General features: G+C 48.9%; 5 protein-coding genes, 2 long non-coding RNA genes, 1 other non-coding gene and 2 pseudogenes across 20 annotated transcripts in view; 5 read left to right on the top strand and 5 right to left on the bottom strand.

Moving 5' to 3' along the window:
• Positions 1–12,027: 12,027 nt before the first annotated feature.
• On the bottom strand, positions 12,028–12,229 carry LOC111591389 (U2 spliceosomal RNA). Its single transcript, XR_004858022.1, has one exon. It is a non-coding gene; the product is annotated as a U2 spliceosomal RNA (small nuclear RNA).
• A 24,110-nt stretch (positions 12,230–36,339) lies between these two features.
• LOC541648 (lysine-ketoglutarate reductase/saccharopine dehydrogenase 1) lies at positions 36,340–47,673 on the top strand. 5 transcript variants are annotated; one of them, XM_008679548.3, is made up of 26 exons: positions 36,340–36,870; positions 37,899–37,970; positions 38,073–38,336; positions 38,441–38,527; positions 38,620–38,749; positions 39,003–39,176; positions 39,797–39,876; positions 40,125–40,241; positions 40,594–40,669; positions 41,319–41,490; positions 41,798–41,894; positions 42,348–42,511; positions 43,302–43,356; positions 43,466–43,606; positions 43,793–44,113; positions 44,313–44,393; positions 44,597–44,662; positions 44,784–44,901; positions 44,996–45,125; positions 45,381–45,460; positions 45,791–45,949; positions 46,040–46,292; positions 46,484–46,592; positions 46,983–47,144; positions 47,254–47,323; positions 47,409–47,673. In XM_008679548.3, exons 2-26 carry the CDS (start codon positions 37,950–37,952, stop codon positions 47,462–47,464), a joined length of 3,183 nt encoding a protein of 1,060 aa, XP_008677770.1. In that variant the 5' UTR covers positions 36,340–36,870; positions 37,899–37,949; the 3' UTR covers positions 47,465–47,673. The 5 variants fall into 5 exon arrangements, with proteins under 5 accessions (XP_008677770.1, XP_008677771.1, XP_008677772.1 ...); XM_008679549.4 differs by having other exon boundaries at positions 36,432–36,870; positions 38,447–38,527; XM_008679550.3 differs by having other exon boundaries at positions 36,455–36,870; positions 37,899–37,947.
• Positions 47,674–48,155: 482 nt separating this feature from the next.
• On the bottom strand, positions 48,156–52,363 carry LOC100272769 (uncharacterized). Its single transcript, NM_001147222.1, has 10 exons — positions 52,147–52,363; positions 51,815–51,896; positions 50,876–50,967; positions 50,644–50,721; positions 50,499–50,560; positions 49,709–49,853; positions 49,392–49,610; positions 49,118–49,299; positions 48,703–48,878; positions 48,156–48,585 (listed from the first exon to the last, which is right to left on the bottom strand). Exons 1-10 carry the CDS (start codon positions 52,231–52,233, stop codon positions 48,428–48,430), a joined length of 1,281 nt encoding a protein of 426 aa, NP_001140694.1. The 5' UTR covers positions 52,234–52,363; the 3' UTR covers positions 48,156–48,427.
• A 1,432-nt stretch (positions 52,364–53,795) lies between these two features.
• On the top strand, positions 53,796–55,049 carry LOC100216785 (Galactosyltransferase family protein). The gene has a single exon (NM_001143184.1). The coding sequence runs from the start codon at positions 53,914–53,916 to the stop codon at positions 54,943–54,945; it is 1,032 nt and encodes a 343-aa protein (NP_001136656.1). The 5' UTR covers positions 53,796–53,913; the 3' UTR covers positions 54,946–55,049.
• Positions 55,050–55,845: 796 nt separating this feature from the next.
• Positions 55,846–56,819, bottom strand: LOC103654196 (uncharacterized). The gene is made up of 2 exons (XR_004857879.1): positions 56,216–56,819; positions 55,846–56,088 (listed from the first exon to the last, which is right to left on the bottom strand). It is a non-coding gene; the product is annotated as an uncharacterized lncRNA (long non-coding RNA).
• Positions 56,420–63,064, top strand: LOC100383407 (tetraspanin pseudogene; annotated as a pseudogene). Its single transcript, NR_159468.1, has 7 exons — positions 56,420–56,928; positions 58,530–58,864; positions 60,014–60,053; positions 60,718–60,899; positions 62,423–62,448; positions 62,541–62,649; positions 62,804–63,064. The product of NR_159468.1 is annotated as a tetraspanin pseudogene (transcript).
• A 953-nt stretch (positions 63,065–64,017) lies between these two features.
• Positions 64,018–65,700, top strand: LOC100193672 (60S ribosomal protein L35a-like). Of its 2 annotated transcripts, NM_001352263.1 has the most exons (4): positions 64,085–64,238; positions 64,327–64,555; positions 64,652–64,695; positions 65,452–65,698. In NM_001352263.1, the coding sequence occupies exons 1-3, from the start codon at positions 64,171–64,173 to the stop codon at positions 64,691–64,693; spliced, it is 339 nt and encodes a 112-aa protein (NP_001339192.1). In that variant the 5' UTR covers positions 64,085–64,170; the 3' UTR covers positions 64,694–64,695; positions 65,452–65,698. The 2 variants fall into 2 exon arrangements, 1 of the variants encoding a protein (NP_001339192.1); XR_002750434.2 differs by having other exon boundaries at positions 64,018–64,238; positions 64,327–64,695; positions 65,452–65,700.
• A 1,337-nt stretch (positions 65,701–67,037) lies between these two features.
• Positions 67,038–137,136, bottom strand: LOC103654194 (uncharacterized). The gene is made up of 2 exons (XR_002268829.1): positions 137,068–137,136; positions 67,038–67,302 (listed from the first exon to the last, which is right to left on the bottom strand). It is a non-coding gene; the product is annotated as an uncharacterized lncRNA (long non-coding RNA).
• A 252-nt stretch (positions 137,137–137,388) lies between these two features.
• On the bottom strand, positions 137,389–137,905 carry LOC109945873 (uncharacterized; annotated as a pseudogene).
• A 3,394-nt stretch (positions 137,906–141,299) lies between these two features.
• LOC100275729 (uncharacterized) overlaps positions 141,300–141,772 on the top strand; it is a 4,171-nt gene continuing 3,698 nt past the window's right edge. For 3 of the 7 annotated variants that reach the window (XM_008678703.3, XM_008678702.3, XM_035966795.1), the window contains exon 1: positions 141,332–141,772. This exon is cut by the window's right edge and continues 164 nt beyond it. The gene's annotated coding sequence lies outside the window, so the exon portion shown is untranslated. The other 4 variants (XM_008678704.4, XM_035966796.1, XM_008678705.2 and 1 more) reach the window with 3 other exon arrangements.

Below are 141,772 nucleotides of genomic sequence, written 5' to 3'. Positions count from 1 at the left end.
ATTCTTCATTCCAACATGGGCTAGTCGGCGATGCCAGAGCCAACCCATATTAGTCTTAGCAATTAAACAAGTGTTGAGTTCAGCTGTGTTCTCATAAAAATCAACTAAATATAGCAGACCCTATAACACTCCCTTAAATGCTATTGAATCGTCACTTCTTCTAAAGCCAGTAACACCTACATCTGTAAAAAGCCAGTTGTAGCCCATTTTGCATAATTGAGAAACAGAAAGCAAATTGTAATCTAAAGAATCTACAAGAAAAACATTTGAAATGGAATGGTTAGGGGATATAGCAATTTTACCCAAACCTTTGACCAATCATTGATTTCCATCCCCGAATGTAATAGCTCGTTGGGGATCTTGGTTTTTCTCGTAGGAGGAGAACATTCTCTTCTCCCCTGTTATGTGGTTTGTGCATCCGCTATCAATAATCCAACTTGAGCCCCCGGATGCATAAACCTGCAAAACAATTTAGGCCTTGTTCTTAGGTACCCAAATGATATTGGGTCCTTTCACAATAGAAACAAGCACCTTGGGTACCCAAACACAAGTTTTGGAGCTCTTGTGTTTGCCCCCAACATATTTGGCAACTACTTTGCCTGATTTGTTAGTAAGCACATATGATGCATCAAAAGACTTAAATGAAATGTTAGGCTCATTTGATGCAGCATGAGTTTTCTTTTTAGGCATTTTAATATGAGTGGAATGCCTAGAGCTAGATGCCTCATTCTTATACATAAAAGTATGGTGAGAAACAGAATGAGATTTCCTAGCATGAATTCTCCTAAATTTGTGTTCATGATTGTTGGGGACTTGTTCTCAAATGCTATGAGTTAAGAACAAGGCAACACAGAAAATGTTAAACATTAAGATCCTTCGTCCTTCGAAGCGTTATTTCCCTTAGGATATAACGATCTCCGGGCGAAGGTCATGAAGGATCAACCTTCATCATTACAATATACATTAGTAAAAGACGAAGCATATGAAACATAAAAGATAGCGTGAATAATCATATAACATTATTCATTTAACTTTATTAACCCATCGTAAAGAAATAGAAACAATATTGGATTATAAATGTACCTTCGGCTTGGAAGGAGATGAAAATACAAGTGTGACGCAAAAGCAAATGCCAAGTCAGCGTGAACAGTACGGGGGTACTGTTCACCTATTTATAGGCACGGGGTACAACCCATACAAAATTACATACATGCCCTTTACATTTGGTGATAATTCTATAGCATTCTATCGAGGTCTAAATGGCCTTTTCATCTTTAAGTCGGTTTCCCTTTTCTGCGAACATGCCGAAGCTTTCCTGCTTCACAGCTTCGGCACTGTGTCAACCTTCGTATCTTTTGAGCTTCTCCCTTTCTGATTCAAGTCCGAAGATACCTGTTCACACATTATACTCCAGAAACATTGTTAAATCATGTTTTTGAGGACCTTCGGAAGCCGAAGGCCCCCAACAGTAGCCCCTCGCAATATTAATTTGTTTGAAATAATAAATTCAGATTGCGATATGAACGAAGGCTTTATGCCGAAGGTCCGAAAAAACACCTTCCCTTTGCTAGAATAGCAACATTCAATGACAAGTGGGGTCTTTCAACTTTCAACGCATCAAGCGTATAAATACGGCCATACCGCAAACTTATTTTGCACGCTTTCTGGCCAACCACTCCTGCTCACTCATTTTTTTAGCTCTTGTGCACTGTGATCTGTTAAGTTTTTAGCTTTGAAGCTTCGGCTTTTTTTAAAAACAGTTTTTTAGCGCTTCCGAAGATGTCTGAAGCTGCTAAGAAGGCTGCTGCTGAGATGAAGCTGAGTCTTGATGAAGAGAAGAACCTAGGGTTTCTTATAGCGATGTCGAAGTCCAACACAGAAAAGATTACCAAGGAAATTCTGGAGGGGCTGTCTGAAGATACTGGTGACAGTGAAAGTTATGATATGGACAGCGGTGGCGAAGACTCCGAAGATCGCCCCTGGCGACCAAGCCATTCAGTTTATGGTAAATCAACTATCAAAGAGAATCATCTTGTTAATATGAGAGGAAGGTATTTTCGGGATCTGTCCATTGTGAGGGCGGACGAAGGGGAAAAAACTTGTCCACATCCTGAAGAAAATGAAGTTGTGGTATACCGAAGCTTTTTGAAAGCTGGACTGCGATTCCCCTTGAGCAGCTTCGTCGTGGAGGTGTTGAAAATCTTCGAAGTCTATCTTCATCAACTTACTCCCGAGGCAATTATAAGGCTAAATATCTTCGTGTGGGCCGCGAGAAGTCAAGGTCTGAAGCCTGACGCAAGAAGCTTTTGTAATGTTCATGAATTATTATATGAAACAAAGCCTTGGGGCAAAGAACAGTACCATAACAATTTTGGCTGCTACAGCTTCGTTTCTCGGTCCGGGGCAAGCTGTCCCGTACCAACCTTTCGGAAGAGATGGCCCGGGGATTGGATGACAGAATGGTTTTATGTGAAGAATGACTTATCAGCACGAGAAGACATCAAAGGTATAATTATGCGTCCTATTTGGCAAAGCTTCGGCCTTCGGAGGCCGAAGGTTGAAATGAACGAAGCCGCCGAAGAGTGCCAAAGAGCCTTCGGCGTTGTCTGCTCTTTTATAGGAACAAGGGACTTAGTACAAGAACATATCGCCTTCAGGGTGTGGCCGCTTGCTGAAACATGGGAAATGCCACAAGAAACCATAAAAGAGGCCGACGAAGGTGAGCTTGTGAGACTGAAATACACCTTCAAATTTGGAGATAAATTTATTGAGCCAGATGATGAGTGGTTGAAAAGCATTGACAATTTAAGTGATGAGCTACTCGGGACCTACTCGAAGGCTGAAGATAATGCAATGTCAGCAGCCTTCGGAGGCCGAAAAAAGAAGAGACTGAATCGGGTATTTGATGCCATCGGGTTTGTCTACCCTGATTACTGCTATCCCATTCGAAGGCAGAAGAGAAAAAACACAATCTCTGCAAAAGAAGAAGCTGCAGCAGCTCCTAGCGAGCCAGAACCGAAAAGGAAAAAGATAAAGGTTCTTACGCAACGGCCGCGTTATATTGAACCAGCTTCGGTGCCGGAGTTTACCGGGAAAACTTCTTCAGCCACCGAAGCTGAAAAACTAATCGAGCCAGCCTTGTTGCCAGAGATCGCAGAAACGGCCGAAGTGCCACCAAAGATAGAATCAGATCAATCAAACATTTTGTTGTCAGAAACAAAAGAGAAAACCGAAGCGCCGCTCACAGAAAAAATTGAGGAGGTAAGAGAAGCAACTGAGGGCTCCAAAACATCAGAAGTTTTGAGTCCTGCAGCAATCGTTGGGACAGCAAAACACCAAAAGGGGCCATCAGTGACCCCAAAAAGGAAAAGAATGGTAAATGTACTAGACGTCTTGGAGACAATTAAGTCTTCAAGCTCAATTCCAAAAAAGAGTGTTAAAGTTGCTGAAGCTTCTACTGAAGCTTCGGCTCAACAAGCTGAAGCTGAAGCTGGGCCTTCAGAGCCCTTCAAAGAACAACCTTTTGAAGCCGAAGCAGTTAAAATTCCGGAACCAATATTAGTTGAAGAAACGGACACCGTCATCCCCGAAGCACCTGCCGGCATGCATGATTACATCATACGACATGCTTCGGGGAAAAAGCTATCTGAGGAAGAAACTCATGAGGCCAACCATTATGCAAAGGAGCTGAAATATCCGAAGGGGGCAGTAATATTCAATGGAACAAATGAAGATGACTTCTTATACTGCCTGCCTGATAACAAAGAGCTATCCGTCTGCCGAGAGATGGCGAGAAGCATAGGCTTTCCGAAGCTTGAAGCTGGGTTAAGCGCCATGACGAAAGAGGATCTCGCAGACAGCCTCGCGTACAACAGCCTGAAGGTACGGGAATTAAACACTTGAGAAAAAACCCCCTTTTTTTTTTACGCAACTCATTCCTTTTCTCTTATATGAATTCTTTTTTCATATAGGGCCTGATCCTAAGCAACGCGTTAAGAGCGCAAAAAAGCGCCGAAGATGAAAGTTATGAAATTGCGTTTAATAATTTACGCTCCGAAGTTATCAAACTGAGAAACGAAGCTTTGGAAAAAGATAAGATTCTGCTTACACTGGTAGATAAAGTGAGAAGAAACGAAGCTGCTTCAAAGGCCCAGGCCGAAGCTCAAAAACTCGAAATTAAAGATCTTCAGAAACAGCTGGCCAGAGCCGAAGAGGACCGCGCTCTTGAGGAAACGAAACGAGAACTTAGTGATTTTATGGTCAGCAAATTGGAATCAAGAGTTAAGGAACTTCGCACATCTCAGGGGAAATATTATGTGAAATCTGTAGAATGTGTTAATAAAATTAAATCCAGCTTCGCCAGCGTAGGCGCCTTTTCCAGCGAAGAGAATTTCTCTCGAGGCAATCCCGAAGGTCCGCTGGAATGGATTAGCCACGAAGCAGAGGCCTTCGAAGAGATTCTGAACAGTCGTGGCGACATATGTGCTTTTTCGGGCGCCAGAGGAATTGCTTCCGTCTTAGAGAAGAAAGGTTGCGAACATGTAAAATTTTTAGCTCAATCCGAAGCTACCTTATCTACCGAAGACATCAAGGACCCCTCGGCCGAAGCGAGCGCAGTTGGAGGCAAATTTTTTACTGATATCTGGAACGACGGCGGCCGAGGAATGGCACGAGAGATCATTGAAAGAAGCGAAAAAGGCATTCACGATGCTAGAAGAGTAGCAGACGCTGCCGAAAGGAGTAGGGAGCCCGAAAGACAGTTAGGTACCAACTAGTCGTTCTTGTTGCGTTGTAATTTTCATTTTAAACTTTGCTCGCGATTTGTAAAAGTACTGAAGAAGTGCTCTCTACGCTCAGAAACTGTTGGACGATCTGCCGACCCCCACACAAAAGGGGATGAAGAAATTAATCAAATGGCCGAAACTATCATGGACAAGGTCGTTGACCAACTTCTGAATAAAGCCGCCGAAGCAGTATTGAGGGAAGATTAGGTGCTATTTGGAAAAAACATTTAAAGTGTAATCTATGCAACACTTTGTACATTTGAATGTAATATACAAGTCTCTTTTCATTATTGGATTCTTTACGATGCATGAAACTTTAAATACATACCACTTTTGAGCCTTCGGCGAAAAAACACCTTCCCTTCTTTTCATGCGTCGTGAAGAAGATAGCCTTCGTCAAAATTATTCTGATGAATGACATCGATGCCTCGTGAAAACATTTTCCGAAGCTATTTTCCGAAGCTATGCAACTTTGATATTGATCTGATAAAGTTCGCCCATGTTTCGTGAAAATATTCCCCGAAACTGCATTCCGAAGCTATACAATTTCAATGTCACTTTTTCAAAGCATCGCTTCGAAGGTTGAGAGTGTCCCCTTCTCTTGCCAGATGCGATATGATGTATGATGCTTATGCTATGCAAAATGATGTGATGATGTTATGTTATGCATGTGACATTTGTTCCGAAGATACACACAAAATATATTCGTAAGCTCTGCATTCCCTTAGGAACGTCTTTGGAGCTTCTTCGTCTTTTACTTAGACGGCATCAGCGTTGACTTTTCGCTGTAAGCCTCCCTTAGGAGCTTCTTCGTCTTTTACTTAGACGGTATCAGCGTTGACTTTTCGCTGTAAGCCTCCCTTAGGAGCTTCTTCGTCTTTTACTTAGACGGTATCAGCGTTGATTTTTCGCTGTAGGCTCTGCATTCCTTTAGGAACGACTTCTGAGCAGAAAACTTACGCTGCGCTCCCTTTGGAACGACTTTTTGTGACTTTATAAACTTACTCTGCGTTCCTTAGAACGACTTTTTGTTACTCCGAAGGATTTTTAGTCCGAAGGTCCTTCTTGGTAACGGAAGAAATTTTAGGCTTCGGCAACTTAGGCCTGTGAATCAAATAAATTTTTCTCGTGGAAACAACGAAATTATTACATGGAAACTATCAATGTTTTTTGCTTCACAGAAAATAAAACTGAATAGAAAAGACTGCTATCAAAGGTAGGATATGTCAATAAATGTGCTTCGACTCTGGCACAGTGCTGTTGACTGTGCGAGCTTCGGACTGTTCTCTGAAGTCCCTCTGCTGTGGAGCGTATTGACTCCCTTCTGGCTGTTGACCTTGCTGCAATGGAGGTGGAGGCGGAAGCTGCTGCCAGGAAGCTTGAGGTTGACTTGCCGAAGCTACAGAAGCCGCAGGGTGGTTGTCTATGTATTGTGGGACATAAGGCGGATGAAACGAAGCAGTATGCATAACCTGTTTCGACTGAGCTTGTTGAGATGCAGCTTCGGCTAGTTCCTTTTGCTTCTGGATTGTAACATGGCACGTCCTAGTGGTGTGGCCCTTGCCCTCTCCACAGAATAGGCAAAACAGTCTCCTTGGCTGATCTCCGAATCTTCCGCCGAAGCCCCTGGCGCCTCTGCCTCTTGGAGCTGGTGGCCGAAAGGAAGTTTGTTGTTGCCCCGAAGCCTGTGAGGAGCACTGCGGCCTGTTTTGCTGACTCCCCTTGTCATCATTCTGAGTGCTGTGAATGGAACGGACATGCCTCGGGTAGTATCTTCCTCCGAAGCCCCTGGTCATCTCAGAAAATCTGAAGGCCTCCTCCCTTCTTTGGCGAAAGTCATTGTCAGCACGAATGTACTCATCCATCTTTTGGAGCAATTTCTCCAAGGTCTGAGGAGGCTTCCGAGCAAAGTATTGAGCTGCAGGTCCAGGACGAAGCCCCTTGATCATAGCTTCGATAACGATTTCATTGGGCACCGTTGGTGCCTGCGCCCTCAATCGTAAGAACCTTCGGACATACGCCTGAAGGTATTCTTCGTGATCCTGAATACACTGGAAGAGAGCTTGAGCTGTAACCGGCTTCGTTTGAAATCCTTGAAAGCTGGTCAGTAACATATCCTTCAACTTCTGCCATGAAGTGATTGTTCCTGGCCGAAGGGAGGAATACCAGGTCTGAGCAACATTCCTGACGGCCATGACGAAAGACTTCGCCATGATTGCAGCGTTGCCCCCGTACGAAGACACTGTTGCTTCGTAGCTCATCAAGAATTGCTTCGGGTCGGAGTGGCCGTCAAACATGGGGAGCTGGGGTGGCTTATAGGATGGAGGCCAAGGAGTAGCCTGCAGCTCAGCAGACAGAGGAGAAGCATCATCAAAAACAAAATTTCCCTGATGGAAATTATCATACCAGTCGTCTTCGTTGACGAAGCCCTCCTGATGAAGGTCTTTCTGATGAGGCCTTCTGTTCTGTTCATCGTGAGTGAGATGGCGAACTTCCTCAGAAGCTTCGTCAATTTGCCTTTGCAACTCAGCTAGGCGGGCCATCTTCTCCTTCTTCCTCTGCACTTGTTGATGTAGCATCTCCATCTCTCTGATTTCTTGGTCTAGCTCTTCTTCCTCAAGCGTCGGGCTGACGGCTTTTCTCTTCTGGCTTCTGGCCTCCCGAAGAGAGACGGTCTCCTGGTTGTGGTCCAGCGGTTGTAGTGCTGCAGCCCCAGCCGCTGAAGCTTTCTTCGGCGCCATAGCGAAGGTCTATAGCTTCCGAAGGTGTTCACGAAGACTCGAAGTGGAAGTGAGTTCACCGGAGGTGGGCGCCAATGTTGGGGACTTGTTCTCAAATGCTATGAGTTAAGAACAAGGCAACACAGAAAATGTTAAACATTAAGATCCTTCGTCCTTCGAAGCGTTATTTCCCTTAGGATATAACGATCTCCGGGCGAAGGTCATGAAGGATCAACCTTCATCATTACAATATACATTAGTAAAAGACGAAGCATATGAAACATAAAAGATAGCGTGAATAATCATATAACATTATTCATTTAACTTTATTAACCCATCGTAAAGAAATAGAAACAATATTGGATTATAAATGTACCTTCGGCTTGGAAGGAGATGAAAATACAAGTGTGACGCAAAAGCAAATGCCAAGTCAGCGTGAACAGTACGGGGGTACTGTTCACCTATTTATAGGCACGGGGTACAACCCATACAAAATTACATACATGCCCTTTACATTTGGTGATAATTCTATAGCATTCTATCGAGGTCTAAATGGCCTTTTCATCTTTAAGTCGGTTTCCCTTTTCTGCGAACATGCCGAAGCTTTCCTGCTTCACAGCTTCGGCACTGTGTCAACCTTCGTATCTTTTGAGCTTCTCCCTTTCTGATTCAAGTCCGAAGATACCTGTTCACACATTATACTCCAGAAACATTGTTAAATCATGTTTTTGAGGACCTTCGGAAGCCGAAGGCCCCCAACAATGATAATTAGCAGGATATAAAATGTAACCCTCATAATCCTGAACCATGTGAGCTTTGCCCTTAACAAAGTTAGACAATCTTTTTGGGGCATTAAGCTTGACATTGCTTCCCTGTTGGAAACCAATGCCATCCTTAATGTCAGGGCGTCTCCCATTATAGAGCATGCTTCTAGCAAATTTAAATTTTTCATTTTCAATTTTATGCTCATTGATTTTAGCAGTTAATTGAGCTATATGATCATTTTGTTGTTTAATTAAAGCAAGGTGATCATTTATAGCATCAACATTAATATCTCTACATCTAGTGCAAATTGAAACATGCTCGACAGTAGATGAAGAGGGTTTGCAAACATTTAATTCATCTATCTTAGATTTTAGCATGGCATTTTCATCTCTAAGACAGAAAATGGAATCATTGCAAACATTCAATTCTTTAATTTTAGAAACCAAACTAGCATTTTCATTTCTAAGACTGAAAATTGAATCATTACAAACATTTAACTTTTCAATCTTTAAAATTAATCTAGCATTTTCATTCCTAAGGTTAGAAATAGAATCATGGCAAATGCTAAGCTCCTTAGTCAAGTTTTCACATTTTTCTACTTCCTGAGCATAAGCATTTTTACCTTAACATGCTTTTTGTTTTCTTTAATAAGGAAGTCCTCTTAGCTTTCCAAGAGATCATCCTTCTCATGAATAGCTTCTATTAATTCATTTAGTTTTTCCTTTTGTTTCATGTTAAGGTCGCCAAAAAGCGTAAGTAAATCATCTTCACTAGAGCTACCCTCATCACTAGATGTTGTATATTTGGGGGTGGCTCTAGATTGTACCTTCTTTTTCTTGACGTCCTTCGCCATGAAACACTTGTGGCCGATGTTTGGGAAGAGGAGGATGTTGGCGGCGTTGGCGATGTTGGCTAGAGCACTTGTTAATGGCGATGTTGGCGGCGTCCTCGTCGGAGGATGAGTCAGTGGAGCTCTCATCAGAGTCCCATTCCCGACATACGTGGGCATCATCGCCTTTCTTCTTGTAGTACCTCTTCTTTTCCATCTTCTTCCCCTTCTTGTCTTCGCCCCTATCACTATCACTAGACATTGGATATTTAGCAATAAAATGACCGGGCTTACCACATTTGTAGCACACCCTTTTGGAGTGGGGTTTGTAGTCCTTCCCCCTCCTATGTTTGAGGATTTGGTGGAAGCTCTTGATGATGAGCGCCATTTTCTCATTGTCGAGCTTGCAGGCGTCGATGGGAAGCCTACTTGATGTAGACTCCTCTTTCTTCTCTTCTGTCGTCTTGAATGCGACGGGTTGCACCTCGGGTGTAGAGGTGGCGCCTTGCTCCAAGTTGACGATATGTTTGGAGTCTTTGATCATAAGTTCAAAGCTCACAAACTTGCCAATTACCTCCTCGAGAGACATTAGCTTGTATCTAGGATCCCCACATATTAACTGAACTTGAGTAGGATTACGAAATATGAGGGATCTAAGAATAACCTTGACCATCTCATGGTCATCCCATTTGGTGCTCCCGAGGTTGCGCACTTTGTTGACCAAGGTCTTGAGCTGGTTGTACATCGCTTATGGCTCCTCTCCCTTGTTGAGGACGAATCGACCGAGTTCTCCATCGATCGTTTCACGCTTGGTGATCTTGGTCACCTCGTCCCTTCATGCGCTGTCTTGAGGATGTCCCAAATTTCTTTGGCACTCTTCAACCCTTGCACTTTATTATACTCCTCTCAACATAAGGAAGCGAGGAGTATAGTTGTGGCTTGGGAGTTGAAGTGCCTAATTTGGGCGACCTCGTCCGTGTTGTAGCCTTCGTCCCCCACATTAGGTACCTGCGCTCCAAACTCAACAATGTCCCAAATGCTTGCGTGGAGTGAGGTTAGGTGATGCCTCATTTTATCACTCCACATACAATAATCTTCACCATCAAAATATGGTGGTTTGCCTAAGGGAACGAAAAGTAAAGGAGCGCGCTTTGAAATACGGGGATAACGAAGTGGCATCTTACTATACTTCTTGCGCTCATGGCGCTTAGAAGCGACGGACGAGTCGAAGCTTGAAGACGTGGATGGCGACGAAGAATCGGTCTCGTAGTAGACCACCTTCTTCATCTTCTTCTTCTTGTCGCCTTTTTGATGCGTCTTATTGAAGGAAGAGGATTCCTTCTTATGTTTGTGGCTGGACTCTCTTGAGGTGTTCTCCCCGAGCTTGCGGGCTTGTCGCCGGTCACGATCTCCCTCTTACCGTGATCTCCCGACATCACTTCGAGTTGTTAGACTCTTAATGAAGTATAGGCTCTGATACCAATTGAAAGTCGCCTAGAGGGGGAGTGAATAGGCGGAATATGAAATTTATAAACTTAAGCACACACTACAAGCCGGGGTTAGTGTTAGCACTTAAATAAAGTCCGGGAGAGAGGGGAAACAAATCAAATGAAAACAATTAACACGGTGATTTGTTTTACCGAGGTTCGGTTCCAAAGAACCTAATCCCCGTTGAGGTGGTCACAAAGACCGGGTCTCTTTCAACCCTTTCCCTCTCTCAAACGGTCACTTGGACCGAGTGAGCTTTCTCCTTAATCAAATGGGTCACTTAGACCCCGCAAGGACCACCACACACTTGGTGTCTCTTGCTTTGATTACAAATCTCTTTGGAACAAGAATGAGGAAGGAAGAAAGTGATCCAAGCAACAAGAGCACAAAGAACACGAACAAACACTCTCTCAAGTCACTAGGTGGTTGGAATGATTTTGGGGACTTGGAGAGGCTTTGATCTTTTGATTTGTGTCTAAGAGTGAATGCACTAGCTCTTATATTGAATGAAAACTTCAAAAGACTTGGATGCTTGGAGTTGTGGTGGTTGGGGGTATTTATAGCCCTCAACAACCAACAAGTCGTTGGGGAAGGCTGCTGTCGATGGGCGCACCGGACAGTCCGGTGCACCGCCACGTCACCCAACTGTTAGGGTTCTGACTCAGTCGACCGTTGGAGAGCTTGTCCTCTTGTGGCACCGGACAGTCCGGTGTGCCACCGGACAGGTACTGTTCACTATCCAGTGCGCCTCTGACTCTGCGGCTCTGACTCTGTGTGTACTGTTCATGTGTCATCCCCTTTTGCAGTGGACCGTTGGAGCGAGTAGCCGTTGCTCCGCTGGCACACCGGACAGTCTGGTGGCACATCGGACAGTCTGGTGAATTATAGCGGAGCGTGGCTCAGTTTTCCCGAGAGTGGCTGGTTCGTCTTCGTACGGACATGGTGCACCAGACATTGTACGATGGCACACCGGATAGTCTGGTGCGCCAGTCCACAACACACTCAAGTTTTCTTTTGCTCCTTTGAATTTGATCCCTAACTTGAATATTTATTGGTTTGTGTTGAACCTTTTTGCACCTGTAGAACATGTATTCTAGAGCAAACTAGTTAGTCCATTGTTTGTGTTGGGCATTCAACCACCAAAATTAATTGTGGGAAAAGGTTAACCCTATTTCCCTTTCAATAGTTATGAAAATAAGGACCAACGAAATCACAAAATTGACTAGGAACATAGTTGTACTTGGACCACTGAAGGTCTTGTGTCGGTTACAAGTGAATTGAAATGTATTGAAGGGAATAAATATTTTGGTAGTTAAAATTAAATAGAAAAGAAATTTAATCTTCTTCAATTCCCATACAACCAAACAAGACTGAAGGGTGTCAACGCGGGGTTGGTGGCGGTGGACAACTCAGGCATGTACGAAAAATTAGTCTAATACTCGTGGGTTGTGACGGTACCCAACCATATTTGATGATATTGATTGAGTGACTAAGCGACACTTGAAAGTCTTAATGGACCGTCCACATAAAAATACTATAATAAATGAATTTAATGTCAAAGTGAACACATTGTTCATATACTAGGTATTGAACTAGTAAAACAAATATTACACTTGATCTTAGCCAAAAGACCAAAAAATAAGTTGAAAAGGAGCCCCTATGCTCGAATTAAATTATAGCCAATGTTTTGGCTTAAGACTTGTGAGCAAGAAGATGGTGTAGATCTGATGCCCTAACTAAAATCATCATTGAGATTCAATAGGTAACACATGTAAATTCATTTATGGTGATGGCTTAACAATTTTCTCCAAGTTTAGCAAGACATAGAAAAACACAAGTACGCCAACAAGATCATTCCTGAAATACCAAATACAACAAGTTTATCCTCTAATACTTAACATGCTTACTGAAATACATAGTTGCTCTTGCCTTTAGAGTATCATATCAATCAATAAAAACATTTCCTTTTACAGAGCCTTGTACTCATTTCCAATTGCATAGTTGGTTTCACTTAAAATTCAATGTGCAACGCCGGAAGAAGCGGGTGGATGTTGTGCGAAATGGACGGGGTTTGTTGCTAGAGCGTCAGCTACGAGAACGTTGTTGTGCGAACAAATAGGATAGGGATGATGAGATATGATCTGAGACCGCGGTTTGATTTTGAAGAAATACAAGAGGTTTTTTGTAAAAAGATGACACGGGGCGATGGAGCCTCCCACACGTGAGCGAATTTAAAGTGGGTCTGGACTTATGATGCCAAACAGGTCATTGTCATTAAATGTAAAAACAAGATTAAAAAACTAAAACTAAAAAACTGGTAATGGGTACACGTACATCAAAAAGCAATCTCTTTTGGAGCCAACAACATGGCTTTAAACTGCATTTGTATATATTACTTGCTCATAAGTGCTTACAGTAGGGAATACAAGCCGAGCGGTAGAGGGAAGGATCTAAGTCCCTGGAATGATTGAAGCAAGTGCCAATACATTGGTGAAACTGTGAAGTGTTCGTCTGCCTTCCTCAAGCTATAGGCTATCCTATTTATAGCCTCAAGAGGGGTTGCCCAGAGTACTGGAGTTGGCCGCGCACCGTGAGGAGGTGTCATCATGGTCATGTAGACGATATGGTATGGAGTATGGTCTTCTACTTGTTCTTGACTTGTGCTCGCTTAATTTCTGCTGAGAGCCGAGGCCAGCATCGATGGCTCGGTCACGTACCCGAGCCCCCCTAGCGAGGGGGTTGCCTATACTGTAGTGGTTGACAAAGTACTAAGTATGGAAAAAACCTTAAGTAGTGTGTCAGCTCTGCAGTGTCTGATGACGTTGGACGCCTTCCCGTTGCGGATATCAAGGTCAGAACCAGGCTCGGGCGAGGCGGAAGTCCGCCCAAGGTCGCGACCAAACCCGTTCTAGGATTCGAAGATGCGTGCCACAATATGATGGAGTGGCCTCCTGCGGGATTCACGGGGAGTAGGTAGTCGAGATCGGGCTCGGGCGAGGCGGAGTTTGTCCCAAGGTCAAGTTCTACTTCGGGCGAGGCAGAGTTTGTGTCCGGGGGCTAGCCTGTATCCTTGTCGTATTGTATGTCCCATCAGGAGTTGACAGACGGCGTGCAGGAACAGTGGTCGCATGCATAATCATGTTGGTGAATCTTTGATAGGGTTGTGGTTTTGTTGCTCCTATACACTTGCAGCCCTGTGTGGGGGTAGATATGTGCATTGAATGTTGCTTCAACCGACGGACTTCGGTTGAGTCTTGTCTTGGGTTTGTTTTGCTCACCCGAGGCGGGCTCAGACGAGGCAGAGACTGTTCGTTCTGGGGAGAGAGGACGTCGGCCGGGACAAGGATTCTCCGAGAACACACCCCGTCCGAGGGAAGGCTCGGGCGAGGCGAGTTTATGGTGATCCCTAAGGGGGGCCTCGAGAGAAGCGCTTCTTATGATCCTTTGTCCTCGGGGGATGTACCTTGATGGTGTTTCAGGGGTTAAATATTAATTAGGGGTATAATCTGGGTACCTCTAATTACTATATTTGATACTCCTTTTTTAACAAGCAGCAGATATGGCAAACATGGCCTCATAAAGATGGTGATGGAGATATATCGAGAGCAGCTAGCATGGCGTGCTCCTCAACATTGATGCTGACTCATTGATGCGACGTGTTTTCCTTTTTGAAATAAATGACTCTAAATTTCCAGAGGAAAAAGAGGAAGAAAGTATAAGATTAATCTAAGTGATATACACACACAAATGATATAGAAACCGTCTATTTTTGGACAAAAAAAGAAGTTATTGGAGGTGGTTATGTTTTTGGACCTTTAGGTTTTTAAATGAGTCTAATATAGCTATATTAAAAGAACTAGGTATATGTCGTGCGTTGCAACGGGAAACACCTGTGCATGCATATATCATTGTTTAGTAATGCTAGTAAGAATCAACTCAACAATCATAACAAATATTGAAGTCTGTCAGTTTTATTGAAAGAGATCCAAGCAATCCCGACACACACGTTTGTATATAAATATTTACGAATTAACATGTACCATGAAGTTGGACAGTCAAAGGCTACATATGCAAACAACGCGCACCGTGTCGCTTGCTGTTTATAGCGGTGACGCAGAATCCCAACTCTCATCCAGGTGTTTGCCAGCATCATCATGCTCTATGCATTTCAGTGTGCGTGTTGTAGCCTTGCACAAGCAAGAGAAGGACACCATATTCCGCTCTGGCATTCCGACGAACAACCTACACGTGGTGGCTAGAGGATCGAGCTTCACGTAGAAGTTGAGAAGGACATTGGCGCAGAAGGTATACATGTCCAAATGGGCGTGACGGGCTAACCCGGCATGGGTTCGTTTTGGCCTGGCACGAACAGTAACCGGGCTAGCCTAGCACGTTTACATAGATGGGTCGTGTCGTGCCCGCCCACGGGCTCCAAACAGTGCCCAAGCACGCCACGCCAACCCTTAAACGGGTCGTGCCAGGCTTTTAGCCCAGTGGGCTAACCGGGCCGGGCCGCCCATGAATCTGGATACATACAAAACATAAACAACTAAAATCTGAAAAAAAAAATTGTACAACAATTTAGAGCTAATAATGTGGACAATTACACACATAATGTGGGCAGTAATTCACAATTACACACATGCACATACCAACTCAAATAGAAAGTTGAGTGGAATATTATTGGAGCTGTTAGTGCAATGTTGCCTCATTAAAAACCTTCCTAGGTAAAAACTCACACCTCGTGAGAAAACCCTAGGAAGGAAAAGAGTACAACCAGCTCCTAAATGTTCAAGTGTTTAGAGTAGTTTATTACATCAACAGATAAGTAAACAACCACAATGAAGTAAACAGCCATAATGAAAATGGACAGCCTGGTAGAGATAGCTACAAACTCAACTTCTTCCAGGTCTTGATTCTCCATCTTTGTCCTTGTCTCTGTCTTCAACATCAAGGTACATGTTCTCATAGGTTGCTTCAAGTTCCTTCGTATCGTTTTCGACAGTATTCTGCATATGCTTGTCTGCTAGCTCCCAATCCTTAATACAGGATAAGGCCTCAACCATATCTGTTGTTAGTCGTCGTCGATGCTCCTCGAGCACCCTACCAGCAAGACTAAAGGTAGATTCTGAAGATATGGTAGAAGCAGGAACAGTCAAAACATCTTTAGCAAGAAGAGCAAGAATAGGATAAGTAAGCTTATGCCTCTGCCACCAATTAAGAATGTTGAAGCCTGCACCAAATTGGGTGACACTATCACTATCTAGGTAAGAAGGCAGTACAGAGATGGATGCTGCAATAGATGCAATAGGAGTAGAACTACTTCCTAGTACATGTTGTCCACCCACAATATCATCATCCCCATAAATATCATCCCATGCCTCTTTTGCCTTAGACTCACTACCACTTGCTAGTACATATTGTCCACGCAAGAGTGTGTCACCATACTTGCATTCATACAACTGAAATGTCTTTGTTAACTTAGCACGAATAGATTGTGGAAATCTAGAGTAATCAGTACCAGTTAGACTAGCCAACCGTAGAAGAAGTTTATGAAACCCCCTCATCTTTGCTCTTGGATCCAAAATGAAAGCAAATGCATAAAGAATAGGTATTTTCCTCCAATATTTTAGATACTTGGTTTTCATAGGAATAATGGCTTCCCTAAGCAGATGATCACTATCAAAAGCATTTAGATGTCTACCAATTTTTAGTATATGATGCAACATTAATGGAGATGTGGGGTAGTAAATACCAGACAGTGCAACAGTTGAATCATAAAATAGTTCAAGAAAAGACAACACCTTATCTGTAATGTACCAATGATCATCTGTTAACAAAGGAGAACCATCTGAACTCAATGGATGATTACTTTGGATAAAGATAGAAAATGTGCTTTTGTATGGAACAACATGCTTAAGCATCTAGTAAGTAGAGTTCCATCTAACATCCATGTCAACACCAAACTTACGAGGGCGAACACCTTGACTCAAACAGACCATTTTATATGCAGCAATACGTTGATTGGAAGCGTTCAAGAAAGTAATAGCAGTTCTAAAATCATTAAGATAAGGCTTCATGCGCTTCAAACCAGATTTAATAATAAGATTAATAATGTGGCATGCACATCTTTGATGCAAAAAATAGACCTCAAATCTTCACCATCATCTAAGTCAAATTGCTCAGTGCTACCAAAGTCAAGGTAACCAGTGAACATAGGTTGAAGAAGGGACATGGCAGTTTTGTTTGATGAAGCATTGTCTAATGTAATTGCAAAAATTTTATCTGATATGCCATAATCATCTACAACCATGGAAACATGTTCAACAATATTGGAACCAGTATGTGCAGACTCAATAGGTCTTAGACCAAGCAACCTTTTTCCAAACCCCAATCAAAATTCACATAATGAGCAACAACACTAATGTAATATTCTTTGGCTTTACAAGACCAAATATCAGAAGTGAGTGCCACAGAAGATACTGAGGATTTTAAAGTTTCAATTAGACTCTCCATTCGTCCATTGTAATGTTTAATTAAATCTATAGCAATTGTTTGCCTAGAAGACCTAACAAAACTAGGGTTATGCGCATGGGTGATATACTCATGAAAAGCATCAGACTCGGCAAAACATAAAGGCAAATCTTCCCTAGCTATCAACCGACACGTTTCCATTCGTGCAACTGAAGCTGAATACTCCCAACGTTGCATAGACCCATCAGGATTGAATTTAAGGACTGACTGTACTATGCCAGCTCGATCGTGCTCAATCTTAGCTTTACAATGTTGTTGGTGCCTAAGAAAATGTCCAATACCAGAGGAGGATCTAGCAGACAAGGTAGTTTTGCAGTGTTTGCAAATGGCAGAGACCCTTACCTTCTTACCTTTGTCATCTACACCAGTTACCTCATCAAAGTCAGACCATACTCTGGACGTGGGTAGCCTCTTCCTCGTTCGGGTGTCACGAGTAGTGCTACCACTACCAGTGGCAGTGGGACTCGAAGACCCCGTCACTATCCCGGCCATGGTCGGTGTTGGTTGTGGCTCCACCGCGTCGATGTTGACAACAGCATCCACATTATGGCCAAACAACGCCATCTCATCCATCTGCTCATTGTAATCCTCAAGTGCATGCCCTGCCGCCTCGACGGCTGGATCAAGATCCATCTAGGGATTTTGACCGGCTCCTCACAGCGTCACCGGCTCCTCAACGACCTTCAATACATAGAAAAAGGAAGAACAAATTAAAATAAAAAAAAACAGGAGCACCACACAAGTAGGAGCACAAGTAGGTGTTCACAGTTCACCTGACCGACTGGAGCACCGGAGTCGCCAGCGAGGGGCCTCCAGAGGGGATGTGGCTTGAGCTTGAGAGAGGAAAAGAGGAGCAGAATATGAATCTTGGCCGAGACAGAGGGGAATGAAGTAGTTAGGGTTTCAAAGTGAAGGTAGAATGGTAGATCTAGGGGAATAACCAAATCGAACTTCACCAAAAAAGTCACTGTCGACGGACACCAATTTAGGGTTACGATTCGACTTACAGTTTTGGCGATGGAGCGAGAGGGAAGATTGAGAGCACCTAGAGGGGGGGTGAATAGGTGATCCTGTAAATCTTAAGCTTATAGCCACAAAAACTTGTTAAGTGTTAGCACAATAAATGCCAAGTGGCTAGAAAGGAGTCTCAACAAAACACAATACCACAAGAGATCAATCACAGAGATGACACAGTGGTTTATCCCGTGGTTCGGCCAAGACCAACGCTTGCCTACTCCACGTTGTGGCGTCCCAACGGACGAGGGTTGCAATCAACCCCTCTCAAGCGGTCCAAAGACCCACTTGAATACCACGGTGTTTTGCTTGCTTTTTCTCAATCCCGTTTGCGAGGAATCTCCACAACTTGGAGCCTCTCGCCCTTACAATTGAAGTTCACGAAGAACACAGAGCAAAGGGAGAATGAGCAACGCACACAAGACTTCAAAAGATCAGAGCAACAACACGCACACAAGTCGCAACAAGAGCTCGCAACACAACTCAAAGAGTTCGCAACTCAACAAGAGCTCTAGATGCTATCACAATGAAACGAATGCGTGAGATCGATGTCTTGGTGCTTAGGAATGTTGTAGGAATGCTTGGTGTACTCCTTCATGCGCCTAGGGGTCCCTTTTATAGCCCCAAGGCAGCTAGGAGCCGTTGAGAACAAATCTGGAAGGCCATCCTTGCCTTCTGTCATCGGGCGCACCGGACAGTCCGGTGCACACCGGACAGTGTCCGGTGCCCGATTCCTTTCCTTAAATGGCGAAGCCGACCGTTGCAGATCTCGGAGCCGTTGGCGCACCGAACATGTCCGGTGCACACCGGACAGTCCGGTGCCCCCTTCCGACCGTTGGCTTGGCCACGTGTCGCGCGCAGATCGCGCGACCGACCGTTGGCCCGGCCGACCGTTGGCTCACCGGACAGTCCGGTGCACACCGGACAGTCCGGTGAATTTTAGCCGTACGCCGTCAGCAAATTCCCGAGAGCGGCCTCTTCGGTCGAGGCAGCCTGGCGCACCGGACACTGTCCGGTGCACCACCGGACAGTCCGGTGCTCCAGACCGAAGCAGCCTTCTGGCTGTACACAGCCAACTTTTTTCTTTTCTTTTTCTTCCTGTTTCCAATACTTAGACAAGTATATTAGTACACAAAACCAATGTACTAAGACTTAGAAACATACCTTTGCTCTTGATTTGCACTTTATTCATCCATGGCATAAATTCACATTTTAAGCACTTGAGTTGGCACTCAATCACCAAAATACTTAGAAATGGCCCAAGGGCACATTTCCCTTTCAATCTCCCCCTTTTTGGTGATTTATGCCAACACAACATAAAGCAACTAGAACAAGTGCAAAAATTACTTCAAATAAAACTCAAATTGATTTTGATTCAATTTTGGCATATATGGATCATCCTTTGCCACCACTTGGTTTGTTTTTGCAAATCAAACTCAAATCTCTATCTCTAAGTCAAACACACATGTTGAGGCATAAAGAGAGTCATTCCAAAAGAGATTGATTAAAGATTTCAAAAACTTCCCCTTTTTCCCATAATCAACACTTCTCCCCACAAGAGGCCAACTTTTGACAAAAGAGACAATACAGGAGTTTTGACAAACCAAAAAGCTCTATTCTACTTTTATCAAGGTTTCTCAAGTGGTAGCTGATCCATCTATTGCTTTGGCCTTTATTTTCTCCCCCTTTGGCATCAAGCACCAAAACGGGATCAATCTTGGCCTTTTAACCCCATTGCCTCACCAAAATCTTCAATTAAGAGTACAAAGGCAATAAGATCATAGAGATGAACTTGGAATAAGTTACCCTCTCATCGGAGTGCAGTGGAAGTCTTGCATGGTCCAAGTTCACCTTTCCCTTTCAATCCACCTTCGAGACTGAATCAAGCGAACTCAAGCAAATGGTTAGTCTCAAAGGGTCAAGTTGTAGCACATCTCCCCCTAAATGTGTGCATCACTTGCAAAAAAAAGGACTTATGAGGTCCAGGGAGTGTTTGTACAACTTGAGCACCACAATTAGCAACAAAATGCAGAATGAACATGATCAAAAGCATAAACACATGTATGCTATATTTCAATCCAAGTTCCGCGAATCTAAGATATTGAGCTCACTACGCAGCCTGCAAAAGGTCTTCTCATCTAGAGGCTTGGTAAAGATATCGGCTAGCTGGTTCTCGGTGCTAACATGAAACACTTCGATATCTCCCTTTTGCTGGTGGTCTCTCAAAAAGTGATGCCGGATGTCTATGTGCTTTGTGCGGCTGTGCTCAACAGGATTTTCCGCCATGCGGATAGCACTCTCATTATCACATAGGAGTGGGACTTTGCTCAGATTGTAGCCAAAGTCCCGGAGGGTTTGCCTCATCCAAAGTAGTTGCGCACAACACTGTCCTGCGGCAACGTACTCGGCCTCAGCGGTGGATAGGGCAACGGAAGTTTGTTTCTTAGAGTTCCATGACACCAAGGACCTTCCTAAGAATTGGCACGTCCCCGATGTGCTCTTCCTATCGACCTTACATCCAGCATAGTCGGAGTCTGAGTATCCAACCAAGTCAAAGGTAGACCCCTTTGGATACCAGAGCCCGAAGCAAGGCGTAGCAACCAAATATCTAAGAATTCGCTTCACCGCCACTAAGTGACACTCCTTAGGATCGGATTGAAATCTAGCACACATGCATACGCTAAGCATAATGTCCAGTCTACTAGCACATAAATAAAGTAAAGACCCTATCATTGACCGGTATGCTTTTTGATCAACGGACTTACCTCCTTTGTTGAGGTCGGTGTGTCCGTCGGTCCCCATCGGAGTCTTTGCGGGCTTGGCGTCCTTCATCCCAAACCGCTTCAGCAAGTCTTGCGTGTACTTTGTTTGGGAGATGAAGGTGCCGTCCTTGAGTTGCTTCACTTGGAACCCAAGGAAGTAGTTCAACTCGCCCATCATCGACATCTCGAATTTCTGCGTCATCACCCTGCTAAACTCTTCACAAGACTTTTGGTTAGTAGAACCAAATATTATGTCATCGACATAAATTTGACACACAAACAAATCACCGTCACATGTCTTAGTGAATAGAGTTGGATCGGCTTTCCCAACCTTGAAAGCATTAGCAAGTAAAAAGTCTCTAAGGCATTCATACCATGCTCTTGGGGCTTGCTTAAGTCCATAGAGCGCCTTAGAGAGCTTACACACATGGTCGGGGTACCGTTCATCCTCGAAGCCAGGGGTTGCTCTACGTACACCTCCTCCTTGATTGGCCCGTTGAGGAAAGCGCTCTTCACATCCATTTGGAACAACCTGAAAGAATGGTGAGCGGCATATGCTAGCAAGATACGAATTGATTCTAGCCTAGCCACAGGAGCAAATGTCTCCTCAAAGTCCAAACCTGCGACTTGGGCATAACCTTTTGCCACAAGTCGAGCCTTGTTCCTCGTCACCACCCCGTGCTCGTCCTGTTTGTTGCGGAACACCCACTTGGTTCCCACAACATTTTGCTTGGGACGAGGCACCAGTGTCCAAACTTCATTGCGCTTGAAGTTGTTGAGTTCCTCCTGCATGGCCAATATCCAATCCGGATCTAGCAAGGCCTCCTCTACCCTGAAAGGCTCAATAGAAGAGACAAAAGAGTAATGCTCACAAAAATTAACTAATCGAGATCGAGTAGTTACTCCCTTGCTAATGTCACCCAAAATTTGGTCGACGGGATGATCCCTTTGAATCACCGCTCGAACTTGGGTTGGAGGTGCCGGTTGCGTTTCTTCCTCCATTACTTGATCATCTTGTGCTCCCCCTTGATCACACGCCTCCTTTTGATGAACCTGTTCATCGTCTTGAGTTGGGGGATGCACCGTTGTTGAGGAAGAAGGTTGATCACGTTCATCTTGTTCCTGTGGCCGCACTTCTCCAATCGCCATGGTTCGTATAGCGGCCGTCGGAACATCTTCTTCATCTACATCATCACAATCAACAACTTGCTCTCTTGGAGAGCCATTAGTCTCATCAAATACAACGTCGCTAGAGACTTCAACCAAACCCGATGATTTGTTGAAGACTCTATACGCCTTTGTATTTGAGTCATAACCTAACAAAAACCCTTCTACAGCTTTGGGAGCAAATTTAGAATTTCTACCTTTCTTCACTAGAATGTAGCATTTGCTTCCAAATACATGAAAGTAAGATACATTGGGTTTGTTACCGGTTAGTAGCTCATACGAAGTCTTCTTGAGGAGGCGATGAAGGTAGACCCTGTTGATGGCATGGCAAGCCGTGTTCACGGCTTTCGACCAAAAACACTCGGGGGTCTTGAATTCTCCAAGCATCGTCCTCGCCATATCGATTAGCGTCCTGTTCTTCCTCTCTACCACACCATTTTGTTGTGGTGTGTAGGGAGCGGAGAACTCGTGCTTGATCCCTTCCTCCTCAAGGAACTCCTCCACTTGAAGATTCTTGAACTCGGACCCGTTGTCGCTCCTTATCTTCTTCACCTTGAGCTCAAACTCATTTTGAGCTCTCCTTAGGAATCGCTTGAGGGTCCCTTGGGTTTCAGACTTATCCTGCAAAAAGAACACCCAAGTGAAGCGGGAAAAGTCATCAACAATAACTAGACCATACTTACTTCCCCCTATGCTCAGATAGGCGACGGGTCCGAAGAGGTCCATATGTAGCAGCTCCAGGGGTCTTGAAGTGGTCATCACATTCTTGCTGTGATGCGCTCCTCCCACCTGTTTACCTGCTTGACAAGCTGCACAAGGTCTATCTTTTTCGAATTGTACGTTAGTCAAACCTATCACGTGTTCTCCCTTTAGAAGCTTGTGAAGGTTCTTCATCCCCACATGTGCTAAGCGGCGATGCCACAGCCAGCCCATGCTCGTCTTAGCAATTAAGCATGCATCTAGACCAGCCTCTTCTTTTGCAAAATCAACTAAGTAGAGCTTGCCGTCTAATACACCCTTAAAAGCTAGTGAACCATCACTTCTTCTAAAGACAGACACATCTATATTTGTAAATAGACAGTTATATCCCATATGACATAATTGACTAACAGATAGCAAGTTATATCCAAGACTCTCCACTAGAAACACATTAGAGATAGAATGCTCATTGGAGATTGCAATTTTACCTAGCCCTTTTACCTTGCCTTGATTCCCGTCACCGAATATAATTGAATCTTGGGAATCCTTATTCTTGACGTAGGAGGTGAACATCTTCTTCTCCCCCATCATATGGTTTGTGCATCCGCTGTCGATAATCCAGCTTGAACCCCCGGATGCATAAACCTGCAAGGCAAATTTAGGCTTGGGACTTAGGTACCCAACTCTTGTTGGGTCCTACAAGGTTAGTGCAAATATCCTTAGGGACCCAAATGCAAGTTTTGTCTCCCTTGCATTTTGCCCCTAACTTCCTAGCAACTATCTTCCTATCCTTTCTACAAATAGCAAAGGAAGCATTTAGGGCATGATAAATTGTAGAAGGTCCATGAACTTTCCTATGAGTATTAACAACATTTCTCCTAGGCATGTTGTGAATAACATTTCTTCTACCAACCTTTCTATCATGCACAACATGAGAACTAGAAGCAGTCATAGCATAAGAATCATAAGCATGTGAATCAAAAGCATCATAACTTCTAAAAGCATTTCTAGAATTTTTCCTATCATGATACAAAAAGGCATGGTTCTTTTTAGCACTAGTAGCCATAGGGGCCTTCCCTTTCTCCTTAGCGGGAATGGGAGCCTTATGGCTTGTTAAGTTCTTGGCTTCCCTTTTGAAGCCAAGCCCATCCTTAATTGAGGGGTGTCTACCAATCGTGTAGGCATCCCTTGCAAATTTTAGCTTATCAAATTCGCTTTTGCTAGCCTTAAGTTGAGCATTAAGACTAGCCACTTCATCATTCAATTTAGAAATTGAAACTAGATGTTTACTACAAGCATCAACATTAAGATCTTTACACCTAGTGCACGTTTCAACAATTTCTACACAAGATGTTGATTTACTAGCTACTTCTAGTTTAGCATTTAAGTCATCATTAACACTCTTTAAAGTAGCAATGTTTTCATGACAAGAAGATAATTCACTAGAAAGCACTTCATTTCTTTTAACTTCTAAAGCATAGGATTTTTGCGCCTCTACAAACTTATCATGTTCATCATACAACAAATCCTCTTGCTTTTCTAAAAGCCTATCCTTTTCATTCAAGGCATCAATCAATTCATTGATTTTATCAATTTTATTTCTATCCAATCCCTTGAACAAACTAGAGTAATCTATTTCATCATCACTAGACTCATCGTCACTAGAAGAATCATAAGTGACATCATTACGAGTGATTACCTTCTTCTCTCTTGCCATGAGGCAAGTGTGACGCTCGTTGGGGAAGAGGAATGACTTGTTGAATGCAGTGGCGGCGAGTCCCTCATTGTCGGAGTCAGACGAGGAGCAGTCTGAATCCCCCTCCTTGCCAAGATGAGCCTCGCCCTTTGCCTTCTTATAATTCTTCTTCTTCTCCCTCTTGTTCCCTTGGTCCTGATCACTATCATTGTCGGGACAGTTAGCAATAAAATGACCAAGCTTACCGCATTTGAAGCACGAACGCTTCCCCTTGGCTTTGGTCTTGCTTGGCTGTCCCTTGCGACCTTTAAGCGCCGTCTTGAATCTCTTGATGATGAGGGCCATCTCTTCATCATTAAGTCCGACCGCCTCAATTTGTGCCACCCTGCTAGGTAGCGCCTCCTTGCTTCTTGTTGCCTTGAGAGCAAGGGGTTGAGGCTCGTTGATCGGTCCATTCAAGGCGTCGTCCACGTATCTTGCCTCCTTGATCATCATCCGCCCGCTTACGAATTTTCCGAGTACCTCCTCGGGCGTCATCTTCGTGTACCTGGGATTCTCACGAATATTGTTCACGAGATGAGGATCAAGAACAGTAAATGACCTTAGCATTAGGCGGACGACGTCGTGATCCGTCCATCGCGTGCTTCCGTAGCTCCTTATTTTGTTGATAAGGATCTTGAGCCGGTTGTATGTTTGCGTCGGCTCCTCGCCCCTTATCATCGTGAATCGTCCGAGCTCGCCCTCCACCAACTCCATCTTGGTGAGTAAGGTGACATCATTCCCCTCATGAGAGATCTTGAGGGTGTCCCAAATCTGCTTGGCATTGTCCAAGCTGCTCACCTTGTGATACTCGTCCCTGCACAAAGAGGCTAGCAACACAGTAGTAGCTTGTGCATTTTTATGGATCTGTTCATTAATAAACGAAGGACTATCCGAGCTATCAAATTTCATTCCACTTTCCACAATCTCCCAAATGCTTGGATGGAGAGAAAATAGGTGTGTACGCATTTTGTGACTCCAAAATCCGTAGTCCTCTCCATCAAAGTGAGGAGGCTTGCCAAGTGGAATGGGGAGCAAATGAGCATTTGAGCTGTGCGGAATGCGCGAATAATCAAAAGAAAAGTTTGAGTTAACCGTCTTTTGTTTGTCGTAGTCGTCGTCCTTGTGGGAAGAAGTAGACTCGTCGCTGTCGTAGTAGACGATCTCCTTGATACGTCTTGTCTTCTTCTTCTTCCCATCTTTACGTCTGTGGCCCGAGCCAGAGTCGTTGGATTTGTCATCTTTTGGCTCGTTGACGAAGGACTCCTTTTCCTTGTCGTTGATCACGATTCCCTTCCCCTTAGGATCCATCTCTTCGGGCGATTAGTCCCTTTCTTGAAGAGAACGGCTCCGATACCAATTGAGAGCACCTAGAGGGGGGGGTGAATAGGTGATCCTGTAAAACTTAAGCTTATAGCCACAAAAACTTGTTAAGTGTTAGCACAATAAATGTCAAGTGGCTAGAAAGGAGTCTCAACAAAACACAATACCACAAGAGATCAATCACAGAGATGACACAGTGGTTTATCCCGTGGTTCGGCCAAGACCAACGCTTGCCTACTCCACGTTGTGGCGTCCCAACGGACGAGGGTTGCAATCAACCCCTCTCAAGCGGTCCAAAGACCCACTTGAATACCACGGTGTTTTGCTTGCTTTTTCTCAATCCCGTTTGCGAGGAATCTCCACAACTTGGAGCCTCTCGCCCTTACAATTGAAGTTCACGAAGAACACAGAGCAAAGGGAGAATGAGCAACGCACACAAGACTTCAAAAGATCAGAGCAACAACACGCACACAAGTCGCAACAAGAGCTCGCAACACAACTCAAAGAGTTCGCAACTCAACAAGAGCTCTAGATGCTATCACAATGAAACGAATGCGTGAGATCGATGTCTTGGTGCTTAGGAATGTTGTAGGAATGCTTGGTGTACTCCTCCATGCGCCTAGGGGTCCCTTTTATAGCCCCAAGGCAGCTAGGAGCCGTTGAGAACAAATCTGGAAGGCCATCCTTGCCTTCTGTCATCGGGCGCACCGGACAGTCCGGTGCACACCGGACAGTGTCCGGTGCCCGATTCCTTTCCTTAAATGGCGAAGCCGACCGTTGCAGATCTGGGAGCCGTTGGCGCACCGAACATGTCCGGTGCACACCGGACAGTCCGGTGCCCCCTTCCGACCGTTGGCTTGGCCACGTGTCGCGCGCAGATCGCGCGGCCGACCGTTGGCCCGGCCGACCGTTGGCTCACCGGACAGTCCGGTGCACACCGGACAGTCCGGTGAATTTTAGCCGTACGCCGTCAGCAAATTCCCGAGAGCGGCCTCTTCGGTCGAGGCAGCCTGGCGCACCGGACACTGTCCGGTGCACCACCGGACAGTCCGGTGCTCCAGACCGAAGCAGCCTTCTGGCTGTACACAGCCAACTTTTTTCTTTTCTTTTTCTTCCTGTTTCCAATACTTAGACAAGTATATTAGTACACAAAACCAATGTACTAAGACTTAGAAACATACCTTTGCTCTTGATTTGCACTTTATTCATACATGGCATAAATTCACATTTTAAGCACTTGAGTTGGCACTCAATCACCAAAATACTTAGAAATGGCCCAAGGGCACATTTCCCTTTCAAAGATCACTGGAGTCGGAGCCGGAGCCGTTTGAACACCGACCATATCAAGAGGAGAGGGACGAGCGATGGCACTAGAGAGAGCGACGGTGAAGAGAGAAGAGAGCTGGAGAGGGACGAGCGACGGTGTCGGTGTGTGAGAGACTGAGAGTGAGAGATCAGAGGAGGATTTTTTTCTCCCTCCCGGACGGGTCGTGAACGGGCCGGCGGCTACCACGGGCCGTGCTCGGGCCAGGCACGCCGTGCCACACATGCGGTCCAAGCACGGCACGACTGCCGTGTTGGGCCGGCATGAGCCCGTTAGCCACCATGTCGGGCCGGGTTCGTGTCGGGATTTTTCCGTGCCGGGCTCCGGGCCGCCCGACTGGCCCGACCCGTTTAGACATGACTAGTAGAAGGTGACCAGGCACGCCCGCACGGCCTCCTCCTCCTCCTTGGACAGTGCCTGCAACAGCTTCTCGACGTCCTCATAACTGCTGAAGATGCCCTTCTCCACTAGATCTTGTTGTTTTAAGGTCGATATCTTTTGGATCAATAACCACATCAACTTCATCAGCCTACTATGTCATTGAAACAATATTAAGCATCAAAGAAGAAGAGGGAATTCATGTCATAAAACTCCACATGAATATCAAAATGGCCCACCTCTGCCATAGTAGATGTTGTTGTTGTTGACGCATAAATACGACCCATAGGCCATAGGCTCTATTAGGGGAATACGATGTAAACCTGACTCAAACCTCAATTTACTATAGACTTATTTCCCCTTGACTTCCATCACGGATGTCTTGTAACCACCCATTTGGCCATTTCTGCCTGAAAGAGTCAGCTTGTAAGTATTTTTTTCTTAATCAATAGTCATGTTAAGGTTGCAAGTACATACTTATGAGCAAGAAATTGATTTAAACTTCCGATTGTTGTGCTCACAGTATCTCTAATACATGCGACCTATAGATAGTCATTAGCATATTTAGTTCTGGAGTATGTGAGTAAATTTGCGGATATGATGCACTAATATAGCAGAAGTATAACCGTTGTAACAACAGTAAAATGAACTAAGAAGAGCCTATGCTCCCAAAAGAAAGATTGTAATCCTACTTGCGTGTTCATTATTTATTCTAGATATTGCCCATCTAACATTAAGGTCTGTATGTTAGGCTTTAGTACACTACTTATTGAAAAACATTAAAAACAAATGTATAACATTTGCTAAATTGCACTCACATGGAATAAAATCGTCATCTACCTACAATGTCACCAGCCCAAATCCCAGTTTCGTTAGCACTGGTGCCTGCCCTTACTGCAGAAATTAAGGAATACAATTAGTAGTAACTAAGATGAGGAAATAAGAGTGGATGAGAAGTACTTGAAAATGTCTAATGTATGATTTCTCCAACGAAATGTAGAAATCAGCATTATAGATAGAACACATAAAGCTAAGCATAATGTTCAAATTTTATGTAGCTATCATGCATGTCATTATGTTGTATTCACCTTCATTTTTCTAAAGATTTCAACTCCTCCCTAATATTTAAATCATACCGTATGATTTAAAGCTAAAATGAACTAAGTGTCATCTACTTACAGATATAGCAAATCATCAGTAATTTAAATATAAGTAATTTAAATATCATACCATTCATTTTAGATACTAAGTCTGATCACATTTTAGTAATTTTGCTATATAGCAAACTAAGTGCTCTTAAAATATTTAAATATTGAGCCAAGTCTAAGTAATTTTCTAAAGATTTCAACTCCTCCCTGATGCTCATCTGAACACATAGTAAGTCTTGATTTTGCGCTTTCAATGTTTTGGGCGTGAAAAGACAGGAGATGCAACAGTTAAGACATTGTTGTAACATCAATATCTTAAATAGATCCATGAATAATAGAGAACAATTAACTGTGTAAATTTTATAGGTTCAAGAATCTAGTGTTCAATATAAAAGGCTAAGGAAGTTGATTTAATTACTGACCCCCATGGCTTGCTGCACCAGAAAAGCTCCTCTCTCCATGGAGACATCCTCATATATGACTTTGTTCTTTTCCACCTGCTGCTCTAACAAACCTTGCAGCATGTGATCTCTTGATTCATGGACTGCCATGGTCTAAAGCGGTCAACAAGAGCATGATGCATGCACTGCCATCATCTGAAGCAGTCAACAACAGGTTCAAGTGCAGCATCAGGCTCAATACCCTCTATATATATCAGCACCACATAGTGCACAGTCTTTAAAGCGTGATGTACATGTCCTACCAAGAAAAACCAGTAAGAACTTATTAAAGCAAGGGATGAAACATTACGTGCACTTGATCTATATGTGAGGTAGGAGGCACACTTGCAAAATTTATGGGCACACAGCTTGCATTTGGTACTTTCACACAAAGAAACTAATCAATAATAATTGATGACAGTAACCTTTGAGCATATTGAGTGGGTAGAAAGTAGGAACTACAATTTTAACATGTAGCTGCAATGTTTAGACTATAAAGCATGTGGTCAACAAAAACCAACATTCTTACTATTTTCCTCGGACTTAATTCTTACTGAGGAAATACTTGTTCAACAAAACAAGGCAATGTAACTGATGTCTCCCTAAAAAGCATAAGCATGAGAACAGAGCAAAGTAACCAAAACAAACTGATACAGATTTGAGGGATAAAACATGAGCATATTTTCACATGTTATAAACCAGAAGACTGAAAAGTGAAAAGTAAAATCGGTGCATGGGAAATTTTCTACAGGAAACACTATCTAGATGGGATACATACTTTCTAAAACTTAGAATCAACTCTATGATAAACAAGAGAAAATCCGGGATAACAGGGGCACATGGCTAGGAAGAACAGAGCTAAACAATCTTAGTAAGAGAAAGTCATCAACGAGCTAATTTCTTTGTTCAACTTTAAAAGGTACAATAGAAAGAATGCCCTTCCCCACACCCTCTACACACACAATTTGAATTGCGTTCAACCAGTAACAGAGATCCTAGATTTGGAGAATTAACATGTCAGCCCTTGTGTTCCACATTGTGATGAACTCATGAATAACCATTAGTTTGTACCATAAGCAGAAGAAGAAATTACCCAGGTAGGGATGCCTCTCACAATGTACTAACACCTAGAAGGCTCATAGCCTCCAGTTTTCTGGTCAATGTTCTATACACTATCATACACTGCAATTGAGATAAGAAAACACACAGATGCCAAAAGGCCCAAAATAGAGTAACTCCTTAAAGCATAAAATGGTACATTACACTCACCGCCTAATAAATTGCACCTTGATAGATTTAGATTGAGGATATAGGAATAAATCAAGATTATCATATTCTGAAGATGGTGGATTTTGTAGAAAAAATAAATTCGCATGCACAGTTAACCAAACTTACATTATTAAGATAGAACATCAATAAATAAGCCAACGTGATTTGTCAGATGTACACTCTTTTACCTGTTTACACCATAGTCAAGTCCATCAGCACAGGCTAGGATTATACCTGTGCATTGAATGGAAAGAACAAAATAATGGTGAGTAATTCAAAATCAACAACGCCCATTTTATGCCTTCGTAGTGCATGTATTGTCTCCTTTTTTCTAAATCTTTCAGGATATTATTTTTCTCTTCTTTAGATACATCTGCAGCTTGATACCTTTTGAGGGAAAAGCTGTACACTATGAGAAAGCTTTAAGCACAACAACCGTAATGACCAAACCAGGTGATCACTATGATTAGAAATTGCAATAAAAATCATATAGATTTCTACAAGCGGATCCGAGCGAGTGAAGGGCGAGCATCTTTACCATCACAACAAAATAGCCCAAACCCGAGCGGATTTCAGCGGTCTGGCAGGGGACGGAGGCAGGACAACTGCTGCTGCTGCGTCGGAGAGGAGAGGAAAGGCTTCACACCTCTGAGGCATGGTGGCGTAGGGAATGGGACATGGTGGCGGGGGCTTGGGGCACCGTTGGCGGTGCGGAGGCACCGCGCGTGGGGAGGATGGGGTTCGGGCGCCGTTGAAGGCGGGATAGTGGGGCTCGGGCGTCGTTGGTGTTGTGGAGGCGCCGCGCGTGGGGAGGATGGCTCGGGCGTCATTGAAGGCGAGATGGCCGGATGGGGTTTGGGGAAGGACGTTGATGGCTCGAATGCTACCGCGCGTGGGGAGAAAGGCGGGGGCGCGGTGACGCCGCAGTGTGGACACCCTCGGTAGAAACATATGGTGTAGTAGAGATTTTTACTTATTACCCCTACTGACAAAATATTTGCTAATTTTTCTTAAGAAATACAACATAGATTTCTGCATACTGAAAGGGAAATGTGCCCTTGGGCAATTTCTATAAGTATTTTGGTGATTAGATGTCCAGCACATTAATTGAGTTCTTATGTGCAAAATGTGCGAAGAGTGCAAATCAAAGCATGAGGTATGTTTCTAGACTTGGTGAATTGTTTTATGTACTAACATGGTTGTCTAAGTGCTAGAAACAGTACCATGACAAGAAGAATTGAATTGGAAAAAGGCTAGCCGTGAGCAGCCAACATCAGCTCGGGTCTGGCACACCGGATTGTCCGGTGTGCACCGAACAGTGTATGGTGCGCCAATTGACCCCAAGGACCAACAGTCGGATGCACCAGATATGGAAGGAGATCGCGCACCGGACAGCTATAGTGATTGTCCGGTGGTGCACCAGACTGTCCGGTGCACCACCCGATAGAAGGCAAGTTTGGCCTTCCAAGTTGGCCTCCAACGGCTCCTAGCTGCATTGGGGCTATAAAAGGGACCCCTAGGCGCATGGAGGAGCACACCAAGCTTACAAGAAACATCCTAAGACTCCTAGACTTCACTTTCACGCAATCGGATCATCGTTCTTGAGATTTGAGCACTATTCGAGTTGTAAACTCCTCGCGTTGTGTTTGTATGCTCACTTTCTCTCTTGTGTGCGTGGTTGTGTTGTGGACTTGAGTCTTGCTTGTGTTGGTCTCCCTAACCTTACTCTGTGCTTTCTTTGTGATCCAAATTGTAAGGGCGAGAAACTCCAAATTGTGGAGATTCCTCGAAAACGGGAAAAATACTCTAAAGGAAAGACCGTGGTATTCAAGTTGATCATTGGATCGCTTGAAAGGGGTTGAGTGCAACCCTCGTCCATTGGGACGCCACAACGTGGAAGTAGGCAAGTGTTACTTGGCCGAACCACGGGATAAAAATCGTGTGTCTCGTGTGTTGCTTATTGTGATTACTTTGTTCGCACGAGCGCGTTCTTTAGCCGCTTGATTTCATTAACAGCTTGATAATCAAGTTTGTGGCTATTTAGTGTTTAATTTTACAGGATCACCTATTCACCCCCCTCTAGGTGCTCTCACATACATGTTGAGAAAGAACAAGGTGAATTTACAGAGAGGAACAACTATCGGTTGGAAAAAAGCTCGAGCGCAACAAGCTGGCTCAGGCTCGCAACGTATTCGGCTCGGACTGGCTCGACGCTCAGAACGAGCCAGGAGCGAGTCGAGCAGCCTTTTCAAGCTCGTTAGATGGGCGACCTGAGCCAAGCTCGGTTTGTTGCAAGCTCGTTTCCACCCGCTCAGATGCTCACTACCATATCTCATAAATGTATAAACCATCATTTTCTTTGTTACACACCTGTAGGAACTTGTGCAGGTTTCTACAAACTGAACATAGCATCTGACTTATCTCAAATGAGCATGTAACAATATATCAGTCAATCAAGAATCCAAAACAGAATTTCGAAAATAAAGATGAATAAAGTTTCATAAGTCAGGAATTGTTACTGTACTGACTACATGGAGTTTTAAAACATAATAAAACAGGAAACTAAAAGAAAACGGCTAAGGTTTGCTTATCTAATTCTGAAATTCAGGAATGATGTAACATTATATCAGAACATACAAGGAAAATAGAGTATTGTCAGGAATGATGTTCGCTTTTGTTGCAAAGAAAACAGACTACTGCAAGAAAAATTGAAGTGGAACATAAAAAATATCCCAATGAGTTTAGATGTGTGATCAATGTATTTTCAACTTTAATGAATTACTTGATATTATATTTGCTTCAAAGAGATGTTTACCAGTGCCTCACATGTCAGTTATCTGGTTACTCCAGTTGTCAGTTGATCACTAAATGATAGTCAGGAAGGCCATTAATCAAGCCAGCATGGTGATAGTAGAACTAATGTGACCAATGAAGCAATCAAAATCATTTTAACAAGCCACATATCCTAGAGATCGCCACGGCACCAAGCAGATGGTTCATCAGATAAGGAAAATCAATACCTCAGTCTATACTCTATAGCATGGTTTGGTACTTTATCGTTTTCTAGAAGCCTATCCATTGCTTATGGAGGCATTCTCTTGTGGAAGATCTGCAGCATGATCATTTATTTACTATCTTATCAGTTTCAATTCTACAAATATGTATTGAAATTAAAATATTATATTTCTTGATGTTGTCATAGAGGATGTACATACCAATATTTTAGCACTCCCGAATTCACAAACCTTGACTTGGTGGGAAAGAGGATCCACCTATCAAAGAACAAAAAAAGTCAACATTTTCCAACTGAACATCATGAACCATGATGCAGTAATACTGAACATGATTAAAAATTGGTACTGAACACTTACACTTGAACAGAGCACTGAATGACTGAACGACAGATTTGATGACATAAGTGGTACTAAAAGTCTGAAATTAATGTGCTGGTACTTTTTTTCTCGTGGAAACCAGAGAGGAGAGGTGGACTACGCCACTGTAGGATGTGATCCAATCTTCCAATCCAAACTACTACCATCCGATCATCCAATCATCTAATCCAAACTATAAAACCTTCCTCGTTCCTCCTTCCTCTGCTACTCTGTGTGGAGGATGGAGAGGGATAAATAGGGAGGGCCGAGGCGGGGAGCGTCGCTGTTGCTGCGTACCTCAAAGCGTTCTGTGGGATCATGTCATACCACTGGAACGCTCGTTGCTTTCTGAGCTGTTGGTCGATGTAGCAGAGAGGAGGTGGCGCGGCCGCAGAGAAGGCGGAGAGGGGCGGCGCGCGGTCGCGGAGGAGGTGGCCCTGGCATCGGAGGCGCGGAGGCTTTGCGCAATCGAGGAGGTGCGCGTGGGAGTCTGCGGAGGGACGGCGCGGTGGCCGACAGAGCCGCGTCGGTGCCGGCGGAGCTGCGCGGTTCAGCGGAGAGAGTTGGGAGGGAGAGGCAGAGGGAGGAAGCGAGGCTGGTCGAGCTAGTGGTGGGGCTCTGCATCGGAGGATAGGGCACAGATCAGGGGAAGGTGATGGTGGCGGCTAGGGGAGGGAATCACGGTGTTCTCTCGGACGTGCGCGGCGAGGGCGAGCTGACAACGCGAGGGGGCACCGGGCGGGGGCATGGTGAAGGTGTGGACGTCCAATTTTGTATCTTATAGAGTTGTAGAGATAAATATTAGAAATTGTTGGAGATGCTCTGTGAGAGACCAGCGAGGCAGCGCGAATGACTTTTATTCACTGGGACTAGACATGTCCAAATGGGCCGGCCCGGTAGTGGGCCCGTGACCCGGCACGGTCGTGGCCCGGCACGAGCACGGCCCGGCCCGACTAGAACCGTGCCCGGGCCGGCCCGGTCCGATAGCCGTGCCGGGCTTGGGCTGGCCGTCTGGCCTGCGGTGCAGGCACGGGCCCGGCACGGTTAATTGGTATGCACGATAACGGCCCGTTTTAGGAATTTATTTTGTAACTGTCAGTCTGTTTTTAGCTATAATACTGATAATATGTTATTATATAAGAGTATTCTGAATTGTTATATGTGTTTCTATGTGTATCTGAAATTCTTTATCTAAGTATGTATCTAAAATTATAAATATAATTAATTGAATCTAAACTAAATTTGAATATTATCCTTAAATTCTGAATTTTAGAGTTTTTTTTGTGTTTACGGGTCCGACCCGGCACGACAGGCCCGTCGTGCCTCCGGCCCGGCACGGCCCGTATAAGAATAATCGTGTCGGGCCTGGGCTATGTCAGCCAGCCCGCGAGCCGGCCCGGCCCGGCACGACACTGAACCGTGTCGGGCTTGGACTGACGCCCCTCGTGCCGGGCCCAGTCGTGCCCGTGCCGAGCCGGCCCGGCCCGGCCCGTTGGACATGTATAACTGGGACCGGTGTTTCTGTTGATCTCGTTCAAAAACTATGTTGTAGAAACTATGATGTACTGTAGGCTATAATTTGTAGGTATAGCGAGTTAGTTCAGTGCTAAATATTGAAGGCTAAAATATTTATAATTTTCATATTTTGAAAACATATTTATATTTTTTTTAAATAGTAAAAATGGTACCAACGTATGCAGCTGGAGGCGTCATCTACTTACTTTGCTCCATGGACGCTGAGTTTTTGCTCAAGTTTCACTGCAGTGCTATATAGTTCGTCGCTCAAAACCCCTTTGTCCTTCGCACTGGCAATCTAGTTCATAATATTAAGCTGTGTCTTTTGGCCTTCTCCACCTAGTCACACGACAGCATGGTTGGTATTTTATAATTTTATAATCCAGTGCACAATGCAAAAACTTTTAAGACACGTAAGAGTAATTAATATTGTCTCTATCTAAATTAAAATTTGTTTTAGTCAATTAATAAGTTCTTACAATATTTGATGTATACATATATTTTATATTTGTGTCTAGGTTCAACTTTATCCATTTAAAAACAAGAGATAAAACGATAACTACTTTAGGGTGAAAGGAATACAAACTATAACGGCAAGGGGTATTATAGACATTGCAAAACAAGAGATCGAACCAATAACAGGTGTCAATTGCCTAACAATTTTTCCATAAATTCACAAATTACAAAAAAAATGATCTCCATGCATCCGGCTTGGACATTATGATGAGTTTGGTAGGGTTGTAGCTTGCCAAAAAACGATTATGGTTTTTTTTTTAAAAGCAGCTTTTCTGGTAGATCCGAGGCAATTTTGCAAATCGTTTGAAAGAAACGACTTACTTTAAAGTTAGAGTCATTTTCCTATATTAATTAAATTGCTAGTGCTAGAGTTAAAACTGGTAAACCTAATATTTGTGGCTTCTTCTTCGTAGTAAAAAATGTCTTCGCCTTTTAAATGTTTTTCATAGTATGCCATTTAAAAAAATAATGTTCCATAGACTTTTATCATAGAAAAACCATAGCCGAAGCATTGGCTCAATCTCTAATAAAAGCATTTGGCTCCACTTCGGCAAAAATGGAGTGCAATGCGTCGTCGTGCCACGTCGCCACGGCCGTACTCGATTTCGTCCCCTCGCCCACGCCCCACGCGGTCCTTGGCTCCTTGCCTCCGGCTCCGGCAGTCCGGCTCAGAGTGCAGTTCCCTCTTTGGCTCTTCTTCCCATCCCCATCGTGTCGTGTCGTGCCGTGCGCTTCCGAGACAGCTCACTCCACCAGCAGGGCCGTCACCACCACGTCGGCGTCGCCATCCATCGTCCTCGTCGGAGCCCAGGCCAGCTGAGAGCTGACTCCTCTCCCCGAAAGGCTGGAACCGTCCAAAAAGGAAGGGTGCGGATAGCGTGTCCAAATCGAAATCGAGCAGAGTTCCTGGGCGACTGGGCGCCTCTCTATTTTAAGCTGACCTCCCTCCAGATAAACTCCGCCAGCGCAGAGGCCTCGTCCGTCTCCGTTTCCGTCTCCCTCCCCGCGCCACCTCACTCGTTCGCCGCCTCCGCCGGCGCCCGTGCGCCATCTCCACTCCAGCGCGCTCTACGCCGATCGAGCTGCCAGGTACGGCACCGCGCCACCTCCTGCTTCCTCTCCGACCGGCGTCCCGAATATGGCCGGCATCGCCAGTTAATCTACCTAGCTTGCTTTGGAGTATCGCGTCGCACGGGCACGGGGCCGACGGGTGTACGCGGCCTCCCTGCGCGGGGGATCGATTCGTGGCGGGTTTTCCCGGGGGTTCGGGTTAATTAATTTGCGGGTCCAACGGCGAAGTCCGTCGATCAGTGCGGTTAATTTGGGGACGCCGGGGGCCGGGGGCCGGGCGCGGTCCGTCGGTGGGGCGTTGGGCTGGAAGCGGTGGGCGTTAGGGGCCGTCGGCGACGCCACCGTTGACCGTACACGTGCATTTGCTCCAGAGGATAGGGAGGGACGTGACAAAGCCTGTGCGGCTGTGCTGATGCCTGATGATACAGGCTCTTGTCCGGACGAACTTATGCGTGGCCGAGATAGCGGCAGGCAGACCGTGACGAGGTGGAGACTAGGGACGGAACGGACAGTGTGAGCGTGATGCATCCGTGACTTAGCTTGCCTACGTGGTTCAGCTTCTGGCTACTACTGAGAGTGATCGTTGCGCCGTTCAAGCCGTGCGAAGACCAGTTCATAGTACAGGAGAAAAGGAAGCGGACATGTTCTTCAATCATCTTACACTAGTAGTGAAGTCACATGCTACACTACTATCGTCTCTTTGTCGGGTAGTAATCTTGATTTGGAACCTTCCGTTGCTTTGGAGTTTGGACTGGTTCATTCAGTGGCTGACACTGGGATGGTGTACTCTGTCCGACAGCTACCTTTCCGACAGCTACCTGGTTGGACTACTAGCTTTCTCTTTTGTTTCTTTGCCCGCCAGCGCCTGGCGACTATATTCAGATTCAGTAAAATGGGCGAATTTCAACTAGTAATTTGTTATCGTAGCTCGTAGCACCAGATTGCCATGCCGTCTTTGAACTGTATTCCGTCCCCTGACAACATCTCACTGTATTAATTTTGACACTTTCTAACGGCCTGACTGTGTAAACTCACTTCATTTTCAGGAGGTTGTGGATTTCATGTCCGTGATCTAGGCGCCTTACTTGGACTCAGGTATGGGTTCTGCTGCTACTGAGGTGTGTAATCTGACCCCTTTTGTTGTTGCAAACCGTGCGGTGTTTGATAACCTTGTTCTTTAATGTGACGGTTAATTATGTTGATTCAATTTCCACTCGCAGGGCAATGACACCTTGCTGGGCAATGGAGTTGTTGGGATTCTTGCTGAGACTTGTAATATGTGGGAAAGAAGGGCGCCGTTAACTCCTTCCCATTGTGCCCGCCTTCTGCTAGGAGGAGGCAAGAACGGACCTCGAGTAAACCGGATTATTGTGCAGCCAAGCACAAGGAGGATCCATCATGACGCTCAGTATGAGGATGCAGGATGCGAGATTTCAGAAGACCTGTCAGAATGCGGCCTTATCATAGGCATCAAACAACCCAAGGTCATATTTCTCATTAAGTTAGATACTCTATTGGACAGTGCTCTATACCAATATCAGATATCACCATGGTTCTGAAACGCTTGGAGGTGTCTTCACTTGGGCAGCTGCAGATGATTCTTTCAGATAGAGCGTACGCTTTCTTTTCACACACACACAAAGCCCAAAAAGAGAATATGCCACTGTTAGACAAGGTATTAAACATAAGCTCGTACCTTCATCATTTCAGTCGTCAACTGCCATTGTCATTCATGTAGGATATTAAATCATTGACTAATGTCCTCAGATCCTTGAAGAAAGGGTGTCCTTGTTTGATTATGAGCTAATTGTTGGAGATGATGGGAAAAGATCACTAGCATTTGGGAAATTTGCTGGTAGAGCTGGACTGATAGATTTCTTACATGGTCTCGGACAGCGTAAGTATGATGACCAACACTAATAAATAACTCGTGCAGTGACTTGATAATATTATGCCTTTGGTACTTGGATTTTCCATCTGAGTTTGTTGCAGGAACTAGTTAATTTGCTCACTGCAACTTATGATTAATTGTTTACAATGATTTAAAATGAATTCAACTGCTGATTCATAGTACAACCTATGACTTGTGATGTGCCTGTTTGGTGTTGTATGTCACTCAAGCAGCTTAAGGTTTTCCCTGACAATTTCAGGATATTTGAGCCTTGGATACTCGACTCCATTTCTCTCTCTGGGACAATCTCATATGTATCCTTCGCTCGCTGCAGCCAAGGCTGCAGTCATTGTCGTTGCAGAAGAGATAGCAACATTTGGACTTCCATCCGGAATTTGTCCGATAGTGTTTGTGTTCACTGGAGTTGGAAACGGTAATTGTGCTGTCAACATATTTCCATTTGATTTTTATAATAGGAAACCCCTTATATGGCTACTGTCCTACCATGTGTTTTTGACATATGATGCATCTATTTGGGGCATTGCGCTCTTTGCCCCTTTAGCAGTTGAGTGCTTTAACACTGGGTCATCTCATAATCTTGATGAGTTAATGGTTCCAGTGCATAAAATATTTCTTCTACTGCGCATGTGATGTTATGATCACTGTTTTCTATATCTATTTTTGGGCCATTGTACAAATACTATGTCGTTTACAGAATTTTTCTGGTGTATGTGCCTGTCATTTTAGTGCAAGCTTAAAGAAAATACATCTTACTCTTTCCTTTCAAAGGTCAAAATGACATTACCTTATTGACATCTCCTTGAATTAGTGTGGTTAAATATGATTTGTGAAACTAAATATCTTAAGCCTGCTGGCACTAGGGCGATATTGATAGCATTACATTGACCAAAAAGTTATATAGATATACATGCTTTCTAAAGAAAATAAAAAACTAGACCGTAGGGTACTATGTCTCAATTTTTGCTACCTTAGTGATGTTGTTTTATCTAAAAAATCTTACACTTGGCGGCATATATAACTTCAACGTGACAGTCTCTCAGGGTGCGCAGGAGATATTCAAGTTATTGCCCCATACCTTTGTTGATGCTGAGAAGCTTCCCGAAATTTTTCAGGTATTATGCTTTTACTCATTCTCTTGCATTAAATCATAAATTCAACTAAAGTAGCTAATTAAAATTTTCTTAGTAATATTTTTCCCTAAATGAAATTCATCAAATTTTATGTTTCATCTTTCTGTATCCATCAGGATTAGCTATTGTTACTTGGTTTAATTTGTAAGCATGCTTCATAACAAGCGTAGTTATACTCTAACTCTGTTTTTAATGTTTTTTTAATGAATACTCTGTTTTTAATGCTACAGGCCAGGAATCTGTCTAAGCAATCTCAGTCGACCAAGAGAGTATTTCAACTTTATGGTTGTGTTGTGACCTCTAGAGACATGGTTTCTCACAAGGATCCCACCAGACAATTTGACAAAGTAATGCATGTCTCTTCAAACATAAGTGGATTTGTAGTTTCTCCTTGATGGTCAGTTATAACAACTTTTTGTTATATTCCAGAGATGTATTCGACCACATACCCACATTTTAATTTCATCGCTTCTCGTTATACTGGTTGTGCATCAGGAGCCTTTGCGCCTATCTGTTTTTTTTTGTTATAACGGCAATGTCCTAATGTAGTTAATCGTCTTATACATATAGATCTTAAATATATTTTTAAGTAAATTGCATCCATATTTTTCAGTTATTTTCTAATTAGACAAGAACCACATTAGCATTTCAATGGTCTCAGTGCCTCACTCAAAAATCTTAAATCTGTGTAATCTGCAGGGTGACTATTATGCTCATCCAGAACACTACACCCCTGTTTTTCATGAAAGAATTGCTCCATATGCATCTGTCATCGGTATGGTCTTGGATGACTGCTTTTGTCAGAAATTGTTCCGATGTACTCTTTGAACCAACTAGAACATGTTTTTTTATCAACTTTGAACATGTGAGACCAGCCATATATGGGAATTACCTTGTTTTGATGCAATCTTTAATACAGCCCAGGCACACAATTCTTTCTGTTTTTGTTAATGTTAATACTCTTAGCAAGATGCAGAGTTTTCTAGAAGAGTTAACCTGCTGGGTCTTGGCTGGGGTTCGTCACCTTAGCTGCTTAAGAATAGCTGATACCCTTAGAGCGGTCGGGTCAGGTTCTCTTGTTGATATGTAATCTTTTTTTGCGTCTTCGGTGTGGTGTGTGATGATCTTGCTCAGCAAGGTCCTCATCATGTAGGACCTTTCTTTTTTCTCTCTAATATATAAAGATGCACAGCTCTCCTGCGCGTTCGAGAGAAAAAATGTTAATACTCTTAAGAAAGTGCAGTATAGCATATAACAGTTTTAGGGTAAAAACTATTTCTATCCATGATAACATCACTTTGTGGTAGTTTTTATATAAGATGGTGGGATTTAGTAAATAGCTGCTACTTATTGTAATAAATTTCTAGAGTAGCCATATTTGTCCACACTCTAGTCTATAATTTGCGTCTTCATGGTTTCTGCAGTAAACTGTATGTATTGGGAGAAGAGGTTTCCACCATTACTAAATATGGATCAGTTACAGCAATTGATGGAGACTGGTTGTCCTTTAGTCGGCGTTTGTGACATAACTTGTGATATTGGAGGTTCCATTGAATTTATCAACAAGAGTACATCAATAGAGAGGCCTTTCTTTCGGTAATACGTTCCTCCATTTTCCATTCTTAAATTTAAAACTGGAAAAGGTATAATAACCCATGAGTAGCAGTCATAATATCCTAAAGGGTGTTGGCATTACTTACATCCCTAATTCTTTTGAATATTCATTGTGGATGCACAGTTTGCTTACAGTATTCTGTCCTTGCCTAGTTTGTAGTTCAGTGGCATTCCCTGATATTTACAGCACCCTAGGTTCTCGGTGGCTGCTTCCTCAATCACCACAGTTACTGTTAATAGTTCTTCCTATAGGTATGATTCTAACTAATTACGGGATACGCAACCATAGGTATGATCCTTCTAAGAATTCATACCATGATGATATGGAAGGTGCCGGAGTGGTCTGCTTGGCTGTTGACATTCTCCCTACAGAATTCTCTAAAGAGGTACTCCATCCAATCTCTTTTTTAAGCGTCTGAGCATTTTTGAGAAAAAAACTTATTTATAAGATGCTGCAAAGTACTGAGGCGTACATATTAACTTGTGTTTCATGGTACTCGAAGCGACCAAAGCATGATTTGCACCTGATTGGTTGGTGCTAGTTGTATCACACATGCAAGCATCTAAATTTGGAAGTTAATCCATCCACCTTGGGCGACGTGGCATGCAAAATGGACACGAACGTGGCATAAAACACTAGATTAATTCTTGTGTGTACTGCACTGGCGTCTTGGTATTTATAGTAGCGCTTGCCGTGCCTTAAAAACAGAATGGAGTAACAGATTTCTTACTACAACAAAGATGCTATTTTGTATAGGCATCAGCTTGCTGCATTGATCTTACTTTTTTTTTCTCGAACATTGATCTTACTGTTGTCCCATTATATTGGAACCATGTAGGCCTCCCAACATTTTGGAAACATACTATCTAGACTTGTTGCTAGTTTGGCCTCAGTGAAGCAACCGGCAGAACTTCCTTCCTACTTGAGAAGAGCTTGCATTGCACATGCTGGCAGATTAACTCCTTTGTATGAATATATCCCTAGGATGAGAAATACTATGATGTAAGCTTCAAATACTTCTATTCTTCATTGTTGTATTCCTCTCAGATAGTTCACTTGTACGATGTGATCCATATAGGTGCAAACCACTCAAATAGATATTGTTAAAATATGTGGATTATTTTAGTGTTTTGCACTATGCTTGTTATTCTACAATACGGGGAGTAGCCTTTTATTAAACAGCCCTGCAAATTGTGTCCTTCAAAGTTTCAGTTGGCGGACTTTCTTACCATGGCATAGACTATGCTTGTATCCCTCCAAACTCACACTATGCTGAGTATAAAAGGGGGTAGACCGGTAGAGTGTACTTATGCTGTGGAATTAGTCTATTGTATAGGATGCTACTATGAATACATCCCTTGCACTCCTTTGTGCAGAGTGTTTCCCCATTGGGCATGTTAATGGATGTGTTTCTTAACTTCTATAGTTCTACTATTGTAAACCAGAACACTTCAGGTTGGATAAAGGACTAAGTGGCCTAGTTTTTACTCTTTTTTGCTTTAACTAGTATGCTTTGTTGGTTATTTTTAATAAGTGGACAAGCATCTCTGATTCATGTGTCTTTTGTTATCTTATCAATAATTTGAACACCATCATATTCCTGTCCCTTTATTTTTTTTGTTCAGAAACTTCTCTATGTAGTGGTTGCTCATGTTGTATATATTGTTTTTTTGGGATTTTCCATAGCATCACATAAATTCTTTTCTCATTATGGTGCTTACCAGTATTTACCAATTGCCACATTTTAATGGTACTTAATGTTGTTGTCGAAGTTATATTCTATTTCTTGCAGAGATTTGGCACCCGCAAAAACAAATCCATTGCCTGACAAGAAGTATAGCACCCTGGTTAGCAAATAGTATTTTCCTAGTACTCCAGTACATTCATGTTTTGTATTTGACCAATACACAATTACTTAGCCTTTTTGCCTTTAAAATTATTGATTCTATGAAACAGGTATCTCTCAGTGGGCACCTATTTGATAAGTTCCTTATAAATGAAGCTTTGGACATCATTGAGACAGCTGGAGGTTCATTTCACTTGGTTAGATGTGAAGTTGGACAAAGCACGGATGATATGTCATACTCAGAGCTTGAAGTAAGCATTTAACTTCATACTGAATCTCAAATTAGTTAGGTTGAAAATCTTCTCTGGAAAAAGTATTAGGATAAATCTTTTTAAAGAAGGTAGTTCCTAGTTTATTTTTAAAGAACAATCTTCTGCTGGCCAACACAACCATAATTTGATTTGTTTCTGAAACATATGATACACACCTTTCTGCAGGTAGGAGCAGATGATACTGCCACATTGGATAAAATTATTGATTCCTTGACTTCTTTAGCTAATGAACATGGTGGAGATCACGATGCCGGGCAAGAAATTGAATTAGCTCTGAAGATAGGAAAAGTCAATGAGTATGAAACTGACGTCACAATTGATAAAGGAGGGCCAAAGATTTTAATTCTTGGAGCTGGAAGAGTCTGTCGGCCAGCTGCTGAGTTTCTGGCATCTTACCCAGACATATGTACCTATGGTGTTGATGACCATGATGCAGATCAAATTCATGTTATCGTGGCATCTTTGTATCAAAAAGATGCAGAAGAGGTTATTCTCGCAATGATGCATTCCCCATGTCTTGACATTTTCTCTGTACTGTTTGGTTGCTTGCATGACTTGCTATTAACATGATCTATGAACATCAGTGAGCAATACCAGATTCAAAATACTGTATTTGGTTACCCTGTATGCAATATTTGTGAAATTGGACCTTTATCTTATCATGTCTCTATATCTGTACATGCAGACAGTTGATGGTATTGAAAATACAACTGCTACCCAGCTTGATGTTGCTGATATTGGAAGCCTTTCAGATCTTGTTTCTCAGGTAAGTTTCATCCTGATACTTAAATCTGGGTGGGCTCCATTGTTTTTTAAACTAACTTCATTCACACTTAGGCAATAGCTTCTATGCGGTTCAGGACATTGGTTTGTGCTTTCTTTCTGGCAAAATATTTAACTTGTACCCCTGAATTTGTTGATTACAGTACTAACTAGTCAGAAGATTAATGATGCGAGCTCCTCTTGCAGGTTGAGGTTGTAATTAGCTTGCTGCCTGCTAGTTTTCATGCTGCCATTGCAGGAGTATGCATAGAGGTAGTCTTCTTATCTGTTCGTGGTGATCTATAAAATCCTTGGAGCTCTGTTGAAGCATTAAACCATTATTGATGTGATATTTATTGTAAGAGATTTTGACTGACAAATTCATCTATTACAGTTGAAGAAGCACATGGTAACGGCAAGCTATGTTGATGAATCCATGTCAAACTTGAGCCAAGCTGCCAAAGATGCAGGTGTAACTATACTTTGTGAAATGGGCCTAGATCCTGGCATAGGTACTTCCTCATTGTAATGGTCACTGAGAAAGTGTTGTTTCATCATAAGTTAAATTTCCTGTAAAAAAAGCTTATGTATATTTATGTTATGCAGATCACTTGATGTCAATGAAGATGATTGATGAAGCTCATGCACGAAAGGGAAAAATAAAGGCATTTACATCTTACTGTGGTGGATTGCCATCTCCAGCTGCAGCAAACAATCCGCTTGCCTATAAATTCAGGTAGATGTATCCATTTTTTTCTCGAACGCGTAGGAGAACTGCGCATCATTATATTAAGAAGAAAATAGGTAATACAAGGTCCAAAGCGGTAGAGGTATCCATGTTCTAAGTAATCCAGTTATCAGTACTCAATAGTAGTACAATGAGGTTTCTACATCCAAATATTCTTAACAATAATATTTCACGTGGTGTCCATTCAAACAAATCATGTGCCATTTTTTTTGAAATGCTAATAATTATCTTCCTCTTTTTCAGTTGGAACCCAGCTGGTGCACTCCGGTCAGGGAAAAATCCTGCAGTCTACAAATTTCTTGGTGAGACGATCCATGTAGATGGTAAGTCTGTTACAATTTTATTTCTCCTGACCTGCTACACTAAATAAGGAGCAAGTGCTTGCTCGTATGTTCCCTTTTTTTCAAAAAGGATGGCAGTAGCTTTACATAATTGGTCAAGAGAGAATTAGATGCTACAAATTACAACACACATCTCATATAAACACACTGATAGGAATAGTACCAATTCAGAGGAACCCATGATGGCCTATATTAAATGGGAGATATGGAGCCCTTGGATCTATTTCATATCCTGGAATCTAATAGTCTCTTGAAACGATGGGTTACTCCACACAGCTCCTGAGTGATTTACTTACCACTTCAATTCAATAGGTCATAACTTGTATGAATCAGCAAAGAGGCTCAGACTACGAGAGCTTCCAGCTTTTGCTCTGGAACACTTGCCAAATCGGAATTCCTTGATATATGGTGACCTTTATGGTATCTCCAAAGAAGCATCCACCATATATAGGGCTACTCTTCGTTACGAAGGTAAGCAACTGCATACCTTTTTGCTTCAGTGAGGCATTGCTTTGCATTGCAAGTCTGATTTCCGTTCACCATTTTGCTGCATATGTGCAGGTTTTAGTGAGATTATGGTAACCCTTTCCAAAACTGGGTTCTTTGATGCTGCAAATCATCCACTGCTGCAAGATACTAGTCGTCCAACATATAAGGGTTTCCTTGATGAACTACTGAATAATATCTCCACAATTAACACGGACTTAGATATTGAAGCCTCTGGTGGATACGATGATGACCTGATTGCCAGACTGTTGAAGCTCGGGTGTTGCAAAAATAAGGAAATAGCTGTTAAGACAGTCAAAACCATCAAGTTAGTCCTCTGATCCCGTGCTACAAAATTCATATCTTTTCTGAACTGTTGCAGTGAAATATAAATGTTGCCATCAAGTTAATATGTTAAAGAATCCCCTGGCAAAAAATGATTTAGGAATAATAGAAACAGGAAACATGAATGTTGTAGTTGTATTTTAGAACTGACAAAACACGATCATACACGAGCAGGTTCTTGGGACTACATGAAGAGACTCAAATACCTAAGGGTTGTTCGAGCCCATTTGATGTGATTTGCCAGCGAATGGAACAGAGGATGGCCTATGGCCACAATGAGCAAGTGAGGCTTAATACTACCTTAGCACATGTCTTATGTCTCATGTGTTGCATGTAGCTGTTAAAATATCCGTGCTACAGTTCTTTCTTTCTTTCTGAAACCATAAGAGATTCAACCTACTAATTTTATTGTTTGTAGTTGCCCTAATCAGTTCTGTTGTATAAATTTGACAGGGACAAAACTCAGATACAAAACAGACTTTTAATTCCTTGTAGATCTGCAGTAGATTACCCGTTTAACGATTAATGTGAATCCCAAACTTCTTTTCAGACTCTGTTCTACCAGACTAGCTCGCATCATATTTCATACTGTTTTTACTTCATGTTCAAAAAATGGATCAAATCAAGTCAATAGCAGAGGACTCCTGCTGAGGCAGAGCTCTTGTAAATTCAGGACATGGTACTGCTCCACCACGAAGTCGAGGTGGAATACCCGGACGGGCAACCCGCCGAAAAGCACCAAGCGACGCTACTGGAGTTCGGGAAGGTTGAAAATGGCAGGTCCACCACTGCCATGGCGCTGACCGTCGGCATTCCAGCAGCAATAGGGGCCCTGGTACTAAACCTAACCACAATTATACTTGCACAGTAGTAAGGAAAAAGCAAAGCAAAGTCGGGGAGGAATGATGTGTGCTCATTTGCTCTCGAACCATGTTATACTGCAGCTATTGCTAAAGAATAAGGTCCAGACGAAAGGAGTGATCAGGCCTCTGCAACCGGAAATCTACGTTCCAGGTGTGCTACGTAGTTTTTCATGCTTGTCCTTGTGGAATTACCATGACGTGTAACGGTGCTGACCCGTGTGTTTGCGTGTCTGAAGCATTGGAGATCTTGGAGTCGTCGGGCATCAAGCTGGTTGAGAAAGTGGAGACTTGAAAGTTCCCTGATACACAGATAAAGATAGTATGATATAGCAGGGCACATGTATCTTTTGTATTAACTCCGTTCTGGAATATATATTTGTGAACTAAAATGTGACAAATAAAAAGAACGGGTGGAGTATATTGTAAGAGACGGCAAAGAAACCTCTGTATATATGACCTGTCGATATCAAATAATGCCGATCAGTTAGTTGGCTTGGCTCTTTTGAGGGTTTAGTTTATACTAGTAAATGAGAGCAACCAGCGAAGCATAAACAAGATGAGACGTCAGAGCAGCAACAACAACCTGCGTTGCCTTTGGTTTATATTGCATCGGTTCTCCGAATGAACTTTGCATCCTGTGCACATCAGACATGTCCCAGAGGGATTTCATTTTCATTAAATTGACATATCAGCAAATCTGCTTATGCGTCGAGATATTTATGAGAGGGGAAGAGAGCTTCATGAAACCAAACCGGTCCTCACGACTACCCAGGCGATGAAATCCCCGCTAGGCTGATTGCTTGATCTATCTACTGCGGCTGCTCCAGTTCCTCAGGTGGGCACCGGCGCCTCCTTCCACGGCTGCTACAGTCCAGACTCTTCCTGTTTCGCGCCAACTCCCTCAAGCCCCTACCCTACAAACCCGCTTCAACGGCTGTTCCTCAGGTGGACAGTTTCTTTTTCAGTCAGTAATACAACGCTATATTTAAACAGGCACCCACTGTATTTCTTCCTTTTCAACACTCACTGTAGCCTGTTTCTGACTTTATGTTCAGTTCGGTGTCGGCAACAATTGCCACAGGTACAGTGAACCACCAAGCGGATAACCTTGTCTTAAAAACATGTGGTACAGGATGCAATCCCTGGGGATCCAGATTTCAAAACAAACAACAATCCTTGCATAGAACCTCACGATGACACAATCACCGAAAAGATCCCGGAGTTCTAAAATCAACATATTCCATGAAGACACTCTCTAGTTGTACACCATATACTTGGGTGTTGCACTGAATTTCTGGTAGCCCTTGATGACCTTATTGACAGCATCGAGAAAATCCTTCTCTGTCACCGTTTTCCTGCGGGCACGAATGGCATACATCCCGGCTTCTGTGCAGACGCTCCTTATATCCGCTCCTGGAGTAACAAAGCAAGGCTATGTGAGAACCTGATCATCTATCGCAAAGTCTTCAAGTAAATCAATTGAATCAAGCAGAAACACAAACATTCTGCTGAAACCACAAAGCAACTCACCAGTAGAGTTGGGGCAGAGCCGTGCCAGAAGCTCGAAACGAATATCTCGCTCGCAGTTCATGGTGCGTGTATGGATCTTAAAGATTTGGGTACGGCCCTCCAGGTCAGGTAGCCCGAATTCTACCTTTCTGTCCAGACGACCAGGACGCAGAAGTGCAGGATCCAATGTATCAGGCCTGGAAGGAAAAAAAAACAAAAAGTGGTCAGCTTCTGGGACCTGGGATATGGCCAATAAATTTTAAAGCCATATCAGTTCAAGACATGGAGCCTATAAACAATAGATTTTCGTGCAGAACATTGCATATTCAAAATCCTATGTTTCTTCTGATAATAGCTTCAGAATAGAGCTCGAGGTAAGCACATAAAAGGATCTGGAACCACATGAGAAAGAGTAGAAGGGAAAAAAATAAAATACCTATTAGTGGCCATGAGAACTTTGATGTTCCCTCTTGCATCAAACCCATCAAGCTGGTTTACTATTTCCAACATTGTACGCTGCACCTCATTGTCGCCACCCACCCCATCATCAAAACGAGCACCACCAATAGCATCAACTTCATCGAAGAATACAATGCACGCTTTCTTTGAGCGGGCCATCTACCATAGAAGAATTCATTTCAGAAATATGTTGAACACACGTACATGAAAAGACTGGGATAATATTTACAGATTCACAGCCATATATATACCTGGAAAAGTTCCCTGACCATCCGAGCACCTTCGCCGACATACTTCTGAACTAACTCACTTCCAATTACACGGATGAAACAAGCATCAGTCCGATTTGCTACAGCTCTTGCAAGAAGTGTCTTGCCAGTGCCAGGTGGGCCATAGCAAAGGACGCCTTTTGGAGGATCAATACCAAGCTTGACAAACTTTTCTGGGTGAAGCATAGGAAGTTCAACAACCTGCAAAAAAGGTACAAGCACAGAGTAACCAAACTAGTCCCGTAACTAACTATGATGCAGTATGTGCCAGCTCACAAGAAGAAAAAAGGATCACATACTTCACGCATTTTCTCAATCTGCTCCTTGCAGCCACCAACATCATTGTACGTCACATCTGGCTTTTCCTCCACGGTCATCATGGTAACACTTGGGTCAATTTTTGGTGGAAGAGGGATTTGAATCTGGTACTTGTTGCGATCAACACTGCAACAAGCATACGTGTGAGATCACAAAGTTTTCACTAGGTGGGAAAAGGTTCAACTTATTCGGTAAAAATAGCACAGCGCGCAGAGAAATAACCGAAAGGCCAGTGATGTTTCAACAAGAAAATGAATGCACAGGATCATTTTTAGATTAACTGACCTTTTCATCTCTAAATATTACATAGGGCAGAAAGCTTTATACCCTAGCAAAGATTACTAGATTCAATAGCCCTACTCAAAGATTACTAAAAATACAAAGAGGTGTACTAGATTCAATAATGATTTTCAGAAAATACTACATGTCTGCCAAGTCATGGAGTTAAACGTACAGTTGATTCAATAAAACAATGTTTCCCATCTATGTCAATCATGTAAGTCTATGACATTTTTCTAGGGACATGGCAATCACTACATGAATGGCCATTGTTTTTTAAGGCTTCTAATAAATCACATCAATAAGCATTATTCTCATAAGAAATGCAGCTCGCATGATAGCATATCATTTCCTTACAAATAATTATTGGAAACTATAGTATACATTTAGCATGAGCACATAAATGCATCACAGTGCTGTAGTAGAAATGAAGGACTAAGTATTGATATACTAAACAGAGAAAGCTTAAACTGAAAATACAGGGTGGCATACCCGACCCTCATCCCTTCCTCGATGTCAGTTGGAGACACTTTATCCCCCAGTCCAACAACAAACTGCAGGATTCATTACAAGGCATAAAAAGCTGCACAAATTCTAGGTGGCATGAGATGAGAAAAATGACACGAGCATGGCATACTTTTGCGATTTGTTTTACATTTATAACATATTTGGCATCATCCGTATTAGGGCTTATGATCTTTGTACACCTTGCCACCTGCAGAAAGAGAAAGAGAAGTTATTAATGCACTAGCACATGTAAAATTGAAACCAAAAAGATTTCTACCAACTATCATGCATGGTAGGTCATAACTCAAAGCTGTAAAAGTAAAATCTACGAAGTAACACAATATCAGGGTCATTTAATATACTTGTAACGGTTGTTCTTCTTGCATCATCTGTTTATCTGAAACCAAATCCCACTGGCTAGGTGGAGCCAACCCTGTATCAGACTCCTTTATACCTGCATTTAGTATAAGAACACATCTCAGGTATGCTGATTCAAAAGGACCTTCCTAGCATTAAAACAAACTGATAAATTGCAGAACAACATAGAACAAAATAGAAAAGACCAGACATATGAAGTGATCTCATAGCCAATTCATCTTACTACACTACTCCCTCCATTCCAAATTATAAGACGTTTTGGCTTCTCTAGATACATTGTTTTTATGTATCTAGACATAATGTTCATCCAAGTGCATAACAAAACATATGTATCTTGAAAAGCCAAAATGTTTTATAATTTGGAACGAAGGGAGTATTAAGTTAATAACATGTCAATTATCTACAGTGCATGGTAAATATAACAGCAGTTCCGTGCTAAAACCACAGAGTCATCGACTAAAGATACAAATTGCATCAATTTTTACCCTCGTTGAGAAAAAATATAGTAAACTATAATGTTTCAAGTTAACACACTAAAATAATACATAGCTACACCTTAACCATTTGAATAACTATATGTGAGATCCTCAAGTAAGGGCTAGTTTGGCAACCCTATTTTTCCAAGAGATTTTCATTTTCACAAGGGAAATTAGTTCATTTTCCCTTGGGGAAATAAAAATCCCTTGGGAAATGGAGTTCCCAAACTAGTAAATGAAACTTCCTATTAGCTGCAAGTAAACAGCCAGCTGAAACAAGTGCTTCCAGGTGAATTTAATTCTCAGTGTAATAACTCAACAGTCTAAGCTAGAAGATGAATAAAATGCCACGAAGTGATGAAACCTATCCTTAGGACCGACTCAGAAACAAACTGCCCTACATCTCCATCGCCACACCAAAAAGATCATAATAGAATTATCACTCACCACAAAGGTCATTGATTTTCTTGGCCATTTCCTTGATCTCCTTCTCGACCTTCTTAATGCTAGTCGAGTACGGCCCAAGCCCCTGCAGCAGCATCCAGCGAACTAAAATTAGCAAAAACCAGCAGCTTCTTCCCCTCAAATCACACACGGTGACCTAAATCTGGTAAAAGCACGATGCCGTCACAAACGACAGACGAAATCAAAACCCTAAACCGATCTCAAGCCTGAGCCACGAGGGAACACAACTCCTAAGCCCTACCCCAATACAAAATCACCAAAGAACCCTAGATCCACGAGATCAGAGAGATCCAAACGAGGGTCGAGGCACGCACATAGGTTTTGAGGAGCGCGATGTCGTCCTCGTCGAGCGGGCGGGGATTCTTCTCGTTCATAATATCATCCTCCGGCTCCGGCGCCATGGCTGTCCTCCTGAGCGAGCGGCGCTTCCCCGGCGGCGAGGGTCCGTGGGGGCGAGGGGATTGGAGGTGCTTCCCGTCCGGAGTAGTTCGACGGCGTTTTATCGGTGTTCTTTCTTTACACTTGACCAAGGGACCTTTGTACACCGTGTGACTGATCGATCGGACGCAGCTAGATATTGCTTTGCCTATCGTACACCGTGGGATTGGATAAGTAACATTGAAAGATATTAAGCTTGGAAATGTACATTTTTTTTTTGCTATATAACATCAAATTATCACAGTATTTCTATATGTCATGACTGCAAAAACATACAATACAAGAGAGACCTAAGATTAGATTAATATATGATGGTCGACATATTAACATATCATTAAAAATTCTATAATGACTCTTTAGAAACAATTTATACGATATTGTTAATGTTTGTTTGACATCAATTTAATCTATTTGGGTCGGCATATTTATAATAATATTATATATTTATATCGTCAATATAATATTAACTGTAACACGAGTTTTTCATATCATAGTGATATTTGTCGTTCCGTATATATATTTCATACTATTTTTTTACTCTCGTGGCTCGGTGACTGAACGAGCTCGGCTCGGCTCGGCTCGACCTTGGCTCGCGAGCCGGCTCGGCTCGGCTCGCGAGCCATATTCTGGTACTTATCGTTGCATTATTTGGTGAATTAACATTATATATTCATCATCAAAGACTAAAAAATGAGCTATTATCCATAAAATTATCTAATATGCATTATTATTCCATAAATTCATCATTTTTTCAAGGCTCGCGAGCTGGCTCAGCTCGGCTCGCTACAAAAACGAGCTTGAAGAAGAGGCTCGGCTCGTTCGAGGCTCGCGAGCCGCTCCGAGCCGAGCCGAGCCGCTCCGAGCTCGAGCCGGCTCGCGAGCCTCGAGCTAATTTTCCAGCCCTAACGAGCACATACTTAGTATACATATAGGTCCATTTATAAGCCAACCAACCAATAGAATACTAAATTATACATGAGTTATTATAAATAGTGTAAAAAATTATTATGGCATATCCTTAACAAAATCCTAGGCCCGCTACTGCGTACAAATCACCTATAAACAATATAATTTAACATATAAATCTCTTATTTTACGTGATCAGCTCCCACACAGGCCAGCTGCTATGTGCTAGCCCAACGCCCCAGCCATCCGTTGACGTTGCGTACCACATGGCACTGCTTTGGCCTCCGCATGGGGCGTTGCGATTATCGCAGCCAGAGATGGCACGCGAAGTTCCAAATCCCCGGAAGTACGTCCCCAATTCGTTCGTTAATTTGTTCTTCACGCAAGGTGAGTGTTGACAAATCGAGCCACGCATCTCGCTCACTGCATCTGCATGCAAACGTCGTCATTGACCCCACCGGGCTACGTTACGTTCGCCCGAGACGAGACCTCGCATGCCGCGCCTACCTCTCCATTCCCACGCACGGACTCCGCGCCTCACCCTCGCCAACCTCTAGGCAATAAAGGCGTCGCCATTTCCGTGCTGGCTAAGCTTCCCAGTTCTCACCACCGGCAAAAAGAACCGACTCTGCTTCCCCTTCAGCTGCCTTCCATGTCAGTATAGCAGCCTACCGTCATATCAGGCGACGACGACTGTGTGTGCGCTTTTTTATCTGCCTCATTGCCTGCAATTCGATATGCCACCGCCGCCGCCGAAGAAGAAGAATTTGCTCAAGTCGTTCATGGGCAACGGCAAAGACGCGCTCCAGCAGGTCGGCACGAAGCAGAGGCACGGCGGCGGTGGAGGCGGCCTCCCCAGGCTGTCAGCCTCCAGCAAGGCGCTGGTCCTCCTGCCGCTCCTGCTCCTGGCCTTCATCTTCCTCTTCGTGTATCCCAAGGAGTTCGAGCTGCAGGCGATGCTGAGCGCGTGCGGCCCGGCAGCCGCGGAGCCGGCGGCGGTCCGGAAGCCCGAGTTCCGGCTGCTCATCGGCGTGCTGACCCGCGCGGACCTGTACGAGCGGCGGCACCTGCTGCGCATGGTGTACGGGCTGCAGCTCGCGTCGCCGGGTGGGCTCGCGGCGCACGTGGACGTCCGCTTCGTCTTCTGCCGGCTGTACAAGGACGACCAGCGCGTGCTGGTGCCGCTCGAGATCCTCGCCCACGGCGACGTCATCGTGCTCGACGGCTGCGAGGAGAACCTCAACGGCGGGAAGACGTACACGTTCCTGTCGGCGGTGGCGGCGCTCTACGCCGACGAGCCGTACGACTACGTGATGAAGGCCGACGACGACATCTTCCTCCGCCTGCCGCAGCTGGTGGGGTCGCTGGGCGGGATGCCCCGGGAGGACATGTACTACGGCGCCACCATCCCCTGCGATAGCATGGACCCGTTCCGGGAGTACATGGCCGGCATGGCCTACGCGCTGTCGTGGGACCTCGTGCAGTGGATCGCCACCTCCGACGTGGCGCGCAACCACAGCGTGGGCACGGAGGACATGCTCACCGGCCTCTGGCTCAGGATCGGGGGCAAGGGGAAGAACCGCTTCAACGCCAAGCCGGCCATCCACGACTACCTCAACCCGGTGCCCGTGGACCAGTGCGAGCACGAGTTCATGCCCACCACCATCGGCGTGCACAGGCTCAAGAGCAACCCGAGGTGGGCAGAGGCGCTCAAGTACTTCAACTTCACGGCAGGGCTCCAGCCGTCCAAGTTCTACAAGATCGACTAGCAACCTACCTCTCCTATCTACTACCGTAGTAGTAGGGATCGATCCATCGGATGCATGCATGTATGCGTTGCTTAATTTTGAGGGAGAATTTATGATGTATACACAAAAACAAATATGTTTTTAAATTTGATCTGTGTTCTTCTCACAAACTACATCTTTCCACTTGTTTTTTTACCGTGTTTTGTATTTCAAGCTAGAGTTTGTTAGTGGGTGTTTGGTATAACTCAAAATCAAAATTCTAAGGGGGTGGCTAAAGTCTTTCAAACATACTGAATCTAGAGTTGCCAACTCCATAGAGTTTCGAGAGTTATGATATAAATTGTTGGAGTACCTTTTTACTACTATGAAATAATTTAAAAACAATATGAACATGAAGTTTAAAGGTATTTGAGAGCACCTAGAGGGGTGAATATATGTTCATAAAAACAACTGTAATAAGACAAACTTAATTTATGATGAGTGCCAAGTTGTTATGAGTAGAGGTGGAGAGGAGAAGAGAACTCTTTACTTGCTTGTTTCTTGGATATGTGTATTAAACTAAGGAACAACAATTCAAGTGAAATATAATAACTCTTGGAAGACAATAATCGCAATAAAGAAAATGCACACGAGACACGACGATTTTATCCTGTGGCTCGGTCAACGCTTACACCACGTTGTGGCGACCTCCTTCGTTAAAGATTGCACTCAACGCCTCTCAAGTGATCTAAAGATCAAACTTAAGTACCACATTATTCTTTCTTATATCAAATCCCTCTGTGAGAAATCTCCACAAGTTGGAGTCTCTCACGCTTTACACGAGTGATCTCAATCAAAGCAAAGGAGTAAGGAGGGAGTAGAAACACACATAAGAGTACAAGAGCAGCAACACCACGCATACAAGCAAAAGTGAGAATGCAATAATCAAAACGACAGAGTTTCTCTTAAGAAAACACTCAATTCTCTATAGCATGAGTGTGTGGTTGCATTGAATCGGAGTTTAAGAGTGCTCTTAGTATACTTGGTAACAACTCTATGCACCTAGAGGAGTCCTTTAGTCATTTCTTCTTTGTTTGGAAGGCCCTGGACGCCTTCTGTCCGTGGGCGCACCGAACAGTCTGGTACACGTTGGACAGTGAACATTGCACGATTTCCTTCCTTTTCCTGCGAAGCCAACCGTTGCCGGTCGTTACTGCCATTGATTATGAGAAATCAATATAAACTCTAGAACAGAGCTACTCTACACAGAGTTTTGGAATAGAGCTGTTTTTGGAATGGAATGGAGCCATACCAAACATGTCCTTATTAAATGTGGGGTATGTCTAAAGCATATCTCTACTACTATTTATGAACATAGTGTAGGCGTGCACGATTGCATGGCGCACGGTTCTGCCAACTCCGGACGCGCCTGTCGCGCCGCGAATCGCGGCCGCCGCATCCTCAGATCAATACCGCGGCCGTCGTCTTCTCTCCCCCCGCATGGTGGCCCGTCGTCCCCTTCCAACCCTCCTCCCTCGCCTGCCGGTGTCCCTTTCTTCCCCCGTGTGGCGGCTCGCACCCGCACGAGATCTAGACTACCTTCCCACCCTCCTCCCCTGCCCGCTCGCCTGTCGGCGTCCCTTTCTTCTCCCCGTGCGGCGGCCCGCGCCCGCACGAGATCTAGACTAGACGCCGAGGGCACGACGCTTTGCCTGCCTCGCCTCCGTCCCCTCGTCGCCTCCACGACTCCACCTCTACCTCCTCGGTGAGAGAGAGAGAGAGCGGGGGAGAGAGGGCACTAGACCACCAGCAAGCATGAGGCAGAGGAGGAGCGTGGCGGCGCCGCTACACTCTAATCCGCTGGCTACCCCATCAGGAGAGAGAGAGAGGGGGGAGAGAAGGCACCAGACACCGCCAGTAAGCATGAGGCAGAGAAGGCACCAGACATCGCGCTATCCTCCGCATCCGCCGCCCGTCGGCTTCGTCCGCTGCGAGAATTCTCGTGTCGCCCATCGGCGACAACTGGTATGTACTGTTTCGCAATCCCTGGCTTCGACCAGCCCGTCCTCGAATATTCTCGATGTGTGCTGCTTCCGATAGGAATATATGAGGTTCGTGGTAGTAGCTCTTAAGAAATCACGTTGCGTATGAATCGAAGCGAAGTGAAGACGAACCGCTTGCCTTCCCTTCCCTGGTTAGGTGGGGAGGCATTGGTCTCCACTGTCGGCATGCTTTTCCACTGGTTTCGGATAGTAGATTCGGCCTTGTTGCTGCGCCAGAAAGGTCCTTGTGTTTATTTTCCCTTTTGGGCTCACTATGTACAGAGATGCTTTGACGCCTTGTTGGGATTGGATTAAATACTCGAGGTTGAGGGGAATTAATCCTTGAATCTTAAGCAGGAGAGATAGCACGAAGCATGGTATTTGGTTCAGGCACTGCAACGCTGGACTGCAGGCCATATGCCAGTTTCGGTGCTTCTTTTCCATGGCTGGTAGCATGTGCAAGCTCGTTGTTCGTGGTCACACCCTCTCGTTGTGCAAGTTTGCGTATACTAATAAATTAACAATCACTGAACCACATGCAACAATTAGCCTACTTTTTGCCCTAATCCTCTCATGGTTTCTTGGACACTAATTTCTATACATACTGTTGATTATGTATATATCTCAAACCCTCAAATGGTTCACTTTGAAGGAGAATAAAATTGGTCTAATTTATTAAATATACTTTAACACCCCGTAGTTGTAGTGGGAGCATTGTAGACGATTAGACTGAAAGAGGAGCAGACTAATTTCTGCTGATCTGAATCTCGTTTGGTTATCTGCTACAATAGTATCTAAGTTATGCAGGTTGAATGCTTCTATGAAAAGATCATTTGGATGGGCTAAAGCATGCGGAAGTAGTTTGCATGGCGTTTACAATTACATACTAGATCATTAGCCATTACCATTATACTTACTACTTTTGTGAAGTTAATTAGATGATACTTATATCATTGCGATACCTGTGGAATTGTCAATCTGTAAGTTAGTTTGAACCTAATTGATGGCTATTTTATTCATTTCCAGACACAAGGATCTTAGATGACCTATTTTGGTTTCAATCCCAATTGTCGCCATGCATTCTCATGATCTTTTAAACTTCCGACCTGAGTACCTGACTAGATGCATTTGTTTTGTTCCTGGTACTGGGATTAGTTCTATGGAATTCATATGCTGATTGTTTGTGATATCATTACAATTACCTCAACATGTATAAGACCTTTTCAGCACAGGTATCAGATACAGGCATCATGAGTCGCCAAAAACAATCAGCAGTCCATGCCTTGATGGTTGGCACTTTCTTGGCATGACACTTGCTTGGCACCGCTCCATGGTTGGCATGACCTGTAATTTTGTTCATCTTCATCATGCCTGGACGTGTCCTGTACGCCTGTGTTCGCGAGACAGAGGGCAGCGGCAGCAGCAGGCATGTGCCATGTGGGCCGGTGCATGGAAGCATGTAGTCAGCCATTGTTTGACTCCAGCTTTTGTCCCTCCAATACGATAGTCAGACAGACTGCAGGAAGCTTATGTGTCATACTACTTCTACTTGTTCCGATTAGTTAACGATGTTGTACTGGGCAGTCCGGGTGCTGCAAGCCACCGACGGTGTGCGGGTACGCGTACGCGAGCCCGACGGCGTGGACGAGCCCGGCGGCGGACGCGGACTGCGTGGCGTGGAGCAACGACCCCGACCTGCTCTGCTACGCCTGCGCCTCATGCAAGGCCGGCGTGCTGGGCGGCTTGCACGAGCAGTGGCGCAGGGCCACCATCGCGCTCATCTTCGTCTACGTCGTCGGCTGCAGCGCGTTCCGTAACGCGCAGACCGAGGACCTCTTCCGCCGCTACAAATGGGGAAATTATTAACGATCTCTCCCACTGATCTACTGCGTACGTACGTACACGCCGACTTGAAACGGGTGAGTTGCGCTTTCTGTTTCTGGCCGTCTTTTTTATTATTATTTTGCGAAATCGATCTGTTTCTGGTGCTCTTGGCACAGTGGTTAGTGTTGTAGAATGTGGACAACAGCTAGAATGCTAGATGTTAATTCTATAGGAGCTTATTTATGTATCTATTCTATCTCTATCTGCGATATCTGAAGCTAAGGTAACATAGATTGTTCCATGAGACATGCCTACTTTTCTGGCCACAGGATTTTCAGCAATCCGGTTCACCAAGATTTGAGCCCAATGCCCCATCCCATTCGTGGCGTGTGCTCGCCAAATTGGAGCACGCCGTAAGCGCTCTTCGCGTCCTTTTGTTGGGGATGGTTGCGAGTTGTGTTAAGGTCGCTCAGCAATTATGTGTTACATGCAAAATAAACATGAAAAGAAATGGTGTGTTTAAATCTATACTACTCTATTATCTATACAACTATATTAAAAACCTAAATATGGTCAGCTGGTTACTCTATTAAGAACCTAGATTCACATGTATAAGACCGGTAGCAGTCATTACAAACCTCCATGCGGTGGGGTGGATTGGCTCATCCACATTTACAAGTACTCGGATAGACATCAATTAGTATTAGATAATATGGATTTCGGTCTCAAAGGTATGTTTCTACTATTAACAATACATGCAGGCTCAATATATAAAACTTGTAAGTCGTTATAGATCAGCTGCAATCAATTTATGAATAACAAATATTAAGTACTAGATATAGAGCAATTGCAAAATAATTAGCTGTATAATTGAACTTGTTAGTTTTAAGGCTATGTCTTTTCACTTTTGCTCCTCCCCCATTAGAAACAGTAGCCTATATTTATATAATAACACCGGACATTCTCATAGGTGAATGAAGAACTAAATTTCTTGTATGTGCTGCAGCACAATTTGTGCCACAGATTCAGCTCAAAAGTCGATACGATAACAAAATTGGTGTTTTTATATGTTCTTCAACATTTCTTTTCTGTACGTTGAATTTAGATAATTGCAGTGGTTGATTCTCCCTCCTTTTTTATCTTTGTTATTTCTTGGGCCGTGGTGGAGGAGGTTACAGCGGCAGCGGTGGACAATTTGGCTGGTTGGATCTTATTTGTGCGCTCGTATTGTATGTTTTATGCAGAGTCGGAAGGACGTGGAGGGTCGCTCTTAGTCATCAAGAGGTCCGTCTCTTTCTGACGTGTTTGCATACAAACAGAAAATCTTATAGTTTGCCAATGTCGTTTGTTCTAGCAATTTTCTATCTACTAAATCATAAACATATTAGTTGTTTGGCATAGTAGATCAAATGCATAATCTAATTACTGGACTAGAAAAAATATGATCCGTTGTGCTTTGAATGGTTTCTCTCTGTTTCCTAGATGCAGAGCATGGCTCTTATTCTTTGCATGTTTAAATCGATTGTAGTGATTTGTTTAGTTCTGCTCTGCAACCCTTTGAGAGATACATACCTGGGTTTGTATATTTGTCCATTTCAGAGGTCAATGTATTACCTTGTCAGGCAGCTTCAAGATTTCTAAAATTGACAAAAATGGTTGGAAGATCAAACATCGAGAATTCACTTTCTACAAGTGGAACAATTGCATATGAGGGCATTGATCTATTGACATGTGCCCATATTTCTATTTATTTGTCTTCAAGTTCTAGATATCTCTCTTATTCTGATTTCTAGATATCTCTCTAAAATTTATGGTTGTGTTAGATATCTCTCTTATTCTGATTTCTAGATATCCCTCTTATTCTGATTTCTAGATGTGCTTGGTACAGGTCAGTTTTACCTGATATTCTGTTTTTGTTCCTTGTTTGTTTGAACTGAGGTTGATTTAGGTTGTGAACTTGTGATGACAAAAATAACATCCTGCTGATAACCTCAAATGGCCTGTCTACGAGATGGAAAATGGCCTGATGATAACCTCAAAATTTTCTCCATTATGGGCAACAACTATTGAGCAGCCAAGATATCAACAACGAAGAATAACCAATTTCGAATTCACATCAATCAACAATAGGTATGCACTACTGCTCTCAGGCCATTTTCCATCATCATTTTTCTCTCATTTTTATAATGGGACAACTATGAAAACTGAAAATGTAATTTGCTGGAATATTAATTTAATGATTATTTTTCTGAACACACAATGTTTGTAGATTGTCTGTTTATATGAAGGTAGCAGAACTCTGCTGAAATCCTGCTGCCAGTTTTACAAATATATTCAGTTTAGTTTGTTTGCTGAAACACACCAATCTAATCCTGCTATCCAGTTTTGCTGAAATAATGTGAGCCAGTTTTGCTAGAATCCCGTTGTCCAGTTTTGCCATGTCCTTACAATTACACCATAAAGTGGAAAATCAGCAACCAGATCAAGAGTATAGATTTTTGTGTGCCTGGATGAGACCCTTCACTCGCCAAACGTTATGTTTGAGAACCACAATACGTGGATCATCAGGATGTGATGACTGCAGCTCTTGTCTAACTTCTTCATAGCATGCATTGTGCTCCGCTGACAACTGCGTGGCCAGAACCTCTCCAGTTGCCTTAACAAGCCTTCCAAGAACTGCACGCGAGTCGCCCAGGTTTGCAACATAGAGAGGCCCAGCACAGATTACACCAACAAGGCAACAGGAGCCAATTGATGCAATTTGAGGCTTGAAAGACCATTCCTTGATGACTAGAGAAAGAAAGCCCTCAGTTTCTTGGAAAGCTTTTCGGATCACGTTTGCTAACATGGACTTGTGCTCAGTTGCAAACCCTGGAAAAGAAAGATAGTTTTAATACACTGACAGATTAAGAAAACTAAGAATAAGTAATGTAAAAAAACAAAGAGCAAATATGACTTGAGTTCATTCCCATGGAAGGCAATGCATCAGATATTGGAGAAATTTGACGATGAGGGATGTAATAGGATAGCTATCTTTTGTTGGCTACCCCAGCTTTGGTTCTGTAAAACCTTTAATTGTTTTCGATAAAAGCAGAGATCTTTAAAAAAAGAATAAGTAATGTAACACACAAGACAGAATCAGAACCAAGCTACATAATTAAATAAAATTGTCTCTTTTTTTCTGGGATAACCTTAATACAATTTCAACTGCCATCCAATATCCGATCATCAGATCTGCCAAACCAACTATCATTTCTATTCTGAAGGCAATAAGTACAAATGCACTTTTTGAGATAGGGTCAGCATCGTCATCATGCTAACAGTTATAGAAATGTGACCCATAAATCAAAGCAGCACAAAAAAAAAGTTGGGACTTGATCATCATTGCTAACTGAATACTTAGTTTCTATCTATATAAAATAGTTGAATCATCATAACCAACTCATTGTGCCAGCGTTAGTTCAGTTAGTGGCTATTTTTTCCGGGTAGAGTATCAGGCATCCACACAAATGCATCTATTTGTAATAGAGATGAAGCACACACTTCTAAACAGATGGTTCTCCAGGTATAATTCAAAGAAAAATAGCCACTAACTGGATCTTTGTATGAGAGGTGCTTTACATATTTAATGTGTGAATTTCATGTCTATGCAGGACCTGTCCCTGATCAACTTCAAAAGGTTTCTTTTTCTTCCCTTAATTAAGAGGAACGGTCAAATAATTTTTTTATTGAATATTCTGATGTTAAACTTTTTGATTGTTCATATTCCAGCGCTTAGGAAGACGTTTTCAGCTGAAAAGAAGAAAAGTAAAATCCGGAAGGCATGGGATGGAACTAAAGTCATTTATAATGTTGCTTCATGGGGCACCACTGCTGTTGGGTAAGTTTTATAATCGCACTAACCTTGGACAGTAATATTTTCTGAAAGAATTATCTTCCCACAAAATAATCACCAAGTTGAATAGGGTCTGCTAGCTTGGCCCCCTAATCTCTATATAGCGCTACGCTAACTATTTGAGTAATTCGTCGTGCAGGGTCTACAATAATCGAGCATTACTTACGATCGCAACTACAACGTTTCAGACTTCCTGCCGTGTGATATCCAAGTTCCTTTGAATATTGTGTCAACTACTAGGGCATGTTAGAATTGCTTGCGTGTGTGCTTTTCCATTGTTCAGGTAGCATAAAGTTTGAGACCATTTGTTTATTCTATGCTGATGAGTTCGACTGCTAATTAGCAGGACCTTCCAGTCAAAAGCAGCATGTGTATTGTATAACTGTAAATATTGCCTTGATTTGAACAAATTTGTTTTTTGTGCTAGAACTTTATTTCACGAACTTCATATGATAGACCCTACTTTAGAGTATTTCTTTCTCTTCTCATTTCACATTATTGTTATCACTTCTCTTTCAATGAGAATTTTCTTTCTTATTTTATTTTATTTTATTTTATGTAGAAGTGTAGAACCATATAGTCTCTTTGGCTAATTTAATATGGTTTTGTTATCTGGAAATCTTGACTAATATATTTATCACATCTTTAAAAGTGGTATTTTGAATTATTAGATCGACATGTTAACAACTGGGTGGGGGTATTCTATCTACTATCTTTACTACTATAACACACTACTTTTAATAGTTCTAGTCGTGGTTTTTGTGCGTCGCGCCCCCACCCGCTCGCTCGTTTTCCACGCTGTGCTATCCAGGAGCGTCCGTCCGCTCTCTGACATCCACAAACACTATCCTTTGAGCATTACATATCTTTTTGAACTGATTTAGTTGTGCATTACCATTTTATTCAAAATTTTGTATGCCGTCGCAACGCACGGGCACTTACCTAGTAATACCATATATTGACACATACATCTAAATCCATATAAAAATTACACTGAAACATATAATACCATATATTCACTATACCTCTACACTTTGAGAAATGAGGAACAAGATATATGGTTTTGTAGTCAAGGAAGAAAAAAACCAACATTCGTTAATTGAGAAGGTGTTTTTTTCAGAAAAAATAACAAAACTAACGGGCCAGGCTCCCCGTCATTTTAGAAGCCCATATTGGCTCATTCATTACTCGAGTACACGTATTCGGCCTACTAAAGCAAGATGGACCACTTCTAAAAAAAGTCATATTAGCCACAAAAGTGTTTGGCCCATTTAATGTAACCCTAGCCCACCATATCCGCAACACTGCACTGGATACACCAGAAACCTCGATGCAGCACCATTCGATCCCAGCCGTTCACTTGCGTACCTGACGGGTACTTAAGCACTGCTACCGCCGCCGTCTAGGTTTCTTCGATCGTGGTTGCGCCATCCCTCACTCTCCTCCGAAGCCATCGTCCACGTCCCAGCCTCCCCGGACTCTAGGGGCAGAAGCTGCAGCGTCGAGATGGTGAAGGGGCGCACGGGGCAGCGCGTGAGGCTCTACGTCCGGGGCACCGTCCTTGGATACAAGCGGTGAGCTTATTATCCTCCTCCCCCCTCCAAGGCCGCCGCGTAGTGACTCTGCGTGCTGGTGGTGTGCGTGGCTGACTGGCTGATGCAGGTCCAAGTCGAACCAGTACGAGACTACGTCGCTGGTGCAGATCGAGGGGGTGAACACCAAGGAGGACGTCGCGTGGTACTGCGGGAAGCGGATGGCCTACATCTACAAGGCCAAGACCAAGAGCAGCGGCACCCACTACCGCTGCATCTGGGGCAAGGTCGCCCGCCCGCATGGCAACTCCGGCGTCGTCCGCGCCAAGTTCAGGTCCAACCTGCCGCCGGAATCCATGGTGAGCTGGACCGATCTCCCAGTTTCCGTTCGTGGCTACGTCTTGCTCTGAATTCTGTGCTCTGTGCTGATTTTGTTGCTGCCCCCTTTGGTGCAGGGCCGTAAGGTCAGGGTGTTCATGTACCCCAGCAGCATCTAAAGGTTAGTGTCAATTGCAGTCTACTCAACTACTCTTTCTAATCGGACGCCCTGATTATTTGCTGAATACTTCATATCTGTACCTCATCCTATACGGCTATAGCCATTAGAGTTGATGTGACCTGTACGCAAATGTGTCTATTTGGCAGTTGGTCTTGATTTATGTTATGAAACTTGCCTAATTAAGGATTAGCGGCTGGCTATTTCGCTGTACTCTCTGTTGTGTGCACCACCAAATAATCATGCATGTCAACATTGATATTCTACATGAACCTTTCATTGTGTCTTGATAGTATCATTTTGTTGCCACGTTAGGGGAAAAAAGAGACATCACAGCTATTTCTCCACGCATGAATAGGACTAGCAGAAATTATCCACATGACACTGTGAAAGTCATTTGCAACATTGGTGTCCTAAGAAAATGGATAGAACAATAGCTGTCTTAATTGGTTGATTGTATGCATTTTCATTTTTATATTTCTGGAATTATAGTCACTTGTTTATTCGATCTCTACCAGGCTCCCACACTTCCCAGCGAAGTGCATCTTACATTTCATTTCCTGTTTTATGTGGGATTCTGTTGCTTAGCATAGCAGAGTGCCGAAATTATCGTGCCTTAAATCCCATGAATTTAGGAATAGTTGCTTTTGCAACTATCTGTTCTTGGTATCATCAAATGGGTTTTCTGAGATGAGATGCTTGCTGTAATTCTCCTCACAGTTTTGTTATGTGCTTCTAATACTGTCTCATCCATTGCAGATAATCTGAATGTGTGGAGGACCCTTTTCTTCTAGATTTTATCTTCAGCTGTCCTTGTAAGGGTTGTGTTCAGGTTGAGAGTTAGCAGGTTGAGCTGTCTATCTGAGAACCATTTAAAGTTCTCTGAGTTTTGGTGTTATGGATCACTGGAAGTATTATATGAAGTTTAAGTTAGAACTAATTTGTTTGCCATACTTTTGTATGATGACTCTTTAATCGCATAATATGCTCTTATTGCATCTTGATCAACGGTTCTGTGATTTCATGAGCCCATCTCCGGCTCCATGGTCACGCGATGTTGTATTTCAAGAGCTTTGGATGTGCGGTTTTGCTTCATGATGCTCCTCCGGAACTGGAGGAACAATTGTACCAATCGTTCTGCGTCATCGTGCTATTCGATTGGCCTCCGTCTCTGTCGATTTTGTTATATTTGTAACAGGTAAAATTCTAAGCATCAGCTGTGGCTGCGAGGTAGTTTTAGTATGATGTTTGTAATAGGGCTTGTTTAGCGTCCAGACGTCGGAGGCACTATTTTGATTCTCCGAAATATTTTTAACGTATAATATGACGTCGGGGGCACTATTTTGGCAACATATATACGTTGGTTGTACGAAAACGGTTATCTTCTAAATACTTCAAAAGCTTATGCGATATGTACCAAATATTCAGATCATGTTAAAAAAATCAGATCGTCGTCAAATGCAGTGTCGTTTACTGCATCAGATCGATACTGCATCTGCAGTGTCGTTTTTACTCTTTTTTTTGGTAGATCGTCTGATGGCCATTCTTTTGTGCGATTTTGTAATAAAAAATATAGGACACTTTGCATTTGCAAGACAGAAACGTGGGCCGCAAGACTGTCTTTATCAGCTTATGTATCTCACTATTTGCAACCGGGAACACTTGTGAACGCATAAGTTATTGTTTAGTGATGCTTATCTAAGAATTGTACGAGATAAATTGAACCAGAGAAATGTACCAGAGAAGCTCTATACGATCCTTGATGCATTTTTGGTCCAATGAAACGTCAACAACAAAAAGAGATAGCATGAGCATCAACAGAACAAATTCTCCTCAGTACCCTTGTCCATAAAGACACACCATAATTTCAGAGACAAGCACATGGCTCTCTGGCATAGCACATTTAGTATTTCAATTACACCAGAACAATGGAACAAACAAATACTACCAGTTAACAAAAGGAAATAACCCTACTAAAAAAGTGAAAACAACCTTGTTGCAAATGCAACCTCCATTGGTTCCCTAGATATGAATATAAATCAAAGATAATCTTTATCAAGGAAAGTTGGCATTGTTTTAGGGCTAGTTTGGCAGTAAAGAGAAAAACATCCCTTGAAAACTAACCCTGGAGGGGATTTTAGATGCCACCTTATTTCCCGGAGAGAATCTCCCCTCCCGGGTATATTTTCTTGGCGTTGTTTGGGAAGAAAGGGGCTAAATACCCCTCTTGAGCAAAAAAAATACATCAAAAATTTAGAAAAAATCAAACAAAAATAAGGAATATTTAGAAAACTCATAAACAATAAAACATCACTAAAAATCCAGAAATATGAAGCATGTATCAATACTGCAATGCCCGTTTAATATCATCATCACATAATATCATCTAATATTCAACGAAGCTAATCCATCCATCATCACATCACATAATATCATCATCTCCATTCACACGTACAGATAGACAATATAGTATAAAAATGGAGTATTAGGAAGTTTGGCAGTAGAATAAGACATCTAAAACATGAACGTCACATGTCAACTTTATGCGTTTTAGTGTCATGCCAGCTTCCTTCTCCATGTCCGCTTCATGTGTTGCTTCCACTTAACACACTGCAAGTAACACCAATTGACACACATTTTAGTTTATATGTGTCGGCGTTTCGAGACCGGGGGGTCCCTGGGCCGACGAGTGAAATGTCGTCGCGTGCCCCAGCCCAGATGGGTCGGCGCGAGACGGAGCGCGAAGGGGGGAAGAAAGGGCAGCCGGAGCGAGAGAGGGAGGTGGAAATCCCGCGGCCTTCGTGTTTGTCCCGCGCCCAGGTCGGGTGCGCTTGCAGTAGGGGGTTACAAGCGTCCACGCAGGAGAGGGAGCGAGCGGCCTCACGCGAGCGCCTGTCCCGTCCTCTTCCCCGCGCGGCCAACCCTCTGTAAGAGGGCCCTGGTCCTTCCTTTTATAGGCGCAAGGAGAGGATCCAGGTGTACAACGGGGGTGTAGCAGAGTGCTAACGTGTCTAGCGGAGGAGAGCTAGCGCTCTAAGTACATGCCATCGTGGCAGCCGGAGAGGTTTTGGCACCCGGTTCGTGTGGTGTCGTGGCCGTCGGAGGAGCGCTGAAGCCTGACGGAAGGACAACTGTCGGAGCTGTTGAGTCCTTGCTGGCGTCCTCTTGCTTCCGTAAGGGGGCTGAGAGCCACCGTCGTCATAGAGCGTGCGGGGCGCCATCATTGCTTGTCTGGCGGAGCGAGCCAGATGGGACGCCGGTCTTGTTTCCCGTAGCCTGAGTCGGCTTGAGGTAGGGTAATGATGGCGCCTCCTGTTGACGTGGCCGGTCCGCGCCCTAGGTTGGGCGATGTGGAGGCTCCTCCGAGATCGAGGTCGAGTCTGTCTTCCGAGGTCGAGGTCGAGTCCGAGCCCCTGGGTCGGGCGAGGCGGAGACCGTCGGCGAAGGCCAGGGCTGAGTCCGAGCCCTGGGTCGGGCGGAGCGGAGTTCGTCGTCTTCCGGGGCTGAGCCCGAGTCCGAGCCCTGGGTCGGGCGGAGCGGAGTTCGCCGTCTTCCGGGGCTGAGCCCGAGTCCGAGCCCTGGGTCGGGCGGAGCGGAGTTCGCCGTCTTCCGAGGCTGAGCCCCAGTCCGAGCCCTAGGTCGGGCGGAGCGGAGTTCGCCGTCTTCCGGGGCTTAGCCCGAGTCCGAGCCCTGGGTCGGGCGAAGCGGAGTTTCCTATGGTGCTTGAGGCCGGGCCTGGCTGCCTGTCAGCCTCGCTCTGTCGAGCGACACAGCAGTCAGAGCGGCGCAGGCGGCGCTGTCCTTCTGTCAGGACAGTCAGTGGAGCGGCGAAGTGACTGCGGTCACTTCGGCTCTGTCGACTGGAGGACGCGCGTCAGGATAAAGGTGTCAGGCCACCTTTGCATTAAATGCCTCTGCGATTTGGTCGGTTGGCGTGGCGATTTGGCTAGGGTTGCTTCTTGGCGAAGACTGGGCCTCGGGCGAGCCAGAAGTATGTTCGTCGCTGGAGGGGGGCCTCGGGCGAGACGGACATCCTCTGGGGTCGGCTGCCCTTGCCCGAGGCTAGGCTCGGGCGAGGCGTGATCGAGTCCCTCGAATGGACCAATCCCTGACTTAATCGCACCCATCAGGCCTTTGCAGCTTTGTGCTGATGGGGGTTACCAGCTGAGAATTAGGAGTCTTGAGGGTACCCCTAATTATGGTCCCCGACAGTAGCCCCCGAGCCTCGAAGGGAGTGTTAGCACTCGCTTGGAGGCTTTTGTCGCACTTTTTTGCAAGGGGACCAGCCTTTCTCAGTTGCGTTTTGTTCCAGTGGGTGCACGCAAGCGCACCCGCCGGGTGTAGCCCCCGAGGCCTCGGAGGAGTGGTTTGACTCCTCCGAGGTCTTAATGCCTCGCGCAATGCTTCGGCTAGTCTGGTCGTTCCCTCATGCGAGCTGGCCGTAGCCCGGGTGCACGGTCGGGTCCCAAGTTCTCGGGCTGGTATGTTGACGCTGTCAACGGTTTGGCCGGAGCCGGGTTTGCGAGAGCAGCCCCCGAGCCTCTGCACAGGGCAAGAGGACGGTCAGGGATTGTCGGCGTTTCGAGACCGGGGGGTCCCTAGGCCGACGAGTGAAATGTCGCCGCGTGCCCCAGCCCAGATGGGTTGGCGCGAGGCCGAGCGCGAAGGGGGAGAAAGGTGGCCGGAGACAGGCGTGAGAGAGGTGGAAATCCCGCGACCTTCGTGTTTGTCCCGCGCCCAGGTCGGGTGCGCTTGCAGTAGGGGATTACAAGCGTCCACGCAGGAGAGGGAGCGAGCGGCCTCACGCGAGCACCTGTCCCGTCCTCGTCCCCGCGCGGCCAACCCTCTGTAAGAGGGCCCTGGTCCTTCCTTTTATATGCGTAAGGAGAGGATCCAGGTGTACAATGGGGGGTGTAGCAGAGTGCTACGTGTCTAGCGGAGGAGAGCTAGCGCCCTAAGTACATGCCGTCGTGGCAGCCGGAGAGGTTTTGGCACCCGGTTCGTGTGGTGTCGTGGCCATCGGAGGAGCGCTGGAGCCTGGCGGAAGGACAGCTGTCGGGGCTGTCGAGTTCTTGCTGACGTCCTCTTGCTTCCGTAAGGGGGCTGAGAGCCGCCGTCGTCACAGAGCGTGCGAGGCGCCATCGTTGCCTATCTGGCGGAGCGAGCCAGATGGGACACCGGTCTTGTTCCCCGTAGCCTGAGTCAGCTTGGGGTAGGGTAATGATGGCGCCTCCTGTCGACGTGGTCGGTCCGCGCCCTAGGTTGGGCGATGTGGAGGCTCCTCCGAGGTCGAGGTCGAGTCTGTCTTCCGTGGCCGTGGTCGAGTCCGAGCCCCTGGGTCGGGCGAAGCGGAGACCGTCGGCTGAGGCCAGGGCTGAGTCCGAGCCCCGGGGTCGGGTGAAGCGGAGTTCGTCGTCTTCTGGGGCTGAGCCCGAGTCCGAGCCCTTGGTCGGGCGGAGCGGAGTTCGTCGTCTTCCGGGGCTGAGCCCGAGTCCGAGCCCTGGGTTGGGTGGAGCGGAGTTCGCCGTCTTCCGAGGCTGAGCCCGAGTCCGAGCCCTGGGTCGGGCGGAGCGGAGTTCGCCGTCTTCCGGGGCTGAGCCCGAGTCCGAGCCCTGGGTCGGGCGGAGAGGAGTTCGCCATCTTCCAGGGCTGAGCCCGAGTCCGAGTCCTGGGTCGGGCGGAGCGGAGCTTCCTATGGTGCCTGAGGTCGGGCCTGACTGCCTGTCAGCCTCACTCTGTCGAGCGGCACAGCAGTCGGAGCGGCGCAGGCGGCGCTGTCCTTCTGTCAGGTCGGTCAGTGGAGCGGCGAAGTGACTGCGGTCACTTCGGCTCTGTCGACTGAAGGGCGCGCATCAGGATAAAGGTGTCAGGCCACCTTTCCATTAAATGCTCCTGCGATTTGGTCGGTCGGCGCGACGATTTGGTCAGGGTTGCTTCTTGGCGAAGACAGGGCTTCGGGCAAGCCGGAAGTATGTTCGTTGCTGGAGGGGGGCCTCGGGCGAGACGGAGATCCTCCGGGGTCGGCTGCCCTTGTCCGAGGCTAGGCTCGGGCGAGGCGTGATCGAGTCCCTCGAATGGACCGATCCCTGACTTGTTCGCACCCATCAAGCCTTTGCAGCTTTGTGCTGATGGGGGTTACCAGCTGAGAATTATGAGCCTTGAGGGTACCCCTAATTATGGTCCCCGACAGTAGCCCCCGAGCCTCGAAGGGAGTGTTAACACTCGCTTGGAGGCTTTTGTCGCACTTTTTTGCAAGGGGACCAGCCTTTCTCGGTTGCGTTTTGTTCCGGTGGGTGCGCGCGAGCGCACCCGCCGGGTGTAGCCCCCGAGGCCTCGGAGGAGTGGTTTGACTCCTCCGAGGTCTTAATGCCTCGCGCGATGCTTTGGCTGGTCTGGTTGTTCCCTCATGCGAGCTGGCCGTAGCCCGGGTGCACGGTCGGGTCCCAAATTCTCGGGCTGGTATGTTGACGCTGTCAACGGTTTGGCCGGAGCCGGGTTTGCGAGAGCAGCCCCCGAGCCTCTGCACAGGGCGAGAGGACGATCAGGGACATACTCGACTTTTTTACATACGCCCCTGCGTCACCTTTCCGCAAGGAGGAGGGGGGAAAGCGCCATGTTGCCCTCGGTGGGCGCCGAACATGGTGTCTCCGGTGAGCTACTAGCGGGTAATCCGAGCGGACGTCCGTGCCCCATTTGCTAGGGGTCGGCTAGAGGCCCAGAGGCGCGCCCAAAAGTACCTGCGGGTGATCTGCCGGACCCGGTCCCCTGTCGACGGGGTCCGAGGGCTCGATGCCTCCCTCTGATGGGATTCCGTTACAAGATCGTTCCCGCTGGTCTCGGAAATGTCCTAGGGTACCTCGGGAGCGCAGCCCGAGCCTTGGTTATGTATCGAACGTACCCATGGTCATCCCTCGCTCTGCGTCTGAGGCGGCTGTGAACCCTTCGAGGGCCAGCCTTCGAACCCCTGATCAGTAGTGGGCGCGGAGCCCGAGTAGCCTGAGGCGGTCGTTGAACCCTTCTGAGGGGCCGGCCTTCGAACCTCTGACCAGTAGTGGGTGTGGAGCCCACGCGCTCTGAGGCGGCTGTTGAACCCCTCTGAGGGGCCAGCCTTCGAACCTCTGATCAGTAGGGAGGCTCGGAGCCTGGTTCCTTCACGGAGAAGGATCCTTTTCGGGGTATCCCCCTTTCCCGGTCCCTGTCGTAAGAGAAAGAGGAAAAGGAAAAGGATTCGAAATCGAATGACGTGGCGTACCTTTTTTGACGCGGTCATTATGGCGAAGGCGAAGCGCCGCTCGCTTCCCCTGCCAGAGGCGCCGCCTTTCCCGCCGCGGAGTTAATGCGACGGGGCGAGTGGTTCGCGGGGCGGCCGTTGCGCGTGCGCGGGCCGTTCGAGGAACGGAACACGGGCGCGTCGTCTTCACGCCGTGAGAGAGAGTTCTCTCGCTGCCCCTGGATAGGACGTAAGCCTGGCTGACGACGTGACCGCTGCTCCTGCCCGCCTGCCACCGCTATTACTGCCGGCCCATTTTTGGCCGCATTGACCGTCGCGCCAGGCTGGCGCTGCTGGGTCGTGTGCTGGGTCGCCTCGAGTCACGGCATTGGTTCCGCAGTCGAGGAGGCACGGTAGTGGCGCGGGTGGCGGTGCAGTCACTCGCACGCAGCATCCGGCGCGCCAGTTGCATGACGCGTGGGCCTGGGCCTCCATGCTGGGCGTGTTGGAAGTCGGAGAAGTGTGCCCACTTGGCGCGGTTTGCATGTCGCCTGCATGGCTGCCCGCCCTTTCGCCCGTTGGTCTGGGCAAAAGTGGAGGGCCGCTTGTAACCGCTGGGCGGTTGCATGCACCGCGTGCGGCGGTTTGGCTTCTTCTGCTCTGGGCCAGCTTGCATGACGCGTGGGACCCAGCCCCCGCGCTGCAGGGGGAGGACCTTGGAGCGTGTTGGAGAAGACTCAGCCCGCGATGGCTGGGGACGCAAGTAGGGAGAGTCGCCTTTAAAAGGAGGGTGACCCCCTTGAAAGGCGACCATGTCTTCGTGCTCCCTTATGCATCGTGTCTTTCCACCTTCCGAGCCCCCGGATGGGGATGCCCGCAGTCCTTCCGCCTTGTCGTTGGGGGAACGCAACTCTGTGGGAGTTGGTACCTTTCAGCCATCGTTCGGCTTCAAGGATTTTCATCATGCAGCCCGGCTGCACCCCTCCGCCGGCGGTCACCCAAGATGGTGACCTCCAGTTCGATGGCGGGGGAAAGCAAGCCGGGCTGCGGCCTCTGCCCCTCCCTCAGCCTCAAGGATTTTCATCACCAGGGCTGGGGAGGGGAGTGTGCCGAGTTGGGTCGGCCCCTGCGTGGGCGGTGGCCCTCTCCTTCCCTCAGTGATTGGGGGGAAGGGCGGTTGCCATCCGTGGCGCTGGCAGCTGCCGCGTGCCTGGCTCTCGGACCCGAGTGGCTTCGGAGCCGCTCTCGGCGCCGGCTCCCGCCACGGCAGCTGGAAGAGGTTCTTCCACCGACGAGATAGCCGGGACCGCCTACGGACCGACCTCCAACTCCACGGCCTTCTGCCCGTCCTTGCCTCACGAGTTTGGGCATGGGCGGGGGCCTCCTGGCAGCAGCATCCGCCCTGAGGTCATCGCTGCCGCTGTTCGGCCCCCCGGAGCAGAAGTCGTCGTCGTCGCCGCTGCTGGAGCGGGTGACGGCGCGCCGTTCGTCGGTCTTCTGTTGCTCCGCAGCCCCCCCCGTCGAGTGGGGTTGTTCGTACCTGCGGAGGTGGAACCGGAGTTCCGTTTGTAATGGCACTTTGAATGCCGGTCTTATGTTCATAGTGGCTGTCGGGGCCTGAACATGTATGTATTTTTGGCACGGAGCCGTGTTTTTCCTCATTTTCGAGCACCAAGACTCGCCTGTTGGTTGTCTGAACCGCTTCACCAAGCGTGAGTTGCCCCGTGTAAAGGTGACGAGTGAGGTATCCGTATCCCGGAGGCGTAGGAGTCCCTCGGCTCGGTCAGCCTTGTTGTCCGAGGCTCCTCTTGCTTAGTTAAAGGAACCCCTCGACAGCTCTTCGATGAGCCGAGGCCAGGGGTAGCGGCGTCAGCACGGGCAGAGGCAGAGTTGGCTCGAAAAGAAGACTTGGTCGGCCGGAGCCTGGCCGGGTCGTCCGTTAGCGGGACCGACGCCGGAGTTGATCTGCTGAGGCCTCGGGTCGGGCTGGTGTCCTCGGGGGACAGCTGGCCGAGGCCTCGGGGTGACCAGCCGAGCTGCCTGCTCGAGCCGGATTCTCGGAGAAGACCCTGGCGGCGATGGCCCAGGCGTGGTGATGACGTCGTCCTTCAGAGTGGAGATCCTCGGACCGCGTCGCCGTCCGAGGCTAGGTCGGACCTCGCCGAAGGTGTTGTCGACGCCGAAGGTGTTGCTGCTCCCTTCAACCGTCAAGATCCGAGCCTGCAGGATCGGATTATCTTGTAGCGTGTGTTTTCTGCGGCCGCCGAGGCCCAAACACACCCTCGCCGTGTTGTAAAGCTACATTTCTTTTCCTCTTGTTTCGAGTATCTGAACTTTTTCGTCGGTAACAGAGTTGTCTGTGTGGGCGAGAGTTGCTTCTCGCGGAAGGTGATGAGTGAGGTATCCGTATCCCGGAGGCATAGGAGTCCCTCGGCTCGGTCGGCCTTGCCGCTTACGCGCACTCTTACCCGTCCATAGGGTTCTGTCACCGACGCAGTCGAGAAGGCTCGAAGAATCGCTTCGACAGAGGAGCTTTCAAACGTGAAGACTTGTTCGGTCCGCGGAATCACTTATCCGAACGTGAGTTACTTATCGCAGAAGGTGATGAGTGAGGTATCCGTATCCCGGAGGCGTAGGAGTCCCTTGGCTCGGTCAGCCTTGGCTGCTTACGTGTACTCCGTCGTTTTCAGGATCCACTTTCGAAGTAGTTGAAAGGCACGAAAGACATTCTGGCAGAAAGGATTTTTTTTCGAGGAAAAAATTCGACGCAGAGGGGGTTCCCCCCTTTTAGCCCCCGAGGGAGGGTCGGGCTTTGCCGAGGCAAGACAACCCTTCCTTGATGACTAAACTTTGCGTGGGAGTGAGGTATATGAACAACTTGAAAACATCTTAAGGGTAGAAGCGACGTAGTTGTTGGATGTTCCAAGCGTTGTTGTAGACCTCGCCTTGACTGTTGGCCAGCTTGTACGTTCCGGGCTTCAGAACTTTGGCGATGACGAACAGCCCCTCCCAGGGGGGCGTGAGCTTGTGCCACCCTCGGGCGTCTTGTCGCGGCCGAAGCACCAGGTTGCCCACCTGGAGGTCTCGGGACCGGACCCCTCGGGCATGGTAGCGTCGGAGGGACTGCTGGTACCGCGCCGAGTGTAGTAAGGCCTTGTCCCGAGCCTCTTCCAGCTGGTCCAGCGAGTCTTCTCGATTAGCTTGGTTGCTTTGGTCAGCATAGGCCCTCGTCCTCGGGGAACCGTATTCTAAGTCTGTGGGCAAGATGGCCTCGGCCCCATAGACTAGAAAGAACGGCGTGAAGCCCGTGGCTTAGCTCGGCATTGTCCTCAGGCTCCAGACCACCGAGGGGAGTTCCTTCATCCATCGCTTGCCGAACTTGTTGAGGTCGTTGTAGATCCGAGGCTTGAGTCCTTGTAGAATCATGCCGTTGGCACGCTCTACTTGCCCATTCGTCATGGGGTGAGCCACGGCGGCCCAGTCCACCCGGATGTGGTGATCCTCGCAGAAGTCCAGGAACTTTCTGCCGGTGAACTGGGTGCCGTTGTCAGTGATGATGGAGTTCGGGACCCCAAAACAATGGATGATGTTGGTGAAGAACGCCACCGCCTGCTCGGACCTAATGCTGTTTAGGGGTCGGACCTCGATCCACTTGGAGAATTTGTCGATGGCGACCAACAGGTGCGTGTAGCCCCCGGGTGCCTTCTGCAAGGGGCCGACGAGGTCCAGACCCCACACGGCAAAAGGCCAGGTGATGGGTATGGTCTGCAGAGCCTAAGCAGGCAGGTGGGTCTGCTTTGCGTAGAACTGACACCCTTCGCAGGTGCGGACAATTCTAGTGGCGTCGGCCACCACCGTCGGCCAGTAGAATCCTTGCCGGAAAGCGTTTCCGACAAGGGCTCGAGGCGCTGCGTGATGGCCGCAAGCCCCCGAGTGTATCTCTCGTAGGAGTTTCTGACCTTCGGCGATGGAGATGCATTGCTGGAGGACGCCTGAGGGGCTGCGGTGGTAGAGCTCCTTCCCATCTCCCAGCAAGACGAACGACTTGGCGCGCCGCGCCAACCGCCGAGCTTCGGCTCGGTCGAGGGGGAGCTCTCCTCGGTGGAGATATTGCAGGTACGGGGTCTGCCAGTTTTGATCAGGCGCGACCCCGCTTCGCTCCTCCTCGACGTGCAGTGTCTCGCCCTCGGGGACCGAGGGTACCTCGGGCTAAACCGAGGATGCCTCGGACTGAGCCGAGGGTACCTCGGGCTAGGCCGAGGGCGCCTCGGGCTCGGGCGTGTCGTCGATCTTGACGGAGGGTTGATGCAGGTCTCGGGAGTAGACGTCCGGGGAACCGTTGTTCGCCCCGAGGCTATTTTAGCCAGCTCGTCCGCAGTCTCGTTGTAGCGCCGGGCGATGTGGTTGAGCTCGAGCCCGTAGAATTTGTCTTCCAGGCATCGAACCTCATCGCAGTAGGCCTCCATCTTCGGGTCGCGGTAGTGGGAGTTCTTCATGACTTGGTCGATGACGAGCTGTGAGTCGCCGCGAGCGTCGAGGCGTTGGACCCCTAGCTCGATGGCGATTCACAACCCGTTGACCAGAGCCTCATACTCAGCCACATTGTTGGATGCCGGGAAATGGAGGCATAGCACGTAGCGTAGGTGCTTCCCGAGGGGCGAGATGAAGAGTAGGCCTACGCCGACTCCCGTCTTCATCAGCGACCTGTCGAAGAAGATGGTCCAGAGCTCCGGCTGGATCGGAGCTGTTGGGAGCTGGGTATCGACCCATTTAGCCACGAAGTCCGCCAGGACCTGGGACTTGATGGCCTTCCGAGGGGCGAACGAGATTGCTTCGCCCATGATTTCCACCGCCCACTTTGCGATTCTACCCGAGGCCTCTCAGCACTGGATGATCTCCCCCAGGGGGAAGGATGACACCACAGTTACCGGATGAGACTCGAAGTAGTGTCGCAGCTTCCGCCGTGTCAGGATCACCGCGTATAGCAGCTTCTGAACTTGTGGGTAGCAGATCTTGGTTTCGGACAATACCTCGCTGATGAAGTAGACTGGCCTCTGAACGGGCAATGCATGCCCCTCTTCTCGTCTCTCGACCACAATCGCGGCGCTAACCACCTGAGTGGTCGCGGCGACGTAGATCAAGAGGGCTTCTCCGACAGCTCTTTCGCCGAGGCGTGAGATGAAGCGGCTTAGAGCCGCGAGACATCCCATGACCCTCTGTACGCCCTTCAAGTCCTTGATGGGCCCCATGCTGGTGATGGCTGCGATCTTCTCCGGGTTGGCTTCGATGCCCCGCTCGGAGACGATGAACCCCAAGAGCATGCCTCGGGGTACCCCGAAGACACACTTTTCGGGATTAAGCTTCACGCCTTTCGCCTTGAGACATCGGAATGTCACTTCAAGGTCGGAAAGGAGGTCAGAGGCCTTCCTCATCTTGACTACGATGTCATCGACGTAGGCCTCGACCGTCCGGCCAATGTGTTCGCCGAACACATGGTTCATGCACCGCTGGTACGTCGCGCCCGCATTCCTCAAGCCGAACGGCATGGTGACATAGCAGTACATGCCGAAGGGCGTGATGAAAGAAGTCGCGAGCTGGTCAGACTCTTTCATCCTGATTTGGTGATACCCTGAGTAGGCATCGAGGAAAGACAGGGTTTCGCACCCAGCAGTGGAATCCACGATTTGATCAATGCGAGGCAGAGGGTAGGGAACCTTCGGACATGCTTTGTTTAGAGCAGTGTAGTCTACACACATCCGCCATTTCCCTCCTTTCTTTCTCACAAGCACAGGGTTGGCAAGCCATTCGGGATGGAATACCTCTTTGATGAACCCTGCCGCCATTAGCTTGTGGATCTCCTCGCCTATGGCTCTGCGCTTCTCTTCGTCGAATCGGCGCAGAGGCTGCTTGACGGGTCGGGCTCCGGCTCGGATGTCCAGCGAGTGCTCGGCGACATCCCTCGGTATGTCGGGCATGTCCAAGGGACTCCACGCGAAGACATCGGTGTTCGCGTGGAGAAAGTCGACGAGCACTGCTTCCTATTTGGGATCGAGTTCGGAGCCGATCCGGACTTGCTTGGAGGCGTCGCTGCTGGGGTCGAGGGGGACGGACTTAACTGTCTCCGCTGGCTCGAAGTTGCCGGCGTGACGCTTCACGTCTGGCACCTCCTTAGAGAGGCTCTCTAGGTTGGCGATGAGGGCCTCGGACTCGGCGAGGGCCTCGGCGTACTCCACGCACTCCACGTCGCATTTGAACGCGTGTTTGTACGTGGGGCCGACGGTGATGACCCCGTTGGGGCCCGGCATCTTGAGCTTCAGGTAGGTGTAGTTGGGGACGGCCATGAACTTCGCGTAGCATGGCCTCCCCAGTACCGCGTGGTAGGTTCCTCGGAACCCGACCACCTCGAACGTGAGGGTCTCCCTTCGGAAGTTGGAGGGCGTTCCGAAGCAGACGGGAAGGTCGAGTTGTCCGAGGGGCTGGACGCGCTTCCCGGGGATGATCCCGTGGAAAGGCGCAGCGCCTGCCCGGACCGAGGACAGATCGACACGCAGGAGCCCGAGGGTCTCGGCGTAGATGATGTTGAGGCTGCTGCCTCCGTCCATGAGGACCTTGGTGAGCCTGACGTCGCCGATGACGGGGTCGACAACAAGCGGGTATTTCCCCGGGCTCGGTACGTGGTCGGGGTGGTCGGCTCGGTCGAAGGTGATGGGCTTGTCGGACCAGTCTAGGTAGACTAGCGCCGCCACCTTCACCGAACAGACCTCCCGACGCTCTTGCTTGCGGTGCCGAGCCGAGGCGTTCGCCGCTTGCCCACCGTAGATCATGAAGCAGTCACGGACCTCAGGGAACTCTCCTGCCTGGTGATCTTCCTTCTTGTCGTTGTCGCGAGCCCTGCCACCCTCCGCGGGTGGCCCGACCCTGTGGAAGTGGCGCCGAAGCATGGCGCACTCCTCAAGGGTGTGCTTGACGGGCCCCTGATGATAGGGGCACGGCTCCTTGAGCATCTTGTCGAAGAGGTTGGCACCTCCGGAGGGTTTCCGAGGGTTCTTGTACTCGGCGGCGGCGACAAGGTCCGCGTCGGTGGCGTCGCGTTTCGCTTGCGACTTCTTCTTGCCCTTCTTCTTGGCGCCGCGCTGAGTTGACGCCTCAGGGGAATCTTCCGGTGGGCGGCCCTGGGGCTGCTTGTCCTTCCGGAAGATAGCCTCAACTGCCTCCTGGCCAGAGGCGAACTTGGTGGCGATGTCCATCAGCTCACTCGCCCTGGTGGGGTCTTGCGACCCAGCTTGCTCACTAGGTCACGGCAGGTGGTGCCGGCGAGGAACGTGCCGATGACATATGAATCGGTGATGTTGGGCAGCTCGATGCGCTGCTTCGAGAATCGCTGGATGTAGTCCCGGAGAGACTCTCCCGGCTGCTGTCGGCAGCTTCGGAGGTCCCAGGAGTTTCCAGGGCGTACGTACGTGCCCTGGAAATTGCCGGCGAAGGCTTGGACCAGGTCGTCCCAGTTGGAGATCTGCCCCGGAGGCAGGTGCTCCAGCCAGGCGCGAACGGTGTCGGAGAGGAACAGGGGGAGGTTGCGGATGATGAGGTTGTCATCGTTCGTTCCACCCAGTTGGCAGGCCAGCCGGTAGTCCGCGAGCCACAGCTCCGGTCTCGTCTCCCCCGAGTACTTTGTGATAGTAGTCGGGGTCGGAACCGGGTCGGGAACGGCGCCCGTCGTATGGCCCGGCTGAAGGCCTGCAGACCAGGTGGTTCGGGCGAGAGACTCCGATCCTCCCCGCTGTCGTAGCGTCCTCCACGCATGGGGTGGTAGCCTCGGCGCACCCTCTCGTCGAGGTGGGCCCGACGGTCGCGGTGATGGTGCTTGTTGCCGAGGCGACCCAGGGCCGCATGCGCTTTGTTGCACGTGCGCCCGGTGTGGACAGAGGCTTCCCGCATGAATCGGGAAGTCGCGACATGATGTTCCGAGGGGTACCCCTGCCTTCGGAAGGCGGAGCTCTCGGCCCGTCGGACCGCGGCGCCTTCTAGGAGATTCTTGAGCTCTCTCTGGATTCGCCGCCCCTCGGTGGTTGATGGCTCCGGCATCGTACGGAGAAGCACTGCTGCTGCAGCCAGGTTCTGGCCGACCCCACTGGAAGCGGGTGGCGGCCTCATCCTGGCATCGTCGGCGATGCGGTGCTGGAAGCCCTGGGGTAGATGACGCATTTCTCCGGCCGGAGGTTGGCCTGCCCATTCCTGCCCGACGTCCCGGTGGATTGGCTCAAGCGCTCCTGCTCCCTCGTCGAGCCTGGCCTACACCCCGCGGATTTGCTCGAGCTGTGGGTCATGGCCCCCCGCCTGAACGGGGACCACAGCTAGCTCCCGTAGGATGTCAACGCGAGGCACTGGCCTAGGGAGATCACCGTCCTCCGGCATACCGAGATGGTTGCCTTCAGAGGGACCCCCTAGATCGACGTGGAAACATTCGCGGCTTGGGCCGCAGTCCTCGTCGCCGAGGCTGCGGCTACCATCGGAACAGTCGGAAAGGCAGTAGTCGCATGCGGTCATGAAGTCCCGCATGGCACTAGGGTCGCCAAGTCCGGAGAAATCCTAACAGACATCGGGCTCGTCATCTTCCTCGGACCCCGAGGGCCCGTAGGTCGAGACGTCCGTCAGTGTAACGCCCTGAATTTGGGGGTAGAATTTTTTCTTCTTTTCTCTCACCAAATTCGGGCGTTACTCTCTTTTCTCTTTCCCCGTTTGCCCCTTCTTCCCAATTTCAAACCAGTATAGCGACAGGTGTCCGTGTTATGTATAAACCAAAACCTAAGTGTCATGGGTGTTGCATTATGCCGAAGCACATTTCTTTGTCTGATGTTGAATGTTCGTCTCGTTCCGTTCCGGATTTCGGTTCGCGATTTAATTCCGTTTAGTGGTCGCGCTCGTCGTGGGTTTTCGATCCGCGAGGTGGCCCGGCCCAACCTAGCCCAGCCCAGCCGGCCCGGCCCGCCTCGGCCTGCGCGCCCCCGGCGCCCAAACCCCCCCCCCCCATGCGCCCCCCTCCCCTCTCTCTCTCTCTCATTTGGATCTCCCGCGCAACAACCTCTCCTCTCCCTCTTCCACCTCTCTCTCCCCGTGGTGCCCTAGGATTTGGAGACGGCGATCACCGGATCTTGGACCCCGAGGTGAGCTCCCCTCCCCTTCTCTTCTCTCTCTCCCTCCCCCTCCTCTTCTTCCCCACGCGCGCCCTCCCTCTCCCCTGCTCGCGCGCGCCCCTGCCCGCCCCTGCTCGCCGGCGGCGCGGCGCCCCCCGCCCCTGCCCGGCCCCGCGCGGCGGCGCCCGCCCTCCCCCGGCCGCGGCGGCGCTCGCCCGCCCCTCCCCCTCGCGCGCGGTGGCGGCGCCCGCCCTCCCCCGCCCGCGGCGGCGCCCGTCCCCGTCCCCGCCCCTCCCGGCGCGGCGGCGCCCGACCCCGTCCCTGCCCCTCGTCGGCGGCGCTTTCCCCCACCCCGGCCCGCGCGGCGGCTCCCGCCCCCCTGCCCGCCCGCGCGGCGTCCCCGCCCCTCCCGGCGCGGCGGCGATCCCGCCCGCCCCCCGCCCGGCCCCGCGCGGCCCCCTGCCCGCCCCTCGGCGCGGTGGTGCCCCGGCCCCCCCCCGCTCGGCCCCCCGACCCTGCCCCTCCCCGGCGGCGCTCGGCCGCTTGGCCCTCGGCGCGGCGGCGCGGCTCCCCTCCCCCTCCCTCCCCGGCGGCGATCCCGCCCGCCCCCTGCCCGCCCCTCGGCGCGGTGGTGCCCCGCCCCGGCTCGCCCCCTCGGCTCGCCCGCTCGGCCCCTCCCCGCGGCGGCGCCCCGGCTCGCCCTCGGCTCGCCCGCTCGGCCCCGGCCGGTTCAACCGCCCCCCTGGCCGGTTCAACCGCCCTGGCCCCAGCTCGCCCGCTCGTTTCCCCGTCCCGGCCTCGCCCGACCGTATTTTCGCTCGCCCGCGTTCGCGATGATTATTCGTTAATTAGCGTGTTGCGTCGCGCGCTTCGCCGCGCGACGGATTTGTCTAAATTCAGATTCTATCTTGTGTTGCGTCGTGCGCTTCGTCGCGCGACGATCCATTTTTGTTTCAGGTCGTTTAAGGTGTAGCGCCGCGTGTGTATTCACGCGACGTTCCACTTTGGACTCAGTTTAGTCGACGTATGCCGTCGTGCGCTTCGTCGCGCGACGCTTAACGTCTCCTCGTAACTAAGGCGAAGTGTCTCGTTGCGTGCTCGGTCGCGCGATGATTCGTTAACTTCTTAATTTGTTTTAGAGAGCTTTATCGCGCGTCTCGCCGCGCGACCATCCTTTTATTTATCTCCACCTGCTTATAATAATTAGACATGAAACATGACTTTACTTTATGCTAAACATAGTGTCTACCTTAAATTCCTTCCATTAAGCGAGTGGCTAAATTTATAATCATGTAACGTTATCGTTTCTCGACTGTCTTTTCCTCTTTCTCTCTTAACCGTACTCGCGAGCCTGCGTAGAACGTCTGTTTACTTATTGCATTCTATTGTATGGTGTACTGTTCTTTTGTATTAAATATGTGGATGTATGTATGTTTGCGCTCGCATAGAGAACGATCCAGTTGAAGAGCCCGAGGAACCCGCAGGAGAAGCCCCTGAACAGCAGTCGTTTGGTGGAGGCAAGTGTCCTTTGACCTATCTATGTCCTATTCATTATTTAATTCACCTCCCGCTTTACACATTTATGCCTAAGGATTGACTAGCTTTTGTTATCCATGTCCTTGTTTACCTATCTGGGTTGGATTATTACTGTTTAGCTTTATGCTATTGCTCAACTCTAATCAATGAACATGATGAGATTATCTATGATACGCTGTTTTCCCTTCTCTTATGATGATGTTGTACTTGTGACCTTCAAGGGGGCTCGAGCGGTTTCTCGAGTGCCTCTCCGTAAGGACCTGTTCTATGGATGACCGCCCGGGAAAACAGTGCAACCATGAGGGTGGAATGGGGTGCCCTTAGCTGAATAATTAGAGGATCCGGGGTGTAGTTCACTTAGCCGTCGTGCCGTCAATGGGGCTCGGTGTATGCGGCTCGCTCTGCCAAGGTTGATTTGTCCCTTGGGGAGGAGTGCAGTACATTTAGGAAACCTAACGGGTGGCTACAACCCCGGGGAATCTTTGTAAAGGCTACGTAGTGATGCCCTACTAGGCCACCTAGGTAGTGGTCAATGGGGAGTAGCTCTCTCCGGGCAGAATGGGAATCACGGCTTGTGGGTAAAGTGCACAACCTCTGCAGAGTGTTTGAAAAACTGATATATCAGCCGTGCTCACGGTTATGAGCGGCCAAGGGAGCTCCAATGATTAGTGATACTTGATCAGAGATATTTTGGTACAGGTGGTTATGAGATTGATGGTTTTGGTTATGATTATGGTGCTGGTAAGTGGTACTCTTTCCGTTTGGAAAGGAGTACGTTTGGGTTAATAACTTGGGTTAATGCTAAAACTTGGCTTTCTACCAGTAAGTAATAATCTGACCAACTAAAAGCAACTGCTTGACTTATCCCCACATACAGCTAGTCCACTACAGCCAAACAGGATACTTGCTGAGTATGTTGATGTGTACTCACCCTTGCTCTACACACCAAACCCCCCCCCAGGTTGTCAGCATTGCAACCACTGCTCAGGAGAAGATGAAGCTGTGGAAGGAGACTTCCAGGAGTTCCAAGATTACGACGAGTTCTAGGTGTGGGTTAGCGGCAACCCCCAGTTGGCTGCCTGTGAAGGCCGCGTTATCTACGTTTCTTTTCCGCACTTTGATTTATTGTAAGAACTATATGGACGTCTCAGACGTATGATGTAATCGACTATTTCCCTTATTAATACTATTTTGAGCACTGTGTGATGATGTCCATATTATGTAACTGCTGTGTACGTGAATAACTGATCCTGGCACGTACATGGTTCGCATTCGGTTTGCCTTCAAAAAACCGGGTGTGACATAAGTGGTATCAAAGCCGTGCTGACTGTAGGACCGCTAACCTAGAGTAGAATGGTCATTCTAAGGACTATAGACCTCTGTCTCTGCCTTGACTTTGTCATCCCTTCAAAAGTTGGTCATACCGACCAAACCTATGTTCTACTATATATTATACCTTGCTGAAAAACATGTTTTATTCTAATCCTTCATTCACTTATGATTCATTATTTGCTGGTCATATTGATTCTGTTCTCACCCTTTTGCTTGCGATGTCTTTTGTAGATGGCTCGACTTAGACACACTGCACGTAAGTCCGTCATCCCCTTCTTACCCTCCCGCCTTGCTGAGCGCCCGCTTCGCCGTCCAGTGGCCGGACAGTCCAGCCACTTGGAGAGACTGCACCACCGCATGCATGAGGAGCAGGAACGTCGACGACAGGAGCAGGAGCAGCAGAGCTCTTCTTTCTCGCTCCACCAGGAGATAGAGTCTGTGAGGAGCTGCTCCCCTGTGCTTCCTCTGGAGCCGCCCCCTGCACCACCACTGGGCGCCCTAGCTTCTGGAGTAGCTGCTGGAGGAGACCCAGACGACGGAGATGGCGACGACAGCTCGAGCCACGACACCGACTTCTCTGCTAACCCTGAGCCGGAAGGATGGGTTGCTCGACCCATCACTCGCGACGCTGCTCGCGGGTGTCACTTCCACGATGCGCTCGACACCCTGCTACGTCGGGCATTCGACCGGCATACTTGGTCTGTCGAGTATCGCTGTGTGGTCTACCAGCATAGTCGCGGGGTCTACCCGGACCGCTGGGAGGCAACTTGCTTGGTGCGTTGCCCGGAGAACAGTCTCCAGGGTGCGGAGGCCTGTTCAGAGCACTATTCTATCTCTGAACGGGACTCAGCTGAGGCAGCCATGCAAGATGCTGCACGGCGTGCGCTTTCGCACTACTGCTCGGTTTTCGGTGGGGCAGCTGACGGTCTTGACCTGAAGTATTACCCCCGCCGTCCATCTGGCAGCACAGGAGGCGTGATTGTCTCACCTGTCGGTGAGGGCAATCCTAGGTTGAGCAGCACAGTCAACCTAGCCGCCGTGCTAAACACGGAGCTGGACCATGCATTAGACGAGCTGAGTAGGGCTCGTGCTGAGATTGCCCTGTTGCGGGCTGAGCGCGCGGAACGTCGTCACTTGGATGGTGGTTCCCCCGCCCCCGTTGGGACTCAGCACCCGTACCGCTCACCTCAGCGTGAACACCAGTCTTATGGCAATCCCGACTGCAAGACCAAGATAACTCTAGAGCCATAGATCGTTAGAGTTGGATCTTGTAATTAATACGAAATATATATACATAGAAGCTTCAGTCTTAGCGTTAGTCTCGGTCTTAGTTAGTCTTAGTTAGACAGGGTAGTTTGCTATATCCTGTGCATTGATGTTTGTCATGATGAACTATGTTTGGTTTGGATCTTTGTAATGATTGTCACCAGGATGTGGGTATCCCCTGCATTTTGGTTTACATACTATGTTAATAAAGTTAGTTATATAGTTGGGAAACCCATTATTCTCCTTTCCTCTTCATCTGAGAAGCTGTGTGGTCTGTGTTGGAGATCAGTGAAGATGCTCACCTGCTCAGTGCTGTTGAAGAATTCTATTCTCTTTTCTTATGCTGCAAGATCTGCAAGATCAGTTCTGATGTGTGGTTGCATTCTGCAGATGTCAGAGAACAGGCGCAGAGGAGGAAGGCGTGCTCAGCAGGAGCAAGCCGGTCAACAGGAGGAGGTGCCCCAGCAGCAGCACCTGCCGCCCCCGCCCCCGATGTCGATCGAGCAGATGTTTCTGATGCAGACTCAGGCAGTTCAAGCAATCGATCAGACTTTGGCCGCCATTCAGCAGCAGCAGCAGCAGCAGCAGGCCCCACCTCAGCCTCAGATGCCTCAGATGCCCAGAGACAAGCGTGCTGAATTCATGAGAGGTCATCCACCAACGTTTGCTCACTCTTCTGACCCCATGGATGCTGAAGATTGGCTGCGCACTGTGGAGCGGGAGTTGCATACCGCTCAGTGCGATGACAGGGAGAAAGTTCTGTATGGTCCCCGTCTGTTGAGAGGAGCAGCCCAATCATGGTGGGAGTCTTACCTCGCCACCCATGCCCACCCTGACACCATCACCTGGGAAGAATTCAGAGGTAGCTTTCGTCAGTACCATGTCCCTGCAGGTCTGATGACAGTGAAGAAGGAGGAGTTCCTGGCCCTCAAGCAAGGGCCATTGTCTGTCAGTGAGTACCGAGACAGGTTTCTGCAATTGTCTCGCTATGCTCCTGAAGATGTCAACACCGACGCCAAGCGACAGTACCGTTTTCTGAGAGGCTTGGTTGACCCTCTGCAGTATCAGCTGATGAATCACACCTTCCCGACATTCCAGCACCTGATTGACAGAGCAATCATGACAGAGAGAAAGCGTAAGGAGATGGAGGATCGTAAGCGCAAGATCAGTGGACCGCAGTCTGGAAGCAGCAGTCGCCCTCGCTTTTCAGGCAATCAACCTCAGCAGTTCAGGCAGAATCAGCGTCCGCCTCAACAGCATCAGCAGTTTCAAAGGCAGTACCCTCAGAATCAGTACCAGAACCGTTAGAGCAATCAGTTAGGAGGTCAGTTTCAAAGGCAGAATCAGCAAGCACCTCGTCTTCCTGCCCCAGCAAACCAGCAGAGCAATCAGGCAGCACCAGCTCAGGTTGGAAACAGGGCATGTTTCCACTGTGGAGAGCAAGGCCACTGGGTGATGCAATGTCCGAAGAAGGCAGCCCAGCAACAGTCAGGCCCCAATGCCCCAGCAAAGCAGAATGTGCCTCAGCCTGGAGTAGGCAATCGCCCTCAGCCGCGCTATAATCATGGAAGACTGAATCACTTGGAAGCTGAAGCAGTTCAGGAGACCCCCGGCATGATAGTAGGTATGTTCCCAGTCGTCTCCCATATTGCAGAAGTGTTATTTGATACTGGAGCAACGCATTCTTTCATTACTGCATCATGGGTAGAAGCACATAATCTTCCAATTACTACCATGTCAACAGCCATTCAAATTGACTCAGCCGGTGGTAGAATTCGAGCCGATAGCATTTGTTTGAATATAAGTGTGGAAATAAGGGGGATAGCGTTTCCCGCCAACCTTATAGTAATGGGTACTCAGGGAATAGATGTCATCCTAGGGATGAATTGGCTAGATAAGTATCAGGCAGTTATCAGCTGTGATAAAAGGACAGTCAAGTTGGTGTCTCCACTAGGAGAGGAAGTGGTGACCGAGTTAGTCCCACCTGAGCCGAAGAAAGGAAGTTGTTATCAGCTAGCTGTTGATAGCAGTGAAGCAGACCCAATCGAGAGTATCAAGGTTGTGTCCGAGTTCCCAGATGTGTTTCCAAAGGACTTACCGGGTATGCCACCAGAGCGGAAAGTTGAGTTTGCCATAGAGCTTCTTCCTGGAACCGCCCCCATCTTTAAGAGAGCTTACAGAATATCTGGACTAGAGTTGGTTGAGCTTAAGAAGCAGATTGATGAGCTGTCAGAGAAAGGTTACATTCGGCCAAGCACCTCGCCTTGGGCCGCCCCTGTCTTATTCGTGGAAAAGAAAGATGGCACCAAGAGGATGTGTATCGATTACCGAGCTTTGAATGAGGTCACGATCAAAAACAAGTATCCTTTGCCCAGAATAGAAGATTTGTTTGACCAGTTGAGAGGAGCCAGTGTGTTCTCCAAGATTGATCTGAGGTCAGGTTATCATCAGCTCAGGATCCGACCTTCGGACATTCCGAAGACGGCATTCATTTCCAAGTATGGTTTGTACGAGTTCACAGTGATGTCTTTTGGTTTGACCAATGCGCCAGCGTTCTTTATGAACTTGATGAACAGTGTATTCATGGATTATCTTGATAAGTTTGTGGTGGTATTCATTGATGACATTCTGGTTTATTCTCAAAGCGAAGAAGAGCACGCAGAACATTTGAGGATGGTATTGCAAAGATTGCGAGAGCACCAGCTGTATGCAAAGTTGAGCAAGTGTGAGTTCTGGATCAGTGAAGTCCTGTTCTTGGGTCACATAATCAACAAAGAAGGATTGGCTGTGGATCCGAAGAAAGTGGCAGACATTTTGAACTGGAAAGCGCCAACGGATGCTCGAGGAATCAAGAGCTTCATTGGAATGGCCGGGTATTATCGGCGATTCATTGAAGGGTTTTCGAAGATTGCGAAACCAATGACAGCGTTGCTAGGCAACAAAGTTGAGTTCAAGTGGACCCAGAAATGCCAAGAGGCCTTTGAAGCGCTGAAAGAGAAGTTGACTACAGCGCCTGTCTTAGTCTTGCCTGATGTGCACAAGCCCTTCTCGGTGTATTGCGATGCTTGTTACACAGGTTTGGGATGTGTGTTGATGCAAGAGGGAAGAGTTGTGGCTTACTCGTCCCGACAGCTGAAGGTTCATGAGAAGAATTACCCAATCCATGATCTAGAGTTGGCAGCAGTGGTTCACGCACTGAAGTCATGGAGGCACTATCTGTATGGACAGAAATGCGATGTTTACACGGACCACAAGAGTCTGAAGTACATATTCACTCAGACAGAGTTGAACATGAGGCAACGAAGATGGTTAGAGTTGATCAAAGACTATGAGTTGGAGATTCATTACCATCCAGGCAAAGCAAACGTAGTGGCAGATGCTTTGAGCAGAAAGAGTCAAGTCAATCTGATGGTCGCTCGTCCGATGCCTTATGAGTTGGCCAAGGAGTTCGACAAGTTGAGTCTCGGATTTCTGAACAATTCGCGAGGAGTCACAGTTGAGTTGGAACCTACCTTGGAGCGCGAAATCAAAGAAGCGCAGAAGAATGATGAAAAGATCAGTGAGATTCGGCGACTGATTCTAGATGGCAGAAACAAAGATTTTCGAGAAGATGCAGAAGGCGTGATATGGTTTAAAGACCGCTTGTGTGTTCCCAATGTCCAGTCTATTCGGGAGTTGATTCTTAAGGAAGCTCATGAGACAGCTTATTCGATTCACCCTGGCAGTGAGAAGATGTATCAGGATCTGAAGAAGAAATTCTGGTGGTACGGAATGAAGAGGGAAATCGCAGAGCATGTGGCTAAGTGCAATAGTTGCCGAAGAATTAAGGCAGAGCACCAGAAACCTGCTGGATTGTTGCAACCGTTGCAGATCCCTCAGTGGAAATGGGATGAAATTGGTATGGATTTCATAGTCGGATTGCCTCGCACTCGAGCCGGCTACGATTCCATTTGGGTAGTAGTGGACCGTTTGACCAAGTCAGCCCACTTCATACCTGTCAAGACCAACTACAGCAGTGCAGTATTGGCAGAATTGTATATGTCTCGGATCGTTTGTCTTCATGGTGTGCCAAAGAAGATAGTGTCAGACAGAGGAACGCAGTTCACCTCTCATTTCTGGCAGCAGTTGCATGAAGCTTTGGGCACGCATCTGAATTTCAGTTCAGCTTATCATCCGCAGACAGATGGCCAGACCGAAAGGACCAATCAAATTCTTGAAGACATGTTGAGAGCCTGTGCGTTGCAAGATCAGTCCGGATGGGATAAGAGATTGCCTTATGCAGAGTTTTCCTATAACAACAGTTATCAGGCCAGTTTGAAGATGTCACCGTTTCAGGCGCTTTATGGAAGGAGTTGTAGAACTCCGTTGCAATGGGATCAGCCTGGAGAGAAACAAGTATTTGGGCCAGACATTTTGCTTGAAGCCGAAGAGAACATCAAGATGGTTCGAGAGAATCTGAAGATAGCGCAATCGAGGCAGCGAAGCTATGCAGACACAAGAAGAAGAGAGCTGAGTTTCGAAGTCGGAGACTTTGTCTATCTGAAAGTGTCACCGATCAGAGGAGTCAGAAGATTCGGAGTGAAAGGCAAGCTAGCACCCCGCTACATTGGTCCGTATCAGATTCTTGCAAGACGAGGAGAAGTGGCCTATCAGCTCAGTTTGCCCGAGAATTTGTCTGCTGTGCATGATGTCTTTCATGTGTCTCAGTTGAAGAAGTGCTTGCGTGTGCCAGAAGAGTAGTTGCCAGTGGAAGGTCTTGAAGTCCAGGAGGACTTGACCTACGTTGAGAAGCCAGTGCAGATCCTTGAGATTGCAGACAGAGTCACCCGAAGGAAGACCATCAGAATGTGCAAAGTCAAATGGAATCATCACTCTGAGGAAGAAGCAATCTGGGAGCGTGAAGATGATCTGATGGCTAAGTACCCTGAGCTCTTTGCTAGCCAACCCTGAATCTCGAGGGCGAGATTCTTTTAAGGGGGATAGGTTTGTAACGCCCTGAATTTGGGGGTAGAATTTTTTCTTCTTTTCTCTCACCAAATTCGGGCGTTACTCTCTTTTCTCTTTCCCCATTTGCCCCTTCTTCCCAATTTCAAACCAGTATAGCGACAGGTGTCCGTGTTATGTATAAACCAAAACCTAAGTGTCATGGGTGTTGCATCATGCCGAAGCACATTTCTTTGTCTGATGTTGAATGTTCGTCTCGTTCCGTTCCGGATTTCGGTTCGCGATTTAATTCCGTTTAGTGGTCGCGCTCGTCGTGGGTTTTCGATCCGCGAGGTGGCCCGGCCCAACCTAGCCCAGCCCAGCCGGCCCGGCCCGCCTCGGCCTGCGCGCCCCCGGCGCCCAAACCCCCCCCCCCATGCGCCCCCTCCCCTCTCTCTCTCTCTCATTTGGATCTCCCGCGCAACAACCTCTCCTCTCCCTCTTCCACCTCTCTCTCCCCGTGGTGCCCTAGGATTTGGAGACGGCGATCACCGGATCTTGGACCCCGAGGTGAGCTCCCCTCCCCTTCTCTTCTCTCTCTCCCTCCCCCTCCTCTTCTTCCCCACGCGCGCCCTCCCTCTCCCCTGCTCGCGCGCGCCCCTGCCCGCCCCTGCTCGCCGGCGGCACGGCGCCCCCCGCCCCTGCCCGGCCCCGCACGGCGGCGCCCGCCCTCCCCTCGCGCGCGGTGGCGGCGCCCGCCCTCCCCCGCCCGCGGCGGCGGCGCCCGTCCCCGCCCCTGCTCGGCGCGGCGGCGCCCGTCCCCGTCCCCGCCCCTCCCGGCGCGGCGGCGCCCGACCCCGTCCCCGCCCCTCGTCGGCAGCGCTTTCCCCCACCCCGGCCCGCGCGGCGGCTCCCGCCCCCCTGCCCGCCCGCGCGGCGTCCCCGCCCCTCCCGGCGCGGCGGCGATCCCGCCCGCCCCCCGCCCGGCCCCGCGCGGCCCCCTGCCCGCCCCTCGGCGCCGTGGTGCCCCCCCCCCCCCCGCTCGGCCCCCCGACCCTGCCCCTCCCCGGCGGCGCTCGGCCGCTCGGCCCTCGGCGCGGCGGCGCGGCTCCCCTCCCCCTCCCTCCCCGGCGGCGATCCCGCCCGCCCCCTGCCCGCCCCTCGGCGCGGTGGTGCCCCGCCCCGGCTCGCCCCCTCGGCTCGCCCGCTCGGCCCCTCCCCGCGGCGGCGCCCCGGCTCGCCCTCGGCTCGCCCGCTCGGCCCCGGCCGGTTCAACCGCCCCCCTGGCCGGTTCAACCGCCCTGGCCCCAGCTCGCCCGCTCGTTTCCCCGTCCCGGCCTCGCCCGACCGTATTTTCGCTCGCCCGCGTTCGCGATGATTATTCGTTAATTAGCGTGTTGCGTCGCGCGCTTCGCCGCGCGACGGATTTGTCTAAATTCAGATTCTATCTTGTGTTGCGTCGTGCGCTTCGTCGCGCGACGATCCATTTTTGTTTCAGGTCGTTTAAGGTGTAGCGCCGCGTGTGTATTCACGCGACGTTCCACTTTGGACTCAGTTTAGTCGACGTATGCCGTCGTGCGCTTCGTCGCGCGACGCTTAACGTCTCCTCGTAACTAAGGCGAAGTGTCTCGTTGCGTGCTCGGTCGCGCGACGATTCGTTAACTTCTTAATTTGTTTTAGAGAGCTTTGTCGCGCGTCTCGCCGCGCGACCATCCTTTTATTTATCTCCACCTGCTTATAATAATTAGACATGAAACATGACTTTACTTTATGCTAAACATAGTGTCTACCTTAAATTCCTTCCATTAAGCGAGTGGCTAAATTTATAATCATGTAACGTTATCGTTTCTCGACTGTCTTTTCCTCTTTCTCTCTTAACCGTACTCGCGAGCCTGCGTAGAACGTCTGTTTACTTATTGCATTCTATTGTATGGTGTACTGTTCTTTTGTATTAAATATGTGGATGTATGTATGTTTGCGCTCGCATAGAGAACGATCCAGTTGAAGAGCCCGAGGAACCCGCAGGAGAAGCCCCTGAGCAGCAGTCGTTTGGTGGAGGCAAGTGTCCTTTGACCTATCTATGTCCTATTCATTATTTAATTCACCTCCCGCTTTACACATTTATGCCTAAGGATTGACTAGCTTTTGTTATCCATGTCCTTGTTTACCTATCTGGGTTGGATTATTACTGTTTAGCTTTATGCTATTGCTCAACTCTAATCAATGAACATGATGAGATTATCTATGATACACTGTTTTCCCTTCTCTTATGATGATGTTGTACTTGTGACCTTCAAGGGGGCTCGAGCGGTTTCTCGAGTGCCTCTCCGTAAGGACCTGTTCTATGGATGACCGCCCGGGAAAACAGTGCAACCATGAGGGTGGAATGGGGTGCCCTTAGCTGAATAATTAGAGGATCCGGGGTGTAGTTCACTTAGCCGTCGTGCCGTCAATGGGGCTCGGTGTATGCGGCTCGCTCTGCCAAGGTTGATTTGTCCCTTGGGGAGGAGTGCGGTACATTTAGGAAACCTAACGGGTGGCTACAACCCCGGGGAATCTTTGTAAAGGCTACGTAGTGATGCCCTGCTAGGCCACCTAGGTAGTGGTCAATGGGGAGTAGCTCTCTTCGGGCAGAATGGGAATCACGGCTTGTGGGTAAAGTGCACAACCTTTGCAGAGTGTTTGAAAAACTGATATCTCAGCCGTGCTCACGGTTATGAGCGGCCAAGGGAGCTCCAATGATTAGTGATACTTGATCAGAGATATTTTGGTACAGGTGGTTATGAGATTGATGGTTTTGGTTATGATTATGGTGCTGGTAAGTGGTACTCTTTCCGTTTGGAAAGGAGTACGTTTGGGTTAATAACTTGGGTTAATGCTAAAACTTGGCTTTCTACCAGTAAGTAATAATCTGACCAACTAAAAGCAACTGCTTGACTTATCCCCACATACAGCTAGTCCACTACAGCCAAACAGGATACTTGCTGAGTATGTTGATGTGTACTCACCCTTGCTCTACACACCAAACCCCCCCCAGGTTGTCAGCATTGCAACCACTGCTCAGGAGAAGATGAAGCTGTGGAAGGAGACTTCCAGGAGTTCCAAGATTACGACGAGTTCTAGGTGTGGGTTAGCGGCAACCCCCAGTTGGCTGCCTGTGAAGGCCGCGTTATCTACGTTTCTTTTCCGCACTTTGATTTATTGTAAGAACTATATGGACGTCTCAGACGTATGATGTAATCGACTATTTCCCTTATTAATACTATTTTGAGCACTGTGTGATGATGTCCATATTATGTAACTGCTGTGTACGTGAATAACTGATCCTGGCACGTACATGGTTCGCATTCGGTTTGCCTTCAAAAAATCGGGTGTGACAGTCAGCCGGTCCTAGGGTGACCGCATACGATACCCCAGAGGGTTTGGACTCGCCTCTACGAGAGCGTCCGCCGAAGCGAAGCCGCTTGGCGGGTCGAGGCTGAATCCAAAGGGCGTGAGATGGGAATCGGTCGGTACCTCTTGGTCGACGGGCGGTGATGAAGTCACGTCGGGGACTGACTACTCCGTCGTCTCAGGTACGAGGGTGACATCCAGCAAGCCTTTCGCGAGCGTGCTGGCGTCGTCCGTTTGCTCAGAATCGGCGTGTTGCAGGGAGACGGCACTCGTCTTCGTCTCAAACGCGAGGTCGATGCCCGACGCGCCCCTCGTTGGGGCGCTGGCGCCGTCGACTCGCTCGACAGCCGAAGAGGCGCTGCCTCCTGCTTGGCCTTGGTTGCCCCGCCTCCTCCTCCGTCGGCGGGGGAGAGAACGGGGTGAGCTCGAATGTTGTTCTTCCACCACGCGGGGAAGACGTCGTTGATTCCGCCGCCGGCGGGCGGGCTGTCGGCCGCCATTGTCGCTGTCGCACGGCGGGGGAAGGAGTATCATGTCGTAGCTGCCGTCGAGGACATGAACTCAAAACTCCCGAAACGGAGCACCGTCCCGGGCCGGAGAGGTTGCTGGAGACTACCCATCTGGAGCTTGACGGGAAGCTGTTCGTCAACACGCAGCAGGCCCCTACCTGGCGCGCCAACTGTCGGCGTTTCGAGACCGGGGGGGTCCCTGGGTCGACGAGTGAAATGTCGCCGTGTGCCCCAGCCCAGATGGGTCGGCGCGAGGCCGAGCGCGAAGGGGGGAGAAAGGTGGCCGGAGACAGGCGTGAGAGGTGGAAATCCCGCGGCCTTCGTGTTCGTCCTGCGCCTAGGTCGGGTGCGCTTGCAGTAGGGGATTACAAGCGTCCACGCAGGAGAGGGAGCGAGCGGCCTCACGCGAGCGCCTGTCCCGTCCTCGTCCCCGCGCGGCCAACCCTCTGTAAGAGGGCCCTGGTCCTTCCTTTTATAGGCGTAAGGAGAGGATCCAGGTGTACAATGGGGGGTGTAGTAGAGTGCTACGTGTCTAGCGGAGGAGAGCTAGCGCCCTAAGTACATGCCATCATGGCAGCCGGAGAGGTTTTGGCACCCGGTTCGTGTGGTGTCGTGGCCGTCGGAGGAGCGCTGGAGCCTGGCGGAAGGACAGCTGTCGGGGCTGTCGAGTCCTTGCTGACGTCCTCTTGCTTCCGTAAGGGGGCTGAGAGCCGCCGTCGTCATAGAGCGTGCGGGGCGCCATCATTGCCTATCTGGCGGAGCGAGCCAGATGGGACACCGGTCTTGTTCCCCGTAGCCTGAGTTAGCTTGGGGTAGGGTAATGATGGTGCCTCCTGTCGACGTGGTCGGTCCGCGCCCTAGGTTGGGTGATGTGGAGGCTCCTCCGAGGTCAAGGTCGAGTTTGTCTTCCGTGGCCGTGGTCGAGTCCGAGCCCCTGGGTCGGGCGAGGCGGAGACCGTCGGCTGAGGCCAGGGCTGAGTCCGAGCCCCGGGTCGGGTGAAGCAGAGTTCGTCGTCTTCTGGGGCTGAGCCCGAGTCCGAGCCCTGGGTCGGGCGGAGCGGAGTTCACCGTCTTCTGGGGTTGAGCCCGAGTCCGAGCCCTGGGTTGGGCGGAGCGGAGTTCATCGTCTTCCGGGGCTGAGCCCGAGTCCGAGCCCTAGGTCGGGCGGAGCGGAGTTCGCCGTCTTCCGAGGCTGAGCCCGAGTCCGAGCCCTGGGTCGGGCGGAGCGGAGTTCGCCGTCTTCCGGGGCTGAGCCCGAGTCCGAGCCCTGGGTCGAGAGGAGCGGAGCTTCCTATGGTGCCTGAGGTCGGGCCTGACTGCCTGTCAGCCTCACTCTGTCGAGCGGCACAGCAGTCGGAGCGGTGCAGGCGGCGCTGTCCTTCTGTCAGGTTGGTCAGTGGAGCAGCGAAGTGACTGCAGTCACTTCGGCTCTGTCGACTGAAGGGCGCGCGTCAGGATAAAGGTGTCAAGCCACCTTTGCATTAAATGCTCCTGCAATTTGGTCGGTCGGTGCGGCGATTTGGTCAGGGTTGATTTTTGGCAAAGACAGGGCCTCAGGCACACCGGAAGTATGTTCGTTGCTGGAGGGAGGCCTCGGGCGAGAAGGAGATCCTTCGGGGTCGGCTGCCCTTGTCCGAGGCTAGGCTCGGGTGAGGCGTGATCGAGTCCCTCGAATGGACCGATCCCTTACTTGTTCGCACCCATCAGACCTTTGCAGCTTTGTGCTGATGGGGGTTACCAGCTGAGAATTAGGAGCCTTGAGGGTACCCCTAATTATGGTCCCCGACAGGGACAGACTCGACTTTTTTACATACGCCCCTGCGTCGCCTTTTCGCAAGGAGGAGGGGGGAAAGCGCCATGTTGCCCTCGGAGGGCGCCGAACATGGTGTCTCCGGTGAGCTGCTGGCGGGTAATCCATGCGGACGTCCGTGTCCCATTTGTTAGGGGTCGGCTAGAGGCCCAGAGGCGCGCCCAAAAGTACCTGTGGGTGATCTACCGGACCCGGTCCCCTGTCGACAGGGTCCGAGGGCTCGATGCCTCCCTCTGATGGGATTCCGTTACAAGATCGTTCCCGCTGGTCTCAGAAATGTCCTAGGGTACCTCGGGAGCGCAGCCCGAGCCTTGGTTATGTATCGAACGTACCCATGGTCATCCCTCGCTCTGTGTCTGAGGCGGCTGTGAACCCTTCGAGGGCCAGCCTTCGAACCCCTGATCAGTAGTGGGCGCGGAGCCTGAGTGGCCTGAGGCGGCCGTTGAACCCTTTCGAGGGGCCGGCCTTCGAACCTTTGACCAGTAGTGGGTGTGGAGCCCACGCGCTCTGAGGCGGCTGTTAAACCCCTCCGAGGGGCCAGCCTTCGAACCTCTGATCAGTAGGGAGGCTCGGAGCCTGTTTCCTTCACGGAGAAGGATCCTTTTCGGGGTATCCCCTTTTCCCGGTCCCTGTTTTAAGAGAGAGAAATAGGAGAAGGAAAAGGATACAAAATCGAATGACGCGGCGTACCTTTTTTGACGCGGTCATTATGGCGGAGGCGAAGCGTCGCTCGCTTCCCCTGCCAGAGGCGCCGCTTGTCCCGCCACAGAGTTAATGCGATAGGGCGAGTGGTTCGCGGGGCGGCCGTTGCGCGCGCGCGAGCCGTTCGAGGGACGGAACACGGGCGCGCCGTCTTCACGCCGTGAGAGAGGGTTCTCTCACTGCCCCAGGATGGGACGTAAGCCTGGCTGACGACGTGACCGCAGTTCCCGTTCGCCTGCCACCGCCATTACTGCCGGCCCATTTTTGGCCGCATTGACCGTCGCACCAGGCTGGCGCTGCTGGGTCACGCGCTGGGTCGCCTCGAGTCGTGGTACTGATTCCGCAATCGAGGAGGCGCGGTGGTGGCGCGAGTGGCGGTGCAGTTGCTTGCATGTAGCGACCGGCGCGCCGGTTGCGTGACGCGTGGGCGTGGGCCCCCATGCTAGGTGCATTGGAAGTCGGAGGGGCGCGCCCACTTGGCGCGGTTGCATGCCGCCTGCATGGCTGCCCGCCCTTTCGCCCGCTGGTCTAGGCGAAAAGCGGAGGAATGCTCGTAACCGCTGGGCGGTTGCATGCACCGCGCCTGGCGGTTTGGCTTCTTCTGCTTTGGGCCAGCTTGCATGACGTGTGGGACCCAGCCCCCGCGCCGTAGGGGGAGGACCTTGGAGCGTGTTGGAGAAGACTCAGCCCACGACGGCTGGGGACACAAGTAGGGAGAGCCGCCTTTAAAAGGAGGGTGACCCCCTTGAAAGGCGACCATGTCTTCGCGCTCCCTTATGCATCGTGTCTTTCCACCTTCCGAGCCCCCGGATGGGGGATGCCCGCAGTCCTTCCGCCTTGTCGTTGGAGGAACGCAACTCCGTGGGAATTAGTACCTTTCAGCCATCGTTCGGCTTCAAGGATTTTCATCACGCGGCCCGGCTGCATCCCCTCGCCGGTGGTCACCCGAGACGGTGACCACCAGCCCCTGGATGGGGAGAGGCAAACCGGGCTGCGTTCTTGGTCCCACCCTCAGCTTCAAGGATGTTCATCATCCTTGCTGGGGCGGAGAGCGAGGCGAGCTAGGGCTCTACCTCCCGCACGGGTCGGCTGGCCACCTCCTCTTCTAGCTTCTGGTGGTTGAAACCATCCTCCAGCTCTGCGGAGGAGGGGTCCTCCAGCCATGCCGGGGAAGGCGAACTGTTGCTGCCGGGGTTCCGTTTGTAATGGCACCTTGAATGCCGGTCTTTTTGTTCATTGTGGCTGTCGGGGCCTGAACATGTATGTATTTTTGGCACGGAGCCGTGCTTTTTCCTCATTTTCAAGCACTAAGACTCGCCTGTTGGTTGTCTGAACCGCTTCACCAAGCGTGAGTCGCCTCGTGCAAAGGTGACGAGTGAGGTATCCGTATCCCGGAGGCATAGGAGTCCCTCGGCTCGGTCGGCCTTGCTGTCCGAGGCTTCTCTTGCTTATTTAAAGGAACCCCTCGGCCGCTCTTCGATGAGCCGAAGCCAGGGGTAGCGGTGTCAGCACGGACAGAGGCAAAGTTGGCTCGAAAAGAAGACTTGGTCGGCCGGAGCCTGGCCGGGTCGTCCGTTAGCGGGACCGACGCCGGAGTTGATCTGTCGAGGCCTCGGGCCGGGCTGATGTCTTCGGGGGACAACTGGCCGAGGCCTCGGGGTGACCAGCCGAGCCGCTTGCTCGAGCCGGATTCTTGGGGGAGACCCTAGCGACGATGGCCTGGGCGAGATGATGACGTCGTCCTTCAGAGTGGAGATCCTCGGACCGCGTCGGCGTCCGAGGCTAGGTCGGACCTCGCCGAAGGTGTAGTCGACGCCGAGGGTGCTGCTGCTCCCTTCAGCCGTCAAGATCTGAGCCTGCAGGATCGGATTATCTTGTAGTGTGTGTTTTCTGCGGCCGTTGAGGCCCAAACACACCCTCGCCATGTTGTAAAGCTGCGCTTCTTTTCCTCTCGTTTCGAGTATCTGGACTTTTTCGTTGGTAACAGAATTGTCTGTGCAAGCGAGAGTTGCTTTTCACGGAAGGTGATGAGTGAGGTATCCGTATCCCGGAGGCGTAGGAATCCCTCGGCTCGGTCGGCCTTGCCGCTTACGCGCACTCTTACCCGTCCATAGGGTTCTGTCACCGACGCAGTCGAGAAGGCTCGAAGAATCGCTTCGGCAGAGGAGCTTTCGAACGTGAAGACTTGTTCGGTCCGCGGAATCACTTATCCGAACGTGAGTTACTTATCGCAGAAGGTGATGAGTGAGGTATCCGTATCCCGGAGGCGTAGGAGTCCCTCGGCTCGGTCAGCCTTGGCTGCTTACGTGTACTCCGTCGTCTTCAGGATCCACTTTCGAAGTAGTCGAAAAGCACGAAAGACATTCTGGCAGAAAAGATCTTTTTTCGAGGAAAATTTCTACGCAGAGGGGGTTCCCCCCTTTTAGCCCCCGAGGGAGGGTCGGGCTTTGCCGAGGCAAGGCTGACCCTTCCTTGATGACTAAACTTTGCGTGGGAGCGAGGTATATGAACAACTTGAAAGCATCTTAAGGGTAGAAGCGACGTAGCTGTTGGATGTTCCAAGCGTTGCTGTAGACCTCGCCTTGACTGTTGGCCAGCTTGTACGTTCCGGGCTTCAGAACTTTGGCGATGACGAACGACCCTTCCCAAGGAGGCGTGAGCTTGTGCCGCCCTCGGGCGTCCTGTCGCAGCCGAAGCACCAGGTCGCCCGCCTGGAGGTCTCGGGACCAGACCCCTCGGGCGTGGTAGCGTCGCAGGGACTGCTGGTACCGCGCCGAGTGTAGTAAGGCCATGTCCCGAGCCTCTCCCAGCTGGTCCAGCGAGTCTTCTCGACTAGCTTGGTTGCTTTGGTCGGCGTAGGCCCTCGTCCTCGGGGAACCGTATTCTAAATCTGTGGGCAAGATGGCCTCGGCCCCATAGACCAGAAAGAACGGCGTGAAGCCCGTGGCTCGGCTCGGCGTTGTCCTCAGGCTCCAGACCACCGAGGGGAGTTCCTTCATCCATCGCTTGCCGAACTTGTTGAGGTCGTTGTAGATCCGAGGCTTGAGCCCTTGTAGAATCATGCCGTTGGCACGCTCTACTTGCCCATTCGTCATGGGGTGAGCCACGGCTGCCCAGTCCACCCAGATGTGGTGATCCTCGCAGAAGTCCAGGAACTTTCTGCCGGTGAACTGGGTGCCGTTGTCGGTGATGATGGAGTTCGGGACCCCAAAGCGATGGATGATGTTGGTGAAGAACGCCACCGCCTGTTCGGACCTGATGCTGTTTAGGGGCCGGACCTCGATCCACTTGGAGAATTTGTCGATGGCGACCAACAGGTGCGTGTAGCCCCCGGGTGCCTTCTACAAGGGGCCGACGAGGTCTAGACCCCACACAACGAAAGGCCAGGTGATGGGTATCGTCTGCAGAGCCTGAGCGGGCAGGTGGGTCTGCTTCGCGTAGAACTGACACCCTTCGCAGGTGCGGACAATTCTAGTGGCGTCGGCCACCGCCGTTGGCCAGTAGAAACCTTGTCGGAAGGCGTTTCCGACGAGGGCTCGAAGTGCTGCGTGATGGCCGCAAGCCCCCGAGTGTATCTCTCGTAGGAGCTCCTGGCCTTCGGCGATGGAAATGCATCGCTGGAGGATGCCTGAGGGGCTGCGGTGGTAGAGCTCCTTCCCGTCCCCCACCAAGACAAACGACTTGGCGCGCCGCGCCAACCGTCGAGCTTCGGCTCGGTCGAGGGGTAGCTCTCCTCGGTGGAGATATTGCAGGTACGGGGTCTGCCAGTTTCGATTAGGCGTGACCCCGCTTCGCTCCTCCTCGACGCGCAGTGCCTCACCCTCGGGGGCCGACGGTGCCTCGGGCTGAACCGAGGGTGCCTCGGACCGAGCTGAGGGTGCCTCGGGCCGAGCCGAGGGTGCCTCGGACTGAGCCGAGGGTTCCTCGGGCTGGGCCGAGGGTGCCTCGGGCTCGGGCGTGTCGTCGATCTTGACGGAGGGTTGATGCAGGTCTCGAGAGAAGACGTTCGGGGGAACCGTTGTTCGCCCCGAGGCTATTTTAGCCAGCTCGTCCGCAGTCTCGTTGTAGCATCGGGCGATGTGGTTGAGCTCGAGCCCGTAGAACTTGTCTTCCAGGCGTCGAACCTCATCGCAGTAGGCTTCCATCTTCGGGTCGCGGCAGTGGGAGTTCTTCATGACTTGGTCGATGACGAGCTACGAGTCACCGCGAGCGTCGAGGCGTTAGACCCCTAGCTCGATGGCGATGCGCAACCCGTTGACCAGAGCCTCGTACTCAGCCACATTGTTGGACGCCGGGAAGTGGAGGCGTAGCACGTAGCGTAGATGCTTTCCGAGGGGCGAGATGAAGAGTAGGCCTGCGCCGGCCCCTGTCTTCATCAGCGACCCGTCGAAGAACATGGTCCAGAGTTCCGGCTGGATCAGAACCGTTGGGAGCTGGGTGTCGACCCATTCAGCCACGAAGTCCGCCAAGACCTGGGACTTGATGGCCTTCCGAGGGGCGAACGATATCGCTTCGCCCATGATTTCCACCGCCCACTTTGCGATTCTACCCGAGGCCTCTCGGCACTAGATGATCTCCCCTAGGGGGAAGGATGACACCACAGTTACCGGATGAGACTCGAAGTAGTGTCGCAACTTCCGCCGTGTCAGGATCACCGCGTACAGCAGCTTCTGAATTTGTGGGTAGCGGATCTTGGTTTCGGATAGTACCTCACTGATGAAGTAGACTGGCCTCTGAACGGGCAATGCATGCCCCTCTTCTCGTCTCTCAACCACAATCGTGGCGCTAACCACCTGAGTGGTCGCGGCGACGTAGATCAAGAGGGCTTCTCTGGCAGCGGGGGGCACCAAGATGGGCGCGTTCGTGAGGAGCGCCTTCAGGTTCCCGAGGGCTTCCTCGGCCTCGGGGGTCCAAGTGAAGCACTCGGCCTTCCTTAAGAGGCGGTACAAAGGCATGCCTCTTTCGCCGAGGCATGAGATGAAGCGGCTCAGAGCCGCAAGGCATCCCATGACTCTCTGTACGCCTTTCAAGTCCTTGATGGGCCCCATGCTGGTGATGGTCGCGATCTTCTCCGGGTTGGCTTCGATGCCCCGCTCGGAGACGATGAACCCCAAGAGCATGCCTCGGGGTACCCCGAAGACACACTTCTCGGGATTAAGCTTCACGCCTTTCGCCTTGAGACATCGGAATGTCACTTCAAGGTCGGAAAGGAGGTCGGAGGCTTTCCTCGTCTTGACTACGATGTCGTCGACGTAGGCCTCGACCGTCCGGCCAATGTGTTCGCCGAACACATGGTTCATGCACCGCTGGTACGTCGCGCCCGCATTCCTCAAGCCGAACGGCATGGTGACATAGCAGTACATGTCGAAGGGTGTGATGAAAGAAGTCGCGAGATGGTCGGACTCTTTCATCCTGATTTGGTGATACCCTGAGTAGGCATCGAGGAAAGACAGGGTTTCGCACCCAGCAGTGAAATCCACGATTTGATCGATGCGAGGCAGAGGGTAGGGAACCTTCGGACATGCTTTGTTTAGACCAGTGTAGTCTACACACATCCGCCATTTCCCTCCTTTCTTTCTCACAAGCACAGGGTTGGCAAGCCATTCGGGATGGAATACCTCTTTGATGAACCCTGCCGCCATTAGCTTGTGGATCTCCTCACCTATGGCTCTGCGCTTTTCCTCGTCGAATCGGCGCAGAGGCTGCTTCACGGGTCGGGCTCCAGCTCGGATATCCAGTGAGTGCTCGGCGACATCCCTCGGTATGTCGGGCATGTCCGAGGGACTCCACGCGAAAACGTCGGCGTTCGCGCGTAGAAAGTCGACGAGCACTGCTTCCTATTTGGGATCGAGCTCGGAGCCGATCCGGACCTGCTTGGAGGCGTCGCTGCTGGGGTCGAGGGGGACCGACTTAACCATCTCCGCTGGCTCGAAGTTGCCGGCGTGACGCTTCACGTCTGGCACCTCCTTAGAGAGGCTCTCCAGGTCGGCGATGAGGGCCTCAGATTCGGCGAGGGCCTCAGCGTACTCCACGCACTCCACGTCGCATTCGAACGCGTGTTTGTACGTGGGGCCGACGGTGATGACCCCGTTGGGGCCCGACATCTTGAGCTCGAGGTAGGTGTAGTTGGGGACGGCCATGAACTTCGCGTAGCATGGCCTCCCAATACTGCGTGGTAGGTTCCTCGGAACCCAACCACCTCGAACGTGAGGGTCTCCCTTCGGAAGTTGGAGGGTGTTCCGAAGCAGACAGGAAGGTCGAGTCGTCCGAGGGGCTGGACGCGCTTCCCAGGGATGATCCCGTGGAAAGGCGCAGCGCCTGCCCGGACCGAGGATAGATCAACACGCAGGAGCCCGAGGGTCTCGGCGTAGATGATGTTGAGGCTGCTGCCTCCGTCCATGAGGACCTTGGTGAGTCTGACGTTGCCGATGACGGGGTCGACGACGAGCGGGTATTTCCCCGGGCTCGGCACGTGGTCAGAGTGGTCAGCTTGGTCGAAGGTGATGGGCTTGTTGGACCAGTCTAGGTAGACTGGCGCCGCCACCTTCACCGAACAGACCTCCCGACGCTCCTGCTTGCGGTGCCGAGCCGAGGCATTCGCCGCTTGCCCACCATAGATCATGAAGTAGTCGCGGACCTCGAGGAACTCTCTTGCCTGGTGATCTTCCTTCTTGTCGTCGTCGCGAGCCCTGCCACCCTCCGCGGGTGGCCCGGCTCTGTGGAAGTGGCGCCGAAGCATGGCGCACTCCTCAAGGGTGTGCTTGACGGGCCCCTGATGATAGGGGCACGACTCCTTGAGCATCTTGTCGAAGAGGTTGGCACCTCCGGGGGGTTTCCGAGGGTTCTTGTACTCGGCGGCGGCGACAAGGTCCGCGTCGGCGGCGTCGCGTTTCGCTTGCGACTTCTTCTTGCCCTTCTTCTTGGCGCCGCGCTGAGTTGACGCCTCAGGGACGTCTTCCGGTGGGCGGCCCTGGGGCACCTGAAGCGTCCCGATCCTTTGGGACTCAAATGTGATACAAATACTAGTCCCAGGAGGCTAGTAAACACATTTCTTACTTCAAATAGTACAGAGTTTATATAAAGGTTATTACAATACCGGGGTACAAGCTCGAGAGAGCCAAAATAAGAAGCGCAGTAGGAAAATATACTAGCCCAAGCCACAGGCAGAACTGGGTGCAGACACAGCCCCCCTCAATCAAGCATAGCAGAAAAGAAGTCTTCGGCTGCTGAAAAACATAAATAAATCTGGGTGAATACACTAGGTATTCCGCAAGCCCACCCCGCTCCCGTAAAGAGAAAGAGACCTATAATATACATGCTTTATTTGGTGGAGTTGAAGTCACTCATCATTTTCTTAGAGAAAGGCAGTTACTGTAAGGTTTCTCCCAAAGACTTAAAAGCAGCAAAATACTCAACCACCACTGAGCTTCCCGCTCCCGTGGCCTTGTTCTCTTTTTCAGTACCCATTTACCCACACACATCCCTGTTCATGGAACTCAAGGAAAAATCTCTAATTGCCAAACCATACCAGACTCGTCCATACCAGTGGACACGGACTATTCGAATAGGTTTCAACTCTGCGCAGAGGGGTACACTTTACCCACTAGCCCGGTTTCTGCGATCTCACCGTCGCGAGACCCGAATGCCGGATCTCTTTCCTTACCCGTATGTCCTAACCTTAACGGTTATCCAAAAGGAGTCAGGCCACCACCATGTCCAAACCGGACAAAACTTTCCCCCTCCTTATCCTCCCGGTGCTCCCCAGCCTTCTTAACCTTGGGGTTGGACCGCACGAGTTCGGATTGAGTGACTGCCCACATAGTCTCGAGTGGTTGTACGATAAAGGAGTACATGTAGTGAAAATGACAAGCCGGTCCTTGTATGAGGGGACAATCCTTCTGCTCACACCTAAACCAACTGAGCCAACACCTTAGGCCCTCCCCTAAACCAGGGAGTCCTTGATCATCCCACTCCCAAGGTGATGAGGGTGAGTACCCTTCATCGCATAACTTTTCAAAAAGAGGTTTTCTTTGGAGAAGCACATTGCCCTTCTTTCCAATTCACATTTCGTATCAGAATGTATATGTTAATGCGGGCCATCTCTCACTCACAATGCAATATTCCCCCATAATTCCCGGCCTAGGCAATGGTAGAGAGAGTAGGTAATTTATGCATCAAGGGAAGGATGGATTTGCCTTCGTCGAAGCTTTCCTGGCACAGAAGATCTACTTCCGGAAGTTTGGGCTCTGGTCCCTCTTCCGGGGCTACGGGTTCCGGATCAACGGTCCCCGCTTCTTCTAGGAAAACAGGCAATAAAACAATACATCAACAGGGATTCACAAATTATAGTGTGTCATTTTCTAACATCATTATTGCATGTGACCTTAGAAATTATTTTTGATAATTTTTGGTGCATAAAATATTGAGGAGACTAATTAAAGGAGGAAAATGCTGAAAAAGGAAAAAGAAAAAGGGTTTCAGCTCTGGTGGGCCGGGGGAAAGGAATCTGGCCCAGCCAGGCGCAGCGCGCGCGCGCGAGGGCGCCGGCCCAGCTGCGGCCCAGTGCGGGTGACGGCGCGTGCGCGCGAGGGGACGACGCCGTTGCCGTGGGCCCACATGCCAGCGAGAGCGGAGGGGGGGGAACGGCGTCACGGTTGACGGTGGTGCGAACCGGTCGCCCGCGGGGAGGGAACCCGGCCGCCGGTGGGCTCGGCGGCGATTCGCCGCCGGTGGCCCGGTTCTTGGACAATGCGAGTGCCTTAGCACGGGGAGGGGCTGGCGAGCCTAGAGGTGGGCTCAATTTGGCTAGAGGGGGCTGTCTGCGGGGAGGCGGCGGAGCTTCGCGGCGGGGTTGCCGTCGGTGAGCTCTGGGCGAGCAATCGGGGTGGGGGAGTGGTGTACTGCGTCCGTGGCGGTGTGGCGAAGCTAGGGGGCCAAGCAATCGCTTGATGGACCAACAGAGGGGCAGGGAGAAGAGAGGGACGGCTCACCGGGGATGAAGACGATGGCAGCGGCCTTTCCACGAATTGAGCTCGGACGAGGGAGGAGAGGAATGGCCGAGGCCGGTGCGGGGAAGGAGGGGCTCGGTGCGTCCCTTTTATAGGCGCGCGAGGGAAGGGGAGCGGTGGAGCCTCACGGTGCCGGTGAGCTTGCACAGCGCCGCCCATAAATGCCGCACAGCGCCGCCGATGAGACGCCACGGTGGGGCGGTACCGGCGAGGACGCTGGTCAGGGGGGGGACGGAGCGGTGCCAAACTTCCCTGTGCGGCGAGAAGACGGAGGAGGGGACGGAGGCGATGGCCGGAGGTGACCGCGATGAAGGGACGACGGGGAAGACGACGAAGTGACTGACAAGCGGGGCCATACTGCCAGTGGGAGTGATCGCGAGCGAGGCGAGGGATGGGGCGGCTGACGGGTGGGGACGGCTCATCAGCGAGAGAGAGAGAGCGCAGGGCAGGCTGGCGCGCGTGCGCGAGAGCGGACCGGAAATGGGCCGAGGGGAGGGAGTTGCGGGCGCGAGGGGGGGGGGGAAGAGCGGCCGCGGCATGGGCTGGATTCAGCCCAGCAGAGGGGGGGAGGGCTTTTCTCTTTTTCTTTTTATTTTCTAATTCCTTTATCCATTTTTTATATCTTTTTCCTTTGAACAATTATTAGATAATCTTAGGTGCTGAAAAATAAAATCTAAGTGAGGTGCTTGTGATCAAACAAGGTGTATGCATATGATGAAAGAAAATTTAAGGGAGTTCTTGGAGTTTAGAGGATAAAAAGGGAAGAGGGGTAGTTTAGGGTTTCAAACCTAGGTTAGGATTTTTGGGAATGTACAAACCTACCCCACTTAAAGGAATCTCGCCCTCGAGATTCAAACGTGGCTCGAGAAAAGGTAAGGGTATTCCTTCCTCAGAGAGTCCTCACTTTCCCAGGTGGCTTCCTCTTCTCCATCTCTGCTCCACTAAACCTTACAGAGTTTTACTTCTGAGTTGCGGGTCCTTCTAACTGCTGAGTCGAGAATCTTCACTGGCTTTTCTCGGTACTGTAGATCCTTTTGAATCTGAATTGCATCTGCCTCGATGTGGGTTTCTGGTACCTTTAGGCATTTGCGGAGTTGAGACACATGGAACACATTGTGAATATCTGACATGGATTCTGGTAGCTCAAGACGGTATGTTGCGGGTCCTATTCGGGAAATGACGGGGTAGGGACCGACGAAACGTGGTGCCAGTTTTCCTTTCATTTGGAACCGTTTGACACCCCACATCGGGGAGACCTTGAGATAAACGAAATCTCCTTCCTCAAATCTGAGTTCCCTTCGTCTATTATCTGCGTAACTCTTCTGTCGACTCTGAGCTTCAAGTAACCTCCTGCGGATCAAAGCGACTTTCTCTTCGGCTTCTTTAACAAAGTCGGGTACTTCTAGTGTCATTTCCCCTACATTGGACCACATTAGGGGAGTCTGGCATTTTCTTCCATACAGTGCTTCGAATGGTGACATTTTGATGCTGGCCTGATGGCTGTTGTTGTACGAGAATTTGGCGCACGGCAAATTGGACTCCCAATCCGTGTCGAATGTTAGCACACAGGCTCTTAGCAAATCTTCGAGGATCTTGTTGACCCTTTCTGTTTGACCATCTGACTGGGGGTGGTAAGCGGTGCTGAAATCTAGCTTGGTGCCCATTGCTTGCTGGAGGCCTTTCCAAAATTTTGAAGTGAACTGCGTTCCTCTATCTGATACTATCTTCCGCGGAATGCCATGGAGCCTGACTATCTCTTTTAGGTATACTCCGGCAAGGGCGGCTCCTCCAAAAGTGGTCTTTACTGGAACGAAGTGGGCCACCTTGGTGAGACGATCGATTATTACCCATATGGAATCATTTCCTTTCTGAGTTCGGGGCAGTCCGGTCACGAAATCCATGCCTATTTCTTCCCACTTCCATTCAGGTACTGGGAGGGGTTGAAGTAGGCCTGCAGGCTTCTGATGTTCGGCCTTTGTTCGCTGACAGGTGTCACATCGGGCCACATACTGTGCTATTTCCTTCTTCATCCCTTTCCACCAATATCCGACTTTGAGGTCTAGGTACATCTTGGTGGTTCCTGGGTGGATGGAGTAAGCTGAGTTGTGGGCTTCATTGAGCAGGGTTTCCCGTGCCTCTCCCACTGGTACACACAAACGGTTCTTGAACCAGAGGACTCCTTGCTCATCTGTCCTAAGGTCCAGAAGTTGCTCCTTGCGAGCTCTTTCCATAAGTCTGGCTGTCTCTGCGTCCAGGCGTTGAGCCTTGCATATGAGATCTTCTAGATTTGGCTTGACTTCCAGGCTACCGTTGTCTCCCAGACATGCATTTAGCTGAGCTGATTCTTTCTTCCAATCTTCCAGAAAGTTGGTTTCTTTAATTCCGAAAGGTTTTCGGCTGAGGGCGTCTGCTACCACGTTGGCCTTCCCGGGGTGGTAGTGGATTTCGAGGTCATAATCTTTGATTAATTCAAGCCATCTTCTTTGACGGAGGTTGAGGTCCGGTTGCGTGAAGATGTACTTTAGACTCTTGTGATCGGTGAAGATGTGGCATTTGTTCCCGATCAGATAATGCCTCCATATTTTTAGGGCGTGCACTATGGCTGCCAATTCCAGATCGTGGGTAGGGTAGTTCTGCTCGTGTGGCTTGAGTAGGCGGGATGCATAAGCAATAACTTTCTCATTTTGCATCAAGACACACCCTAAGCCTTGTTTGGAAGCATCACAGAAGATGACAAAATCCTGGTGTTATCTGGCAGTGTCAAAACTGGTGCGGTTGTAAGCTTTTCCTTGATGATCTGGAAACTTTCCTCACATTTGGGGGTACACACAAACTTATTGTCCTTTTTGAGAAGTTCGGTCATAGGTTTTGCTATGCTGGAGAATCCCTTGATGAAACGGCGGTAATACCCTGCCATTCCCAGAAAGCTTCGTACTTCACTGACGTTGGATGGTTGTCTCTGATTTGAAACGGCTTCTACCTTGGATGGGTCTACTTCTATCCCTTCTGCAGTCAAGATATGCCCCAGGAAAGCTATCTTCTCTAACCAGAACTCACACTTGCTGAGTTTAGCATAGAGTTGATGTGCTCTGAGTCTTCCGAGGACGATTCGGAGGTGACGCTCATGGTCCTTACGATTCTTGGAATAAATAAGGATGTCGTCTATGAAGACTACGACAAACTTGTCCAATTCTTCCATAAATACCTTATTCATGAGGTTCATGAAAAAGGCGGGTGCGTTTGTTAGCCCAAACGGCATCACTGTGAATTCATATTGCCCGTATCTGGTGACGAATGCAGTCTTCTGAATGTCTGCTTCCTTGATTCTCAGTTGGTGATACCCTGATCTGAGGTCTATCTTGGAGAAGTATTTGGCTCCCTGCAGTTGGTCGAAGAGGTCATCGATTTGAGGGAGAGGGTACTTATTCTTGATCGTAACTTCATTTAAGGATCGATAATCAATACACATTCTCATACTTCCATCCTTTTTAGTAACGAAAAGAACGGGTGCTCCCCAGGGAGACGAACTAGGACGGATGTACCCTTTTTGTTGCAGCTCTGCAATTTGGAGTTTTAATTCTGCTAATTCTGTGGGAGCCATGCGGTATGGTCTCTTTGCGATGGGCGCAGTGCCAGGAAGGAGATCTATATAGAATTCTACTCCTCTTTCTGGTGGCATCCCGTGCAACTCTTCCGAAAATACATCCTCAAACTCTTCGATTACAGACATGTTTTCTGTTGCCAGATTGAACATCATCGGATCGTTTACTGGCGGCTGGGCTTGACAGGAAACTGCCTTTCCTTGGTGATATGTGAGAAGAACAGTTTTGTTTGCGCAGCTGATGATACCTTTGTGCTTAGCTAGCCAATCCATTCCTAGTATCACATCAATCCCTTGGGACGGCAAGATGGTTAAGTCTGCCAGGAACACTACCCCACTTAGAAGAATTCTGACTTGAGAGCACCTGAGTTTGCACAGGAGGTCTGATCATGGGGTTCGGGTGACCAAGGGGACAGCTAGGGGTGTAGAGGGAATGCCATGTTTTTCCACAAACTTAGCGGCTATAAAAGAATGGGATGCTCCGGAATCAAAAAGCTTAGTAGCGGGAGTAAATTCAACAAGGAACTCATCGAGCACTACTCCCGGGGCTTGCTGGGCTTCTTGAGCGTCGACGTGGTTGACTCGGGCCCTGCCCTGGTACTGAGTCCTGCTTGCTGGCTGTTGGAAGGAGGTGCCTTGGAGGTAGGTGTCGAGGGAATCTTGGGGCCATTCACCGAGTTGGAGTAGGTCGGTCCGAGTGCCTTCAACTGAGGGCAGTTGTTTTTGAAGTGACTAGGGTCTCCGCAGTGCCAACAGGCGTTTGCTGGCGGTTGGTTGCTTGCAACGGAGGGTGCCTGAAGGGAGCTCTGACTCTGCTGACTGTAGCACGATGGGGTGGGTCCAGATGGTTTATTGAAGCTTGGTCCCCTGGGTGGAAGCCCAAAGGGTCGAGCTCTCTGGTGACGTTCTTGTTGCTGAACTCGGAGAACTTGGAATTTCCTCTTGAGGTGCCCTTTTTCTTCCTCTTTTGCCCTTTCCACTTGGATAGCTTTGTTGGAGAGGTGCGGGAAGCTGTGGAAGTCTTGGCTGGCGAGGATGGTCTTAAGCTCGGGTCTTAATCCTCTCAGGAAATGGGCCATCTTTCTGGACTCGGTGCTGACATCCTCAGGCGCGTAGCGGGCCAGCTCTGTGAACTTGTGCACATACTCACTAACTGTTCTCCCGCCTTGAGTTAGCTCCCGTAATTCATCCTCCTTGAGTTGAACTATCCCCTGGGGTACGTGGTGCTCACGGAAGGCTGCTTCGAATTCTGCCCAGGTAGCATCTCTGACGGCTTCACTGAAAGTGTCCCACCATGCTAAAGCCATTCCTGAAAGCTGATGAGCTGTCAATTGAACACACTGACTTTCGGGGCATCCAATGGCTTCCAACTTTCTCTTGATCGTGCGAAGCTAGTCATCTGCATCGAGGGGATTGCTGGACCCCGCGAACGTGGGAGGCTTGAGTCTTAAAAATTCTCCCATCATGTCCTGTGGCCTTCCACCACCTGGGCACTGGTTTTCCAGACTTCGAGTGAGGACTTCAATGAGTCGGGTTTGATTGGCTAGAACTTGGGCTAAGTCTAGTGGTAGTTCCGGAGGTGCAGGGAGGTGGGTCTCACTGCCTTCTCCGCCAGCCTCTCCTTCAGCTCCTAGAGGAAGTCTTGCTCCAATCCCGGAGGCGGTAGGCGTGGTTTTATCCGAAGCCATCTGCCATGGGAAAAGAGTCACTATCATGCACATGCCATTTTTTTTAACTAGTTACTTTATTCATTACATCCAGCCATTACAACACAGCACACTGCTACCATACGTTCATCACACACGAGTCCTATCTAGGGTACTCCCGAACTCCTTCTCTAAAGTGTCCCCAAATTCCTTGAGAAGGTCATCAAGGCTGGCCAGGGACATCTCCTCGGTGTCGGATGAGTCCCTTAACCCGGTAGGGGGTAGGGTTGGAGGGTTTCCTTCCTTCTACTCAGTCTGACATCCTTGGCTTTTGGTCTTCTTGCGGATTTTTCTTGCGGGGGCGAGCTTCTTCAGTTTCTTGTCATAGTCCATTTTTAGGGTGCGGTAAGCTTCACGGGTATTGGTCTCCTCGCCTTCAGCTATTGAGAGGCTCTCTTGAAGGGACGCCTTTTCCCCTAAAAGTTCCCTGACTTTTTGCTCCAGGCTTTCCACCCGGGAGGTTAGGGAGGTGCAGTGGAGGGCGAGGTCATCATATTGGTTATCAAGGGTGTGAAGGTATCCGGCCATGTAGACAATGGTGGGATCATTCTCAATAGGATCTCCTCCTGATAGGGCCTGAAGTCTTTTCCTCCAGGTGGGGGTATTCTTGTTGCTGGGTGGAAAGTAGCGAAGGGGGGTTTCAAAGATCACTTTGTTGTAGTTCTGGCACAGTTGTCGGAGGGCTGTTCGGGCAACATTCTGGCAAGTATCTAGGAAATGGTATCCGGTAAAAGTGACTTGGAAGGAAGAATGGTTTGGATAGTTTCGGCTTTCTCCCAGGTAGACTGCCATAGAGCATTTCTCCATTCCGCCCTCGATATACTCTGTCCAGACGTACTCCGGCTTCTTGCGGATTCCCATGCGAAGCACACAACTTTGCAAGAGATGTGGGAACCCTTCCACCTCTGAGCAGTAGGATGTCCTAATGGCCAGAGAGTCTTCCATCTGTAATAGGAAAAGAAGGGTCTTGTTAAAATCGGGGAAGAGGAGAGAAAACTTTTCTTGGGGTAAGAGGTATTTTCTTTTTAGGGCAAGTTTTAAGGTCAGGGCTGCGTCCTACGGCCAGTCCTATGGCTCTGATACCACCTGAAGCGTCCCGATCCTTTGGGACTCAAATGTGATACAAATACTAGTCCCAGGAGGCTAGTAAACACATTTCTTACTTCAAATAGTACAGAGTTTATATAAAGGTTATTACAATACCGGGGTACAAGCTCGAGAGAGCCAAAATAAGAAGCACAGTAGGAAAATATACTAGCCCAAGCCACAGGCAGAACTGGGTGCAGACACAGCCCCCCTCAATCAAGCATAGCAGAAAAGAAGTCTTCGGCTACTGAAAAACATAAATAAATCTGGGTGAATACACTAGGTATTCCGCAAGCCCACCCCGCTCCCGTAGAGAGAAAGAGACCTATAATATACATGCTTTATTTGGTGGAGTTGAAGTCACTCATCATTTTCTTAGAGAAAGGCAATTACTGTAAGGTTTCTCCCAAAGACTTAAAAGCAGCAAAATACTCAACCACCACTGAGCTTCCCGCTCCCGTGGCCTTGTTCTCTTTTTCAGTACCCATTTACCCACACACATCCCTGTTCATGGAACTCAAGGAAAAATCTCTAATTGCCAAACCATACCAGACTCGTCCATACCAGTGGACACGGACTATTCGGATAGGTTTCAACTCTGCGCAGAGGGGTACACTTTACCCACTAGCCCGGTTTCTGCGATCTCACCGTCGCGAGACCCGAATGCCGGATCTCTTTCCTTACCCGTACGTCCTAACCTTAACGGTTATCCGGAAGGAGTCAGGCCACCACCATGTCCAAACCGGACAAAACTTTCCCCCTCCTTATCCTCCCGGTGCTCCCCAGCCTTCTTAACCCTGGGGTTGGACCGCACGAGTTCGGATTGAGTGACTGCCCACATAGTCTCGAGTGGTTGTACGATAAAGGAGTACAGGTAGTGAAAATGACAAGCCGGTCCTTGTATGAGGGGACAATCCTTCTGCTCACGCCTAAACCAACTGAGCCAACACCTTAGGCCCTCCCCTAAACCAGGGAGTCCTTGATCATCCCACTCCCAAGGTGATGAGGGTGAGTACCCTTCATCACATAACTTTTCAAAAAGAGGTTTTCTTTGGAGAAGCACATTGCCCTTCTTTCCAATTCACATTTCGTATCAGAATGTATATGTTAATGCGGGCCATCTCTCACTCACAATGCAATATTCCCCCATAATTCCCGGCCTAGGCAATCGTAGAGAGAGTAGGTAATTTATGCATCAAGGGAAGGATGGACTTGCCTTCGTCGAAGCTTTCCTGGCACAGAAGATCTACTTCCGGAAGTTCGGGCTCTGGTCCCTCTTCCAGGGCTACGGGTTCCGGATCAACGGTCCCCGCTTCTTCTAGGAAAACAGGCAATAAAACAATACATCAACAGGGATTCACAAATTATAGTGTGTCATTTTCTAACATCATTATTGCATGTGACCTTAGAAATTATTTTTGATAATTTTTGGTGCATAAAATATTGAGGAGACTATTTAAATGAGGAAAATGCTGAAAAAGGAAAAAGAAAAAGGGTTTCAGCTCTGGTGGGTCGGGGGAAAGGAATCTGGCCTAGCCAGGCGCAGCGCGCGCGCGCGAGGGCGCCGGCCCAGCTGCGGCCCAGTGCGGGTGACAGCGCGGGCGCGCGAGGGGACGACGCCGTTGCCGTGGGCCCACATGCCAGCGAGAGCGGAGGGGGGGGGGAACAGCGTCACGGTTGACGGTGGTGCGAACCGGTCGCCCGCGGGGAGGGAACCCGGCCGCCGGTGGGCTCGGCGGCGATTCGCCGCCGGTGGCCCGGTTCTTGGACAATGCGTAGGTGCCTTAGCACGGGGAGGGGCTGGCGAGCCTAGAGGTGGGCTCAATTTGGCTAGAGGGGGCCGGGAGGGGGCTGTCCGCGGGGAGGCGGCGGAGCTTCGCGGCGGGGTTGCCGTCGGTGAGCTCTGGGCGAGCAATCGAGGTGGGGGAGTGGTGTACTGTGTCCGTGGCGGTGTGGCGAAGCTAGGGGGCCAAGCAATCGCTTGATGGACGTGCAGGGACAAGAGAGGGACAGCTCACCGGTAGGGATGAAAGTGGTAATCAGAACTGTTAGAACAAATTTAATATTTTAAAATAGATATGTATAAAATTTAATGTTGATCTTTTTTTATGTTATCAAGCACATTAGTACAAATATGAATAAAATATTATATAAGTTGTTTTATGTATTATTTGCTCCCTACAACACAAAAAGTTGAAAAAATTACCGAATTTATTTTCGAATCCATACTAAAGTTTATATCTATTATTTGAGAAAATGTAGGATGAATTTGAGGTTTACCTTTTATGAATCTTAACAAGCTGGATGTTAAAAACAAGAATACAAATTTGTATTGTATATTCTATATCATGTTTATTCGCAATCAAAGAAAAAACTGATTACCGAATAAATACCGTTTCCGACCGTTTTCATCCCTACTCACCGGGGATGAAGACGATGGCGGCGGCCTTTCCACGAATTGAGCTCGGACGAGGGAGAAGAGGAATGGCCGAGGCCGGTGCGGGGAAGGAGGGGCTCGGTGCGTCCCTTTTATAGGCGCGCGAGGGAAGGGGAGCGGTGGAGCCTCACGGCGCCGGTGAGCTTGCACAGCGCCGCCCATAAATGCCGCACAGCGCCGCCGATGAGACGCCACGGCGAGGCGGTACCGGCGAGGACGCTGGTCAGGGGGGGGGGGACGGAGCGGTGCCAAACTTCCCTGTGCGGCGAGAAGACGGAGGAGGGGACGGAGGCGATGGCCGGAGGTGACCGCGATGAAGGGACGGCGGGGAAGACGACGAAGCGACTGACAAGCGGGGCCATACTGCCAGTGGGAGTGATCGCGAGCGAGGCGAGGGATGGGGCGGCTGACGGGTGGGGATGGCTCGTCAGCGAGAGAGAGAGAGCGCAGGGCGGGCTGGCGCGCGTGCGCGAGAGCGGGCCGGAAATGGGCCGGGGGGAGGGAGTTGCGGGCGCGAGGGGGGGAAGAGCGGCCGCGGCATGGGCTGGATTCAGCCCAGCAGAGGGGGGAGGGCTTTTCTCTTTTTCTTTTTATTTTCTAATTCCTTTATCCATTTTTTATATCTTTTTCCTTTGAACAATTAATAGATAATCTTAGGTGCTGAAAAATAAAATCTAAGTGAGGTGCTTGTGATCAAACAAGGTGTATGCATATGATGAAAGAAAATTTAAGGGAGTTCTTGGAATTTAGAGGATGAAAAGGGGAGAGGGGTAGTTTAGGGTTTCAAACCTAGGTTAGGATTTTTGGGATGTTACAGCTGCTTGTCCTTCCGGAAGATAGCCTCAACCGCCTCCTGGCCAGAGGCGAACTTGGTGGCGGTGTCCATCAGCTCGCTCGCCCTGGTGGGGGTCTTTCGACCCAGCTTGCTGACCAGGTCGCGGCAAGTGGTGCCGGCGAGGAACGCGCCGATGACATCTGAATCCGTGATGTTGGGCAGCTCGGTGCGCTGCTTCGAGAATCGTCGGATGTAGTCCTAGAGAGACTCTCCCGGCTGCTGCCGGCAGCTTCGGAGGTCCCAGGAGTTTTCAGGGTGCACGTACGTGCCCTGGAAATTGCCGGCGAAGGCTTAGACCAGGTTGTCCCAGTTGGAGATCTGCCCCGGAGGCAGGTGCTCCAACCAAGCGCGAGCGGTGTCGGAGAGAAACAGGGGGAGGTTGCGGATGATGAGGTTGTCATTGTCCGTTCCACCCAGTTGGCAGACCAGTCGGTAGTCTGCGAGTGAAAGGGAATTAGGCTTACACCTAGTTCCTAAATAATTTTGGTGGTTGAATTGACCAACACAAATAATTGGACTAACTAGTTTGCTCCAGTGTATAAGTTATTCAGGTGCCAAAGATTCACAACAAGCCAATTAAAAAGACCAATGTTGGGTTCAAAATAGAGAGCTAAAGGCATCCCGAAAGGCTCCCTGGACTGGCGCACCGGACTGTCCGGTGTGCCACCGGACAGTGTCCGGTGCACCAGGGAAGATCGACTTCAAACTCTTCACCTTCGGGAATTCTCAGAGCCGGCGCGCTATAATTCACCGGACTGTCCGGTGTACACCGGACAGTGTCCGGTGCTCCAAGAGGACGCGGCTCTGGAACTTGGCAGCCTCGAGAATTCACAACGGCTGCTCCGCTATAATTCACCGGACATGTCCGGTGTACACCGGACTGTCCGGTGTAACAACGGGGCAACGGCTACTTCGACGCCAACGGCTACCTGCGGACGCATTAAATGCGCGCCAGCGCGCGCAGAAGTCAGGCACGCCCATGCTGGCGCACCGGACACTCTACAGTGCATGTCCGGTGCGCCACCGGACATCCAGGCGGACCCAGCGTCAGAGCTCCAACGGTCGGAACCCTAACGGCCGGGTGACGTGGCTGGCGCACCGGACATGTCCGGTGTGCACCGGACTGTCCGGTGCACCATACGACAGTCAGCCTCCACCCAAACGGCTAGTTTGGTGGTTGGGGCTATAAATACCCCCAACCACCCACCATTCATGGTATCCAAGTTTTCACACTTCCAACCACTTATAAGAGCTAGGCATTCAATTCTAGACACACCCAAGTGATCAAATCCTCTCCCAACTCCACAAAAGCATTAGTGACTAGTGAGAGTGATTTACCGTGTTCTTTTGAGCTCTTGCGCTTGGATCGCTTGCTTTCTTTCTCATTCTTTCTTGCAATCAAACTCACTTGTAATTGAGGCAAGAGACACCAATCTTGTGGTGGTCCTTATGGGAACTTTGTGTTCCAAGTGATTGGGAAGAAAAGCTCACTCGGTCCGAGGGACCGTTTGAGAGAGGGAAGGGTTGAAAGAGACCCGACCTTTGTGGCCTCCTCAACGGGGAGTAGGTTTGCAAGAACCGAACCTCGGTAAAACAAATCCGTGTGTCACACTTCTTATTTGCTTGCGATTTGTTTTGCACCCTCTCTCGCGGACTCGATTATATTTCTAACGCTAACCCAGCTTGTAGTTGTGATTATTTTTGAGAATTTCAGTTTCGCCCTATTCACCCCCTCTAGGCGACTTTCAATTGGTATCAGAGCCCGGTGCTTCATTAGAGCCTAACCGCTCGAAGTGATGTCGGGAGATCACGCCAAGAAGGAGATGGAGACCGGCGAAAAGCCCACTACAAGCAACGAGAAAGCTCTATCGGGAGAGTCCCGCAATAAGGAGAAGAGGAAAGAGAAGAAGAAGGAAAAGAAGACTTCTTCTCACAAGTCACATCGGAGTGGCGACAAAATAAAGAAGATGAGGAAGGTGGTCTACTACGAGACCGACACTTCATCACCTTCTACCTCCGGCTCCGACGCGCCCTCCATAACTTCTAAGCGCCATGAGCGCAAGAAGTTTAGTAAGATCCCCCTACGCTACCCTCGCATTCCTAAACATACACCTTTACTTTCCGTCCCATTAGGCAAACCACCAACTTTTGATGGTGAAGATTATGCTAGGTGGAGTGATTTAATGCGATTTCATCTAACCTCACTCCACAAAAGTATATGGGATGTTGTTGAGTTTGGTGTACAGGTACCATCCGTAGGGGATGACGACTATGATGTGGATGAAGTGGCCCAAATCGAGCACTTCAACTCCCAAGCCACAACAATACTTCTCGCCTCTCTAAGTAGGGAGGAGTACAACAAGGTGCAAGGACTAAAAAGCGCCAAGGAAGTTTGGGACGTGCTCAAGACGGCACACGAGGGTGATGAACTCACCAAGATCACCAAGCGGGAAATGATTGAGGGGGAGCTCGGTCGCTTCCGTCTTCGCCAAGGGGAGGAGCCACAAGATATGTACAACCGGCTCAAGACCTTGGTGAATCAAGTGCGCAACCTCGGGAGCAAAAAGTGGGATGACCACGAGGTGGTTAAGGTTATTCTAAGATCTCTTATTTTCCTTAACCCTACTCAAGTACAATTAATTCGTGGCAACCCAAGATATACTCTAATGACTCCCGAGGAAGTAATCGGGAATTTTGTGAGCTTTGAATTTATGATCAAGGGCTCACGGAAGATCAACGAGCTTGACGGCCCCTCCACGTCTGAGGCACAACCGGTTGCATTTAAGGCGACGGAGGAGAAGAAGGAGGAGTCCACACCAAGTAGACAACCAATCGACGCCTCCAAGCTCGACAATGAGGAAATGGCGCTCGTCATCAAGAGCTTCCGCCAAATCCTCAAACAAAGGAGGGGGAAGGACTACAAACCTCGCTCCAAGAAAGTGTGTTACAAATGTGGTAAGCCCGGTCATTTTATTGCAAAATGTCCTATATCTAGTGACAGTGACAGGGGCGACGCCAAGAAGGGGAGAAGAAAGGAGAAGAGATACTACAAGAAGAGGGGCGGCGATGCCCATGTTTGTCAGGAGTGGGACTCCGAAGAAAGCTCTAGCGACTCCTCCGACGACGAGGACGCCGCCAACATCGCCGTCACCAAGGGACTTCTCTTCTCCAACGTCGGCCACAAGTGCCTCATGGCAAAGGACGGCAAAAAGAAGAAGGTTAAATCTAAATCCTCCACTAGATATGAATCCTCTAGTGATGAAAATGCTAGTGATGAGGAAGATAACTTGCGCACTCTTTTTGCCAACTTAAACATGCAACAAAAGGAGAAATTAAATGAATTAATTAGTGCCATCCATGAGAAGGATGATCTCTTGGACTCCCAAGAGGACTTCCTAATCAAGGAAAACAAAAAGCATGTTAAAGTTAAAAATTCTTATGCTCTAGAAGTTGAAAAATGTGAAAAATTATCTAGTGAGCTAAGCACTTGCCATGAGACTATAGACAACCTTAGAAATGAGAATTCTAATTTGTTAGCTAAGGTTGATTCTATTGCTTGTAATGTTTCAATTCCCAATCTTAGAAATGATAATGATGATTTGCTTGCTAAGATTGAAGAATTGAACATATCTCTTGTTAGCTTTAGAAAGGAAAATGAAAAATTAATTGCTAAGGCTAAAGATTTTTATGTTTGCAATGTTACCATTTCCGATCTTAGAGATAAGAATGATATATTGCGTGCTAAGATTGTTGAACTTAATTCTTGCAAACCCTCTACATCTATCATAGAACATACCACTATTTGTACTAGATGTAGAGATGTTAACATTGATGCTATGCATGATCACATGGCTTTAATTAAACAACAAAATGATCATATAGCTAAATTAGATGCTAAAATTGCCGAGCATAACTTAGAAAACGAAAAATTTAAATTTGCTAGAAGTATGCTCTATAATGGGAGACGCCCTGGCATCAAGGATGGCATTGGCTTCGAACAGGGAGACAATGTCAAACTTAGTGCCCCTCCTAAGAAATTGTCTAACTTTGTTAAGGGCAAGACTCCCATGCCTCAGGATAACGAGGGTTACATTTTATACCCTGCCGGTTATCCCGAGGACAAAATTAGGAGAATTCATTCTTGGAAGTCTCACTCTGGCCCTAACCATGCTTTTATATATAAGGGTGAGACATCTAGTTCTAGGCAACCAACCCGTGCTAAGTTGCCTAAGAAGAAAACTCCTAGTGCATCAAATGATCATGACATTTCATTAAAAACCTTTGATGCATCTTATGTTCTAACTAACAAATCCGGCAAGGCAGTTGCCAAATATGTTGGGGGCAAGCACAAGGGGTCAAAGACTTGTGTTTGGGTACCCAAAGTTCTTGTATCTAATGCCAAAGGATCCAAAACCATTTGGGTACCTAAACTCAAGAACTAAACATGTTTTGTAGGTTTATGCATCCGGGGGCTCAAGTTGGATCATCGACAGCGGATGCACAAACCACATGACAGGGGAGAAGAAGATGTTCTCCTCCTACGAGAAAAACCAGGATCCCCAACGAGCTATCACATTCGGGGATGGAAACCAAGGTTTGGTCAAGGGTTTGGGTAAAATTGCTATATCTCCTCACCATTCCATTTCCAATGTTTTTCTTGTAGATTCATTAGATTACAATTTGCTTTCTGTATCTCAATTATGCAAAATGGGCTACAACTGTTTATTCACTGATGTAGGTGTCACTATCTTTAGAAGAAGTGATGATTCAATAGCATTTAAGGGAGTGTTAGAGGGTCAGCTATACTTAGTGAATTTTGATAGAGCTGAACTCGACACTTGCTTAATTGCTAAGACTAACATGGGCTGGCTCTGGCATCGCCGACTAGCACATGTTGGGATGAAGAATCTTCATAAGCTTCTAAAGGGAGAGCACATTTTAGGATTAACAAATGTTCATTTTGAGAAAGACAGGATTTGTAGCGCATGCCAAGCAGGGAAGCAAGTTGGTGCCCATCATCCACATAAGAACATCATGACAACTAACTCAGCAACCTTTGCACTTACATTATGCAAACTAGTTCATTTATGCATTTCTATATTTGCTTTGGTTTGTGTTGGCATCAATCACCAAAAGGGGGGAGATTGAAAGGGAATTAGGCTTACACATAGTTCCTAAATAATTTTGGTGGTTGAATTGACCAACACAAATAATTGGACTAACTAGTTTGCTCCAGTGTATAAGTTATTTAGGTGCCAAAGGTTCACAACAAGCCAATTAAAAAGACCAATGTTGGGTTCAAAATAGAGAGCTAAAGGCATCTCGAAAGGCTCCCTGGACTGGCGCACCGGATTGTCCGGTGTGCCACCAGACAGTGTCCGGTGCACCAGGGAAGATCGACTTCAAACTCTTCACCTTCGGGAATTCTCAGAGCCGGCGCGCTATAATTCACCGGACAGTGTCCGGTGCTCCAAGAGGACGCGACTCTGGAACTTGGCAGCCTCGGGAATTCACAACGGCTGCTCCGCTATAATTCACCGGACATGTCCGGTGTACACCGGACTGTCCGGTGTAACAACGGGGCAACGGCTACTTCGGCGCCAACGGCTAGCTGCGGACGCATTAAATGCGCGCCAGCGCGCGCAGAAGTCAGGCACGCCCATGCTGGCGTACCGGACACTCTACAGTGCATGTCCGGTGTGCCACCGAACATCCAGGCAGGCCCAGCGTCAGAGCTCCAACGGTCGGAACCCTAACGGCCGGGTGACGTGGCTGGCGCACCGGACATGTCCGGTGCACCATACGACAGTCAGCCTCCACCCAAACGGCTAGTTTGGTGGTTGGGGCTATAAATACCCCCAACCACCCACCATTCATGGTATCCAAGTTTTCACACTTCCAACCACTTACAAGAGCTAGGCATTCAATTCTAGACACACCCAAGTGATCAAATCCTCTCCCAACTCCACAAAAGCATTAGTGACTAGTGAGAGTGATTTGTCATGTTCTTTTGAGCTCTTGCGCTTGGATCGCTTGCTTTCTTTCTCATTCTTTCTTGCAATCAAACTCACTTGTAATTGAGGCAAGAGACACCAATCTTGTGGTGGTCCTTGTGGGAACTTTGTGTTCCAAGTGATTGGGAAGAAAAGCTCACTCGGTCCGAGGGACCGTTTGAGAGAGGGAAGGGTTGAAAGAGACCTGGCCTTTGTGGCCTCCTCAACGGGGAGTAGGTTTGCGAGAACCGAACCTCGGTAAAACAAATCCGCGTGTCACACTTCTTATTTGCTTGCGATTTGTTTTGCACCCTCTCTCGCGGACTCGATTATATTTCTAACACTAACCCGGCTTGTAGTTGTGATTATTTTTGAGAATTTCAGTTTCGCCCTATTCACCCCCCCCCTCTAGGCGACTTTCAGCGAGCCATAGTTCCGATCTCGTCTCCCCCGAGTACTTTGTGATAGTAGTCGGGGGTCGGAACCGGGTCGGGAACGGCGCCCGTCGTATGGCGCGGCTGAAAGCCTACGGACCGGGTGGTTCGGGCGAGGGACTCTGATCCTCCCCGCTATCGTAGCGTCCCCCACGCCTGGGGTGGTAGCCTCGGCGCACCCTCTCGTCGAGGTGGGTGTCACACCCGGTTTTAGAAGGCAAACCGAATGCGAACCATGTACGTGCCAGGATCAGTTATTCACGTACACAGCAGTTACATAATATGGACATCATCACACAGTGCTCAAAATAGTATTAATAAGGGAAATAGTCGATTACATCATACGTCTGAGACGTCCATATAGTTCTTACAATAAATCAAAGTGCGGAAAAGAAACGTAGATAACACGGCCTTCACAGGCAGCCGACTGGGGGTTGCCGGTAACCCACGCCTAGAACTCGTCGTAGTCTTGGAACTCCTGGAAGTCTCCTTCCACAGCTTCATCTTCGCCTGAGCAGTGGTTGCAATGCTGACAACCTGGGGGGGGTTTGGTGTGTAGAGCAAGGGTGAGTACACATCAACATACTCAGCAAGTATCCTGTTTGGCTGTAGTGGACTAGCTTTATGTGGGGATAAGTCAAGCAGTTGCTTTTAGTTGGTCAGATTATTATTTACTAGTAGAAAGCCAAGTTTTAGCATTAACCCAAGTTATTAACCCGATGTACCCTTTCCAAACGGAAAGAATACCACTTACCAGCACCATAGCATAATCATAACCATCAATCTCATAACCACCTGTACCACAATGTCTCTGATCAAGTACCACTAATCACTGGAGCTCCCTTGGCCGCTCATAAACCGTGAGCACGGCTGATATATCAGTTTTTCAAACACTCTGCAGAGGTTGTGCACTTTACCCATAAGCCGTGATTCCCTCTTGCCTCGGGCCGATCAAACCCTTAAACACTACCAAGGTGAATAGGCAGGGTTTCACTACGTAGCTTTTACAAAGATTCCCCGGGGCTGTAGCCACCCGTTAGGTTTCCTAAATGCACCGCACTCCTCCCCAAGGGGCGAACCCAAACTTGGCAGAGCGAGCCGCATACACCGAGCCCCATTGACGGCACGACGGCTAAGTGAACTACATCCCGGATCCTCTAATTATTCAGCTAAGGGCACCCCATTCCACCCTCATGGTTGCACTGTTTTCCCGGGCGGTCATCCATAGAACAGGTCCTTACGGAGAGGCACTCGAGAAACCACTCGAGCCCCCTTGAAGGTCACAAGTACAACATCATAATAAGAGAAGGGAAAACAGCGTATCATAGATAACCACATCATGTTCATTGATTAGAGTTGAGCAATAGCATAAAGCTAAACAGTAATAATCCAACCCAGATAGGTAAACAAGGACATGGATAACAAAAGCTAGTCAATCCTTAGGTATAAATATGTAATGCGGGGGGTGAATTAAAGAATGAATAGGACAGAGATAGGTCAAAGGACACTTGCCTCCACCAAACGACTGCTGCTCAGGGGCTTCTCCTGCGGGTTCCTCGGGCTCTTCGACCGGATCGTTCTCTATGCGATTGCAAACATACATACATCCATCCACATTTAATACAAAAGAACAGTACACCATACAAGGGAACAAATAAAGCGAATATGCATCAAGTATGACATTCGATATCGCATTTGTTATGGTTAGAAAGAAACGGGAAAGGGTCTCGCAGGGGGTTAAATCTTATGCGCTAACGATCAATTACAATTGGTTCTTAACAAAAGAATTCTGTTACATGCACTAGTGGGAACCTAATCATTTTAAGTTGATCAACATCGCACGAGATAAACAATTAACTACATGAATCAATTAGCATAACGGAATTTTAAATTAAACTTCCTATTTCAATGGCATATGAACAACGATTAGCCTATTTAAAATAAAATAGCTATGATCACAGAAAGTAAATAAAATAAAATAAAAAAATAAAAAATAAAAAAACAGAGGGGGGGCGGTTGAACCGGCCCTAGGGGCGGTTGAACCGGCCGGGGGCAGGGCGCGCAGGGGCGGCCGAGCCGGGGCGGCTGAGCCGGCCGAGCGGCCAGGGGGCGCGGCCAGGGGTCAGGCGGGCGGTCGGGGGCGCGGCCAGGCGGGCGGCCGAGCGGGCGGCCGGGGCGCGCGGCCAGGCGGGCGGCCGAGCGGGCGGCCAGGCGGGCGGCCATGGCGGCGGCCATGGCGGGCGGCCATGGCGCCGAGCGGCGAGGGGAAAGGGGAGGGGGAATGGGAGAGGGAGGAGAGGGGGAGGGGGAGGGGGCTCACCGGCGACGGGGACGGGGCGGGGCGGCCGATCGGCGACGGGGAGGGGCGGCGCTAGGGCAGGGGGCGGGTAGGGGCGGCGCTAGGGGAGAGAGAGGGAAAATGAGAGAGGGAGAGGGATTGGGGGGTTTTGGGGAAAAATAAAGGGAGGGGGGCGGCATGGGCCAATTGGGCCCAAGGGGGGGGGCGCCAGGGGCGGCTGGGCCGGCCGGGGTCGGCCCACGACGCGGGAGAGAGAGAAAAAAAGAAGAGAGAAAGAGAGAGAAAAAAGAAAGAAAAGATCTTCTCCTTATTTTCGAAATCCGATCTTCCTACATGAATGCATTTGCACTTTCAAAGCAATCAAAAGAAATGCGAGGTTCGGCATGGTGCATCAAACAACATAAGGTATTTAGGGTTTTTCTTACACGGGAAATCCAAACCGAATCCCGCTAGAACTTTGGAAAAGGTCAAGGTGTAGCGAGGGCAAAAAGAAAAAGAAAAGGTAACGCCCGAATTTTGGCGAGTAAAGAAAAGAAAAAAAATTCAACTGCAAAATTCGGGGCGTTACAGTGGGCCCGACGGTCGCGGTGATGGTGCTCGTTGCCGAGGTGACCCGGGGCCGCAGGCGCTTGAAAGGGAAATGCGCCCTTGGGCCATTTCTAAGTATTTTGGTGATTGAGTGCCAACACAAGTGCTTAAATGTGAAATTATGCTCATGGATGAACAAAGTGCAAATCAAGAGTAAAGGTATGTTTCTAAGCCTTAGTACATTGGTTTTGTGTACTAATATACTTGTCTAAGTGTTAGAAACAGAAAGAAGAAGAAAAGAAAAGAGTGAAAAAGACTTGGTTGTGTACAGCCAAGACTCAGCTCAGTCTGGCACACCGGACTGTCCGGTGGTGCACCGGACAGTGTCCGGTGCGCCAGGCTGACTCGGCGTGAAGAGGCTGCTCTCGGGAATTCGCCGACGGCGTACGGCTAAAATTCACCGGACTGTCCGATGTGCACCAGACTGTCCGGTGAGCCAACGGTCGGCCGGGCCAACGGTCGGCCGCGCGATCTGCGCGGGACACGTGGCCGAGCCAACGGTCGGAAGGGGGCACCGGACTGTCCGGTGTGCACCGGACATGTCCGATGCGCCAACGGCTCCCAGATCTGCAACGGTCGGCTGCGCCGTTTAAGGAAAGAAATCGGGCACCGGACAGTGTCCGGTGTGCACCGGACTGTCCGGTGCACCCGACGACAGAAGGCAAGAATGGCCTTCCAGATTTGCTCTCAACGGCTCCTAGCTGTCTTGGGGCTATAAAAGGGACCCCTAGGCGCATGGAGGAGGACACCAAGCAACCTTAGAGCATTCTTGATCATCCACACTCAGTCTTTGCGCATTCGTTTGTCATTCTCAGTGATTCGAGCTCCGTTCTAGTGAGAACTTTGAGATAGTCTTTTGAGCTCGATTCTTGGCCGTGTGTGTGCGCATTTTGCTTTGTATTTGTGTGTGTTGCTTCTCTCCCTTACTCCGTGCTTCTTTGTGAACTTCAAGTGTAAGGGTGAGAGACTCCAAGTTGTGGAGATTCCTCGCGAACGAGATAAGAAAAGAAAAGCATAACACTGTGGTATTCAAGTTGATCATTGGATCACTTGAGAGGAGTTGAGTGCAACTCTCGTCCGTTGGGACGCCACAACGTGGAGTAGGCAAGTTTTGTACTTGGCCGAACCACGGGATAAATCACTGTGTCTTCTCTGTGTTGAACTCCTTGTGGTTATCGCATTGTGCAAGATCTTCGCTCTAGCCACTTGGCTTTAACTGTGCTAACGCTTAATCCAAGTTTTGTGGCTTAAGATTTTAAGTTTTACAGGATCACCTATTCACCCCCCCCCCCCTCTAGGTGCTCTCAATTGGTATCGGAGCCATTCTCTTTAAGAAGGGACTAATCGCCCGAAGAGATGGATCCTAAGGGAAAGGGGATGGTGGTCAACAACAACGAGAAGGAGTCTATCTTCAACGAGCCAAAGAATGACAAGTCTACCGACTTGGGCTCAAGCCACAAGCGCAAAGATGGGAAGAAGAAGAAGACAAGGCGCATCAAGGAGATCGTCTACTACGACAGCGACGAATCCTCTTCTTCCCAAAAGGACGACGACAACGACTACAGGAAGACGGTCAATTCGAATTTTTCATTTGATTATTCTCGTATTCCACATAGTTCGAATTCGCATTTGCTTTCCATTCCTCTTGGCAAACCTCCACACTTTGATGGGGAGGACTACGGATTTTGGTGTCACAAAATGCGTAGTCATTTATTCTCTCTCCATCCAAGCATATGGGAGATTGTAGAGAATGGAATGAAGTTTGATAGCTCGGATAGCCCTATGTTTATTAATGAACAGATTCATAAAAATGCACAAGCTACTACTGTGTTGCTAGCCTCCTTGTGCAGGGACGAGTACAACAAGCTAGGTGAGCGGCTTGGACAATGCCAAGCAGATATGGGACACCCTCAAGATTTCTCACGAGGGAAACGACATCACCATGCTCACTAAAATGGAGTTGGTGGAGGGCGAACTTGGAAGGTTTGCGATGATAAGGGGCGAGGAGCCAACCCAAACATACAACCGGCTCAAGACCCTTATCAACAAAATAAGGAGCTATGGAAGCACGCGATGGACGGACCATGACGTCGTCCGACTATTACTAAGGTCCTTTACCATTCTTGATCCTCATTTGGTGAATAATATTCGTGAGAATCCCAGGTACACCAAAATGTCGCCCGAAGAAGTCCTAGGAAAATTCGTCAGCGGGCGAATGATGATTAAGGAAGCAAGGTACGTGGACGACGCCTTGAATGGACCGATCAACGAGCCGCAACCTCTTGCTCTCAAAGCAACAAGAAGCAAGGAGGCGCTACCTAGCAAGGTGGCACAAATTGAGGCGGCCGGACTTAATGATGAAGAGATGGCTCTCATCATCAAACGCTTCAAGTCGGTGCTAAAGGGTCACAAGGGGCAGCCAAGCAAGACCAAGACAAAGGGGAAGCGCTCATGCTTCAAATGCGGTAAGATTGGTCATTTTATTGCTAACTGTCCCGAAAATGAAAGTGACCAGGAACGCGAGAGCAAGAGGGAAAAGAAGAAAAATTACAAGAAGGCCAAGGGCGAGGCACATCTAGGAAAGGAGTGGGACTCGGATTGTTCCTCCTCCGACTCTGACAATGAAGGACTCGCCGCCACCGCCTTCAACAAGTCATCCCTCTTCCCAAACGAGCGTCACACATGCCTCATGGCAAAGGAGAAGAAGGTATGTACTCGAGACGGTACTACTTATGATTCCTCTAGTGATGATGAATCTAGCGATGAGGAAATAGACTACTCTAGCTTGTTCAAGGGATTGGATAGAAATAAAATTGATAAAATCAATGAATTGATTGATGCATTGAATGAGAAGGATAAACTCTTAGAGAAACAAGAGGATTTATTGTATGAAGAGCATGATAAATTTGTAGAAGCTCAAAGATCTCATGCTCTAGAAGTTAAAAGAAATGAAATGCTTTCTTGTGAATTATCTTCTTGCCATGAGACAATTTCTAAATTAAGGAGCATTAATGAGGATATGAATGCTAAGTTAGAGATTGCTAGTAAATCTACCTCTTGTGTAGAAAATGCTATAACGTGCACTAGGTGTAAAGATATTAACCTTGATGCTTATAATGAACACCTAGCTTGCATTTCTAAATTAAATGAAGAGGTAGCTAGTCTTAATGCCCAACTTAAGACTAGCAAAAGTGATTTTGAAAAACTAAAATTTGCTAGGGATGCCTACACGGTTGGTAGACACTCCTCAATTAAGGATGGACTTGGCTTCAAGAGAGAAGCCAAGAACTTAACAAGCCATAAGGCTCCCATTCCCGCCAAAGAGAAAGGGAAGACCCCTATGGCTAGTAGTGTGCAAAAGAACCATGCTTTTATGTATCATGATAGGAGACAAACTAGAAATGCTTATAGGAATTATAATGCTTATGATGATTTTGACTCTCATGCCATGTTTGCGTCTAGTTCTTCCTATATGCATGGTAGAAATATGTCTAGGAGAAATGCTACTCATCATGTGCCTAGAAAGAATATTATTCATGCTCCTAGGAAAGTAGTGAATGAACCTTCTACAATTTATTGTGCTTTAAATGCTTCCTTTGCTATTTGTAGAAAGGATAGGAAAATAGTTGCTAGGAAGTTAGGGGCAAAATGCAAGGGAGACAAAACTTGCATTTGGGTCCCTAAGGATATTTGCACTAACCTTGTAGGACCCAACATGAGTTGGGTACCTAAGACCCAAGCCTAAATTTGCCCTGCAGGTTTATGCATCCGGGGGTTCAAGCTAGATTATCGACAGCGGATGCACAAACCATATGACGGGGGAGAAGAAGATGTTCACCTCCTACGTCAAGAATAAGGATTCCCAAGATTCAATTATATTCGGTGATGGGAATCAAGGCAAGGTAAAAGTGTTAGGTAAAATTGCAATTTCTAATGAGCACTCTATCTCTAATGTGTTTTTAGTAGAGTCTCTTGGATATAATTTGCTATCGGTTAGTCAATTATGCAATATGGGATATAACTGTCTATTTACAAATGTAGATGTGTCTGTCTTTAGAAGAAGTGATGGTTCACTAGCTTTTAAGGGTGTATTAGACGGCAAACTTTATTTAGTTGATTTTGCAAAAGAAGAGGCCGGTCTAGATGCATGCTTAATAGCTAAGACTAGCATGGGCTGGCTGTGGCATCACCGCTTAGCACATGTGGGGATGAAGAACCTACACAAGCTTCTAAAGGGAGAACACGTGATAGGTTTGACTAATGTGCAATTCGAAAAAGATAGACCTTGTGCAGCTTGTCAAGCAGGTAAACAAGTGGGAGGAGCACATCACAGCAAGAATGTGATGACCACCTCAAGACCTCTGGAGCTGCTGCATATGGACCTCTTCGGACCAGTCGCCTATCTGAGTATAGGGGGAAGTAAGTATGGTCTAGTCATTGTTGATGACTTTTCCCGCTTCACTTGGGTGTTCTTTTTGCAGGATAAGTCTGAAACTCAAGGAACCCTCAAGCGCTTCCTAAGGAGAGCTCAAAATGAGTTTGAGCTCAAGGTGAAGAAGATAAGGAGCGACAACGGGTCCGAATTCAAGAACCTTCAAGTGGAGGAGTTCCTTGAGGAAGAAGGAATCAAGCACGAGTTCTCCGCTCCCTACACACCACAACAAAATGGTGTGGTAGAAAGGAAGAACAGGACGCTCATCGATATGGCGAGGACGATGCTAGGAGAGTTCAAGACCCCCGAGTGCTTTTGGACGGAAGTCGTGAACACGGCTTGCCACGCCATCAACAGGGTCTACCTTCATCGCCTCGCCTCCTCAAGAAGACCTCATATGAGCTACTAACCGGTAACAAACCCAATGTATCTTACTTTCGTGTATTTGGGAGCAAGTGCTACATTCTAGTAAAGAAGGGTAGAAATTCTAAGTTTGCTCCCAAAGCTGTAGAAGGGTTTTTGTTAGGTTATGACTCAAATACAAAGGCGTATAGAGTCTTCAACAAATCATCGGGTTTGGTTGAAGTCTCTAGCGACGTTGTATTTGATGAGACTAATGGCTCTCCAAGAGAGCAAGTTGTTGATTGTAATGATGTAGATGAAGAAGATGTTCCGACAGCCGCTATACGAACCATGGCGATTGGAGAAGTGCAGCCACAGGAACATGATGAACGAGATCAACCTTCTTCCTCAACTATGGTGCATCCCCCAACTCAAGACAATGAACAGGTTCATCAACAGGAGGCGTGTGATCAAGGGGGAGCACAAGATGATCATGTGATGGAGGAAGAAGCGGAACCGGCACCTCCAACCCAAGTTCGAGCGATGATTCAAAGGGATCATCCCGTCGACCAAATTCTGGGTGACATTAGCAAGGGAGTAACTACTCGGTCTCGATTAGTTAATTTTTGTGAACATTACTCCTTTGTCTCTTCTATTGAGCCTTTCAGGGTAGAAGAGGCCTTGCTAGATCCGGACTGGGTGTTGGCCATGCAAGAGGAGCTCAACAACTTCAAGAGGAATGAAGTTTGGACGCTGGTGCCTCGTCCTAAGCAAAATGTTGTGGGAACCAAATGGGTGTTCCGCAACAAACAGGACGAGCACGGGGTGGTGACGAGGAACAAGGCTCGACTTGTGGCAAAAGGTTATGCCCAAGTCGCAGGTTTGGACTTTAAGGAGACGTTTGCTCCTGTGGCTAGGCTAGAATCAATTCGTATCTTGCTAGCATATGCCGCTCACCATTCTTTCAGGTTGTACCAAATGGATGTGAAGAGCGCTTTCCTCAATGGGCCGATCAAGGAGGAGGTGTACGTGGAGCAACCCCCTGGCTTCGAGGATGAACGGTACCCCGACCACGTGTGTAAGCTCTCTAAGGCGCTCTATGGACTTAAGCAAGCCCCAAGAGCATGGTATGAATGCCTTAGAGACTTTCTAATTGTTAATGCTTTCAAGGTTGGGAAATCCTATCCAACTCTTTTTACAAAGACATGTGATGGTGATTTGTTTGTGTGTCAAATTTATGTCGATGACATAATATTTGGTTCTACTAACCAAAAGTCTTGTGAAGAGTTTAGCAGGGTGATGACGCAGAAATTCGAGATGTCGATGATGGGCGAGTTGAACTACTTCCTTGGGTTCCAAGTGAAGCAACTCAAGGACGGCACCTTCATCTCCCAAACGAAGTACACACAAGATCTGCTAAAGCGGTTTGGGATGAAGGACGCCAAGCCCGCAAAGACTCCGATGGGAACCGACGGACACACCGACCTCAACAAAGGAGGTAAGTCCGTTGATCAAAAAGCATACCGGTCAATGATAGGGTCTTTACTTTATCTATGTGCTAGTAGACCGGATATTATGCTTAGCGTATGCATGTGTGCTAGATTTCAATCCGATCCTAAGGAGTGTCACCTAGTGGCGGTGAAGCGAATCCTTAGATATTTGGTTGCTACGCCTTGCTTCGGGCTCTGGTATCCAAAGGGGTCTACCTTTGACTTGGTTGGATACTCAGATTCCGACTATGCTGGATGTAAGGTCGATAGGAAGAGTACATCGGGGACGTGCCAATTCTTAGGAAGGTCCCTGGTGTCGTGGAACTCTAAGAAACAAACTTCTGTTGCCCTATCCACCGCTGAGGCCGAGTATGTTGCCGCAGGACAGTGTTGCGCGCAACTACTTTGGATGAGGCAAACCCTCAGGGACTTTGGCTACAATCTGAGCAAAGTCCCACTCCTATGTGATAATGAGAGTGCTATCCGCATGGCGGAAAATCCTGTTGAGCACAGCCGCACAAAGCACATAGACATCCGGCATCACTTTTTGAGAGACCACCAGCAAAAGGGAGATATCGAAGTGTTTCATGTTAGCACTGAGAACCAGCTAGCCGATATCTTTACCAAGCCTCTAGATGAGAAGACCTTTTGCAGACTGCGTAGTGAGCTAAATGTCTTAGATTCGCGGAACTTGGATTGAATTGTAGCATACATGTGTTTATGCCTTTGATCATGTTCATTCTGCATTTTGTTGCTTATCGTGGTGCTCAAGTTGTACAAACATTCCCTGGACCTCACAAGTCCTTGTGTAAGTGATGCACATATTTAGGGGGAGTTGTGTTACAACTTGACTCTTTGAGACTAACCATATGCTTGAGTTTGCTTGATTTAGTCTCGAAGGTGAATTGAAAGGGAAAAGGTGGACTTGGACCATGAAAGACTTCCACTGCACTCCGATGAGAGGGTAACTTATTCCAAGTTCATCTCATGTACTCTTATTGCCTTTGTATTCTTATTGAAGATTTTGGTGAGGCAATGGGGTTAAAGGGCCAAGATTGATCCCGTTTTGGTGCTTGATGCCAAAGGGGGAGAAAATAAAGGCCAAAGCAATAAATGGATCAGCTACCACTTGAGAAATTTTGAAAATAGTAGAATAGAGCTTTTGGTTTGTCAAAAACTCTTTTATTGTCTCTTTTGTCAAAAGTTGGTTTCTTGTGGGGAGAAGTATTGATTATGGGAAAAAGGGGGAGTTTTTTGAAATTCTTGATCAATCTCTTTTGGAATGACTCTTTATGCTTCAACATGTGTGTTTGACTTAGAGATAGAGATTTGAGTTTGATTTGCAAAAACAAACCAAGTGGTGGCAAAGGATGATCCATATATGCCAAAATTAAATCAAAATAAATTTGAGTTTTATTTGAAGTGATATTGCACTTGTTCTAGTTGCTTTATGTTGTGTTGGCATAAATCACCAAAAAGGGGGAGATTGAAAGGGAAATGTGCCCTTGGGCCATTTCTAAGTATTTTGGTGATTGAGTGCCAACACAAGTGCTTAAATGTGAAATTATGCTCATGGATGAACAAAGTGCAAATCAAGAGTAAAGGTATGTTTCTAAGCCTTAGTACATTGGTTTTGTGTACTAATATACTTGTCTAAGTGTTAGAAACAGAAAGAAGAAGAAAAGAAAAGAGTGAAAAAGACTTGGTTGTGTACAGCCAAGACTCAGCTCAGTCTGGCACACCGGACTGTCCGGTGGTGCACCGGACAGTGTCCGGTGCGCCAGGCTGACTCGGCGTGAAGAGGCTGCTCTCGGGAATTCGCCGACGGCGTACGGCTAAAATTCACCGGACTGTCCGGTGTGCACCAGACTGTCCGGTGAGCCAACGGTCGGCCGGGCCAACGGTCGGCCGCGCGATCTGCGCGGGACACGTGGCCGAGCCAACGGTCGGAAGGGGGCACCGGACTGTCCGGTGTGCACCGGACATGTCCGATGCGCCAACGGCTCCCAGATCTGCAACGGTCGGCTGCGCCGTTTAAGGAAAGAAATCGGGCACCGGACAGTGTCCGGTGTGCACCGGACTGTCCGGTGCACCCGACGACAGAAGGCAAGAATGGCCTTCCAGATTTGCTCTCAACGGCTCCTAGCTATCTTGGGGCTATAAAAGGGACCCCTAGGCGCATGGAGGAGGACACCAAGCAACCTTAGAGCATTCTTGATCATCCACACTCAGTCTTTGCGCATTCGTTTGTCATTCTCAGTGATTCGAGCTCCGTTCTAGTGAGAACTTTGAGATAGTCTTTTGAGCTCGATTCTTGGTCGTGTGTGTGCGCATTTTGCTTTGTATTTGTGTGTGTTGCTTCTCTCCCTTACTCCGTGCTTCTTTGTGAACTTCAAGTGTAAGGGTGAGAGACTCCAAGTTGTGGAGATTCCTCGCGAACGAGATAAGAAAAGAAAAGCATAACACTGTGGTATTCAAGTTGATCATTGGATCACTTGAGAGGAGTTGAGTGCAACTCTCGTCCGTTGGGACGCCACAACGTGGAGTAGGCAAGTTTTGTACTTGGCCGAACCACGGGATAAATCACTGTGTCTTCTCTGTGTTGAACTCCTTGTGGTTATCGCATTGTGCAAGATCTTCGCTCTAGCCACTTGGCTTTAACTGTGCTAACGCTTAATCCAAGTTTTGTGGCTTAAGATTTTAAGTTTTACAGGATCACCTATTCACCCCCCCTCTAGGTGCTCTCAGCGCTGTGTTGTGCGTGCGCCCGGTGTGGACCGAGGCTTCCCGCATGAATCGGGAAGTCGCGGCGCGATGTTCCGAGGGGTACCCCTGCCTTCGGGAGGCGGAGCTCTCGGCCCGTCGGACCGCGGCGCCCTCCAGGAGATTCTTGAGCTCTCCCTGGATTCGCCGCCCCTCGGTGGTTGATGGCTCCGGCATCATGCGGAGAAGCATTGCTGCGGCAGCCAGGTTCTGGCCGACCCCACTGGAAGCGGGTGGCGGCCTCACCCTGACATCGTCGGCGATGCGGTGCTGGATACCCTGGGGTAGATGGCGCACTTCTCCGGCCGGAGGTTGGCCCACCCATTCCTGCCCGACGTCCCGGCGGATCGGCTCAAGCGCTCCTGCTCCCTCGTCGAGCCTGGCCGGCACCCCGCGGATTTGCTCGAGCTATGGGTCATGACCCCCCGCCGGAACGGGGACCATAGCTAGCTCCCGTAGGATGTCAACGCGTGGCACAAGCCTAGGGAGATCACCGTTCTTAGGCATACCGAGATGGTTGCCTTCGGAGGGACCCCCTAGATCAACGTGGAAACATTCACGACTTGGGCCGCAGTCCTCGTCGCCGAGGCTGCGGCTACCGTCGGAACAGTCGGAAAGGCAGTAGTCGCATGCGGTCATGAAGTCCCGCATGGCACTGGGGTTGCCAAGTCCGGAGAAATCCCAACAGAAGTCGGGCTCGTCATCTTCCTCGGACCCCGAGGGCCCGTAGGTCGAGACGTCCGCGAGCTGGTCCCAGGGTGACCGCATACGAAACCCCAGAGGGTTTGGACTCGCCTCTACGAGAGCGTCCGCCAAAGCGAAGTTGCTTGGTGGGTCGAGGCTGAATCCAAAGGGCGTGAGATGGGAACCGGTGGGTACCTCTTGGTCGACGGGCGGTGACGAAGTCACGTCAGGGACTGACTGCACCGTCGTCTCAGGTACGAGGGTGACGCCCAACAAGCCTTTCGCGAGCGTGCTGGCGTCGTCCGTTTGCTCGGAATTGGCGTGTCGCGGGGAGACGGCGCTCGTCTTCGTCTCAAACGCGAGGTCGATGCCCGACGCGCCCCCCGTTGGGGCGCCGGCGCCGTCGACTTGCTCGACAGCCGACGAGGTGCCGCCTCCTGCTTGGCCTTGGTTGCCCCGCCTCCTCCTCCGTCGGCGGGGGAGAGGGTGGGGTGAGCTCGAATGTCGCTCTTCCACCACGCGGGGAAGACGTCGCCGATTCCGCCGCCGACGGGCGGGCTGTTGGCCGCCATTGTTGCTGTCACACGGCGGGGGAAGGAGTATCATGTCGTAGCTGCCATCGAGGGACATGAACTCAAGACTCCCGAAATGGAGCACCGTCCCGGGCTGAAAAGGTTGCTGGAGACTGCCCATCTGGAGCTTGACGGGAAGCTATTCGTCAACACGCAGCAGGCCCCTACCTGGCGCGCCAACTGTCGGCGTTTCGAGATCGGGGGGTCCCTGGGCCGACGAGTGAAATGTCGCCGCGTGCCCCAGCCCAGATGGGTCGGCGCGAGACGGAGCGCGAAGGGGGAAGAAAGGGCAGCCAGAGCGAGAGAGGGAGGTGGAAATCCCGCGGCCTTCGTGTTTGTCCCGCGCCCAGGTCGGGTGCGCTTGCAGTAGGGGGTTACAAGCGTCCATGCGGGAGAGGGAGCGAGCGGCCTCACGCGAGCGCTTGTCCCGTCCTCTTCCCCGCGCGGCCAACCCTCTGTAAGAGGGCCCTGGTCCTTCCTTTTATAGGCGCAAGGAGAGGATCCAGGTGTACAATGGGGGTGTAGCAGAGTGCTAACGTGTCTAGCGGAGGAGAGATAGCGCCCTAAGTACATGCCATCGTGGCAGCCAGAGAGGTTTTGGCACCCGGTTCGTGTGGTGTCGTGGCCGTCGGAGGAGCGCTGAAGCATGGCGGAAGGATAGCTGTCGGAGCTGTTGAGTCCTTGCTGACGTCCTCTTGCTTCCGTAAGGGGGCTAAGAGCCGCCGTCGTCATAGAGCGTGCGGGGCGCCATCATTGCTTGTCTGGCGGAGCGAGACAGATGAGACGTCGGTCTTGTTTCCCGTAGCCTGAGTCGGCTTGGGGTAGGGTAATGATGGCGCCTCCTGTTGACGTGGTCGATCTGCGCCCTAGGTTGGGCGATGTGGAGGCTCCTCCGAGGTCGAGGTCGAGTCTGTCTTCCGAGGCCGAGGTCAAGTCCGAGCCCCTGGGTCGGGCGAGGCGGAGACCGTCGGCGGAGGCCAGGGCTGAGTCCGAGCCCTGGGTCGGGCGGAGCGGAGTTCGTCGTCTTCCGGGGCTAAGCCCGAGTCCGAGCCCTGGGTCGGGCGGAGCGGAGTTCGCCGTCTTCCGGGGCTGAGCCCGAGTCCGAGCCCTGGGTCGGGCGGAGCGGAGTTCGCTGTCTTCTGGGGCTGAGCCCAAGTCTGAGCCCTGGGTCGGGCGAAGCGGAGTTCGCCGTCTTCCGAGGCTTAGCCTGAGTTCGAGCCCTGGGTCGGGCGAAGCGGAGTTTCCTATGGTGCCTGAGGCCGGGCCTGGCTGCCTGTCAGCCTCGCTCTGTCGAGCAGCACAGCAGTCGGAGCGGCACAGGCGGCGCTGTCCTTCTATCAGGCCGGTCAGTGGAGCGGCGAAGTGACTGCGGTCACTTCGGCTCTGTCGACTGGAGGACGCGCGTCAGGATAAAGGTGCCAGGCCACCTTTGCATTAAATGCCTCTGCGATTTGGTCGGTTGGCGTGGCGATTTGGCCAGGGTTGCTTCTTGGCGAAGACTGGGCCTCGGGCGAGCCAGAAGTATGTTCGTCGCTGGAGGGGGGCCTCGGGCGAGACGGAGATCCTCCGGGGTCGGCTGCCCTTGCCCGAGGCTAGGCTCGGGTGAGGCGTGATCGAGTCCCTCGAATGGACCGATCCCTGACCTTTGCAGCTTTGTGCTGATGGGGGTTACCAGCTGAGAATTAGGAGTCTTGAGGGTACCCCTAATTATGGTCCCCGACAATATGGTTACACAATTATATAGTTCAATGCTAGTAGCATAGCATAGCAGTGTGATTAAACAATATATAACAGTAGGAGTTAGTAGCTGAAATGAATCAATTTAGTATATACACAATGAACATTATCTTAGAAAGACTAGATGTGAAGTAAATGTGAAATACAAAAGCAGATTATATATATATACACGATTGCAAATTCTTGGTATATGTTAAACCAAAGGTCAGATAAGTTGTTAATAATGCATTGGCTCTCTACTAACTTAAGCATCTAGTGAGTTATACTTATATGGAGTTAAGCTTAAGCCTCAATCACAAGTCACAGTGGAAGATTCAGCATGATAACACAAGTTCTGGAAGTATGGAAGCAGAGCATATGACTATAAACTGGATTCAGCATACACAAGTTCTGGAAGATTCAGAATACATAAGTTAACTGTAAGCAGAGCATATAGTTCTGGAAGTATGGAAGCAGAGCATACACAAGTTCTGGAAGATTCAGCATGATAACATATTTTATTTTATTTTTTAAAAAAACAAGAAAAATAACCAGTTTGTAATACAGTGAATACCTGTAAGCCCATCTCTTCATCGCCACATTCACCACACATCACATGATAGTAGCGAGCGCTCTACAAGCACTGTGGAGAAAAATAACCAGCAATAATCATATAAACAAACTCCAATTGCATAGAAACTAAGAATTAGAACTTACCTAATTTTCCTCTTCAACCAAAGTAATCTAGCATTGTGGTTTTTTGACTTCATAAACACCTCTCTGTTTATCGCAGATTCAAAGACCTCCATTGCATATGATCTATCCTCATCAGTGAACCCATCAATTCTATCCAACTTGTCTAGACACTTTTCCATAGACACTTCTGATATTTCTACTATTGATAGGTCACCTGAAAAAAGGGCATGAACCTAGAATCTGTTATAATTTTTGGATGTGTCTGGATAGAATTGGAAAGCTTCACGAACCGCTGAGTTAGAGTGGGAACTATATCAAAAACTTCTGATATTTTTCGATGGATAGTCTCTCCACTGTGTTGGAAAGCCTTTTGAAGCATTTGGTTACTGGCATTGTGGGAGATCATATACATGAACATCCCAAGCTGCTCTTCGACTTTAACTCCTCGTGTGTCACGTAACAAACCCTCTCTTCTAAGGAAATCTGATGTGGCTCTAAATATTTCTGGCTCCATTCGAAACTCAGACTTGCACCAACTCTCATGCCCTTCAAGAATCTCCTTAACCTTCTGGGCACCAGAGAGAGAGGAGGTATGGATAGACCTTTTCTCTTCAGAGAGGAATGGAAGTATAGCAGGGAGAAGAATAAAAAAACTCCTCATCGTCTTCTTCTTCCTCCAACAAAAATTGCCTAGCTAGCTCTTCCCAAGAACCCATATCTAGAGAAATCGAGAAACTAGATAAGCAACACATAATCATAGAAAAAAGCATGATAAGCATTTCTGTTCGAAAAAATACCTAATGCTCTCGCAAAGATTTTGAACAAGGCTATGCAGGTAAACATCATACACTTGTAAAATTTAACCAGCAGAATTAATATGCCACAACAAAATGGTTTATACTTATATAAATTAGAACAAACTAAAGTTACAATTATCACTTGAAAGAAATATAAAATTATCAAAATCAAACAGCTGTTTACGTGCAAAGGCGATTGAATCAACAATAATATCTAGCACTGTCTTTTGGCAAAAGAACTGCTTTACTACAATTTAAGTAACTCTTAATCATGTCGTGCCATAAGATGATTGGATTAAACTAAACACGAGGACAAATGTAGGCTTCTTCCGCTCTTCCCTCTACTACAGCTTGCTCTACACCAAGATGGTAGCCGTGAATCATCAAAGTTGCTAACCCAAATCGCATCATCTTACTTATAAAATAATTACTAATTGTCTGCAACTCTGCTGACCAAACTGTTTTACTGACCAAGTTCTGAATCAAGACTTGATGCACTCTCCAAGCAAGAACCAGAAATCTGGCGAAACCCACAGACCAAAAATTTGTTTATCTAAGAAAATAGTGCCATTGGAAGTCTACTTTGTAGACTGCATTAAATCCTGGCAGATGTTCAGACAACCTAGCATCCAGCTCCAGCGACGTGCAGAGAAGATTAAAAGCTAGCAAAGAGATACTGAGCGGAAGTAGCGACATGCAGAGAATCAGCTAGGAATTTTGAAGTACATGGTCATTTTTCTCAAATTCAGATAAAATTCAGATAACCAAATTGGGATACTGAGAGGATGTAAGCCAACGACGACCCGCTGCTGAGCAGAAATTTGAGATTTACAGTTAACTAACCGGTGCTGACTGAATCCTGCCGTCTGAGAGCTCGATTTACAAAAAATACGCCAACGACGCCCGCAGCTGACTGACCCGAATACTGAGCGGCCTAACAGCAACAACCTACTGGATCTTGGAAATCAAAGCCGAAGAAGAGTAAGCAACAACCTACTGGATGTTGGAAATCAAATTGGGGGAATGATTTGAAACCCTAGGTAAGCAAGAAGAGGGCAAAAACCATACATCGTGCGTGGAAGACAGCGGCAGCGCTGTGGACGGCGGCAGAGCGAACGACGATGCACAGATGGTGGTGATGGAGCGGACGACGGCACATAGATAGCAGTGGCACTGTGGCTGCGCAGACGAGTTCTGTCGCCGCGTCGCGTCGCCTCGCTCGCGGGGAAAGGCGCCCGGAGTCAGGTGTCCGGGAAGGGTTTCCCCGGGTGAGAGGCCGGGTTGGAGGAGCGCTGACCCGGGTGAGCGCGTTCCAAACGGGCCGGAAATTTTCACCGGGCCTATTTTCACGGTGGGTTGTGGCCACGGTGAAATGCCCAATTTCCCCCTCGGAATTGGACTTCCAAACAAGGCCTTAGGGTATTGTCTTTTATCTCTAAGGCAGGGATAAAAGGAAGCTAAAGAGGCAAACTTCATTCCCATTAGACAAACCAATTTAGGGTTTGTTCGTTTTGCTCTCAATCCATGTGGGTTGGGTAAGATTGAGTGAGTTTCAATCCCGAACAAGTCAAAATCTTTCATATTTTTTCAATCTCATCCAATCAACATGCGAAAGGAATAACCGAACAAACCCTTAGCGATTGTGACTACCTATGGATAAAGGTAGGTCCAGTCCGTGTTTGCAAATCATTTATACATGACTGTAAAAAACCCATGTATGTGGTCTGTCAGATGACAGAAATGTGCAGGCACAGAAGCATGATTTGAGAAGCAAAAAAGTAATGTTGAGATTACCAAAACACTCTAAACATTGGTTGTGGTATACATGTATATATAATTCAATAACATCATTATGTCCAAAAGTGGAGCAGGGGCATCGTGTGCGTGACCGGAGCTCTAGAGCTGTGCCATGGCACAATGAGGATTCACATGGTGTACCTTGCACAGCTCCGAAAAAGCAACGCCTGCCATTGTATGTATGCATATGTGTTTCAATCAGTAAGATATATATGGACTATTTTGTAGAACGACAAGCGTGTTCTGGTTGAGTTTACGTAGTAGGCTAACCTTTAGGATCAAAAGCAAGTATATATATAATTTTATTATTATTTATATCTCTAAATAGGTATAATAAATACAAATACCTTCTTATATATGTTTAACCGAATGTTGACACCTTTTTCGGGCGTCAATCACTCAACACGAACCGTGGCGGTGCTCTCTGCACAGGGGCGGACGGCCTGCGGCCAGGAGCCGGACGGTCCGTGACCTGGTGCAGGGCTATGGTTTCTTGCCTGACGGCCGGACGGTCCGCGCGTGCGCGGGGGGCGGCGAAGGTCGCCGGCGGCGCCTGGATCTCGCTCCCGGGAGGGACCCCATCGGGAGGAGAGATCCTAGGTGATGTCTAGGCTCGGGCAGACCGACCTAGACTCCTCTAATCGACGTAGTGTCGAAGAGAAGCGAAGAATTTGAGGATTGAGAGGCTAAACTAGAACTACTCCTAATTGTACAGGAAATAAATGCGAGATAAAAGTGTTATTGATTGGATTGATGATTACAAATCGACCGTATACCTCTGTATTTATAGAGGAGGGGGCTGAACCCTTTACAAACTAATCTACCGAGCTAATTCCGCGAATTTATCTAACAACTGTAGTACAAAACTCGGAACCCTAATATGCTCTGCGCACGCGCGGACTGTCCGGCCCTAGAGGCCGGTCCTCATTGTGTTGCTCAACACCAAACTTAAAATTATTTCTCAAGAAGTAAGGGTGTGTTTGATTTGGCTTTTGGCTTTGGCTTTTGCCTCATAAAAGTCAAAAGTCAAATCAAAGGGTTGGATACAGAAAGCAGTTTTTTCTAAAAGCTGTCTTTCTCGCAGTGCAAAACTGAAAGCACCACATGACCCGTTTTTAGTGGCTTTCGGATGAATCTGTGAAATTATATATCGGAAAACTTTTAACGGATTTTAGTAGTTTCCACCAAATGGATTTTAGCTTTTTAACAGCTCACAACAGTTTTTTTTACAGCTCACAACCCACAACAGTTTTTTCACAGTTACAGCCTAATCAAACAGATCTAAGATGTGTTCTTACAATATTTTAGAACGGAGGGCAAGGTGCATAATATCACATTTTTTTGTACAGGTGGAGGGGTAGCTGTCACTGTGTTGGAAGCGGTCGGAATCGTTTGCTGCCGATCGTGCGGTTGAAGAGAAAATGGTAGACGTGGATAGCCCAACTAGCCTATCCACGTCCACGTTCGATCCTCCATCTACGGCTTCGATCGCTCCAGCGCAGCAAGTCTCTGATATTTCTGACGGACGTTTCGTCTTTCCTCTGTTGCCTTCGTTTTGGGAGGACTTTTCTTCCTTCGCCTCTACAGGTTTGGAATCGGCGCTGTCCGTCTTCGCTCTTCTCGGTTCGTTCCTCCCTCCTCCCTCCCGTCTGTCTTTGTTCCTCTCTCCTCCCACCCATTTGTCTTCGTTCCTATTCCTCTTGTTGCCTCTGTTGTTCGCGTCGGTAAATCCGCCTCGTTCGTCTTCCTCCCGTTGCCTCCGTCGTTCGCTTAGTCGGAGATTAATCGTGACCTAAATCGTTCGATCAGTTTAGGAACGATCAGCCTGGCTGGCTGGATTGAAATTTAGGCCCAGTGGCCCACTTCACTTGCCCAGCGGCCCTGCCCAGCTTCCTTTTTCCCAATTCCCACCACTTGGGTACACACGACACGAACCAGGCAACCAGCTGCGGAGGGAGGAACCCTAGCGGAACACTGTGCAGGTGACGG

This window comes from Zea mays, chromosome 4, assembly GCF_902167145.1.
Source record: "Zea mays cultivar B73 chromosome 4, Zm-B73-REFERENCE-NAM-5.0, whole genome shotgun sequence".
Lineage (NCBI taxonomy): Eukaryota > Viridiplantae > Streptophyta > Magnoliopsida > Poales > Poaceae > Zea > Zea mays.
This window is presented reverse-complemented; position numbering and strand designations above follow the sequence as displayed.

Coding starts and splice junctions, on each gene's coding strand:
- LOC541648 (XM_008679548.3), top strand. CDS start 37,950: ATGGGTTCTGCTGCTACTGAG. Junction 41,895..42,347: donor CTACAGAATTCTCTAAAGAG/GTACTCCATCCA, acceptor GGAACCATGTAG/GCCTCCCAACATTTTGGAAA. Junction 44,114..44,312: donor ATCAAAAAGATGCAGAAGAG/GTTATTCTCGCA, acceptor CTGTACATGCAG/ACAGTTGATGGTATTGAAAA.
- LOC100272769 (NM_001147222.1), bottom strand. CDS start 52,233: ATGGCGCCGGAGCCGGAGGATGATATTATGAACGAGAAGAATCCCCGC. Junction 48,879..49,117: donor GTTCTCATGGCCACTAATAG/GTATTTTATTTT, acceptor TTTTCCTTCCAG/GCCTGATACATTGGATCCTG. Junction 48,586..48,702: donor GCTCTGCCCCAACTCTACTG/GTGAGTTGCTTT, acceptor TTGTTACTCCAG/GAGCGGATATAAGGAGCGTC.
- LOC100216785 (NM_001143184.1), top strand. CDS start 53,914: ATGCCACCGCCGCCGCCGAAGAAGAAGAATTTGCTCAAGTCGTTCATG.
- LOC100193672 (NM_001352263.1), top strand. CDS start 64,171: ATGGTGAAGGGGCGCACGGGGCAGCGCGTGAGGCTCTACGTCCGGGGC. Junction 64,239..64,326: donor ACCGTCCTTGGATACAAGCG/GTGAGCTTATTA, acceptor TGGCTGATGCAG/GTCCAAGTCGAACCAGTACG. Junction 64,556..64,651: donor ACCTGCCGCCGGAATCCATG/GTGAGCTGGACC, acceptor CCTTTGGTGCAG/GGCCGTAAGGTCAGGGTGTT.